The sequence below is a fragment of the Staurois parvus genome, unplaced genomic scaffold, assembly GCF_062004578.1.
Source record: "Staurois parvus isolate SC_StPar_1 unplaced genomic scaffold, SC_StPar_1.0 ptg000275l, whole genome shotgun sequence".
NCBI classification, from domain to species: Eukaryota; Metazoa; Chordata; class Amphibia; order Anura; family Ranidae; genus Staurois; species Staurois parvus.
In genome coordinates this window covers 4339076-4483254 of record NW_028318071.1, presented here as the reverse complement: position 1 = coordinate 4483254, position 144179 = coordinate 4339076, and the positions used below count along the sequence as shown (strand labels likewise).

The following is a 144179-nucleotide window of genomic DNA, read 5'->3' as shown; positions in this document are numbered from 1 at the left end:
AGGTGGGTGGTGGCCCTACTGTTTCTTCCTTTATGGGCTGTTTTTACCTAAACTGGACATGGCTTCATTGATACATACAATGATTGTAAGTTATTCAACAATTTGAAGTATATCCATATATGGATCTGTTGTGTTTTGTACTTGTTTATAAATTTGTAATACACGTTTGTACTTTTATAATATTGTCGTGTACATTATTGATGTGTCACCATTATGTCACAACACTTCTATACCTAATTGTTCTCATGAGGAGGGAACTTTGTTCTGAAACATGTTGGGGGTTATGGAAAGAACACACCGCTGTCAATCAAGACATTTGTCTACATCGGTGTATTTGTAATCCATAACGGGTACATGTTTGTTAACCTAGCTTGCTGTATGTTACTTGTTTGTTGAAAATGTATCCAGTTTTTACTGGCCATGTGGCCACAAACTTTAAATAGAAATTGGCAATTGGTCTTTTAATATGTTTTGTGTTATACACTCTTCTGCTGTTAAAGTCCCATGGGGTTCTCTTAGAATATAGGTTTTTTTTCTATGAGTTATATTATTAAGTTACATAGTTACTGTAATATTAATTTTTAATATCTAAACTTTAATTCAGTCTTTAGTAGTTCTGATATATGCCTGGCAGAGAATACCCTCTTAATTGGATGTGAATGCGTGGTTTTGAAATTGAGTAGTCACAGATGTGAATTATTTGTGTCTGAGCTTAGGTAATCAGTAGAGGTTTAAATTCATGTTTTCTTTAAGACTAGTCTATGTAACGTATACCTTATTTTGAATTCTTATAATGAGTCTGAGAGTTTAAATTGTATTCATAAATCACGTATTCAGACAGTTGTATGTAACATAAGAACTTCAGAGACCTCTTTCATAGTATGCATGTCAATCATGATAATGACTTGGTGGTTTGAATAAGTAACACATGTTTTAGTTAGGCTGGGAGTGACTAGGGGAGTGTTTAAGGAGCCCGTGAATTTGAAACAAAAGTTAATGGGAGGACTTAATTTCTCATGCATTTTAAGTATGTAGCTTTTCAAGGAACGAGAGTCAGTTTTTCCTACCTTCTATACACTTCACTTCATTCAGACATACTTACATTTCAGACACTTACACAAAGAATAGCACATGGCATGCTTGAACAAAGGACAAAGAAAGCACATGGTCATTTCTTAAGCTAGGCCAAAAACTTCTATCTAAGCTATTCAAAGGAACTACATTTTCTTCTAATATTCAAGGAACAAGCAACTTATATTCTTTATTTTTATTTCATTTTAAGCTACATATATCTGAATTTACTGTTTTTTATTGACTTTGTATTTTTTGGTGTGTGATCAAATAAAGTCACACTGCTTATTCTGAACTGGCTTCCATAAGGATTTCTTCCCACAACCATCTACAAGAACCTAGAAATACTAATAGAGTTTTCTCATAACTCTGGAAATCTAACATTATTGGCGAGTGCCAGCCATTCGATTTTTCCAAGTTTTTTTGCATTTATCCTCGCTTCTTCAGAGGGGATTGAGATGAACTATTTCTTGATTGATTAAGCTTCGGAAAGATTGCAGAACCTAGAACGGAAAACGTTGGTTGTGGAGATCTGAGGATCCAAGTGAAGACCAGAAAAGTTCCTAAGCCAGGACAAATGAGGAAACTTACTAAATTCGGTGAGTAGAAAAATGGAATTTATTGATTCATTAGCTAATGAAAGTAAATTGGAATTTCAAGGTTTAGCTAGCCATGCTACTGATACTGGTTTATGGAAAGCTATGTATGCAGGCTAATGTTGATATTGATAGCTCTAGATTTTCGTTTAATAAGATGAAAAGAAAATTGCGTAACATTATGAAGCTAGTTAGAGTTTTCAATTCTATGGTGTTTGAATTGCCAGAGAAAAATGTGGTTTGTGTTTTTAAGACAGATAGCAAAAATGTCTTACAGAGTACAGACGGGCAGGATACTGTTGAATCCAATTGTGCAAACTGTGAAACTTTTTGTAACTATATTGAACATCTTGAGGAAGAAATTGAATCTCAAAATGTTGCAATATTAAGAAATAAGCAAATAGCTGTAGTATCTAAGAAAATCAGATAATGCTCAAGCCTCATATATTCCGGATTCACCCAGAGGTGATGATGAGGGCAGTGAGACTACTGTTCAGAGACAGAAATTACTTGCTAGAGCATCTAAGTTGAAGTTACAGATTCAGGATCAGTTAAGGAAAATATTGAAGGATATACCAGCATATAACATGAGAGAAAATTCTTTCCATAATTCCGATGTTTTTGAGAATTTTTGTGATAGGTTTCAATTAACTGATGAGCAAAGAAATCGCATTTTTGGGTTGTGGATCCCAAGTTTTGTGGCTCGTAGGTTAGTCAAGACTCCTTATATGAATGAGGATGATATGGAAATTCATAGCAATGCAACTGATAGATTGCGACAGTTACTTGTGTTCACAACAGGAGAGGAGACACCTAGTTTGGAAATTTTAGACTTCTTAAGTGCTACTATTAATGATGATCCTTTTGATTTTAGAATTAGATTTTCTAAAGCATACAGGATGATTTTTAATTTACAAGATGAGACCCCTGCTATGGTCAAGGATTTTGTAAAAAAATTTAAGTACCTTGATCCAGCATCTTTATTGATTGCTAATGAAAAGGATAATTTGGATGATGCGGCCTATGTTATTGACAAAGTTAGAAGGCAATTAAAACAAAATAATGTAAGACCAAAGATTGCCTTAATTGAGAATAGTTATTCTAGGAATGAAAGTCAGGATAAATTCAAGACAGGAAATGCTTCCCCCCGCAGGAATGACAGAGTAAGACAAGGGAATCATAGACCACTCACTTGCTACTATTGCTCAAAACCAGGGCATTTGAAATGGCAGTGTAGGAAATTTTTGAAAGACATTCAGATGAGAAATTTGGGTAAAGAAAATGGACTTTTTTTTCCTGAACCGTCAGCTCCAATTCCTTCACAGGAAATTAAGTCATCTTCACCCTAAGCTCCTCTGATTAGAGAGATTAGTGAAATGTCAATTAGTAATGGAGGAAATGTGAACAACTCACATTCATCCAATACTTCAAGACAGCCACTATTACCTTCACCATGACTAGCAAAGGAAAGGAAGTGTGAGCTTCATTGTCTGGAATATGTAGCTCCAATTTTCTAAGACAAGTGTGGGCGCCCCTATGTAAAAGTCAAAATTAATGGTCAGAAATCTAAATGCCTTTTAGATTCAGGAGCTCAGATTAGCATTTCAGGTATGAAATTACCTATTCCATCTAATGCAGCAATATGCACAGTTGTAGGGTTCAATGGGAAAGGTGATGTTCAAGCTAAAAAATGTAAAAATGTGTCTTTTGAAATACCAGGATGTTTGCAAACGGAAATAGACTTTTGGTATTGTCAAGGATCAGAGAACATTATTGGTGCTGATGTTTTGTCTCAAAGAGGGTGGATACTTGATTTAGCCAATGGCATTGTTTGGCAAGGCTCTGCTAATCGTAAGCCTATGGTAATTGACCCAGCAGATTATTGTGAAGTCGGTAGCATCTGTTTGACAGAAGCAATTGATGCTGACTATAAATGGCCAGATACTGGAGATAATTTGGAATTGAAACAGTTAGTACAACTACACAAAAAACTGTGGAGTCAAGGTAAAAATGAAGTAGGTCTATTTAAAGATGTTGAAGTTAATATTCAAGGCAAAGACCATCCCCCATTAAAACAATACAAGTTGCCGCCAGAATCTGATGAACCTGTATCAGTAATCATACAAGAACTTTTGGAACAGGGTATCATCAGGAAAGCCAATTCAGTTACTAATAATCCCTTGTGGGTAGTGGCAAAGCGTGATGACCCTAGTGCATATAGATTATTGATAGATCTAAGAATGCTAAACAAATACACTCTCCAAGTTGTACACCCATTGTGGCAGAAACTCCAGACATCATGTCACAAATAAATGCCAATGCAAAAGTGTTCTCTGTACTTGACATTGCAAATGGATTTTTTAGTATTAAATTGGCTGAGAGTTGCCAATACAAGTTTTCATTTGTCCATAGAAATGTGCAGTATTGTTTCAATCGTCTTCCTCAAGGATGTCATTCTTCTCCATCTATATTTCATCAGGCATTAGCAAATGTTTTGTCAAAATTTTCTAGACCTGATTGTTTAATTCAATATGTAGATGATATCTTGCTTATGACGGATTCTGAGATTGAACACAGGACGCTCTTGGCAGAATTGTTTACACTTCTGCAAGATGAAGGTCTCAAGCTGAATACACGCAAAGTTCAGCTCATGAAAAATGAAGTAAAATTTCTTGGAGTTCTGATTGGTCCAGGAAAGAGACAGCCTTTACAGGAACGAATTGAGTCTATTGTGTCACTTCCTGTACCAACAACATTCAAAACACTGAGACAGTTTTTGGGTTTGGTAAATTTTTCTAGAGATTTTATCGAATCATTTGCAGAAAAAGCCAAACCATTGTATGATTTGTTGAAGTACAATGAGGAAAAGGTATTTGGTCCCTGGACAGAAATCCAGCAAAAGGCTTTTGAAATGTTGAAAAATGATTTACAAACAGCTCCAGCTTTGGCTACTGTGGATAAGCAAGCACCATTTGCTTTGCAAGTGCATGCTTCAGAAACTGCAATCTCAGTTGTCTTGATTCAGAAACAGGGAGGAGTCTGGAGAAGTCTTGGATACTTCTCACGTCTTCTTACCCCAGTAGAGAGAGGTTTTGATGATTGTGTCAGACAACTTGTGGGAGTACATTATGCAGTAAAAGCAACAGAGCATATTGTAGGATTCAACAAAATTATTCTACAAACTCCACATAGCACATTGAAGTTTCTTTTTCAGAAAAATGTTCCGGGAGTTTCCAACCAAAGATTTTCTCAATGGTTGTTGGCTCTATCACCTAAGCAAATACAGGTTGAACATAATGCCAAGTATGTCCTACCTCAGTTGATGGAATACAACGGGTTAGAACATGAATGTTTATGTGAAGTCCAAGAGACTTCCTCTCCTCTTTTCCGTAGAGAGGCAGAGAAAATTGATGAACATGTATTTGTTGATGGTTCTAGATACTGTATGTCAGGTAATTATTACAGTGGATATTCAATTTGGTATCCAGAGCGTAATTATTCCATACAGCACAAATTGCCAGGACATTTTTCAGCTCAAAGGGCAGAACTTGAAGCAGTAAAAACTGTGTTGACATTAGACAAGGAAGAGAACAGAAGTCCATTAGTGATCTACAGTGACAGTTCATATGTTGTACGTTCCCTGACAGATTATTTACCAATTTGGAAACGTAGAGGTTTTGTAGATGCATCTAACAAAGTCATAGTGCACAAAGAGACACTTGAATCAATTTTTAAGCTAGCAGAGGAAAATCCTTTTGCCTATGCAATTGTTAAAATTCCATCTCATAGGAAGGACAATGATGAGATGAGTGTAGGCAATAGAACAGCTGATCTCTTAGCAAAAGAAGCAGCTTTACATGGAGAACCAGTGATTCAGTCTGAACCAGTTCCAGTTAATGTTGTTAGGAAGACAGACACACAGATTCCCTCCTTTGCAGAAGAACAGAAAAGGGATCCATCTCTTTCTGCTTCTCAGGTTGATCCAAAATTTCCCTTTGTATGTGAATACGGAATTTTGTATCATGACTTACACGGGTTTCTGCGTCCTGTTATACCGCAGCATCTACAGGTAGAATTTACAAAATACAATCATGAAAGCCTAGGTCACATAGGTAAACAAAGTTTGCTTGAAATTCTCAAGGAAACATTTTACTGGGACAAAATGGAAGAAACAGTAGACAGTGTAGTTCAATCTTGCCTAATCTGTGCTCAAGTGAATCCTCGACCAAAGGGTCAAAAACCTCCATTACAAAGAACTCCTCCAGCAGATGGACCATGGTCCACATTACAACTAGATTATATAGGACCGTTACCTACAGGTAAAAATGGGTACAGGTATGCATTAGTTGTAGTTGATGTTTTTTCAAAATGGATTGAAATCTTGCCTGTTCGCAAAGATGATGCATTAACAACTGCTAAAATGCTAATTAATCATGTTTTTCCAGTCTGGGGTATACCAACAAACCTCAGTAGTGACAGAGGAACCCACTTCACAGGTAAAATAATGCAGGCAATGTGTAAAATCTTAGGTATACAACAGAGATTTCATGTGCCCTATCATCCACAATCTGCAGGTATTGTGGAAAGAATGAATAGAACTGTCAAATCAAGGATTGCAAAAATGTTATTAGACAGAGGAAATACTTGGGTTGATGCTGTGCCATTGGTTCTGATGAGTGTCAGAAGTACAACATCTTCTGCAACACAGTATTCTCCTTTTGAGTTAATGACAGGAAGGAAAATGCATCTTGTGTTTCCCCATGAACCATTCTTGTCAACGCCGCAAAGAGAGGCAATAGAAAAAACAAAGTGTTACAGATGTTGCAAGACAATCTGAACACTAATGTACCACATGCAGCTATTCGCATGCAAAAAATGGTTCCTCCACATTCTTCTAAGTTCGAAAAAGGACAAGTAATGGTAAAAACTTTCAGGAAAACTGGACCATGGCAAAGCAATTGGGAAGGTCCATTTGATATTTTGGATGTTCAAGGAGTAATGGTACAAGTCAAAGACCTCTTAATTCAGTAAAAAATGCGCGCAGACAACAAACAATGTGGGTGCACAGTGACCAATGTAAATTGTTTATACCGAGATAATGATACTGCATTTCTTTTGCAGCCATGGATTTCAAAAATCCAGAAGAAACAAAGAATCGCAGATTCCAGAGAAAAATAAACATTACAACAAAAGAACATAAGGAAAATCAAAGCAGTAGAAAGAAAAGACTTATCATCACAGGATTGATCTTTTTCTTAGTGACAATGACAATATTAGTAATCTATATCATAAACTTTTCCAGCAATGCAGAAGTTAACAAGACTGAAGCCCTACATAAGAAAGACATTACACTTATTAGGAACAAAAGATTTTTTCCTAAAGACAGTAACATTAATACAGCTGAAGACTTGTTAGGATATGTGTGCATAGGTTATGGAAGAACTTGTTGTTCGGAATTGTATTTCGTTCATAATAATGATATTGAAGTTAGAGCTAAAATAGAGTCTAAATCAAAATTTGTTAAAATGCAAGGATCTTATAGGATCAATAACGAAACTAGTAACTTTGAATGTAATTTATCAGATATGGGATACTGGTTAATAGTTTTAAAGGGAAATGAACCTACTATTTGGTCAGGAGATATTTCCATAGACATGTTAAATACAGGAAAAATAGGAAGTTCAAAAACATATATTTGGTATCAATTACAAAGTTATTCACACTTTCTTGATCCTGAACATTTGAATATAAATGGTAATGAAAAAGAGGACATTGTTAGAATATGGGATTTCCAAGTGACAAGAGCTTTGGTTCAAACTAAAGTCAAAGTAATTGTTACTGTGGTAGATTTGATTGTCCCAGAGATAAAAATATCTCCTCAATCATTAAGACTTGTAGAAGGAAAGGATAATCTGAATTTGATGTGTAGTACACAAATACAACTACCTCAAAATTCATTATTAACTTGGAAAAGGAATGGTGAATTTTTGGGAAGTTTTCATCATGATAAAACTGATGTTATCCATAAAAGTATTTTTGGTAATTTGAACTGGGATAATGATAACTTTGTGTATCACTATATCTATTAATGATACAGGTATATATGAATGCTGCATATCAATAGAAAATTATCCAAAGAAATGTGTAAATACAAATGTAATTGTAATATCCCCTAAAAGAACACAGTGTACGGATAAGAAATTTATTCCAGCCAGTCCCTTCCAAATTAACCATTTCCAAACCAGACTCCTTTTGAGAGAAGGAAAGTTTGTTATTATATTGTGGAACTTTAACATTTCAGAATGGAAAATCTCAACAAGGTTTCCACAATGTAAAGAACATCTGGTTAAGATGGAATTAGGTATTGAAAGATGGTTTGGTACTAATATTAGGAATCCTCACAGGAATAAACGTGGTATAGTTGAAGGTATTTTAGGAGGAGTTGGTACTATTGGAAGTATTACAAATAGTATGGACATTAGTACATTAAAGTCTGATCTCGAGACAGCTGGTTTAGTGGGAAGCAATAGTATTAAAGTACAAAGAAACTTGAATCAGATATTGGAAAATATGGTGATTAAAACAGCCAATATTATGGGTCCATCTATATTACATTTAGAGAATATTACTCTTAATTTAATGACTAGTGAACAGCATTCCCATATAGCCAGAGCATGTTTAGAAATTCAGATGGAATATTCCACAAATTTTAAAATAATAGCTCAAGCTTTTCAAAGTGGAATAACTCCTCTAGGTATTGTACAAAATTTACCAAAAGAGTATGTATATGCCATAAACCATACTGATCTGTGGGTAAATAAGTGGATTGGATGTTATCAGAACATATGCTATAGTTCTTCAATGATTCCTGTAGCAGGAAAAGAACAAATGTTGGTTCCAATCACTGTCTTGGGATTACCAGTTAGCAACACACAGTTACTATATTATCATCTGCAATATACAGATTTTGCTTTTAAGGATAATAAGTTTGAGTTAGAACAATTAGATCTGTCTTCATGTTTACAATTTCAGTCTAAAGTTATTTGTCTACCTAATCAAGACAAAGGTATATTTCATTCTTGTTACCATAACCATACTCTATGTTCAGCAAGGATAGAAAAGGTTAAAACCACTTCTGAGTTAATCTCAATTGTAGATAAAAAGAAAGTTTGTTTTCAAGTTATGTCTAACTCAGAAAGGGTTCAATCCTTCTTCTCTTCTTGTACACATACAGAAAACTTAAGTCGAGGTTTGTTCTGTATAGAAGGAGATATTTTAGCAATAAGTGTTACTGGGATGAGAATGAATTTAACAAACATGCTTATGAAAAATGTAAGTGCTCTTCCCATAGAGTACAATATATCTCAAGTGGATGAATTCCCATGGAGAGATTGGGCAAATGTTATTCAAAAAAATGAAGGTTTACTGATAGCTTTATCAGATGAACGTCAAAAGGCAGAAATATTATTTAAACATGAACAAGGGAGTTTACAAGATATAGAACATGAATGGTCTGAATTTTCAGGTCATTCTTGGTGGTTAAAATTTAAACGTACTGTATCAATGCTGGGAAAAACTTCAATTGCATCTGCAGCAGGAAATATTTTATTACATCCTGTAATAATTATTTTTATTATTATCATATTATGTATTATATTTCAATTATGTTTGATGTGTAAAATGAGAAGTTTCTATAAGCGAATTAGAAGTGAAATTAGGAAAGGAGATAATCTATTACAAAATATACTTAAGAGAAAAATACTTTCTGGTTTTGCTGACTCAGTTACAAATAATGATACATTTGAAATTACTAAATCAAAACCTGAGTGTTTGTGATATAAATGATGTGTGCTTGATATAAATTAATATGAATTTCATATTTCAGAGGGGAATGTAATATTAATTTTTAATATCTAAACTTTAATTCGGTCTTTAGTAGTTCTGATATATGCCTGGCAGAGAATACCCTCTTAATTGGATGTGAATGCGAGGTTTTGAATTTGAGTAGTCACAGATGTGAATTATTTGTGTCTGAGCAAAGGAATCAGTAGAGGTTTAAATTCATGTTTTCTTTAAGACTAGTCTATGTAACGTATACCTTATTTTGAATTCTTATAATGAGTCTGAGAGTTTAAATTGTATTCATAAATCACGTATTCAGACAGTTGTATGTAACATAAGAACTTCAGAGACCTCTTTCACAGTATGCATGTCAATCATGATAATGACTTGGTGGTTTGAATAAGTAACACATGTTTTAGTTAGGCTGGGAGTGACTAGGGGAGTGTTTAAGGAGCCCGCGAATTTGAAACAAAGGTTAATGGGAGGACTTAATTTCTCATGCATTTTAAGTATGTAGCTTTTCAAGGAACGAGAGTCAGTTTTTCCTACCTTCTATACACTTCACTTCATTCAGACATACCTACACTTCAGACACTTACACAAAGAATAGCACATGGCATGCTTGAACAAAGGACAAAGAAAGCACATGGTCATTTCTTAAGCTAGGCCAAAAACTTCTATCTAAGCTATTCAAAGGAACTACATTTTCTTCTAATATTCAAGGAACAAGCAACTTATATTCTTTATTTTTATTTCATTTTAAGCTACATATATCTGAATTTACTGTTTTTTATTGACTTTGTATTTTTTGGTGTGTGATCAAATAAAGTCACATTGCTTATTCTGAACTGGCTTCCATAAGGATTTCTTCCCACAACCATCTACAAGAACCTAGAAATACTAATAGAGTTTTCTCATAACTCTGGAAATCTAACAGTTACATAGTTAGTCTGGCTGAAAAAAGACAAAAGTCCATCCAGCTCAACCAATAAAAAAAAAAAAGTTATAATCCTATACCCACAGTTGATCCAGAGGAAGGCAAAAAAAACCCCAGCAAAGCATGACCCAATTTGCTCCTGCAGGGGAAAAAATTCCTTCCTGATCCCCCGAGAGGCAATCAGATATTCCCTGGATCAACTTTACCTATAAATGTTAGCATCCAGTTATACTCTGTGTATCTAAGAAAGAATCCAGGACTTTTTTAAAGCAATCCACTGAGCTGGCCGGAACCAACTCTTTAGGGAGTCTATTCCACATTTTCACAGCTCTCACTGTGAAGAAACCTTTCCGTGTTTGGAGATTACATTTCTTTTCCTCCAGACAGAAAGAGTGCCCCCTTGTCCACTGTGATGACCTCAGGGTGAATAGCTCTACACCAAGTTCACTATATGAATCACTGATGTATTTATACATGTTGATCATATCCCCCTTTAATCTCCTCTTTTCAAGATAGAATACATTTAGTTCCTGTAATCTTTCCTCATAGCTGAGCTCCTCCATGCCTCTTAACAGTTTGGTTGCCCTTCTCTGTACTTTCTCCAGTTCCCCAATGTTCTTTTTATGAATTGGTGCCCAAAACTGAACTGCATATTCCAGATGAGGTCTAATTAATGATTTGTACAGGGGAAATATGATATCTCTCTCCCTGGAGTCTATACCTCTTTTAATACAAGAGAGGATTTTGCTCACTTTAGAAGCCGCAGCTTGGCATTGCATGCCATTATTAAGCTTGTGATCTACCAGAACTCCCAGATCCTTCTTCACCATTGATTCCTCCAGTTGTACCCCCCCTAGTATGTATGATGCATGCATATTCTTAGCCCCCAAGTGCATAACCTTACATTTATCAACATTAAAACTAATTTGCCACATAGTTGCCCAATTAAACAGTGCATTGAGGTTGGCTTGTAAGTTGAAGACATGCGGTATTTTAGTAGTGAAAACATTCTTTAATGTTTCAGCTGACAGCGGGGTTCGCTGCTGACAGCTGAATTTAAAAAGAATTGCCGGCAATTAAAATTTTTTTTAAAAAATGCGTGGGGTCCCTTCGGGTCTGGTATGGATTTTGAGGGGAACCCCCCTTGCCAAAATTTTGTAAAAAAAATGGCATGGTCCCCCCCAAAATACATACTAGACCCTTATCCAAGCATGCAGTCCCGGCAGGTCAGGAAAGGGGGGGACGAGTGAGCGCCCTCTCCTGCACAATACCAGACCACATGCCCAAAGCACCATGTCCCCATGTTGATGGGGACAACAAAAAATGACACTACACAGTCTTTGACAAGTCCTTTATTAAAAGCAAAAATTTAAAAAAATCCCCCAAAGTAGATCTAACATCAATCACCGCCGACCCAGAAAAAAAAACGCTCCACTTTCTATGCTGGCTAACGCCGTCTGACAGCTGCACCGTGATGACCGTTCTTAAAATACTGTGATGATGTCACAAGGGGGCGGGTTCCCCCCCTCTTTTGTGTCATCATCATGCGCAGTGATTGGCCAAAGCATTGCACCTGACCTGTGTTCAGGTGCATTGCTTTGGCCAATCCCAATGCACTCTCAGGGCCCAGTGCATTGTGGGGTGTAGAGGGTGAATAGCCAGCCGAACGCCCTTAGCGTTCTTGTTTACGCCAAACACATGAATGGCCAATGTTCGAGTCTAATTTATGTTCGACTCGAACATCAACCCCAACACTATTAGGCAGATGTCCCAATTAGGCCCAGCTCACATCTCCGTTGTGCATTTTTGGCATTTTGCATTAGACACGCTACCACTGAGCTCTGTAGAACATGTGTTTTGATGAAAGCGCATCAAATATGCAGCATGCATCTTTCATGAAAACGTGCATTCTAAAAGAGTTCAATGGTAACGCACCGAAAAATGCATATAAGACATGTTGCATAAAAAAAAGCTGGATGGGAGCATGGTTAGGTTGAGAGAAGGAGCATGTTTCTTCCAGGTTGAGAAAATATTGTACTAGACTGAAATGAAAATGGACAAATGCCACCGCCACCAAAGGAGGCTACCACGAGGCCTGGAACGCTCAAGGAATATCTCATTGTGCAATGTCTCTTTGACCTTTATTGCCAATGTGAGCTCTAAGAGAGAACATTTTGTTCTCTGGAAGGAAAACCTTAGCTTGGGATGTGTCCAGGACCAGACCCAAAAATTCCAGGCAAAGAAGGCTGCAGAGAAGATTTTTGAAAATTGTTCACCCAACCAAAAGCCTGGAGCATCTGTATTGTCCTGTGGACATCTACAGACAGCTGGAAGTGAGGAGAGTCTTTTAGGAGACGATAATCCAGATAACCTATGACTTCGATGTCCTGAGTTCTTAGAAGGGCAAGAAGAGGTGCTATGACCTGTGTCAATACTCTGGGAGCATAGAATAGGCTAAAAGGCAGGGTGACAAACTGAAAATGACTTCCACTCAGGGCCAGTGCTACCACTAGGCAAACTAGGCAGCTGCCTAGGGTGTATTGCCGCCTAGGGTGTATTGCCACCTAGGGTGCAGCCACTGGTTTACCTACTCTATGCCATGGCCAGATCTAGGGGGGTGCTGGGATGGGCTATGTCCCCCCCAGATAGCAGTTGTGCCCCTGCAGCAGGTCGGTCTTTCCATGGATGTTCTGCCTGGCCGCTGAAATGACAGGGGAGAGCCGAGAGGTGCAGGCTGTGCTCTCATCTGCTGTCAGTTGAGCGATCCTCCATAAAGCAGATGACACAGGATTGCTTTTACATCAGCATTTTCATTCCCTGCTGCTGAGAGATTAGCAGTCATTGGAGAAGATAAAAGACGGGGTATGCAAATGGTGTAGAACCCGATCAATTGTGCTAAAAGGGAGGGGTAGTTGAGTAAGGTGGGAGGATTTTATGATAGGAAGGGTAATTTGGAGGGGTTTTAGCTATAGGGGGGATTTGGGGGAATTTGTCCTAGGTGGGGAGATTAAAGGAAGAGTATTGGTGCTGGGAAGAAGAGGCGATTGGGGGTATTTGTGCTAGGAAGGGGCATTGGGGGAAATTTGTGCTAGAAGAGGGGATTGGGTGGGATTTGTGTTAGGAGAGGGGATGAGGGGAATATGTGTTCGGAGGGAGGATTTGGGGAGCATTTCTGTTTGGAGGGGGGATTAGGGGGAATTTGTACTAGGAGGGTGGATTGGGGGGGGGGGATTTGTGCTAGGAGAAGAGATTGGGGGAAGGTGCTAGGAGGAGACACCTGTTGATCTATCAGAGTGCTCTGTTACATCAGGACTCCTCAGAATCTTTCTTTACATCATGAGTCCCCCTTTACATTAAGTGTCCCCATCATAGTGCCTCCTTACATCAGTGTCCCTAATAGAGCCCCCTACTTGCATAAGTGTCCCCTTACATATGATCAGTTATAGCTTTCAGAGCTCCCCCTTGCATCAGCTGTCCCCATCAGAGTGCCCTCTTCTATCAAGTGTCCGCATCAGAGTGCCCCCGTATATCAACTGTCCCCATCAGAGTGCTCCCTTACATCAGCTGTCTCTATCAGAGTGCCCCTTTACATTTGCTGTCCCCATCAGAATGCCACCTTATATCACCTATCCCCATCAGAGTGCCTCCTTACATCAGGTGTCCCCATCAGAGTCCCCCTTACATAAAATATCCCCATCAGAATGCCCCCTTACATCAGGTGTCCCCATCAGAGTGCCCCTTTTCATCATGTGTCCCCATCCGAGTGCCCTCTTGCATCAAATGTGCCCATCAGAGTGCCCCCTTATATCAGCTGTCCCCATCAGAGTTCCCCCTTACATCAGGTGTCCTCATCAGAGTGCCCCTTGCATAAAGCATCCCCATTAGTGTGCCCCCTTACATCAGATGTCCCCATCAGAATGCCCCCTTACATCAGGTGTCCCCATCCGAGTGCCCCCTTACATCAGGCATTCCCATCCGAGTGCCCCCTTACATCAGGTGTCCCCATCAGAGTGCCCCCTTATAGCAGCTGTCCCCATCAGGTGTCCCCATACATCAAGTATCCCCATTCAGAGTGCCCCTTACATTAGTTGTCCTCATCAGGGTGCCCCTTATAGCAGGTGTCCCCATTCAGAGTGCCCCTTACATTAGTTGTCCTCATCAGGGTGCCCCTTATAGCAGGTGTCCCCACAGTTACATAGTTACATAGTCTGGTTGAAAAAAGACAAAAGTTCATCCAGTTCAACCATTAAAAAAAAAAAATGTATAATCCTATACCCACAGTTGATCGAGAGGATGGAAAAAGAACCCAGCAAAGCATGATCCAATTTGCTCCTGCAGGGAAAAATATTCCTTCCTGATCCCCCGAGAGGCGATTGGATATGCCCTGGATCAGCATTACCTATAAATGTTATACATCAGGTGTCCCCATCAGAGTGCCCCCTTACCTCAGGTGTCCCCATCAGAGTGCCCCCTTACATCAGGTGTCCCCATCAGAGTACCCCCTTACATCAGATGTCCCTATCAGGGTGCCCCCTTACATCAGCTGTCCCCATCAAAGTATCAGAGTGCTCCCTTATATCAGGCGTCCCATCAGAGTGCCCCCTTACAACAGCTGTCCCTATCAGAGTGCCCCCTTACATCAGCTGTCCCCATCAGAGTGCCCCTTATATCAAGTGTCCCCATTAGAGTACCCCCTTACATCAGCTGTCCCCATCAGAGTGCCTCCTTACATCAGGTGTCCATATCAGTGTGCCCCCTTATATCAGGTATCCTCATCAGAGTGCCCCTTTACATGGATTTCCCCGATCAGAGTGCCCCCTTTACATCAACCTTCTGCATCAGACTGGCTCAAGGATAAGTGGATGCACTCTCAGAGATCTGAGGGGGGGAACAAGTAAAATCTGGGGGGGGGGGGGCAGCCCACCCCAGCACCCTCCTAGATCTGTCCCTGTAGGAGAGGGGAAATGGGGGGTTCGTGTTAGAAGGGGGAAAATTGTGCTAGGAGGGGGGATTGGGAGGGGTTGTGCTAGAAAGGGGGGGATTTGGGTGAGGAGGAAGGATTTGTGCTAGGAAAGGTAATTTGAAGGGGGTTGTCCAAGGAGGAGGGATTTAGGGGGATTTGTGCTAGGAGGGGGGATTGTGGGGATTTCTGCTAGGAGGGGGGACTGGGGGAGATGATTTATGCTGGGGTAGAAAATGTGAGGGGGAAGAGGATGTGTGCTAGGAGGGGGTGAAGTAAAACTACAGGTAAAGTTTATTTTTTTTGAGGGGGGTGCAAGTAACTGGTCTTGCCTAGGGTGCAAAAAAAATCTAGCACCAGCCCTGCTTAGGCTGCAGGTACAGAAAACACTGATGAGGCAAATAAATGGGAATATGCAGATAGACATTTTGGATGGCAGTATTCCCCTTGTTTCAGAGACGAAATAACCAAACTTGCAGATTCCATGTGAAATTTTGGAATTTGAAGGTATTTGTTTCAGATTTTAGATCCTGAATAGGATGCATACTCCCACTGGGCTTTGGTACTGTAAACAAGTTTGAATAGAAGACTTCGGAACTTGTCTTGTGTGGGTACTGGCACAACTACTCCCTGGGACAAGAGATAGTTCAGGGCATTCTGCAAATTTGATTGTCCTTGGGTAGATTTTGATTGATTTGATGAAAATGGTGAGAGGGTAGAGTTGTGAACTACCATCGATTGAATCCACAGGTCTGGAATGTCTGTGCCTAAGAGAGAGGCAAACTGTAACAGAAGTCCTCCCGCTCTTAACCAATTCAATACTGGGCAATTTTACACCTTCCTGCCCAGGCCAGTTTTCAGGTTTCAGCGCTCTCACACTTTGTATGACAATTGCGCGGTCATACAACACTGTACCCAAACTAACATTTTATCATTTTCTTCACACAACTAGAGCTTTCTTTTGGTGGTATTTAATCATCGCTGGGATTTTTATTTTTTGCTAAATTAACAAAAAAAGACAGAAAATGTTGAAAAAAAAACACCTTTTTCTTTGTTTCTGTTATAAAAGTTTGCAAATAAATAATTGTTCTTCATAAATTTAGGCCGAGATGTATTCTGCTACATGTCTTTGGTGAAAATAACCCAAATTAGGATGTATTTTTTAGTTTGTAGGAAAGTTATAGAGTTCACAAACTATGGTATAGATCTGAATATTGATCAATCCTGAAGTACTGACAGCCAATCTAATTTCTTGAGGTCCAAGAATGTCAGAATAGTACAGATGTCCCCCAAATGACCCCTTTTTGCAGAGTAGACAGTCCGACGTACTTTATAAGAGGCATGGCGTGTTTTTTGAAGTTGTATTTTTTTGTCAGAATTTTTCGGAAAATGAAAAAATAAAAAAGATTATTTTCACTATTTTTTTTTACATACCGTCACCAGTGCAGTACAGCGTCATCATATAACTGGCATGGTGGTGATCAGGGACACTGACTGGTGACAGTGTGAAAAAAAAAAAATATTTTTTTTTATTTTTTTTATTATTTTAAATTTTTTATTACATTTTTTTTCTTTTTTTTAAGATTTTTCTTATATTTCACTATGTCCAAAGTAGTACAATGTTACCATAGTAACATTGTACTACTTTGGGGAAGTGATCAGTATTTTTTTTTTTTTTTACACAATATGCTTATAGCAAAGAATTGCTTTGCTATAAGCAAGCATGACATCGATTCATTCAGGGTTTTTTTTTTTCCTTTTTTTTGCGCTTAGCTGTGATTTGGCTACAGCTAATCACATGACATGTGCATGTGATTAGCTGTGACCATTCACAGCTAGACACTAGTATACAATGGATGGCATGAATGAAGCCATCCATTGTATACAACTGTCATGTGACCTGCTGTGATTGGTCACAGCAGGTCACATGGTACCGGCAACGGGGCCGATACTCAGATCTGTCATCGGCCGTGTCCGAGGTACACGGTCGGCGACAGATCGCACCACTGCGTGGCTCTTCAAACGAGCGAACTGCGCATGTGCGGGAGTATGCCAAATGGTGGCCTCCCGAAAAGCTAGTGCATTTTTCCGGATGCAATGCAGCTATTGGCCGGGCGTCAAATGGTTAAAAGAGAAATTCGTTTTTTTCCCCCAAATTATACATACTTAGGTGGATACAGCAATGGTCTGATGCTGCATCTGTCCCCCGCCAGCTCTAAGTGTGAGAATTGTGAGATCGCTGAGTTCTCATCATTGCTGTGAGTAGAGAACGCTGACTATCAGTCACTGCCCTCAGTGCTTACTGGAGTGCTGGGCTGTGGAGGGGGAGGAAGAGGCTGGCTCAGGCTCTCAGCAGATCGTTGACAGGCTGAGACAGGTGCTGCTCCAGACTCTGGGATGGATACCAACTTTAAAGTCAGGATCTTTCTCCAGCCTGGACCGGCTGAGTGACGTCAGCCAACAGTGGGCTTCAGCCACCTCTGGCTTGTGTGAGAGTTCAAGATGGTATAGCTCATGGTTGATTCAGAAGGTGTGTAGCAAGACTATGCATAGAAGCTGTTAGCTGCATCAGCATGTAAGGTAAGTAGACACTCGACAATGGTGCAGAGCAGAATCAGAGGCAAAAGTGTAGTCAAGATCAAGCAAGCTTATCAATGAGCAGGCACCAAAGTACCAAATCAGGAGCCAGAAGATGAAGCCGAGGTCAGCAAAGGATAGTACAGAAGTACAGAGCAGAGTCCAAACCAGAGAAATCCAGGTCGATAACAGGCATCGTGTAGAACAGGAGTCAGGGAGAAAGTTGTTAAAGCCCTTAGTTGTATGAGAAATGGTGACATAGTTGCAGAAAAATCTACTTTTGTCTGGTAGGCCATTTGTAGTGTGCCTGAGATGGAACTAGAGTTGAATGAAGAATCTGGTGTTAAAATTGGGTTCTGCTCTGGTGGAAGGGCAATGAGTGTTGTGTGGGCCTTCAGCAAAGCAAATGTTCGCCTGGTTTCCAACAAATCTAGAGGGTAATTCCCAGGGGGGTACTCCCAGGGTAGGGTACAGAATATAGAATTAGCATGTCTGGAAGGAGTACAGTTGCAAGAAAAAGTATGTGAACCCCTTGGGATTATGTGGAGTTTTGCATGAATTGGGCATAAAATGTGCTCTGAACGTCATCTAAGTCACAATAGAAGAACACAGTCTGCTGAACATAATACTACACAAACATTAGATGTTGCCATGGTTTAATTGCACATAACATGTAAACATTCACAGTGCAGGGAGGAAAAAGTATGTGAACCTTTGGACTTAATAACTGGTTGACCCTCCTTTGGCAGCAATAACCTCAACCAAATGTTTCCTGTAGTTGCAGATCAGACCTGCACAACGATCTGGAGTCATTTTGGACCATACCTCTTCACAAAACTGTTTCAGTGTAGCAATATTCTTGGGATGTCTGGTGTGAATCGCTCTCTTAAGGTCATGCCACAGCATTTCAATCGAGTTGAGGTCAGGACTCTGACTGGGCCACTCCAGAAGGCGTATTCTGTGCTGTTGCAGCCATTGTTTTGTTGAATTACTTGTATGCTTTGGGTCATTGTCCTGTTGCATCACCCATCCTCTGCGGAGCTTCAGTTGGCGGACAGATGGTCGTACGTTTTCCTGCAAAATGTCTTCATAAACTCTGAAATTCATTTTCCCATCAATGACAACAATCCGTCCAGACCCTGAGGCAGCAAAGCAGCCCCAAACCATGATGCTCCCTCCGCCATGTTTTACAGTGGGGATGAGGTTTTGATGTTGGTGTGCTGTGCCTTTTTTTCTCCACACATAGTGTTGTGTGTTCTTCCCAAACAACTCAATCTTGATTTCATCTGTCCACAGTATATTTTGCCAGTAGTGCTGTGGAACATCCAGGTGCTCTTTTGCAAAGTTCAAACGTGCTGCAATATTCTTTTGGACAGCAATGGCTTCCTCCGTGGTGTCCTCCCATGTACTCCATTCTTGTTTAATGTTTTCCTTATTGTAGATGTGTCAACAAAAATGTTAGCATGTGCCAGAGATTTCTGTAGGTCTTTAGCTGACACTCTGGGATTCTTCTTTACCTCATGCAGCATTCTGCGCTGTGCTCTTGCAGTCATTTTTACAGGACTACCGCGCCTAGGGAGAGTAGCAACAGTGCTAAACTTTCTCCATTTGTAGACAGTCTGTCTTACCGTGGACACATGAACATCAAGGCTTTTGGAGATACTTTTGTAACCCTTTCCAGCTTCATGCAAGTCAACAATTCTTGATCGTAGGTCTTCTGAGAGCTCTTTTCTGCGAGGCATGGTTCACATCAGACAGTGCTTCTTGAAACCAGTAAACCCAAAACAGGTGTGTGTTTCTTAAGGGCAGGACAGCTGTCAGCAACACATCCAATATCATCACACTGATTGGAGTCAAGGTTGGCTCACTCCTGGCTCCAATTAGCTCTGGGAGAAGTCATTATGCTAGGGCCTCACATACTTTTTCCTCCCTGCACTGTGAATGTTTACATGTTATGTGCAATTAAACCATGGCAACATCTAATGTTTGTGTAGTATTATGTTCAGCAGACTGTGTTCTTCTATTGTTGTGACTTAGATGACGTTCACATTTTATGCCCAATTCATGCAAAACTCCACGGAATCCCACGGGGTTCACATACCTTTTCTTGCAACTGTATGCAACAACTCTGGTGTAGACCATGTTGTAGTGAAGTTCTCGTGGCAATAGGGTGGGAGGAAATGCCTGGGTATCTTATGAGAGCTCTAGGCTGAAGTGGCAGTAAAGTGTGCAACCCCTGGTGTGATGTAACACCCAGTCATCCACCTAAGAGTAAGCTCTAAACGGTTGCATTTTAGTGCAAAGTTTGAAAGTTTACACTGTAAAGTGAATGTATTGCAAACATAGTTTTTATAGTGTTGGTCAGAGATGCAGGTTAACCCTGTTTTACCTGTCCATGAAACTGGACCCTATATAGAGTCCAGGCTACACCCGTCATGATGGTCATACCCTTGAATGAGTCTTCAGGGTCTTGGTACCATGAAGATGGACCACGGCTCTGGAACAGTATAGCACTCTGTGGCTTACTTCATGTTGGGCACAAAGTGCCACAGTGAGTGCTTGTACAGGATCCAGTTTACAAAGAAACATTACAGGCCATCCCCACATGAAGGGGTCCAGGTACAACTCCCAAGGTTTTACTGAGGTTGCACCAATCTGACTAGAACACAGTGAAGATTTGATTGAAAAATCAGAAGATGAAACAACAATCTTGTTAAGCTAAGAGTAATTCTCTGTAAGGGAAAAGAGGTCCATCACCTTCGGACACTTGCAAAAAAAGAGGACTCAGAGTTGGGTAGAGTTATAGGGGAGGTACCCGGGGAAACTGTCTTTAAAGCTTTGTCAGTGTCCAATCACCTGAAGGTATGAGCCTATAAACCAGGGTCAATGAATACTCAGAAACTCAGGTAGTGGTAGAGGGGTGCTGCACATGAATTTTCACATTATCAAAATGTGGACCAAGCTATTACTTGATCCCAGTTGGCAGGAGAGGACATTCACCTGAGTTGGGGAATCCAAGTGTACTAGATCAAAGAGAGCATCAAAGGAAATATTCTTATGAGTCCAAAGTCTTTATTGTTCAACGGGTTATAACAAGCAGGGCAAAAGAACAGCCAATGCATTTCAGGGACCACACAATCCCCCTTAATCAGGGCTGGATGAAAAGTTTAAAATAAAAATTATGATAAAGCGGAATTTCTACTGCAAATACATGTATAAAAGAAAATGAAATAATAAAATGTCCACTGAGGGAAAAAGAACAACACATATCCTCAAAACCAGAGTGCAATATAGTGTGACTATATAAAAAACAGGAATAAAAGGAAGCCACATTATACACAAAAACTAAAGATTATACTGCATGTATGCATAGGTTATTGTGCATATGATGCTGATGGCTTCTTTGAGAGTAACAAGACTAGAGATACAATCACAAATATCATTGTATAACAAAAAGTAATCAAAGATGATTCTGCTGGAGTGTGGGTTTATGCAATCTGGCCAAAAGGATTCAAATGTTTCTACTGCTAGACCTGCAGTTGGTTGCAGTTAGGCAAACACAGACCCATACAGAATTAATATTAATACAAATTATTGATTTTTATAGCAATCACTATCTCAGTTTTAATATCTGCCACCACAAGTTGTGTTTGTGCAACATTCCTTTTAGACTTTTTAAACTTCACACAGGATATTGATTATTCTAACCAAGCTTAGATCTGCAAGAAACATTTTCTTACCAAGAACTATCCTGAAAAGCTGGTAGAAGGAGCCATGAAAGCAAAACATTTTACCTAAGAAATGTGCCTTCAAAAAGCCACAAACGATGAGACTTCTTTTTTCTCCCATGTCCCCAGTGTAACCAGGTACAATGGACAACATAAGAAAATTAAAGACACTCTAGTTCCTGCTTATGTCAGACCCCTTCAGTCCTTAAGAAGGAGCTCCCATGGAAGCCTACATATTTTTGGTCAGGGCTGCTACCTTCAAGAACATTGTAGTAACAAGTAAAATTTTGTGCAGCAAAAATGATTGTCCCATCCTGAAGACACCATCATTAATAGGATATTTTAGATTTGGGATCCCCAAGTACTTGAGATGTCTATACACAAACCATAACACCACCATACAACTCAAACTCCATTTGGCCAATCAAGCCCTTTCCTAATTGCTCCTCACATCATTTATGTACGACCATGCCCCTGCCAGGTGCAATATGTGGGCAGGACAATCCAGAATATTTTCTGATCTGTGTTGGATGAAGGTCCCTCAACCCTTGTTGGCATTCACAAATATAGTATTAGTTTCCCTTTGAGATTTTGCAAAGCATACAGTTCACTGGTTCTTTATCTTTCGATAGATTATTGAAATCCTTCATTACTACTGTTGGAATGTCAAAACAAAACTGCCTTTTCATTCGGTGCAATACGAGGTGGAGCAGGGTTTGTTTTTGTTTGCTTGGTAACTTTGTAATGTGATTTATTTTTATAAAACTCTGTAGATCTATAAACAATTCAAAGAAATTAAAGCGGAGTCCCACCCAAAAGTGGAAGCTTCACTTGTTTGCCTCCTCCACCCATCCACTGCCATATTTGGCACCTTTTGGGGGTGAGTCCGAAGTTTGGCCCCCTCTTTCTTCCTGCAATCTTCTGGGAACCTTCACAAGTCACAGAAGACTGCTGGACCAATCAGGAGGCGCAGCGCAACTCGTGCATGTGCAGTGGGCACCCGGCTATGAAGCCGCAAGCTGTCACAGCCTGATGCCCACAGTTGAGATGACAGCGCCATTGAGAGAAGAAAAAAAGGGACAGCGTGGCTGAGCACATTGCTTGACCCTGGGACACGTGAGTGTGTGTTTATTAAAAGTCAGCAGCTACAGTTTTTGTAGCTGCTGCCTTTTAATAAACACAAAAACATCTTGAACTCCGCTTTAAGTTTAGCAGATGAGCAGTAGTTCAGCCCTTTTTTTCAGAAGGAAATCTTCATCTTTTCATAATGTGTGGGATGACAGGATGAATATTAACCGTATCTTGGTTTTCTTTGTAATGCTGATTCTCTTCATTCCTTCTTTTCTTTTCCCCCACTCTGTCCAAATCTGTATGGTTTTTCTTAACTCCTTTTGGTGAGAAGAACATTTTGATTATCTCTGCTTTTTGACCTAATAGATGGTGGAGAATATGAATGGACAAGTGTATATAATTGATGTATGCAATTAAGATGCATTCCCATCACCTTTTAAATTTTCCAACTTGGACCAGTGTAAGCATGTATGTGCCATACCTGGGGGATTACCTTGGAAACTGAAGATCACTGTAGCAGGCACCACTACTACAGTGATCACAACTAGCTTCCAGGTCCCATGCCGAGCAGCTGCCCTGGTGCACTGTGAACACAGGAGGATGCATGCTCAGCACGGGCATCATTCAAGGAATGCTTTGCATTTTCTAAATGAATGCAAATAATTCTCTGATTGGACCAGATGGAGAGGTGGGGCAGTGACATCCTAATCTCCACCACATCCAATCAGAGAACACTTTGCGGTCATTGAAAAAATATAAAGTGATCACTGTACAGACAACCTCCTGTGCTCAGTAAGCAGTAGCGCAGCTGCTCAGCATGGGACCTGGAAGCTAATGAAGATCACTATAGTAGTACTGCCTACTACAGTTATTTTCAGCTCCCAGGGGGATCACATAGGTATGGTATATACATACTAACATTGGAGAAAGCTGAAACCAATAAAACCATGTAAAGACTGCCATACCTGGAATTCAGCTTTAATTAAACTAGAAATTTCCAATTTTTGAAAAAAACTGTCCCTCACTTTTGTTCTACTGAGAAAGCACACTTGACCAAATGCATGTGTTATGAATCATGCCACAAAACAATCACAAATGGGAGTATGCCCATTTGTTACTCTAAGAAATGCCATACCAATATAACACTTTTGTGTTACACATATTTATTGAAACTAGAACCTACTTTCTTTCCCACATAAGCTTTAAATAATTTACTCTTGAACATACAGTATGTGTGCTGAATCTACCAGTATAATATTTCTTTTACAAGTACTGAAGTTGTTGAATCATATGCCCTAACTTTAAAGACCTATCCCTTTTCTGGTCATGCATAATATTTCTGGTATGGCATCAGCCACAATTTCCAAGGCTCTACCGAAGTTGCCTCCCTATATACAGAACATTTTGATTCTCAACAGCAATGTGTGTCACACTTCATTTGCTCTCTTCTGATGTTTTACTAAAGATATTTTGAAACTAAATACAAGGAGTATGCAAATACGAAACAAATATTTGATCATTAGCAAGTTATTATTCTTACTTAAAGCAATTCTGTCATTTGAAAAAAAAAGTTCAATATAAATGAACTGTTAACACTGGTAGGCCAGGAATCTGAACTTGGCTCTCTTCAAGAGCTACAGTTGTGTTCAAAATATAGCAGTGTGTTGAAAAATGTGAATAAAGCTCAAAATACTTCTAATAGCTTTTATTTCCATACACACAAATGCATTGGGAACACTAGAAATTCTATTCCAAATCAAAACATGAAGAAAAATATATCAAATTTGTGTTGTTCCTCTAAAAAAATTGAAGAAGGGGGCGTGTCCAAGATGGCGACTGGAGCGGCCGCATAATCCAGAGCTCCGGCGCCAACCCACATAATCCACCGCCATCCGTGCTACTATGGACTACAAACGGGGCAGCGGAGACCCCTGGTGACATCCCCTGTACCTGGGAGAGGGGCCCCAGGTGATATCTCCCCCTCTGTAGTGGTGGACATACGCGGCCTGGTGCGGCCGTATGATCCGGGACTCCGGCGCCTCATACCTGTATCCACTGACATCTGGGCGGCGGTGGATCACCTGAGGACATCGGAGGCACCCTTTGCATCCCCTGAGTATGGGAGAGGGGCGACGCCTAGGCTGGTACTACTGCCTGTTAATCTGTCTAATGTGGACTTGCGGGTCCTTATGTCTAGCCAGACAATTCTAGGAGATGTATTTTCCTCGTGTATTTTTATGCTGATAGTTACAACTTCTGAATACTATGGTAATTCAATGTATTTCGCATAATGTCCAGGGTTTCAACTCACCAAACAAGCGCAAAACAGCCTTTCTTCAATATAAGCGACTAGGGGCTAAAATTATTTTATTACAGGAAACACATTTTGCAGCCGCAAAACATCCAACATAATTTCATAAATCCTATAGGCAGGGGTATTATACCTTACATTCCTCTAAAAGTAGAGGAGTAGCCATCTTTCTACATAATTCATTCCCTTTTGAGGTTCAACATGTATATCGTGATCCGGACAGTAGGTTTATCATTCTTAAAGGCAACCTTTCAGGTCGAGAACTTACGATTGCTAATATCTATGCACCAAATTCGGCACAAGCTTCCTTTTTTTTTTAATTTTTTGATGTTCTGGAAAGGTTTTTGTCCCCCCATCTATTGGTGGGTGGTGATTTTAACCTGGTAGCAAACCCTCTTTTGGACCGAAGCTCCTTCTCGCACCCCTCCCAGGCTTTCCCAAAATCCCTTATTAAAAAACTAGATGCCCTCCAATTGGTGGATGCCTGGAGGGCGCACAATGCGAGAGCCAGGGATTACTCATTTTATTCTCACCCACATGACTCTTATGCTAGATTAGACTATATCTATTATACCCCTATTTTATTAGCTAATTCTAGGAAAGCTTGTATTCACCTGAGCCCCTGGTCGGATTACAATATTATGGCATTATCCATCACGTTTATAGGATTGGCACCTACCCCCTTCTCTTGGAGACTTAATGACTCTATGCTTACTGATCCTGACTCTCGTCAAGAGGTGGTTACATCTATCCAGGAATATTTTCAGTCTAACTCGACTCCTGATATATCTTCAACCACACTATGGGTAGCCCATAAGGCGGTCCTACGTGGCCGCCTTATCTCTATGGCTTCCTCCAAAAATAGAAAGCGATGGCAGCAAATTCTACTTCTTACCCGAGAATTAGAAGCACATTATAGAAGTCATATTGCTAGTCCATCTCTTCTTAACAAACAGTTATTGTCCCAAAAGCGCTTAGAACTGAATACCCTGCTTTCCCAAAGGACTGAAAAAGCTCTCCGCTGGTCGAAGGCCTCGTTCTTGTTACATAGCAACTCAGCATCCACTATGTTTGCAAGGAAATTGAACCACTCTCTGCGCCCCCCACATGTTTATAAGTTACGCACTAACTCGGGCGCTATTTCATCTCTACCTCAGGAAGTTTTGGGTATTTTTGAAAACTTTTATTCTAACCTATTAGCTCCTCCACAGTCGGATTCCGTTCCGCCATCCGCCTCATGGCTGGATTCTATACCCCTCCCTGCCCTTACACCTTCTCAGCTTGACTCTCTTAACGCCCCTTTTACTTTGGAGGAAATAACCCGTGCGATTAGCGCACTAAAAAGCTCTACTGCACCGGGTCCTGACGGATTCACCGCTAGTTATTATAAACATTTTGCCTCTAAGTTGGCCCCCTATTTGATAACTTTATTTAGTGATGTCTTGCAGGGGGGTAAGTTCCCTGAGGAGATGCTATTGGCTAATATGTCTTTAATACCCAAACCACAGAAAGACCACAGTTTGCCACAAAACTATAGACCAATCTCAGTAATGAATAACAATTTGAAAATATTTACCGTATTTTGGCAGACAAGTTGGCCCCTATTATCTCCTCTTTGGTCTCTCCAGACCAATCGGGTTTTATTTCTGACAGATTCATTACTGATAACATTCACCTCACACTAAATGTTATTCAAGATACCAATTTACATTCTAAAGAGGTTCTGTTGATGAGTCTAGGCATAAACAAAGCCTTTGACAGTGTTCTTTGGCACTATTTATTTTCCTTGCTGCAGAAAATGGGTTTCAGTGACGAGTTTTTAGCTGGTATACACGCACTATACGACTCTCCTAAAACGAGAATAAGGCTTCCTGGCTGTAACTCTGAATTTTTTACAATGGGTAGAGGTACTCGTCAGGGCTGTCCTCTCTCACCACTTTTATTCGCGCTGGTGTTGGAACCTTTGGCAGTGGCGATCAGATCACATCCGGATATTTCTGGCTACCCATTATTAGTTTCACATTTCAAAATAAGTATGTATGCTGATGATGTTATGCTCTTTCTTACTAACCCGATAATTTCATTGCCTAATCTATGTGCCATATTGAACGATTTTGCTATAGCGTCAGGTCTTACTGTTAATTTTACCAAATCAGTGATTATGCCTGTTAATATTCCTGATCCCTTAAGTGCATCTCTCCGTAGTTTTTTTCCATTTCGTTGGGTTATGGATCGGATATCCTATTTAGGTATTAATCTCACTCCCAGATATTCGGATATGTTTGCAGCTAATTATCCACCATGTGTATCTCGTCTCTCTACTCTATTGAAGATTTGGCATGGTTACCCTATTTCCTTCCTGGGTAGAGTCACTGCGGTTAAAATGAATATTTTGCCTAAAATGCTTTATCTTTTTAGAGCTCTTCCAATTCCAGTCTCAAAAACGTTTTTGGACCACTTTCAGCGGACTATTAACAATTTTATTTGGGGTAATAAGCATCCACATTTTTGCTTCATCTGTTTTGTACCGCTCACAACGGACGGGAGGCCTTGGTCTTCCCAATTTTTGGCTATATTACCTCTCGGCTTGTTTTGCGCAACTATCACAATAGGCAACTATTAACTCTCAGATCCCATGGATCAAGTTTGAATCTCAGTCTATACACCCATTCTATTTACCGGGTATTTTGTGGTCCAAAATTTCCCCTCGATCGCTTACCTTTCATAACTCTATAGTGACCAACTCACTGACACTTTGGTCAAAATACAAATTTAAATTGAATCTGGTCTCTTCTATTCCCCCAGGTGTTTCACTTTTTGGTGATCCTACTTTTATTGCAGCTTTTTCTTCCCCTCAAACGTTTCATTGGTGGTATGATCGCTCTTTTATCAGATTATCTGATTTTCAAAGAGGAGGATCTTATATTACCTTTGATATGCTGCGTGTGCTTTTTGATGTCCCTCTTCGTGAGTACCATCGTTACCGACAGATTGGACATTTTTTTGGTTCACACTTTGGTCTTGTACCATCTTCTCCGATTTCCTTTTTCGAACGTATCAGCTGAGACTCTCCTAGGGGTAGGGGTCTTATATCTGATCTTTACCACCAATCTTTGATCTGCCTTTTTAATACACCCCCTTTATATAGACAAAAATGGGAGAAGGATAGTGGTATCACTTTTTCAGATGAGGATTGGGATTCCATGGTGGATAACATATGTAAGTGTTCTCGATCTCTTCTGTTCGTGAGACGGCCCTCAAGGTTTTAACCAGATGGTATTATACCCCATCAAGACTACATGTATTCTTCCCACAAACGTCCCCTTTATGTTTCTGAGGCTGTGGCCTCACAGGCACTCTGGTTCATATGTTTTGGGATTGCCCGATCATATCTATGATTTGGTGCAAGATATCTGAGGTGGCTACCTCACTGGTGGGTACCCCGGTACGATTGTCTTTACAGACCTGTCTATTGGGGGCTCATATCCCGGGGGTCTCTGATGCCACTATGAGATTAATACATACTATATGTATTGCCACTTTATGGTCTATTGCCTCACATTAGAGGTCCAATTCTGTACCCTTGGCCTCCGTTTTACACAGAATAGTAATGCTGTAATGCTCATGGAATGTATTCATTATACCCTACTGGATAAGATGCACTTATGTGATAAAAAATGGGAGTCATGGAGGGCTTATAGACATTTATTGCATAATAACAACATCCCCACTGAAAATTGACTGGCATATACTGTTGACAGATATATCATTCAATCTACCTTATCATCAATGTATTTCATGTACTTGCAACCTACTCTTTTCTATTTCTTCTCTTTCTTACATTAATATATTTTTCTGTATTGTACTTTTCAAAAGTGCCTTGTTTTTCCTGTATGTATCATTTGTAAATGTACTGTTGTTTTACAGTCTACTTTCGTACAATAAAACCATTTGTAAACAAAAAAAAAAAATTGAAGAAAAGTGAATATTAGACTTAGACTCCGCGCTCTGGGGAATCCTATCCGGTGGATTACTAGAGGTACCGCTAGGCGATTCATTACAATATCACATTTGTATTCTTCCTCTAAAAAAAAAATTTAAGAAAAGTGAATATTAGACTGTTCAAAAAAATAGCAGTGTTTGTATTCTTCTTTACAAACTCAAACATTCACTATATAAACTGAAAAATGTTTGAAGATTTTGCTTTCCTTTGAATCACTTAATTAATATTTAGTTGTATAACCACTGTTTCTGAGAACTGCTGTATATCTGTGTTGCATGGAGTCAACCAACTTCTGGCACCTGTGAACAGGTATTCCAGCCCAGGATGATTGGACTACATTCCACAGTTCTTTTCTATTTCTTGGTTTTGCCTCAGAAACTGCATTTTTGATGTCACCCTACAAGTTTTCTATTGGATTAAGATCCGTGGATTGGGTTGGCCACTCCATAATGTCAATCTTGTTGGTCTGGAACCAAGGTGTTGCACGTTTACTGGTGTGTTTGGGGTGGTTGTCTTGTTGGAACATCCATTTCAAGGGCATTTCCTCTTCATCATAAGGCAGCATGACCTCTTCAAGTATTCTGATGTATTCAAACTGACCCATGATCCCTGGTATGCGATAAATAGGCCCAACACCGTAGTATGAGAAACATCCCCATATCATGATGCTTGCGCAACCGTGCTTCACTGTCTTCACGGTGTACTGTGGCTTGAATTCAGTGTTTGGGGGTCGTCTGACAAACTGTCTCCGGCCACAAGACCCAAAAAGAACAATCTTACTTTCATCAGTCCACAAAATGTTGCACCATTTCTCTTTAGGCCAGTCAATGTGCTCTTTGGCAAATTGTAACCTCTTCACCATGTCTTTTTTTCAACAGTGGGACTTTGCGAAGGCTTCTTGCAGATAGCTTGGCTTCACATAGGCATCTTCTAATTGTAACAGTACTCACAGGTAACGTTAGACGTTCTTTGATCTTCCTGGAGCTGATTGTTGGCTGAGTCCTTGCCATTTTGGCTATTCTTCTATCCATTTGAATGGTAGTTTTTTGCTTTCTTCCACGTCTTTCAGGTTTTGGTTGCCATTTTAAAGCATTTGCGATCATTTTAGCTGAGCAGACTATCATTTTCTGCACTTCTTTATATGTTTTCCCCTCTCCAATCAACTTTTTAATCAAGGTACGCTGTTCTTCTGAACAATGTCTGGAACAACCCATTTTCCTCAGAATTTCAGAGAGAAATGCAATGTAACCAGCATTTACAACATTTGCTGCCTTCCTTCCTTAAATAAGGGCAATAATTGCCACCTGTTTTTCAAAGAATGAATGACCTCACTAATAGAACTCCACACTGCTATTATTTTGAACATGCCCCTTTCAATTAGTGATTCAATTACACAGAATCAGCAGCATGCATGTCATGACTGTTGGGTCTGTTGGATTTCTATTACTCTACTACACCTGCTAGTAAATTATTTGGCATGTAGAAATATAATTTCTACCAAAAACATTGACTGATCAGGTTAGTGATGTCTGACTGCTATTATTTTGAACACAACTGTACTTCCTCTGTCAGAATTTCCAGCATCTGACTCTTGTGGGTGTGGTGGAAGCTTGAATCCCCCACTGTGAGCAGTGGTTCTATGCACCAACTCCTACATCAATACCAGGCACAATAGTGAAGTAGGGAGGAGCTGCAGTGTGCAGGGAAGTACCAGGCATCCAACACAACAGGAAATGTGTCAGATGATGAAAATACACTGCTCAAACAATTACAGGAACACTTTGAAAACACATCAGATCTCAATGGGGAAATATATCATGCTGGATATCTATACTGATATGGACTGGGTAATGTGTTAGGAACGTAAGGATGCCCCATGGTTTGATAGAAATGAAAATCATCAACCTATAGAGAACTGAATTCAAAAATCAAAGTGAAAAAATGAAGCAGCAGCCTAGTCAATTTTGCTGAAATTTCATTGCAGCAACTCAAAATGGTACTCAGTAGTTTGTATGGCCCCCATGTGCTTGCATGCATGCCTGACAACATCAGGGCATGCTCCTAATGAGACGACAGGTGGTGTCCTGGGGTATTTCCTCCCAGATCTGGACCAGGTTATCACTGAGCTCCTGGACAGTCTGTGGTGCAACCTGGCAGTGTTGGATGGACCGAAACATGATATCCCAGAGGTGTTCTATTGGATTTAGGTCAGGTGATCGTGGGGGTCATTTAATAGTATAAATTCCTTCATCCTCCTGGAACTGCCTGCATACTCTCGCCACATGAGGCCGGGCATTGTCGTGTACCAGGAGGAACCCAGGATCCACTGCACCAGCGTATGGTCTGACAATGGATCCAAGAATTCATCCCGATACCTAATGGCAGTCAGGGTGCCATTGTCTAGCATGTAGAGGTCTGTGCATCCCTCAGGCTGAGTATTCTCTCATCTGTGAAAAGCACAGGGCACCAGTAGCGGACCTGCCAATTCGGGTGTTCAATGGCAAACGCCAATCAAGCTCTGTGGTGATGGGCAGTAAGCACAGGGTCCACTAGAGGACATCGGGCCGCTAGGACACCCTCATGAAGTCTATTTCTGATTGGTCAGAGACAATCACACCAGTGGCCTCCTGGAGGTCATTTTTTAGGGCTCTGGCCATGCTTATCCTGTTACTCCTTGCACAAAAGAGCAGAGACCGGTCCTGCTGATGGGTTAAGGACCTACTACGGCCCTGTCCAGCTCTCCTAGAGTAACTGCCAGTCTCCTGGAATCTCCTCCATGCTCTTGAGACTGTACTGGGAGACACAGCAAACCTTCTGGCAATGGCACATATTAATGTGCCATCCTGGAGGAGTTGGATTGACTGTGCAACCTCTGTAGGGCCAGGTATCGCCTCATGCTACCAGTAGTGACATTGACCTTAGCCAAATGCAAAACTAGTAAAAAATAGTCAGAAAAGATGAGTAGGGAAAAAAATGTCAGTGGCCTCCACCTGTAAAACCATTCCTGTTTTGGAGGTTGTCTCATTGTTGCCCATCTAGTGCACCTGTTAATTTCATTACCACCAAAGCAGCTGAAACTGATTAACAACCTCCTCTGCTACGTAACTGACCAGATCAATATCCCAGGAGTTTTATTGACTTGATGCTATACTCTGATTAAACACACAGAACACAATGCGAAACACACACAGCACACAGATAACCCTTTGATCGCCCCAGATGTTAACCCCTTCCTGCCCAGTGTCATTAGTATAGCGTCAGTGCTTTTTATTACCACTGATCTCTGTATTAGTATCACTGGGGATGTCAGCAGCCGTTAGTCAGTTCCCACCCAGTGTCAGAATGCCCACCACAGTCCCGCACTCCCGCTATAAGTCGCTGATCACCACCATTACTAGTATAAAAAAAAATTAAAATTCCACTATATATACAGCCATTTGTAGACGCTATTCTTTTTATGTGAACCAATTAATGTACACTTATTGGGATTTTTTTTTAGTATAGACATGTAGTGGAGTACATTTTGGCCAAAATTTATGAAGGAATTTTAATTATTTTATTGGATATGTTTTATAGTCCAAAATACTGGTTGTTGTTTTTTTTTTGTTTATAGCGAAAAAACTTAAAAACACAGAGGTGATTATATACTACTGAAAAAAAGCTCTATTTGTGGGAAAAAAATACAAATTTTATTTATGTACAGAATTGCATGACTGCTCAATTGTCATTTAAAGTAACCCAGCACCATATTGCAAAAAATGGCAGGCCTTTCCTGACTCGGGTCAGGAAGGGGGTAAATCCTCTGAAGGGCAAGTGGTTAAGCTGGTGTAACTGTTGATAAAAGCTAAGTTTAGATTTGCCACCTGTTTAAGTATTATGAGTTTTTCTCTCACGGGGGGCTTATCAGATTTTTTTTTTAATGAGAGTCACTTTATCAAACCTTTGGATACTATTATGTTCCATGTGATCTCATGTCATCCACTTTTATTTGCATAGCATTTTTTTTAATAGCATTTTGTATCTGTACAACAATTCTAAGAAGTAATATTTTAACTACTTTAAGACCAGCCACTGCATTAAAACGTTTGCAGGGCGGTAACGTGCTATTGCAAAACAGGTAGGGGGCGCGTGCGAGGCGCGCCACCGCCCTACCTGTGTCACCAATCGCAGCCGCGGATGTCACTCGCCGGATCACGGTCAGTCATTACCGGCCGTTTCCAGGCGATTAGCGGCAAATACTGACAGAGAGCAGGGCTGCATTGTTTACACACAGCTCTGCTCTTTGTCAGTTCCCTGTCAGCTCCTGACAAGCTGATCGGGACAGAAGAGTTTATCTGTCCGGATCAGCGTGTCTCCCTTCAGTACACACTCCCGCCCCCTAGTAAAACACTCCCCTCACACAGTTAACCCTGTCATTAAATAAAAATGTTAACCCCTTTCTCCCCAGTGCCATTAGTACAGTGTCAGTATTTTTTTTTTTTCACTGAACACTGTATTGGTGTCACAGGGGATGTCAGAGACCCCAAGTCAGTCCCCCCCCCCCCAGTGTCCGAATGTCCGCCGCAGTCCCGCAGTCCTGCCATAAGTCGCTGATCTCCGCCATAAGTCGCTGATCACCGCCATAAGTCGCTGATCGCCGCCATTATTAGTATAAATAAAAATTAAAAATCCCAGTATCTTTCCCGGCATTTGTAAATGCTATAACTTTCACGTACACCAATTAATTTACACGTATTGTTTTTTTTTTTTTTATAGCAAAGACATGTCGCAGAATGCATTTTGGCCGAAATTTATGACGAAATTTTATTTTTAAATTTTTTTACTGGACATGTTTTATAGCAAAAAGTCCAAAATATTGTTTTTTCTTCTCAAAATTGTCAGCCTTTTTTTTATAGGGCAAAAAATAAAAAACGCACAGGCGATCAAATACCACCGAAAGAAAGCTCAATTTGTGGGAAAAAAAGGACGTAAATTTAATTTGGGTGCAGTGTTGCATGGCCGCGCAATTGTCAGTTAAAGTAACGCAGCGACGTAACACAAACCTCTTCTGTAACCGCTTCCTGACCACCCTAAGGCAGAAATACTGCTACAGGGCGGCATGGGTGCGCAAAATCACATATATATATACATGATTTGCGCTCCCATGGATTTCATGCCCCTCCCAGATAGTGTCAGATTGCCCGTCAGTACACCAGTCATCACATTTAACCCCTTGATTGCCAGGAGCACGCTCATAATAATCCTCCATTGCTAGTATAGCGTCTGAACTGGTCAATATCTTTGATCAGGTCAGCACTATATCAGCGTTCACATTAGTATAGCGTCCCCAAAAAAGCGGGATCAGCCCCGGCACCTGCCAGCACCTGTGTTTAGCCCCTGCGCTTACCCCCCCCCCCCTTCTCCCCCAGCAAGTGCAGTATCAGTAGGTCACTGTCACTTGATACATTGCACACAAAACCGCAGTGTTTGCAAAATCAGGCCTGATCTCTGTTAGCACTTGCCAGTAAATTTTGATGACTCTCATATGCAGCAGAGTGCCAGTACTAGTGTCGCTCTACCTTTTGGTGAACTGGCGAGTACCAGCAGTCTAGTACATCTTGGTCTTTCACATACCTCCTTGATTTTTGGAGCTGTTTTTCACGGAATATCTGTATGCGTTGATTGTGGATCAAAGCAATTTATATGCACAACAATTTATCGCCGCCAACCCAAATTCAAACCTTGCCAGACCATTCGCATGGAAACTCATTACGGTTTTCAAATGTAAATTTTTTGGGGGCCTAACCCTCAACATGGGCATTACTAAAAGAAATGAATTGCGGTTGTATTGGTCCGTAGACTTGATTCATCATATACCGTGTTCTCTGCTGCCATGGCCAGGCATAGATATGAGAGTATAATGTGTTTTATGCATTTCAACGACAATACACTCTGTCATCCTTGGGGTAACCCTGAATTTAACCGGCTCCACAAAATTCAGCCCCTCGCAAATCACCTTAACCAAAAATTTGCAGATGTCTATACTCCCCAGCAAAACATCTGCGTTGATGAGTCCCTCATTCATTTTCTGTCCGCCTTGCATTCAAACAATTTCTCCCCTGCAAGCGTGCCAGATATGGGGTCAAGATGTAGAAGACCTGTGAGAGGGCAACAGGCTATACTTAAACGTTTTGGATTTACGAGGGAAAAGATAGTCACGTGGAGACCCCCGGATGCCCAGACTACATGGGGAGCAGTGACAAGATAGTTTGGGACTTGGTGTCATCCTTTTTCCATATGGGGTACCACTTATACATGGACAATGTTTATTCGAACGTGCCACTATTTAGACATTTGCTCAATCTTGGAACTGGCGCATGTGGCAAATTGTGACCTAATGTGTGCCCACCATTAGAAGTGGGTGGACACAGGGCGGTAAATTCTAATGGTGGGCATACCACACACTTTTTCTGGCAGAGATTTCTTCTCATTTTTGTCATTCAGTCCACAGGCTGCATACAAAAAAAAAAAGAACATAGTATATATACCCAACAAGGACCAGCGATGTACCGGTACATCACTGGACTTTGAATGGTTATACCAGGATGATGCCTACAGCTGCAGGCATCATCCTGGTATCGTTTTTTTCAGCCGGCGATCGACTTTCATGTAAGTGCAATCCTAGTGGCTAATTAGCTGCAGGACTGCTTTTACAAGCAGTGGGAGGTGATGCCCCCCCTCCCCCGCTGCCTTCCAGGGCCTTCTCGGGCAGTTTTGTGCCATCGAGGGAACCTGAGAATGCAGCCGGTGTTTCTGCCAGCTGACCATAGAGCTGATTGGAGACCAGAATGGTGCCAATCATCTCTATAGCCTAAGAATTCGGAAGCTGCAAACATTTCATCACTTCAGTTTCGCAGGATATAAACAGCACCATTTGTAAATTGGGAAAGCATATAGTATATGACAAGTATATATGACAATACCCATTGAAGTTATAGGGGATATTTGCATTCCCTGTTATAGCATTAGAAGTGATCAAAGCAAAAAAAAAAAATGAAAGGTACAAATGTAAAAATAATAAAAAAAAAAAAAAAAAAAAAAAAAAAAATCGCCCCTCCTATGCGCGCACACCTGTGTGCACAAGCCTTGACCCTGTGCGGGTATGTAAACAGCGGTTGCACCATGCATGTGAGGTATTCCCGTGAACATCAGATCAAGGGCAATAATTCTAACACTAGACCTCCTCTGTAAATCTAAAATGGTAGCTTTTAAAGGCTTTTAAAGTGTTGCCTATGGATATTAAAAATGTTTGCAGATTGTCGCCATTGCACGGGGCATGCACAGTTTTAAAGCATGTCATGTTTGGTATCTATTTACTCGGCATACCATTATCTTTTATATTTTATGAAATAATTGACCAATATATTGTGTTTTTGTGCATTAAAAGTAAAAAAAAGTGTTTATTTTAAATTTGCTGCACGAGTAAGATGTGCCATAAAAAATTGTAGTACCTACCATTTTATTCACTAGGGTGTCTGCTTTAAAAAAATATATAATGTTTGGGGGTTTAAATTAATTTTCTAGCAAAAAATACTGATTTATTTCATGCGAACAAAAAGTGTCAGAAAAGGCTTGATCTTCAGGTGGTTAGAAGAGTGAGTGATGTGTGGCATAAACTTCTAATGCTGGACATAAAACACCCCCACCCTCAAAACAAGCCTTTTTGGAAAGTACACACCCCAAACTATTTGCTGAGAGGCATGTTGAATCAATAGAAGAATTTATTTTTTTAATTTTTTTCCAAGTTTCTGGAAAATGACAAAAAAAATATAATTTTTTTTTTTTTTACACAAAATTGTCACTTAAATTATTTACTGCTCACACATGCCATGGGTATATGTGGAATTACTCCCCAAAATACATTCTGCTACTTCTCCTGAGTATGGGGGTACCACATGTGAGAGACATTTTGGCAGTCTAGCCAAGCACAGGACCCCAAAATCCAATAAGCAACTTTTGGAAACTATTTCCTCATTACACTTCCTGACTACCTATCACAATTTCAGAGGACCTGAAATGCCAGGATAGCACCTAACCCCCCCCCAAATGACCCCTTTTTGGAAAGTAGACACCCCAAGGAATTTGATAAAAAGCACGGTAAGTATTTTGCAGATCTCATTTGTTGCCACAAGTTTTTGGAAAATGAAGAAAAAAAACAAAAACACATTTTTTCTATTCTTTTTTTATATTTCAAAACCTTGTGAGAAAAAATTAGATCTGAAAAATACTCACCATGCCTCTTTTTAAATTCCTTGGAATGTCTACTTTCCAGAAAGGGGTCATTTGGGGGGGGGGGGGGTTGGTGCTATCCTGGCATGTTTGGGCCTTTGAAACTGTGATAGGTAGTGAGGAAGTGTAATGAGGAAGTTACACACCTTCAGACTTTCACAGTGGTCATTGGATTTCAGGCTCCTGTATGTGGCTAGGCTCCCAAAAAGTCTCACACACGTGGTATCCCCATACTCAGAAGTAGCAGAATGTATTTTGGGTGTAATTTCACATATACCCATGGCTTGTGCGAGAAATAAATCATTTAAATGACAACAAAAAAAAAGTTTTGTCATTTTCCAGAAACTTGTGGAAAAAAAAAAATCTTCCATGGACTCAATATGCCTCTCAGCAGATAGCTTAGGGTGTCTACTTTCCGAAAAGGGGTCATTTGAGGGTGTTTGTACTATCCTGGTATTTTTGCACCTCAAGAAATGTGATGAGCAGTCAGAAAGTAAAAGCTGTTTAAATCCCATTATCTATACCATATTTTGTAGACGCTATAACTTTCACACAAACCAATCAATATACACTTATTGGGAATTTTTCAATCAAAAACATGTAGCAGAATACATTTTGGCCTAAATTTATGACGAAATTTTAGTTTTTTGGGATATTTTTTATGACCGTAATGAGAAAATGTTTTTTTTCAAAATGTTTTTTTCTTCAAAATTTTGTACAAAATTTTTGGTCTTTTCTTGTTTATAGCGTGAAAAATAAAAAGCGCACAGGTGATCAAATACCACTGAAAGAAAGCTCTATTTGTGTGAAAAAAGGATGTAAATTTTGTTTGGGTGCAGCATTGCATGACCGCGCAATTATCAGTTGAATTAGTGCAGCGCCGAGTAGCAAAAAGAGGCCTGGTCAGTAAGGGGGGTAAATCCTCAGGAGCTCAAGTGGTTAAAAAGACACAATGAGGTTGATTTACTAAAACTGGAGCACGCAAAATCCGGAGCGGCTCTGCATAGAAACCAATCAACTTACAGTTTTTTTGCCAACGGTAATTGAACAAGCTGAAGATAGAAGTTGATTAGTTACCATGCACAAGTGCTCCAGATTGTGCACTCTTCAGTTTTAGTAAACCTACCATAATATGCGTGTTTTGATTATGTTCTGTCTTGAGTTTTCAACAGCTTAAAACTTGTAAAATACAGTATAAAATTGGCATAAAGACCATTTTCTGTTTATTAAAATATGATTATGTCACATTCAAATATATTTACACTTTAAAGGAAAACATTTCTAAAACTATGTAAAACAAAAAAATCATGATTCATAGTTTTGTAAATTCACATTTTAAGATAAATCAGACAGTTACAAAAAAAAAAGAAAAATACACAGTTGCTGTGGAAGTATCCATAGAATTTATGACTGTTACCAGATCCAGCCATCATCAACCTTTACTTTTTCTTCAAATTGAGGTGCATTTACACCTGCGAATGCACCTGCACCTTAGATGCGAGAAGCACCCCCATTGAAAGCGACGGGAGGATGCCGGCTCCCGCAGCTAACCACGGGCACTCGCATGTAATCTCTCATTCAGCAATCACATGCAAGTGACTGGAAGCAATAAGTCTGCATCCAGGTCCAAACACTGGCATGTGACCGCTGCCTGAGCAATTACTTCCGAGTGACTGATTAGCTGCAGGAGCCGGTTGCTTCCCACAGCTAATCCAGGGCACCCCCACTGGGGTTCTCTGCAGGTGTATTCGCAGGTATGAATACACCCTTAGGGCCAGTTCACACCACAAAAATGTAATCTGGCTGCATTCCGGATACGTTTTTTGCTTACAGTTCACAACACACTCCATTCCGGCGCAGTTTTGATGCTGTTTGCTATGTTCCAGTAAAGTTCTGCACAGAAAAAATGCAGCATGGTCTACTTTTTTCTGCACCGGAAACTGATTGGAACTGATTGCACTGGTGTGAACTTGGGCCATTGGGAAACATAGAAAACACTGTGCACGCATGTGATGCAGAAAAAAAAAACGTACTCGACTGTATCTAGTGTGAACTAGGCCTCAAAGTGAAACTGAACTGTTGAAGTTTTACCCCCCAAAAAACGAAGAGGACAAAGAACTAATCCCCAGTACTGCCAGTTGTCTCCCTGCAGCTGATCTTTCCCCATTACAGTAAGGACCCTACTTAAAAATTATTTCTGCTCCGGGAGCTCATAAGTACAACTTGTTTGTAAATCCAACAAAGATCATAACTTGCAGACAATGGCTGGATCAGTGTGTTCTGTAAGGGGAGGTCCCCATGTCAGAACACAAAGGCACAGCAGGGGAGATACCCACACCAACATTCCTTGTGTTGGTCTGACGATCTGTCAGTTTTATTTCGTTCAGCCCACTGAGTGTGTGTACCAAGCTCTATTTGATTGAACATGTTTTCATCTTTGAGAATTTGCAAGTTGCACATTTGTATGTAGTAGACTTACCCTGCCTTGTTCTGCACTTTGTAGAAGCAACCATCTTGGTAGAGGCAGGGCTTTGCTTCCTCATGTCAGAGCCTCCAACACAGAGAACACATTTCACTGCAAAGCCAGTGGAACTGTCAAAGATATGCACTGAAAATATACAGCTTTGAGGCTGTAGGCACAGGTGTACTAAGGCAAACATACATACCAGAAAGTGCCATGCTTTGTTTTTTTTTTTACTGTGCTTTCTAGATGTTCTCTATAAACACAAAAAAAATTACTTTTTTAGTTCAGTGACCACTTTAAGGTTGGAAACTCTGGCATGTGCACAGAGCATAAACATACACACCTGTTGTATGCATGTTTACGTAAGGTCATTCTTAGGAAGACTTTTCTCTTTATCATTATCTCCCAACAGCCAAATCATGTCAATAGGTTAGATTAGTGCTTGTAAAGAAATGACATTAGCATAACTCTCTAGATTGAGTTTCACAATCCTTTGGTCATTCTTTAAAAAACAATCACCCTTAATATGTCTGGATTATACACCTTCTATCTTTAGTAGGTTACCCCAAAATATTAAACATTTTTTTTTTCTGGGTAACACAATGCTTAAGTTTGGCAGCATATTTGGTTTTCATTTGGTAGAAAAGGTAAAAAAGTTGGAAAAAAAAATATTTATACATTTTCCCAATGCAGCATCAAGGTAGCTCCAGATTTTTACTTGAAAGTATTAACAAAGACTTTTGATTAAAAAGGATATCAAATAAGTGCAATTTATTTATAGTGGAATAAAAAAAGCTCAAAGTGCTCATTTGAGTTTTAACCATTTGAGGATCACTGAACTCCCTCATTGGTGTGAATGTCAAGAAAATCCCAACTGTCAAAATGACAGCCAGGACTTTGTGGCACGGAGGAACTGTTGTGTAAAATAAAGCTCTGAAAAAGTGTTTTTAGGCTTGAGATATACATTGTAAAAACATTATTGTTACATTGTAGACACAATTTTATTTATATGCAAATCAAAGTGGTGACCTTTGATCTGCAGTTTGTAATGAAATAAGTTCTGATTTAACCAATTGTTGAAGTTAATGAGCCCTAATCAATTCCCCTTCTACCCTTAATTATTATTTTTCAACTGTTTATTCCTATTTTGTTAACTATTAATATGTAAACTATTTATTTGTTTTTCTGTCACTTTTTTCAAAATTTACAAAACTGAAAAAAAAAACCCCCAACCTATAAGTCACCTGTAAATATCTTCGTGGAGCTTTTTACCAGATTCAAAATTTTAGTGTCATCCTCATAAACAGAAATGTATACCTAACTTACAACACCTTGTTTTAAAACCAACACTAATGTAGAAAATTCCTTTTTTGTTAGTTTTGGGGGATTCTGTTAAGCCTTAGTGTAGTAAAAAGCAATACGGAGTGGATCCTAACAGTGGGGAGGGGCCTGTGTTCTGTAATGTAGACCAACAAAAAGATTTTACAAGTAAAAAATCCTATTTTCTTAACTGTACATTACAGGACACATTTTAGATGATTGGGATGTTCAAAAGCAATGCAGCTGAGGGGTGGACAGCACAGTGACAAATGCTAACAGGCTGACAAACAACAATCAGCTCCAAAACTCAGGCAGCACATTATGCCAGAAACTGGCATCAGAAAAGGCCTAACCATCCACCTAGTAAAACTTGAACTTGCAAACAGATGACCATGTAGCAGCCTTGAAAATCTGGGGAAAAAATGCCTGATGCTGAAAAACCCATGATGCATTGACAGATCTGGTATAATGTGCCCTAACAGTTAAGGAAGAAACCTTATACTTTAGAATGTAAGTTTGGGTGATGATTTGTCCAATCCACCTGGCAATGGTGAAGTGACAGGCTAGATGTACCCTATAGACTCTAAAAATGACAAAGAGAGAATCTAATTGTCCAAAAAAAAGCTGCAAAAAGAGGACTTCTCAACCTCAAGGAAAATGTGTGCCAACATAAATATGCAGATGCATTGATGCGGGAAGGGGGGTGGGTGGGTCTAGGGGAGATGGAGTTGTGCAAGTAGACTTTCTGGATATGCACAAAAATCATACCCATAGGCAAAAACCATAACTATCTTTCAATCCTGCTAGACACAATTCTAGTCCCAGATGTCCAAAATGTCCTGTACCCAGAGGTCCACAAATGCTGACAAGCACCTCACCCATTCTGGATAATGTCAGCTAACCTGTCCATGCAGTAGTGTAAGGCAACAGGCACAGCTCCAAATGATGGAGGACAGGTGGATCCGTAAGAATGGATCCAAGGTCTTAAGCTATGCCCTTGGACCAGACAGCTAATGTCTGATAGGTACAGTGGGGGAGATTTACTAAAACAGGAGAGTGCAAAATCTGGTGCAGCTATGCATGGTAGCCAGTCAGCTTCCAACCACAGCTTGTTAAGCTTTGACAAAAAAAATAAAAACAGGAAGCTGATTGGTTTCTGTGCAGAGCTGCACTAGATTTTGCACTCTTCAGCTTTAGTAAATCAACCCCAGTGTGACAACGGGTTGTATAGTAGGACCTACAACCAAAACACGGCCTTAGGAATGGCTTCTAAGCACTCATCCACAGGATCCTTGAACACAGGGACATCATCAATAGGGACCGTAATGGCTAAAGTAAAACTTCACTTTCTCAATTAACATTGACTGTTTTTAATCATTATGCTGCCAGTAATAGACAGGAAAGCACAGTATTACATATTTACTTGTTTTACATTTGTATTTTACATTTCTTCATTGGGCATCCTTATTTGCAAAGTCCTGGGAGACAGATGAGGAGCCCTGCATTTCTTTCTCTTGAGGGAGCATAGAAGCCACAAGTTGAGAATCAGAAGTGGACTTTGGAGGAAACGCAGAGGCAACCTGCTGGCATCCCTTATAATCTGAGGCTCCTGACAGGTCAGATAGTCTTCCCATAAAATCAAACATAGTGGCTTTGAATTTTTCTCTTGAAAGACAAGGGGGTGGGGGCATGAGCTAGAAAGGCCTTTGAAGAGGGTACTAACTGAAGGCAGTAGTTAGGATCAGAATCAGGTGGAGATGCTGCAACCCCCCTGAACCATTAGCTGTGCCTATGATCCACCATCGTAGTGACAGAAAAAAACAACAGGGGTCCTTATGACTTGTGCTGTATAACAAAAAAAAGTAGATATGCCTTCCATGATCAGTCACTGTAGGCAAGAGGGGCTAGAATGTCCAAGAAATATAGTGCCTTGTAGCTAGGAAGAGGCAGGTTGTGCACTTATAACCTAGGCTTCACAGGCACAGAGGCATCCTCAGATCTGCACAGGAGTGCTAAAGCAAGACAAAAAAATGGCACCAGGTTTAAACCAGGGCAGTGTCTGAAATTACCCCCATGGTTTGTGACCAAACACAGTGCAGCCTACGGCCAAATGCAGACTAGAGGTGGCAGAAACTCACACAGTGCCAAGTAAACTTAGGCAGTAACTGGAACTCAAATGGAAGGTGCAGACCTAGTTCTGTATAGTTAATTCTTAAGGGACTGTACAGCATCCTGGGCTCTCTAGATAGGACCAGGGGTTGACTTATGGTCCCAGCAGCCAAATGGGAGACATAGACAAGGCCCTCCTAGTGGATATACCCCACAAAGGGGTCATTAAAGACAAGGTGACCCCAGGTGGTAGTGGTAAAGGCCCTTGACCGCACTCTGTGGCTAATTCAACTAATTGCACAATGTGCCTGGATAAACATCCCTGCGTGAAGCAACATTACAGGCCTGCCTCGTATCTTCTTCCTGGTTGGGTCTGGGTACAGTCTCCAAAGAGCAGACAAGGAGTTAACAATCCAAAAAACTGCCAAATGGAAGCTGCAGTAGCTATAAACAGCTACAGACTTGATAGAAAAATCATCTAAAAAGGTTAGCAAGGAAAAGTTAAGATAACAAAAATAAAGTGTGCTTTGCTGGGAAAAGAAGGGATTACAGTTTTGTCTGCAGTGTCAAATCAGATTGAGATCCTATTATGTACCATTACAAAATCATTTTGCGAGACAATATCACCAAAAGAAAGCATTGCTTGCCCTGAAAAGAACCATAAGCAATGACAAAGTTATTGCCAAATCAATAGGCCCATAGCAGAAATATAAAAATGACTTTGGTCCAAAAGTGGTAGTGAGGTGAAGTGCGAGAGCTAAAATAGTTTTCACAATACATTGCAATGTACGTGGGAAAGAAAACTAGGGGGAGTACAACAGGGGGAATCAATGGTGGAGAAGGATCTGGGGGTTCTGGTAGACCACAAGCTTAATAATGGCATGTGATGCCAAGCTGCGGTTTCTAAAGCGAGTAAAATCCTCTCTTGTATTAAAAGGGGTATAGACTCCAGAGAGAGAGATATCATATTACCCCTGTACAAATCATTAGTAAGACCTCATCTGGAATATGCAGTTCAATTTTGGGCACCAATTCACCAAAAGAACATTGGGGAACTTGAGAAAGTACAGAGAAGGGCAACAAAACTGATACGAGACATGGAGGAGATCAGCTATAAGGAAAGATTAGAGGAACTGAATTTATTCTCTCTTGAGAAGAGGAGATTAAGGGGGGATATGATCAACATGTATAAATACATCATATAGTGGTTCATATAGTTAACTCAGTGTAGGGTTATTCACCCTGAGGTCAACACAGAGGACAAGGGGGCACTCTTTCCATCTGGAGGAAAAGAAATGTAATCTCCAAACACGGAAAGGTTTCTTCACAGTGAGAGCTGTGAAAATGTGGAATAGACTCCCTCAAGAGTTGGTTCTCGCCAGCTCAGTGGATTGCTTCAAAAAAAGTCTGGATTCTTTCTTAGATACACAGAATATAACTGGATACTAACATTTATAGGTAAAGTTGATCCAGGGAATATCCGATTGCCTCTTGGGGGATCAGGAAGAAATTTTTTTCCCAGCAGGTGCAAATTGGATCGTGCGTTGCTGGGTTTTTTTTGCCTTTCTCTGGATAAACTGTGGGTATAGGATTATAACTTTTTTTTTTTTCTCTATGGTTGAACTGAATGGTTTTTTGTCTTTTTTCAGCCGTACTATGTAAAACAATCTGCTTTTATAAATTGTTAACATAACATTAAAACAAGATGAAGGTTGTTTATGTGGACATAAATTAGCACAACAGTGACATTTTCACAAGTAAAGTTGCTAAAATTTAAGAGGACATTGAGCTTGCTTGCATGAGCATGTGAATCTTGCAGTGAACCCTGGGGATTATTCTGCAAGGGGGGGTTATTGTAAAATAATACAATATATTTACATTTTGTGTGGTAGAGGGAACTGAATTATTGCTTAATTAAACACTCCCATGTAGCTGTGCACCAACTAATCACTGGCAATAATTACTTTTATTGGCCTTGAACTAGCCTCTTGCCATACAGGAAGTGCTGTGATGTCACATACGATTTCCTATCACTTTCAGGCATTAGGTTTTGCTGTGCTCTGCTTCAGAGGTCAGAAGTTCAACCGCTGATCAATTCAGCTCTTGGGTTTAGCACTGGACTACATGGACAGCCAGTATTACCAACACTTGTAACCAGGTCCTACCAGAGTTTACTGATCTCCCTAGGTTTCTAGCTGCTAAATTGTTACTATGCCCATGTCCCTGCATTCACTATATCTGGTCTTCTACAGTACACAGGACATGGAAATGCAATTATTTTAGTAAATACAAACTGCTAAATACCTTTTCTGATCAGCAGTATATAGCAGTCTTGTGACTTCTATCAGTGCTCGGAAAGCATTGGCTAAAGATAGGAGGAATTGTCATTCTTCTCTGACTGTCCTATGATTCTGCATGACACCTGACCTTTTGTCTGGACAGTGGTAATTGGCCCTGCAGATCACATGTACCCTATCAAAAAAAAAAAAAAAACTCTTTAACACACCAGACTGAGCATGTGCAGAGTGTCTCCTAGGACTCTGTATTATCAGCAGATGGATTGGGGACTGTGAAAGAAGGGGAGGATCAGAGAATACAGGATCAACCTTTTTACATAATGTGGAGAATTATCCCCTTAGGTTCCACAGTGAGTATAACAAGCATGCTTTACTGCATATATAGATTGATTTTACTGTTGTGAGTTTAGTAACACTTTAAAAATAGTTTGTCAGGGTAAGAAGATGCAACTACTTGAAAGTGCATGTTCTGTGGATGACATCTGCCATCCTGAATGACTTACCTGTAACAAACAATGTTGGTACCTGGTATGAACCTGCTTGTTACAGGTTAGTGGCTCACTAAGTACTGAAGAAAGGAAAACTAAAACCCCAAGGCATAAACGTTTAAAAATCTTGTCAGCAAAGGCAAGCTGCCATGTTTCTCTCCTTGCAAGTACCCTCTACCTATACTCGAAGTTCTATCACTTCTAAAAAGTAAAAAAATAAATTAAGGGAGATTTAGCAAAGTGTAGTGTAGGGCAGTCTTTTTCAACCAGGGTGCCTTCTGGGTTCTTCAGGGGTGCCTTGGCAAAATGCCTAACATTTGCTCTAAATTGCCCATAAATTGTGTACAGGTCAGTGGGTGAATAAAGCCTGCTTTTTTTTGTTACACAAAGCCACATATTTCCTAAAAACCTTTGACATCATTGGTTGATTACAAAGGATGTCAGGCACCTGCATAAGTTCCTTGTTTGACCCTCCACCCCTCTCCATCAGTATTGGGGTCACATTGGCAGCATGAGAGAGAGAGAACATGAGGAAGAATTACTGGAATACTAGTAAATGCCAGTGTACAAAAATATAGTTGCTTTGAAAATATTTATCACCTCTAATGTTGGGTATCTTCTGTGGGTAGATGCTGCTGCAATATGTAAAACTATTAGGTTAGTTTTTTACATTTTAGAATAGAGTGCCTAAAAAGATTGTCCACAATTCTAAAGGGTGCCTTGACTGGAAAAAGGTTGAGAAACACTGGTGTAGAGTGCTTAAATTATGAAAAAGGTCCAGAATCAAGTATTTCTACCTCCAATTCTTATAAACAATTCCCTGGGCTGTGGTATAAAAAAATCTCTAACATTTCTGTACAGAACATGACTCAATGACAAAATGCGCAAAAAGTGACTGCTGTAGGAAAAGGAGGAAAGGCTCAATCAAGAACAGACAGCTATAAATGCATAGAGAGAAGCATAAGAAATATCTCCTAGCTCCATACAACCCCTAAAATTCTTTAATATAATCATTATCTCAATAAACAAATAATGCTTATTTCATAAAAGGGAAGTAATAAAATAACCACATAAACAACACAATTTCTATCAAAGTGGCAAAAGTCATCGGCAATAAAAAATTTTTTTTTAATTTATATTATCCATAGTATTGTTGCTGGTAACGTAAATTGAGTTCCCGAAGTTCTCGTTCTCTCACTCTTCGTGACTTAGTTGACTTGTTAGAGCGACTGGAACGAACAGACTGTGCAGATTTGGTGCTCTGACATCGGGATGAAGCTCTCTTGAGCAAATTCTGTGAAATAGACCTGTGCAGATTTTTCATGGATGAAGATGCAGCCATGCTTACAACCCAGGGGTGCTTAAGAGCTTGAGATGCGGTCATTCTTTCACTGGGTTCCACCATCAGCAGGCGATCAATGAAGTCCTTTGCCAGATTTGAAACACTTGGCCAAGGCTAGAGATTTAAAACATAAAAAAAAAAATAAAAATCTAAAATGTAGACAACACTTCCCCTAAATGTTAAACATTATTTATCGTAGACCATGGAATTATTACGAATCATATTTTGATATATATTGAGTTTATATAGCTTCTTTTGACATAAAAAATTGGACACAAACAAGTTTGAACACCAATCTGCATACACAAGAGGATCACGTTTATTGTCACTATACTTGATGAATGTTCATTAGGATTAATATTTTATATTATTGCTACAGCATTTCTTTCTGCACATACAGTATTCTTAACTAAGACGTAAATACATTTTAAAACAGGCAATTTATCCTCAAAGTTCATAATAAATGCTCTGTATAGAGGTAACTCAGTAGCTTTACCATACTCTGTTCCCTCTTCGTGTCTACAAACATCAACAATTCTAAATGCAGTCCGAGTGGCGTAAATGGGCCTTCAGGGTAAAGTTTTTGTGTCTTTACCAAATGCAACCTCTACCTCCCCTGACCCACAGACACTTATTTGGCCAGCACTCCCCCGCTGCTTCTTCCTCCATTGCAACAAGCACAAGGTGAATAATAAGGGTCAAGGAGCCTTTGCAGAGACACTGTCACTTTACCCTGAATGGGTGACTGTGTATGAAAGCTGTTGGAAAACTGACCTGACCTGTTATTAACTTTGAAAAGGAATTGCTTCACAATGCCTACAGTTAAAGGTTGGTTGTTTGTTTATACTTACTTAACTTCTTGCTACATAGTTACATAGTTAGTCTGGCTGAAAAAAAGGCAAAAGTCCATCTAGTGCAACCATAAAAGAAAAAAGAAGTTATAATCATATACCCACAGTTGATCCAGAGGAAGGCAAAAAACCCAGCAAAGCATGATCCAATTTACTCCTGCTGGGGGAAAAAACTCCTTCCTAAACCCCGAGAGGCAATCGGATATTCCCTGGATCAACTCTACCTATAAATGTTAGTACACAGTTATATTCGGTGTATCCAAGAAAAAATCCAGGCCTTTTTTAAAGCAATCCACTGAGCTGGCCAGAACCAACTCTTGAGGGAGTCTATTCCACATTTCACAGCTCTTACTGTGAAGAAACCTTTCCGTATCTGGAGATTACATTTCTTTTCCTCCAGACGGAAAGAGTAACCCCACCCGTCCTCTGTGATGACCTCAAGGTGAATAACTCTACACCGAGTTCACTATATGAACCACTGATGTATTTATACATGTTGATCATATCACCAATTAATCTCCTCTTCTCAAGAGAAATACATTCAGTTCCTCTAATCTTTCCTCATAGCTGAGCTCCTCCATGCCTCTTATCATCTTATCAGTTTGGTTCCCCTTCTCTGTACTTTTTCAAGTTCCCCAATGTTCTTTTGGTGAATTGGTGCCCAAAACTGAACTGCATATTCCAGATGAGGTCTTACAAATGATTTGTACAGGGGTAAAATTATATCACTCTCTCTGGAGTCTATACCTCTTTTAATACAAGAGAGGATTTTGCTCAATTTATAAACTGCAGCTTGGCATTGCATGCCATTATTAAGCTTATTATCTACCAGAACTCCCAGATCCTTCTCCACCATTGATTCCCCCAGTTGTACTCCCCCTAGTATGTATGAAGCATGCATATTCTTAGCTCCCAAGTGCATAACTTTACATTTATCAACATTAAACCTCATTTGCCACATAGTTGTCCAATTAACAGTGCATTGAGGTCGGCTTGTAAGATGGAGACACCCTGAAAGGACGTTATTCCACTGCACAGCTTGGTGTCATCTGCAAAGACTGAAATGGTATTTTTTATATTCAAATATTATTTATTGAAAAAATTTTCAGACATACAGAAGAGAAAAACATGGTAAAACTTGAATGCGAGAATAAAGAATTCACTTGGGTAATTATAATACATACAGAGAATAAACAGGTGTGAAGGATCCCCACCAATAGGCCGGGGATATTTAGGTTTCAGATGTTTACATGAGAGGTATGCTCAATGTTCAGTGAACCCTTCTCACGGTCATAAAAAATGGTAATTAGGGAAGAGATGGAAATTGGGAAAGGGGAAGGAAACAAGAAGGGAAGGCACATGGGAATACTCTATTCATAAATTTGAACGGGTCGTATTAGTAATCAGTTTACGGAACAGTTTGGATTTTTCAGCCATCGAGACCATTGGGCTGTAAATTTGTGGAAAGCTGAGGTGTGTAAGGCTATTCTTTTTTCCATTTCACAATGGAGATTAAGGTCTTGAAAGAGGCGAGACAGAGGGGGAGTAGTGTTAGAGCGCCATAGTCTGGTAATATTGGTTTTTGCAGCTGCTAAAGTATGTAGAATGATGGTCCTTGAGTTTATAGGGAATTTATCTATGCCAATGTGTAGGAGAGCCAAAGCAGGATTTGGAGTAATTGGCGTATCTGTAATGGAGGATAATATCTGAAAAACTTTGTTCCAGTAAGACTTAATTGACTTACAGTTCCAAAGTATATGGAGGAGTGAACCAGACTCTCCACAGTGTCTCCAGCAAGCTCGCGAATGTTGTGGATAAAATACTGATAACTTAACAGGAGTCATATACCATTCGTGTAGGATTTTTAAGTATGTTTCCCAGTGGGAAGAACATTTTGAGGCCTTGTAAGTAATAGTGAATGTTTTTTCCCACACAGTTGGGGAAACGGATTGGTGCAAATTTTTCTCCCAGTTAGTTAAGGAAGACTTATACGTTGCAAATTGCTTTTCAAGTAGAAGAGTGTAGAATGTGGAAATTCCTTTCTTTGGGTAGGTAGTTCTGTGCAAGAAATGATGAGCCGTTGCAGGGATTTCTATGTTATGTGAAAGTTTGGTTTTGTAGAGTGCATGGACTATGCGCATGTAGGTAAATTGTTCAGTGTCAGGGAGGTGGAATTTACTTTGGGTGATGGAGAAGGAGTCTAATGTGTCTGAGGTATATATGTCTTGAATATGAAGTATGCCAGAGGTCGTCCATGTCGTTAGGTTTAAGTGGGGAATGATGTGATGGAGGGATGATAGTGGGGTAGGAACTTGTACGTTGTGGTTCCCCGATTTGTTATAGTCTATAAAGTCGTACCAGGCTGTTAAGGAGGCGCGGATACATGGATGCTTGTGGGATATTCGATTTTGAGCCATGCAAGGTAGAAACATCATGTCCATTAAAGCGTGTGGTTGGTATAAAGATGTTTCCATGATAGACCATATTTTTTCAGGGGAGGGATGCCACCAGAAGAAGAGCTGGTCTAGTAGAACGGCTTGGTAGTAGGATTTCATGTGTGGGAGACCTGCTCCTCCTCTGAGGGTAGGGCGTATTAGTAGATTTGTGGCGCATCTGGATTTTTTTGAATTCCATAGGAACTTGTTTAATATCGCCTGGAGTTTGGTGAAAAAAGAGTGGGGGACAGGAATAGGTAGTGTTCGAAAAATGTATAATATTTTAGGAAGTATACACATTTTTAGGGTTGCTATTCTACCTAGTGTCGATAGAGTAGCAGTACGAAGGCTTTTGAGATCCTGTGGGATAGTTTCAAGAAGCGGTCTATAATTAGATGTGTAGAGTTGGTTAGTATTAGCGGTGAGTTTAATTCCCAAATATGGGATGCTGTGATTTTCCCAGGTAAAAGGGAACTGCTTAGAAAGTAAGTCCTGGGTTATGGGCGGTGTGTACAGGTTTAATATTGATGATTTGGGTTCATTAAGTTTATAGTACGAAACCTCTGCGTAATCATATGTCATATAGGTCATGGTCGTGTAGAAATCGATTAAAGGTATGTTTATTAGTTTTCTTCTTGGATGATGAATCCACAAGTGGGTTGCTCATAACGTTGAGGTCTCCGCCAATTATGAGTCTGCCTTGTTTATGGGTAGAGATGGTCTTGTAGAGTTTCCAATAAAATTGCAATTGGTTGTTATTCGGGCCATATACATTCACCAATGTATGGGTCATGTCATTGATCTGACAAATAAGGATGTGAAAGCGTCCAAGTGGATCGGCTATTTTTGAGATGAGGTGGAAAGGGAGAGAATCGCTGATGGCTGTGATGACTCCATTTTTCTTCTTGGGGTTGGTAGACATAAAAATTTGTGAAAAGTGGTGGAGGTGTAGCTTGGGCTCTTTTCCAGTGGCAAAATGGGATTCCTGTATGAAAAAAATGTCGGCTTGGGATTTCCTGGTTACTTTAAAGAGTAGTGATCTCTTAAATGGGGAGTTTAGGCCTCTAACGTTGAGAGATGTTATAGTAATCATTGGTAAGGAAATATGCGTTGATAGTACAGTGTCGAGTTGCTGTTTAAGAGAGACAAGACTTGGTAATCTCCTAGAAATAGGGAATGATTGTGTTCTTGTGGTACCAGTGTGGCTCGGATGGAGGTTGTAGAGTTATTGTGCCATGTGGACTGTAGGAATGCAGCAGTAGAAGTAATGAGGAGTGTAAGATAGTGCCTTAGAAGAAGGGGGGTGGAGACAAACAGGGTAGTAAAAACATTCCCGCAGAAAAAGCAGGTAGGCCAAGTAGCCAACTTCGCTACTTTAGAACTGAGGGGTATTGATGGGCTTTGACCCCGGGGAAGGTCATGCCAACAAAAAACATGGAGAACAAACATCTTCAAATAAGGGCCGATCGCCAGACAGTTGGACATTTAGAATAGGTCCCTAGGGGGGCAGGACATATGTCTGCACCTGGAATGCTTCATGCAACCGCTCATGTTGCTTCCATATGTTGGGATGAGTTAGAAGTAGTGCCTTGTGTATCTGCAGGGATGATGTTCCAGGTTTTAAGCAGATCAATGCCTGCTTCCAGGTTTTTAACGGTAAATATTCTGCCTTGTCGCCGCACTATTAGTTTAGTTGGAAAGCCCCATTGGTAGGCTATACCATGATTTCTGAGGGTCTTTGTGATGGAAATCATTTCCTTCCTATTGAGGAGCGTAGCTTTGGAAAGGTCTGCATAGAGGCGGAGATTTGTGTGTGATGGTGGGAGAGGTGGCATGTTTCTGACCGCCGTCATAATTTTTTCCTTTACGTGGTAAAAGTGTACTCTAATTAGTACATCTCTTGGGATTGAAGCTGACAAAAATACTGGCTTGGGCAAGCGGTGGGCCCGGTCTATCGCAAGCTCTATGTCCGGAAGTGCTGGGAGAAGTATTTTGACGTATTGTTGTATGTAGGGAAGCAGATTCTCATTCGTTACAGATTCAGGGATCCCTCTAATTTTGATGTTATTGCGCTGCGAGCGGTCCTCTAAGTCGGCCAGTTTTAGGTTGATTTGTTCAATGTCGGACGCATGATCCGCGTGCGCGTCAATCAAATCATTGTGCGCTGTTATTATGTCACCCAAGCTGTTTTCAATATGGTTTATTCTGCGTTCTTGGTGTTGTACTACATTAGATATTTGGTTTAAGGATGTGAATACGTCATTTAGCAGGGATTGGCGCAGGGACGTCAGCATGTGTTTCATCGTCACCTCTGTGAGCGGTTGATCGGCTACAGGGAATGCAGCTATGTCAGGGAGGTCTGCATTAGGGGGTGGAGGCAGGAGAGTTATGGCTTGGTATGGAGGGTCCGGGTCATGGTCCAGACGAGGTCTGGATTTGGCAGGGCTGCTGGTAGTGGGGGACAGGGGGGGTGATAACTCACCAGGGTCCCCTGGATACAGCGATGCCTGGAGCCTCGGGTCCCTGTGCTGGGTTCTGTAGTCCTCCTCCTCGTGCCTGCCATTTCCCTCCACCGTGCTGTTGCGGCCGCCATCTTGGCTTCCCAGAGCAGGGAAGAATTTAGTAAGTTTCCCGGGGTGATCCGGGGCTCTGCGCCTGCGGGGCATGGCTGCTGAGGTGCGGGCAGGTGTCGGCAGTGACGTGGGGTGACTTATTTCCCCCGGGGCCGGTGAGTGCCGATTTTCAGCTGGCGGGTGGACGGAGCGGATCTTAAGCCGCGTCCATCAGAGCCAGCTGCGCATGCGCCCTCTCTGAAATGGTATTTTTTAATTCCAGACCTTATATCGTTTATAAAAATATTAAAAAGTAAGGGTCCCAACACTGAACCTTAGAGTACACCACTAACAACCCTAGACTATTCAGAGTATGAATCATTAACCACTGCTCTCTGAATATGATTCTTTAGGCAGTTTTCTAACCATTTACATACGGATTTTATACGAATATATAAAAACCTGAATGTGCACAGCCTGGCCCCAGGTTCACTTTAATAGATTTTCTCTTCCCTTTGTCCACAGTAACGAACTCCAACTTATTAAATTTTAAATGTTTCAAATACTTATTCTTAGTCTTTTTTTTTTTTTTTTAACAAGAAGGCCTCATTCACATGAACCTTGTGGCCCATACAGCATGAATTAAAATTTGGTTTATGCAGCTGGAGAGATTTGAAACAGTGTTACAGTGCCTTGAAAAAGTGTCTATACCTCTTGAAATTTTACACATTTTCTCATGTTACAACCAAAAACGTAAATGTATTTTATTGAGATTTTATGTGATAGACCAGTGGTCGGCAAGCCGCGGCTCTTTACACACTTTAATGCGGCTCTTCTGTGTGCCGGGCGCCCGCTCCCCTCCCTCCTCTCGGGCGGCCGCCCCAAAAGTCAGGACTCTGCAGCTAGCCCAGCAATGGGCAAACTACGGGCCGTATACGGCCCGGGGGACCTTTTAATCCGGCCCGCGGAGCGTGGCAAACATTGGCTGTCAGGATGTAGGCGGGGCAGCGTGATGAACTCCTCTTCTCTCACAGTCCGCCCTGAAGACCGGAACGGCGCGGGAACACGGCGAGAGGAACGCGTGGAGCAAAGGTAAGTGAATTGACACAATATGAGGAATTAATTACTATAGGGGGGATGAATTACTATATGGGGGATGAATTACTATGGGGGATGAATTACTATATGGGGGATGAATTACTATGGGGGATGAATTACTATATGGGGGATGAATTACTATGGGGGATGAATTACTATGGGGGATGAATTACTATATGGGGGATGAATTACTATATGGGGGATGAATTACTATATGGGGGATGAATTACTATGGGGGATGAATTACTATGGGGGATGAATTACTATATGGGGGATGAATTACTATATGGGGGATGAATTACTATATGGGGGATGAATTACTATATGGGGGATGAATTACTATATGGGGGATGTATTTTCAGTTTTAAAAATGTGGCTCTCAAAATAAATTTCAATCGTGGTTTTGGCGAGATTTGGCTCAGTTGAAAAAAAAGGTTGCCCACCACTGTGATAGACCAACACAAAGTGGCACATAATTGTGAAGTGGAAGGAAAATGATAAATGGTTTTCAACATTTTTTTACTAATAAATATGTGAAAAGTGTGGCGTGCATTTGTATTCAGCCCCCCGAGTCAATACTTTATAGCCACCTTTCACTGCAATTACAGCTGCAAGTCTTTCTGGGTATGTCTCTACCAGCTTTGCACATCTAGAGAGTGACATTTTGCCCATTCTTCTTTGCAAAATAGTAAAAGCTCTGTCAGATGGATGGAGAGCATCTGTGAACAGCAATTTTCCAGTCTTACCACAGATTCTCAACTGGATTTAGGTCTGGACTTTGGGCCATTCTAACACATGAATTTGCTTTCATCTAAACCAGCGGTTCTCAACCTGGGGGTCGCGACCCCTTTGGGGGTCGAACGACCATTTCCCAGGGGTCGCCTAAGACCATCGGAAAACACATATTTCCGATGGTCTTAGGAACCGAGACACCGCTGCTCTGTCTCGCGATCTGTGGGCGGGATGATATGCTGCCCCTGTAACCTGGCCACACCTCCGGGATCACTCAACAGCTCCGCCTCCTCGCCGCTGATTGGCCACCGGAACTGTAGCTCAGGAGAGGCACACAGGCGGCCAATCACCGGCGAGGAGGTGGAGCTTGGAGAGGAGGAGCCGAGCGGCAGAGCGCGCAGATCGAAGAAGATCGAGGGAGCTGCAGGACCGAGTGAAGAGGAGAGAGGCCAGAGAAGGAAGACAGCTGACAGGTAAGTGCAAATTTTGCTTCTGCAGGCTGTAGATGGGAGAGGGAGAGAGCGAGCCCAGGCTGGAGCAGGGGTCAGCAAGGTAAGTATCATTGGTGTCAGTGGGAGGAATAGTGCCCCATCATTTGTGTCACTAATACCAACGATGGGGCACTATTCCTCCCCCCACTGACACCAACGATGGGGCACTATTCCTCCCCCCACTGACACCAACGATGGGGCACTATTCCTCCCCCCACTGACACCAATGATAGGCACTATTCCTCCCCCCACTGACACCAACGATGGGGCACTATTCCTCCCCCCACTGACACCAACGATGGGGCACTATTCCTCCCCCCACTGACACCAACGATGGGGCACTATTCCTCCCCCCACTGACACCAACGATGGGGCACTATTCCTCCCCCCACTGACACCAATGATAGGCACTATTCCTCCCCCCACTGACACCAACGATGCGGCACTATTCCTCCCACTGACACCAACGATGGGGCACTATTCCTCCCACTGGCACCAACGATGGGGCACTATTCCTCCCACTGGCACCAATGATAGGCACTATTCCTCCCCCCACTGACACCAATGATAGGCACTATTCCTCCCCCCACTGACACCAACGATAGGCACTATTCCTCCCCACACTGACACCAACGATGGGGCACTATTCCTCCCCCCACTGACACCAACGATGGGGCACTATTCCTCCCCCCACTGACACCAATGATGGGGCACTATTCCTCCCCCCACTGACACCAACGATGGGGCACTATTCCTCCCCCCACTGACACCAACGATGGGGCACTATTCCTCCCCCCACTGACACCAACGATAGGCACTATTCCTCCCCCCACTGACACCAACGATGGGGCACTATTCCTCCCCCCACTGACACCAACGATGGGGCACTATTCCTCCCCCCACTGACACCAACGATGGGGCACTATTCCTCCCCCCACTGACACCAATGATAGGCACTATTCCTCCCCCCACTGACACCAACGATGGGGCACTATTCCTCCCCCCACTGACACCAACGATGGGGCACTATTCCTCCCCCCACTGACACCAACGATGGGGCACTATTCCTCCCCCCACTGACACCAACGATGGGGCACTATTCCTCCCACTGATACCAACGATGGGACACTATTCCTCCCCCCACTGACACCAACGATGGGGCACTATTCCTCCCCCCACTGACACCAATGATGGGGCACTATTCCTCCCCCCACTGACACCAACGATGGGGCACTATTCCTCCCCCCACTGACACCAACGATGGGGCACTATTCCTCCCCCCACTGACACCAACGATGGGGCACTATTCCTCCCCCCACTGACACCAACGATGGGACACTATTCCTCCCACTGACATCAGTGATGGGGCGCTAGTCCTCCCACTGATACCAATGATGGGGCACTATTCCTCCCACTAATACCAATGATGGGGCACTAATCCTCCCACTGACACCAATGGCGGGACACTATTCCTCCCACTGATACCAACGATGGGACACTATTCCTCCCACTGACATCAGTGATGGGGCGCTAGTCCTCCCACTGATACCAATGATGGGGCACTATTCCTCCCACTGATACCAACGATGGGACACTATTCCTCCTACTGATACCAATGATGGGGCGCTAGTCCTCCCACTGATACCAATGATGGGGCACTATTCCTCCCACTGCAAAATTACAGTTCTGAAGTAGCAACAAAAATTATTTTATGGTTGGGGGTCACCACAACATGAGGAACTGTATTAAGGGGTCGCGGCGTTAGAAAGGTTGAGAACCACTGATCTAAACCATTCCATTGTAGCTCTAGCTGTATGTTTAGGGTCGTTGTCCTGCTAGAAGGTGAACCTCCACCCCACTCTCAAGTCTTTTGCAGACTCTAACAGGTTTTCTTCTAAGATTGCTCTGCATTTGGATCCATCCATCTTCCCATCAACTCTGACCAGCTTCCCTGTCCCTACTGAAGAAAAATATCCTCACAACATAATGCTGCCACAACCATGTTTCACGGTGGGGATGGTGTGTTCAGGGTGATGTGCAGTGTTAGCTTTCCACCAGACATAGCATTTTGCTTTTAGGTCAAAAATTTCAATTTTAGTTTCATCTGACCAGAACACCTTCTTCTACATGATTGATGTATCCCCCACATGGCTTCTTGCAAACTGCAAACAGGACTTTTATATGGCTTTCTTTCAGCAATGGCTTTCTTGCCGCTCTTCCATAAATGCCAGATTTGTGAAGTGCATGACTTAACAGTTGTCTTGTGGACAGATTCTCCCACCTGAGCTGTGGATCTCTGCAGCTCCTCCAGAGTTACCATGGGCCTCTTGGTTGCTTCTCTGATTAATGCTCTCCTTGCCTGGCCTGTCCGTTTAGGTGGACGGCCATGTCTTGGTAGGTTTGCAATTGTGTTATATTTTTTTATAACCTAACCCTGCTATAAAACTTCTCCACAACTTTGTCCCTGACCTGTCTGGTGTGTTCTTTGGCCTTCGTGATGCTGCTTGTTCACTAATTTTCTCTGTGAGGGCTTCACAGAACAGCTGTATTTATATGGAGATTAAATTACACATAGGTAGACTATTTACTAATTAGGTGACTTCTGAAGGCAACTGGTTCCACTAGATTTTAGTTAGGGGTATCAGAGTAAAGAGGACTGAATACAAATTCACGCCACACTTTTCAGATTTATATTTGTAAATAATTTTGAAAACCATTTTTCATTTTCTTTCCATTTCACAATTATGTGCCACTTTGTGTTGGTCTATAAAAAAAAAACCAATAAAATACATTTTAAGTTTTTCGTTGTAACATGACAAAAAATGTGGAAACTCTCAAGGGGTATGAATACTTTTTAAGGTCACTGTACTTGATGACAATATTTCATCTCAGTCTAAGTTTTGCAGAGCAGCCCTCAGCATTGGGAAATTAAGTATTTTAAAATGATGTGCTGCTGTCTTTCAAACATGCGATTGTTCATAATTTAAATTAAATAAAAATACGTTTTGTTCACTGCTACCCAGATTTTCTTTGTATGAACATTTGTAATAACCTCTGCATTATTTAGGATTATAATGTAACTCTTGGTTTTCCTACTTATTAGAAACCCCTAATAGTGCCATTAGTACCCCAAAGAGGACCCGCTCCACACTCTAGCACTATTCCTGACTTCCTCCTCAGTCCAGTGCAGGCAGTTCTCCCCAAGATAGAATGGAACTTTGTCATTTTGGCCATATCCTGTGAACCCAGCCTGTCATTTACACACCCCATGTGAAAAATCAATCCTGAGTTTTCATAGCTAGCAATAAGAGGATACACAGAGGAGGGTCCTGTGTCTTATACTGTATGCCAAGAAATCGATCCATTTGTATTTCTCAGTATAGTCTGAGGTGAATTGGACGTTCAAAAGCAATACAACTGAGGGGTGGACAACAAAGTAAACAAGCACCAGCAGGACCACAGAAGAAATGGGGTAATGAATTGTAATCTTCAAACAGCAGCTTGAAACATGAATAACCAAGCTGGCATCAAGGAGGCCTGAGCATCCACCTGCGATGAAACATTGAAACACAAGACCAGGAGGCAGGCTTGTAAATCTGAGATGCTGACAGTCCTTAAGGCAGGGTTTGAGAAATTTACTTTGAATCTAGGAGCCAGATGAAAAAGTTATGAGCCAAGTTTTTTTTAGTGTAGCTTGGGTTGTCAGAGCCCAGAACTTCACACGAAGCGATTTGTCACAAGACAATCATGGCAGAACCGAACCACGTTTTAGGCACCATTAAACAAATTGGGACCTGAACCTACGCTTTGCGACCACAGTGATTCTGCTGCGATCCCAAAATGCCCAGGTGTAAATGGGCCCACCCTGGTTCACACATATGCGATTCTGGATTCGTTTTTAAGCTCACAGATTTGCATGACAGGCTAGATATTTTGTGTTCCTATTGAGGTGCTTCACACAGATACGATCCACACGCATTGTGTTTTGAATGCCATTATGAAAAGGGTCTTGTGCGAGTTTGTAACAATGCGTTCCAGACTCGCAAGTGATAAAGTAGAGAGGCATGTGAATATACAGTGGGGCAAAAATGTATTTAGTCAGCCACCAATTGTGCAAGTTCTCCCACTTAAAAAGATGAGAGAGGCCTGTAATTGGCATCATAGGTAGACCTCAACTATCAGAGACAAAATGAGAAACAAAAATCCAGACAATCACATTAGCTGATTTGGAAAGAATTTATTTGCAAATTATGGTGGAAAATAAGTATTTGGTCAATATCAAAAGTTCATCTCAATACTTTGTTATATATCCTTTGTTAGCAATGACAGAGGTCAAACGTTTCCTGTAAGTCTTCACAAGGTTGGCACACAATGTTGCTGGTATGTTGGCCCATTCCTCCATGCAGATCTCCTCTAGAGCAGTGATGTTTTGGGGCTGTCGCTGGGCAACACGGACTTTCAACTCCCTCTAAGTTTTCTATGGGGTTGAGATCTGGAGACTGGCTAGGCCACTCCAGGACCTTGAAATGCTTCTTACGAAGCCACTCCTTCGTTGCCCAGGCGGTATGTTTGGGATCATTGTCATGTTGGAAGACCCAGCCACGTTTCATCTTCAATGCCCTTGCTGATGGAAGGAGGTTTGCACTCAAAATCTCACGATACATGGCCCCATTTATTCTGTCCTGTACATGGATCAGTCGTCCTGTCCCTTTGCGGAAAAACAGCCCCAAAGCATGATGTTGCCACCCCATGCTTCACAGTAGGTATGGTGTTCTTTGGATGCAACTCAGCATTCTCTCTCCTCCAAACACGACGAGTTGTGTTTCTACCAAACAGTTCTATTTTGGTTTCATCTGACCATATGACATTCTGCCAATCCTCTTCTGGATCATCCAAATGCTCTCTAGCAAACTTCAGATGGGCCCGGACATGTACTGGCTTAAGCAGGGGGACACGTCTGGCACTGCAGGATCTGAGTCCCTGGCAGCGTAGTGTGTTACTGATGGTAGCCTTTGTTACGTTGGTCCCAGCTCTCTGCAGGTCATTCACTAGGTCCCCCCGTGTGGTGCTGGGATTTTTGCTCACCGTTCTTGTGATTATTTTGACCCCACGGGTGAGATCTTGCGTGGAGCCCCAGATCGAGGGAGATTATCAGTGGTTTTGTATGTCTTCCATTTTCTAATTATTGCTCCCACAGTTGATTTGTTCACACCAAGCTGCTTGCCTATTGCAGATTCAGTCTTCCCAGCCTGGTGCAGGTCTACAATTTTGTTTCTGGTGTCCTTCGACAGCTCTTTTGTCTTCACCATAGTGGAGTTTGGAGTGTGACTGTTTGAGGTTGCGGACAGGTGTCTTTTATACTGATAACAAGTTCAAACAGGTGCCATTGATAAAGGTAATGAGTGCAGGACAGAGGAGCCTCTTAACCTCTTGCCGACCGCGCATAGCCGAATGACGGCTTCACCGCGGCCGGCCAGTTCTGAGTGGACGTCATATGACGTCCTCCCAGAACGCGCTCTCCTGCGCACCCGGCGATCTCCTTGATCGCTGTGTCCTACGGACACAGCTGATCACGTGATGTGGTAGAAGGCCAATCACAGCGGCCTTTTACCACGTGATCAGCGGTGTCCAATGACACGCTGATCACAGGGAAATGCAAGTGCCGGTTCTCGGCTGCACTTTCCTCACGCTGTCAGATTGTGAGGAAAGTACTGCCGAGAACCGGCAGTTGTCAGAGCGGGGATCGGCACCGATCATCAGGGCACTGATGATCAGTGCCCTGATGATCGGTGCCCAGCAGTGACACCCGCAAGTTCCGCCCAGCAGTGCGCCCACTAGCTCCGCCCACCCGTGCCCAGCAGTACCCCCACCTGTGCCCAGCAGTGCCCCCACCTGTGCCCAGCAGTGCCCCCACCTGTGCCACTCTGCAGTGCCATCTACCTGTGCCCAGAAGTGCCACCTACATGTGCCCACCAGTGCCACCCACCTGTGCCCACCAGTGCCACCCACCTGTGCCCACCAGTGCCACCCACCTGTGCCCACCCACCAGTGCTGCCCACCAGTGCCACCCACCAGTGCAGCCCAGCAGTGCTGCCAGTCAGTGCCCAGGGGTTGTGCCAGTCAGTGCCACCAGTCAGTGCCCAGCAGTGATGCCAGTCAGTGCCGTCTATCAGTACCCATAATCAGTGTCACCTATCAGTGCCGCCTATCAGTGCTGCATATCAGTGCCGCCTATCCGTGACCCCTAATTAGTGCTGTCTATCAGTGCCTCCTATCCGTGCCACCTCATTAGTACTGCCTATCAGTGCCCTTTAGTGCTGCCTATCAGTGCCCATCAGTGCCGCCTATCAGTGCCCATCAGTGCTGCCTCATCAACACACATCAGTGAAGGAGAAAAAATACACCTGTTTGAAAAATTTTATAAAAGAAACAAACTTTTTTTTTTTTCAAATTTTTTGCACTTTTTTTATTTATAGCGCAAAAAGTAAAGCGCCCAGTGGCGATTAAATACCACCAAAAGAAAGCTCTATTTGTGAGAAAAAAATGACCAAAATTTCATATGGGTACAATGTTGCATGATCGCGCAATTGTCAATCAAAGTGCGGCAGCGCTGAAAGCTGAAAATTGGCCTGGTAAGGAAGGGGGTATAAGTGCCTGGTAGGCAAGTGGTTAAAGAAGAAGGTACAGGTCTGTGAGAGCCAGAAATTTTGCTTGTTTGTAGGTGACCAAATACTTATTTTCCACCATAATTTGCAAATAAATTCTTTCCAAATCAGCTAATGTGATTGTCTGGATTTGTTTTCTCATTTTCTCTCATAGTTGAGGTCTACCTATGATGCCAATTACAGGCCTCTCTCATCTTTTTAAGTGGGAGAACTTGCACAATTGGTGGCTGACTAAATACTTTTTTTGCCCCACTGTAAGTGTTCATATAGGATTGCTATTGACATGAGTTTTCACATTGAAGTCTAGGGGAGGTGCGACTTTCCATTGAAGTCTAGTGGAGGCGCGACTTCCCATTGAAGTCTAGGGGACGTGCGACTTCCCATTGAAGTCTAGGGGGCGCGACTTCCCATTGAAGTCTAGGGGGCGCGACTTCCCATTGAAGTCTAGGGGGCGTGAGTTCCCACTGGCGCCTTGGATTTGTTAAGCTCCAGCCTTAAAGCACCCACAAACCTGGAAAGTGTATCTTAACAGGAAGGAGAGAAGCCCTATCCCAAAGGCCATAGGATCAAAGGTGACAGATCTAATCAGTAAATAAATAATAAATAAAATACTAATAGTAAAAGTGGAGAAAAAGTCAGGGAGTCCCTTGAAGGAACCCTTGGGGTAGAGCAAAGAGGGAATCAGATCTCTTAAAGAAGGCTGTAACAGAGAAGAAGACCCTCATGATGCATACTACATCCAAACACTTGAGAGGAACTTCCTTGGGATGTTTCAGAGCAGGACATAAAGAAGGAGGAACTATGTCCTGGCAAATGTGGAGAGGGTTAACCATCTTGGAATACCTTAGGCAACACCTGGAAAGGTTCCTAGCCAGAAAAGACAATTAGCTCAAAAGACTACCCCTGCACATCTGAAAACTCAGAGAAAGCCACCTTGTGGGTAAGGACAATCTTCAAGTTAATTGTCCCACAAAGTCACCGCAACACTTTGCAGAAAAAATATTACACAAGAAATGAGAGGCCAACAGGCTAAAAAACAGAATGGCCTAGGTTGAAATGTATCCCTGGATGGAAATCAAGGTCAAGGCTGGTCCACACTAGATTGGGGGAAGGACAGGTTGCATCCCACTGGGCACACTCTAGGATGAACAAATCCAAAATGCCCTTGCCCCCTCAGGAACTGGGCATCAACCACCATGCCAAAAAAGCCAGTGACCCTAAAATAGCATGGTGGAGTAACATTCTAAGACATGAGACCTGGGTGATCTGGAAGGGCCCTTAGAGAGTCTGCCTGGAGCTTAAGTATGTCTGAATACCACACCCTACTGTGACAGTGTGATGCAATAAGAAAAACCAAAACTCAGTCCAACTCTTATCGCACGGAGCAGGCAAGGGAGGATAAGTAGAGGAGGAAAGTGAAGATCAAGAGAAACTAAACCCACTAAGTTAAAAGAGCAGAGATCTCCAAACTGTGGCCCGGGGGCTGGATGCAGCCCTTTGCCAGCCTTTAAGTGGCCCTTGGGGCACTATTCATATGAACACAAGGCACTATTTCTCCCACTGACACCAACAATGGTGCACTATTTCTTCCACTGATACCAACGATGGGTTACTATTTCTTCCACTGATACCAACGATGGGTTACTATTCCTTCCACTAATACCAATGATGGGGCAATACTCTTACTGACCACCAATCCTAAGGCCATGTTTATTCTCACGGATCCTGGTCCCGGGACATTTTCTACCCCCGTGGACCACAATCAAGCCCCCCTAAAGTCTGAAGTATAGTAAACTGGCCCTTTGAATGAAAAGTTTGGAGACCCCTGTACTAGAGCATCCACTGTGAAGGCCTGAAGGTTCCTGGATCTAACAACAATTTTTCTGGCATCCAGATTCAGCTTCAATAGAAAAAAGAGGCACTGTTCCAGGTCGGTCCATTGATCCACTCTTGATAGCACACTAGGTAAAGGCCCAGCTCGTAATTGTCTTCACAGGAAAGGCAAAAATGGTTGTCGTTCGAGCATCTAAAACCATCTTTATTGTAGATGCTTGAATATAACACACAATCACGGATGCAGAGCTCCTATATTGGGAGGTATTTATCACCTAGCTATTCTTCTAGTAAAAGCATTGCAGCTTCACACTGGCCTCAGTTTAAAGGTGCTTTCAATTAAGGAGCTAGTGTATGTCCCTGTTGTTCACGTTATGAGAGCTGAAGCGGTGCATTCTGTGAGTAATAACAGTGATTTTAAAATTACCTCTTTCATTTATTGTAACACTAGAAAACTTGCATATTCAATTACCTGTGCTTTTTTTCCAATTCAATATGCCGGTAGTACCACTTGGTGCTTAAGGGACAATCCGCATGATCATTTAAAGGTATAAAATATTGAAAAAAGCATCTGACCAATGTTGCCACATATTTCAACGAATGTCATGTAGGCGATACCTCTGTGCTGTTCATTTAGAGCATAGACAAAATTGTCACCTCCAAAAGAGGAAGTGACAGGTTTAGGATCCTATGTAAACTAGAGGCATTTTGGATTTTTCCGCTGAGTACTAATAAACAAGCAGGTTTAAATTCAGAATGGGATATGTCATATTTTTATGAATAGTAAGCAAGTCCTATTTCCATGAATGAACAGTGGACTTTTTGTGCAGAGTTGTTCCAAAAATCTGTGCTTTAATTAAATGATATGTATTTATTATATGATTTTATTTTACATTTATGCTTTTTAAATATTGTGCAAGCTTTTCTCTTTCATTTGTGCAGTCAGCACATCGCAGCTAATTACCAATGCTGAGTGGTTCATCATGCTATTGGAGTTCACTTGCTTATGAGAGGGTGTTCTTGCACTATACAGTCAGGTCCATAAATATTGGGACATCGACACATCTCTAACATTTATGGCTCTATACACCACCACAATGCAATTGAAATGAAACGAACAAGATGTGCTTTAACTGCAGACTGTCAGCTTTAATTTGAGGATATTTACATCCAAATCAGGTGAACGGTGTAGGAATTACAACAGTTTGCACATGTGCCTCCCACTTGTTAAGGGACCAAAAATAATGGGACAATTGGCTTCTCAGCTGTTCCATGGCCAGGTGTGTGTTATTCCCTCATTATCCCAATTACAATGAGCAGATAAAAGGTCCAGAGTTCATTTCAAGTGTGCTATTTGCATTTGGAATCTGTTGCTGTCAACTCTCAAGATGAGATCCAAAGAGCTGTCACTATCAGTGAAGCAAGCCATCATTAGGCTGAAAAAACAAAACAAACCCATCAGAGAGATGGCAGAAACATTAGGCGTGGCCAAAACAACTGTTTGGAACATTCTTAAAAAGAAGGAACGCACCGGTGAGCTCAGCAACACCAAAAGACCCGGAAGACCATGGAAAAGAACTGTGGCGGATGACCGAAGAATTCTTTCCCTGGTGAAGAAAACACCCTTCACAACAGTTGGCCAGATCAAGAACACTCTCCAGGAGGTAGGTGTATGTGTGTCAAAGTCAACAATCAAGAGAAGACTTCACCAGAGTGATTACAGAGGGTTCACCACAAGATGTAAACCATTGGTGAACCTCAAAAACAGGAAGGCCAGATTAGAGTTTGCCAAACGACATCTAAAAAAGCCTTCACAGTTCTGGAACAACATCCTATGGACAGATGAGACCGAGATCAACTTGTACCAGAGTGATGGGAAGAGAAGAGTATGGAGAAGGAAAGGAACTGCTCATGATCCTAAGCATACCACCTCATCAGTGAAGCATGGTGGTGGTAGTGTCATGGCGTGGGCATGTATGGCTGCCATTGGAACTGCTTCTCTTGTATTTATTGATGATGTGACTGCTGACAAAAGCAGCCGGATGATTTCTGAAGTGTTTCGGGAATATTATCTGCTCATATTCAGCCAAATGCTTCACAACTCGTTGGACGCCGCTTCACAGTGCAGATGGACAATGACCCAAAGCAGACTGCAAAAGCAACCAAAGAGTTTTTTAAGGGAAAGAAGTGAAATGTTATGCAATGGCCAAGTCGATCACCTGACCTGAATCCGATTGAGCATGCATTTCTCTTTCTGAAGACAAAACTGAAGGGAAAATGCCCCAAGAACAAGCAGGAACTGAAGACAGTTGCAGTAGAGGCCTGGCAGAGCATCACCAGGAATGAAACCCAGCGTCTGGTGATGTCTATGCGTTCCAGACTTCAGGCTGTAATTGACTGCAAAGGATTTGCAACCAAGTATTAAAAAGTGAAAGTTTGATTTATGATTATTATTCTGTCCCATTACTTTTGGTCCCATAACAAGTGAGAGGCACATATGCAAACTGTTGTAATTCCTACACCGTTCACCTGATTTGGATGTAAATACCCTCAAATTAAAGCTGACAGTCTGCAGTTAAAGCACATCTTGTTCGTTTCATTTCAAATCCATTGTGGTGGTGTATAGAGCCAAAAATGTTAGAATTGTGTCCATGTCCCAATATTTATGGACCTGACTGTATACTTGCTTAGGTGAGGAGTCTGTTTAAGTCAGCTACGATTAAGCGCTGAGTAAGCGAGAAACATGTTAGCTGTTTTCATCTGTTTTCCACTGCTGTAGGTTGTGGTTGTGCAAGCGTTTACAACACATGTGTTGAACACATTTTATATGGCCCTCGTGCCTCCACGGCACCCCCCCCCCCTCGTCTCCACCCCTACATTGTCTCAGCAGTTGGCCACATAGAGGAGGACAGAACTCCTCCGCTAGGATCTTTCTCTGTACAGCAGCGGAGAGGCTCATCTCTGCCCCCCAACTCACCCCCCCATGTCAGCATTTGGCAGCAGAGAGGAAGACCAAACTCCTCCCACAGATCCTGCACCCCCCAGTCTCCGCCTCTCTCCTCTGGTTTCAGAATTCAGCAGCTTACTCCAGCCCTCCTCTGGTCCTTCTCCAGACCCTGCAATTTCAGCTTCCCTGCTCTGCCCCCAGCTTCTTCCTGGCAGCAGCGAAAGGTATGGGGGTGTGTGCAAGGGAGGGTGGAGGACTCTTGACTTATGATGTTGGTGGGGCTCTTGCCATCTGTGTAAGGTAAGGGGGGGTGTTCTGAACATTTGCTTAGCTTATAATTAGTGGTGCACCGAAATGAAAAATGTAGGTGCTGAAACAGATACCAAAAATTCAGAATGCACGTGGCCGAAAAAACCGAAATGTCTGCATATGTGGGGAGGTTCTTTTTTTAACTTTAAAGTGTATTTTTATTTATTTTTTTAACTTACGATTTTATTGCATATGAGTGACAGATCCTTTTTGTAGGGGAGAGGGGGTGGGGGGGCAGTGTGTGCAAGGAGGGGGCAGGAGAGGAGCAGTGTATATATAGGGAGGGAACAGTGTATACACTCAGGCTCCCTCACTGGCTGCCCCTACGTCACTGCCGGTTTTTAAATGCAATTACCGGCTTTTTTTGCCTTCACTATAGCTCCAAGAAAGAGCTATAGTGAAGGGATTATCCCCTCCACTAAAGGAAACTAAGGGGCAGGGTCACTGGGTAATGTTACTGGGTGACCCCGCCTCTTAGTTTCCCTGAGCAGCAGAGAGAATGACAGCTCATTGTCAGCGATATAGTGAAGCAAATAAAAGCCGGTAATTGCATTTAAAACCAATGCCAGTGTTTAAATGTAATTACCAGCTTTTTTCCCCCTTCATTACAGGTCCGAGAATGAGCTGTCATTTTCCCCTCCGCTAAGGGAAACTAAAGGGTGGGGTCACCCAGTGACATTACACAGTGACCCCGCCCCTTAGTTTCCCTTAGTGGAGAAGAGAATGACAGCTCATTCTCGGAGCTATAGTGAAGGGAACAAAAAAGCTGGTCATTACATTTAAAAGCCGTCAGTGACATTTAGCGGTACCTCACTATATACGATGCTCCTCTCCTGTCATTCTCCGCTGCCCCCCCCATCCCATATACAATACACACAGCCCCCTATCGGCACCTGTATGGCCTAAAATTTTCCTATCAGCAGTTTATTTTCGACCGATATGTTTCGGTGCATCCCTACTTATAATTATTATGAGAATAATATGAGAATTATTATGAGAATAATATAATAATAATTCTGGCTCATACATCTGCACCTCCAGTAATGTTGTGTACCTTATCCAGTGCAGAAAATGCAGCAAAGGATCTTATGTTGGCGAAACAGGACAGAAGTTGCAAACAAGGATGAATTTGCACAGACATACCATCAAGGAACATAAAGAAGATGAATTCTGCACACCTGTAGGACACCATTTTGCACAACCAGGCCACACAATGGGAGACCTCAATATTTTAGTTCTTAAAGGAAATTTCAAATCCATCCAGGAAAGAAAAACATTTCAACTAAGAATGATAATTCTATTTGACACAAGAGATAACAGCCTTAATTTGGACATGGGATTCCTCACTCATTATCCAACAGTTTTATGACTATTAGCTAGCTTGACTCCCTCTGTGTGAGTGTAGTATCCCCCCCTCCCCCCTCGCTTTGGCTGTATCTTATCTCTAGCCTCTCTTTTTTTTTTTTTTTCTTCATCTCTCCTAACATTCTAATAGTACAGGAAACGAGCGCTATATCTGTATTTAAAGAGCAGCTAGTATGAAAAGGTAATACCTCAAAACCTTCTATGTAAAAAAAATATGAAAAATAACATGCAGTGCTAAGATGAAAATAATATACCTGAATACATGAGAATGCAATAAATAAAGTATATAAGATCTTATAAATGAGAGTAGTTCATTAATTCAATGCTTCATAGATAAATTGGTGATAAACGGTGACAGTCTGGGGTTTATTTACTAAAGCTGGTTGACTCAGAATTTCGTGCACCTGTGCATGGTAGCCAATCAGCTTCTAACTTCAGCTTGTTCAGTTAAGCTTTAGCAATAAAACCTGGAAGCTGATTGGTTTCCATGCAGAAGTGCACAAGATTCTGAGTCAACCAGCTTTAGTAAATAAACCCCTCTGTGTCTGACGAAAGACAATAATCGTGACACTTGTGGTAAGTGTGAGAGTGAGTTGCACTAACCAGATAGCGCTATATTATGCGCATGTGAATGATTAAATCATCTGGATATGGACATCTGGACCCGGGTTTTCTGACGGCAGCTACAGGAATCACAGCATGTCAGCCAGGCTTTTGAATGACCGAATTCTGATCGAAGACCACCAGAGGGAGCCAACAACCAGGATGTCATCAAACCTTCTTTAAACCAGGTATCCAAAAGAGTGTAGTATGCTCAGAAAGGACCATCAGAGGAAGACTGCACCTTGAAATGCATCTGACGATTCCCTTAGAGAGGACAGGCTCTAAAAGAAATGAGCCCAAGCACAAAAGGAGTATCTTAGTGCAACACTGTTTTAATAGGTGCAAAGTATTAACAAGAATGTAACTCACATGTAAAAGTGCAAGTGGCCTGATGGCCAAAAATGAAGTCCACGTGGTAGAAAAGTCACTGAGGGCAGCTTTCTGACATGTTTCGTGCTAAGGCACGTTTTCAAAGAATGTGCCTTAGCACGAAACATGTCAGAAAGCTGCCCTCATCATCTGCAGGAGTGGGCTCTGCTGTTCTGCATCTGCCTTTCACAGCTTAAGTCTTAAGTTGTTACTAAAACCTGATGCGGCCCGTGATGAAATTGAGTTTGACACCCCGATCTACAACACAGGTGGTTTCGGATGTGTAGCCTTCTAACATTTTTGCCTTTCCAGGTTCAGCTTCAATTTCAAAAGATCTACATCTGTGTCCTTCACTAGAGGCAAGGCACTTGGAACACCTTGGGGAAGAGAGACCATTCTCCTGAGTCCAGTCAGTGTCAACTGAGGAAGTCTGTCTGACAATTTTTTTTGAGATGGGGGAGAACAGGCCCAAAACATGCAGTACTGTCCAAATCTGATCAGGAACATTGCTCTTTAAGCGGCTCAACTATTGGTGCCTCTATGCTGGCTGAGGTAGGCCACTGTTCTGGCATTATGCAAAAAGATTCTGGTTGGAAGATCCTGCAGTAAGGAGGACCAGCATGACACAGATAACAATACATTGCACCAAGATGTGAACGGGAAGGTGTGTATCCTTTGGCAAGTTCCTTGCACCAAAATATCATTCAGAACTCCAATAGACATGATAACTGTCAATTATCAAGGCCAGTAAAGTTTGGCACAGCAGATCAGATGTCTAGGATGGATCAGAGTCCATTTGTCCCAAGCAGCCAGAATGCTGAGAAGCAACAGTCTGGGGAGTGGTGTGCTGAAATGAAAATTCTGGTGCCAAAACCGAAAATTCAGGATGCACTTAGCCGAAAACAAACTGAAATGGACAGTATTTCAAAGTTAATTTATATTTTAAAAAAAAAATACATTTTAAAGATAAAAAAAAACCACAATATATCCCCCACTTTTTTGTAAAATAGGAAAGATGATGTTACGCCGAGTGAACAGATACCCAACATGTCATGCTTTAAAATTGCAAACGCTTGTGGAATGGTGTCAAACTACGGTACTTAAAAATCTCAATGAGTGATGCTTTAAAAATTTCTACAGGTTACCAGTGTAAAGTTACAGAGGAGGTCTAGTGCTAGAAATATTGTTCTTGCTCTGAGGATCATGGAGATACCTCACGTGTGGTTTGAACACTGTTTACATATGTGGGCATGGCCTACGTATGCGTTCACCAATACTACGTGTGACCAATCAGAGCAGATCACATGTCAAATTGTATACAATGGATGGCTTCATGTCATGCCATTCATTGTATACAATTGTGTTGTTAGCTGTGATTGGTCAAAGCAGTTACATGGTACAGACAGGGCCAATCACAGCCCATCTGTATCATGTGATGAGCTTTTCCCAATCACAACAAAAGACTGAATGAATCAATTTCATTCAGTAACAATGATTGCAAATATCAATGATATACATTGGTATTAGCAATCATAATGTGTAAAAGAAAAAAAAATATCCTGATCACTTGCACAGAATAGTTTAATTTTACTATGGTAACATTGTATTGCTTTGGTCACAGTGTATTGAAAAACAAAATAGGAAAAAAAGGAAAATACTGTCACCAGTCAGTGTTCAGTGTTCCTGATCACTGCCACACCAGTTATATACTAATGCTGTACTGGACTGGTGACAATATGTTAAAAAAAAATGATTTTTTTTTTAAATTTCTACATTTTCCAAAAAATTGTAACAAAAAATGACAACCTCCAAAAAATACTCACCATGCCTCTTACTAAATACCTTGGACTGTCTATTTTCCAAAAATGGGTAATTTGGGTGGTATATGTACTATCCTGGCATTTTCAGGCTTCAAGAAGTGAGATGGTCCATCAGTATATCAGGATTGATCGATTGTCAGATATGCAGTATCTCGCAAAGTAGTGAGTGTACAGCTCGTATAACAGTGTAAATTTGCTGTCCCCTCAAAATAACTCAACACACAGCCATTAATGTCTAAACCGCTGGCAACAAAAGTGAGTACAACCCTAAGTAATAAAATGTCCAAATTGGGCCCAATTAGCCATTTTCCCTCCCCGATGTCATGTGACTCGTTCGTGTTACAAGGTCTCAGGTGTGAATGGGGAGCAGGTGTGTTAAATTTGGTGTTATCGCTCTCACTCTGTCATACTGCACACTGGAAGTTCAACATGGCACCTCATGGCAAAGAACTCTCTAAGGATCTGAAAAAAAAAGAATTGTTGATGGCCTACGCTATAAGAAGATTGCCAAGACCCTCAAACTGAGCTGCAGCACGATGCTCAAGACCATACAGGGGTTTAACAGGACAGGTTCCACTCAGACCAGGCCTCGCCATGGTTGACCAAACAAGCTGCACATGCACAGCATCATATCCAGAGGTTGTCTTTGGAAAATACACGTATGAGGGCTGCCAGCATTGCTGCAGAGGTTGAAAGGGTGGGGGTGGGGTGTCAGCCCTCAGACCATATGCCGCACATTGCATCAAATCAGTCTGCATGGCTGTAGTCCCAGAAGGACGGCCTCTTCTAAACATGATGGACAAGAAAGCCTGCAAACAGTTTGCTGAAGACAAACAGACTAAGGACATGGATTACTGGAACCATGTCCTGTGGTCTGATGAGACCAAGATAAACTTATTTGGTTCAGATGGTGTCAAGAGTGTGTGGCGGCAACTAGGTGAGGAGTACAAAGACAAGTGTGTCTTGCCTACAGTCAAGCATGGTGGTGGGAGTGTCATGGTCTGGGGCTGCATGAGTGCTTCCGGCACTGGGGAGCTACAGTTTATTGAGGGAACCATGAATGCCAACATGTACTGTGACATACTAAAGCAGAGAATGATCCCCTCCCTTTGGAGACTGGGCCGCAGGGCAGTATTCCAACATGATAACAACCCCAAATACACCTCCAAGATGACCACTGCCTTGCTGAGGGTAAAGGTGATGGACTAGCCAAGCACGTCTCCAGACCTAAACCCTATTCAGCATCTGTGGGGCATCCTCAAACAGAAGGTGGAGGAGCACAAGGTCTAGAACATACACTAGCTCCGTGATGTCGTCATGGAGGAGTGGAAGAGGACTCCATGGAAGAACTCCATGCCCAAGAGGATTAAGGCAATGCTGGAAAATAACGGTGTCCACACAAAATATTGACACTTTGGGTCCAATTTGGACATTTTTGGGGTGTACTCACTTTTGTTGCCAGTGGTTTAGACATTAATGGCTGTGTGTTGAGTTATTTTGAGGTAAATTTACACTGTTATACAAGCTGTACACTCACTAACATTGTAGCAAAAGTGTAATTTCTTCAGTGTTGTCACATTAAAAGATATAATAAAATATTTACAAAAATGTGAGGGGTGTAGTCACTTCTGTGAGATACTGTATATACCATGGTTTGTGGACTCTATAAGCTAAAAAATATACACTAATTTGGAGTATTTTCACCAACAAAATGTAGCAGATACATTTTGATCTAAATTTATGAAGAAATGTTATTTATTTGCAATATTTTATAACGGAAACAAAGAAAATGCGTTTTTTTTTTCAAAATTTTCAGTTTTTTTTGTTTAGCAAAAAATAAAACAAAACTCAGTGGTGATTAAATACCATAAAAAAAAGCTCTATTTGTGTGAAAAAAATGATACAACTTTTTTATGGGTACAATGTTGCATGACCGCACAATTGTCATTCAAAGAGCGACAACACTGAAAGCTGAAAATTGGCCTGGGCAGGAAGGGGGTAAAAGTGCTTGGTATTGAAGTGGTTAAAAAAAAAATGGCCTTGTTTACAAGGCGCCGGAACTGGAAGTGACATCACTCCGGTCCTCTAAGGGCATAGAGATGAGTGGAGGCTATCCTTCCTTCACTTATCTCTATGTCCAGTGCCGGAATCGTTCGGTGGTTTCTCAGGTAAGGCTGAGAACTACCGAGCAGAGGCCGGTGGCAGCAGAAGCGAGGGGTGGCAGTGCCGAGGGGCCGGGATTATTTTTGCCACATGTATTGGTGCTTATTTTCATATCAGCCAATAGGGGTGTTTTCAGCCGAAACGTTTCAGCCACTGAAATTTCCGTGCACCCCTAGTAGGATGATCTTAGATAATCTGGAGAAATGGGGATCTATCTGAAGGTCTTGATAGTCTGTACCATCTGTAGCACATCTGTCTGTTGGTCAATGGGGTCCACCTGAACTGGTCCTTTAAGAGAAGATCATCTAAATAGCTCACAATGTAGACACCCTAAGAGTGAGACAGGACCAACACCATAGTGAAAACCTGTGGTGCAGTGGCTGGGCTAAGGGTAAAGCAACTGACCAACAGTGTTGTAAGCCCACAGCAGATGATAAATAGCATCAGTGAAGTGGGGAAATTAGAAGAGGTGTAAGTAAGCATTCCTTTTATCAACAGAGGCCAAAAACGCTTTCTGATATAAATGACCCAGCACAGTCCTTGAGGAGCCAGGAGGACCCAATGAAAGGAGTTTATACACAAACACAATCCCAATTACAAAAAAAGGTGGGTTACTGTGTAAAATATACATAAAAACAAAATTAAATGATTTACAAATCTCATAAACCCAAAATGTGTTCATACAGTGCCTAGAAAAAGTATTCATGCTTCTTGAAATTTTACACATTTTGTCATGTTACAAACCAAAAACGAAATGTATTTTATTGGGATTTTATGTGATAGACCAACACAAAGTGACACATAATTGTGAAGTGGAAGGAAAGTAATAAATGGTTTTCAAAATTTTTTACAAATACAGTTGCAAGAAAAAGTATGTGAACCCCTTGGGATTACGTGGAGTTTTGCATGAATTGGGCATAAAATGTGCTCTGAACGTCATCTAAGTCACAACAATAGAAGAACACAGTCTGCTGAACATAATACTACACAAACATTAGATGTTGCTATGGTTTAATTACACATAACATGTAAAGATTCACAGTGCAGGGAGGAAAAAGTATGTGAGGCCCTAGCTTAATGACTTCTCCCAGAGCTAATTGGAGCCAGGAGTGAGCCAACCTTGACTCCAATCAGTGTGATGATATTGGATGTGTTGCTGACAGCTGTCCTGCCCTTAAAAAACACACACCTGTTTTGGGTTTACTGGTTTCAAGAAGCACTGTCTGATGTGAACCTTGCCTCGCAGAAAAGAGCTCTCAGAAGACCTACGATCAAGAATTGTTCCAGCATGAAGCTGGAAAGGGTTACAAAAGTATCTCCAAAAGCCTTGATGTCTATGTGTCCACGGTAAGACAGACTGTCTACAAATGGAGAAAGTTTAGCACTGTTGCTACTCTCCCTAGGCCTGGTCGTCCTGTAAAAATGACTGCAAGAGCACAGCGCAGAATGCTGCATGAGGTAAAGAAGAATCCCAGAGTGTCAGCTAAAGACCTACAGAAATCTCTGGCACATGCTAACATTTTTGTTGACACATCTACAATAAGGAAAACATTAAACAAGAATGGAGTACATGGGAGGACACCACGGAGGAAGCCATTGCTGTCCAAAAAGAATATTGCAGCACATTTGAAGTTTGCAAAAGAGTACCTGGATGTTCCACAGCACTACTGGCAAAATATACTGTGGACAGATAAAACCAAGATTGAGTTGTTTGAGAAGAACACACACAACACTATTTGTGGAGAAAAAAAGGCACAGCACACCAACATCAAAACATCATCCCCACTGTAAAACATGGCCAGGGAGCATCATGGTTTGGGGCTGCTTTGCTGCCTCAGGGCCTGGACGGATTGTTGTCATTGATGGGAAAATGAATTCCAGAGTTTATCAAGACATTTTGCAGGAAAACGTACGACCATCTGTCCACCAACTGAAGCTCCGCAGAGGATGGGTGATGCAACAGGACAATGACCCAAAGCATACAAGTAATTCAACAAAACAATGGCTGCAACAGCACAGAATACACCTTCTGGAGTGGCCCAGTCAAAGTCCTGACCTCAACCCGATTGAAATGCTGTGGCATGATCTTAAGAGAGCGATTCACACCAGACATCCCAAGAATATTGCTACACAAACAGTTTTGTGAAGAGGAGTGGTCCAAAATTACTCCAGATCGTTGTGCAGGTCTGATCTGCAACTACAGGAAACTAAATAACCAGTTATTAAGTCCAAAGGTTCACATACTTTTTCCTCCCTGCACTGTGAATGTTTACATGTTATGTGCAATTAAACCATGGCAACATCTAATGTTTGTGTAGTATTATGTTCAGCAGACTGTGTTCTTCTATTGTTTTGACTTAGATTATGTTCAGAGCACATTTTATGCCCAATTCATGCAAAACTCCACGTAATCCCAAGGGATACACATACTTTTTCTTGCAACTGTATGTGAAAAGCATCCTCACAAAATGATGCTGCACTACCATGTTTCACGGTGGGGATGGTGTGTTTAGGGTGATGTGCAGTGTTAGTTTTCCACCACACATAGTGTTTTGCTTTTAGACCAAAAGGTTCAATTTTGGTCTCATCTGACCAGAACACCTTCTTCCACATGTTTGCTCTGTCCCCCACATAGCTTGTCACAAACTGCAACTTCTTAAGGCTCTCTTTCAACAATGGCTTTCTTCTTGTCACTCTTCCATAAATGCCAGATTTGTGGAATGCACAACTAATAGTTGTCCTGTGGACAGATTCTCCCACCTGAGCTGTGGATATCTGCAGCTCTTCCTGAGTTACCATAGGCCTCTTGGTTGCTTCTCTGATTAATGTTCTCCTTGCCCGGTCTGTCAGTTTAGGTGGACGGCCATGTGTTGGTAGGTTTGCAGTTGTACCATACTCTTTCCATTTTCGGATGATGGATTGAACAGTGCTCCAAGAGATGTTCAAAGCTTGGGATTTTTATAAGCGCAAACAAAGAAAAAACAGCCTCAGGGTCCAATAATAATGATAAGGACCTGGGAGTCCCTAATCAAATATAAATTTAAACCAGCCACAGCAATGATAGTATGGACTCAACCAGAATCAGTGGGTTTTTATATATTAACCGCTTCCACACAGGGCACTTTTACTCCCTTCCTGCCCAGGCCATTTTTCAGGTTTCAGCGCTCTCACACTTTGAATGACAATTGCGCGGTCAAACAACATTGTACCCAAACTAAAATTTTATCATTTTCTTCACACAACTAGAGCTTTCTTTTGGTGGTATTTAATCAACACTGGGGTTTCTATTTTTTGCTAAATTAACAAAAAAAAAAGAAAATTTAGAAAAAAAAAAAAGTTTTTCTTTGTTTCTGTTGTAAAAGTTTGCAAATAAATAATTTTTCTTCATAAATTTAGGCCAAGATGTATTCTACTACATGTCTTTGGTGAAAATAACCCAAATTAGGATGTATTATTTAGTTTGTAGGAAAGTTATAGAGTTCACAAACTATGGTATATATCTGAATATTGATCAATCCTGAAGTACTGACAGCCAATCTAATTTCTTGAGGTCCAAGAATGTCAGAACAGTACAGATATCCCCCAAATGACCACTTTTTGCAAAGTAGACAGTCCGACGTATTTCATAACAGGCATTGCGAGTTTTTTGAAATTGTAATTTTTTTGTCATAATTTTTCGGAAAATGAAAAAATGTAAAAAATTATTTTCACTATTTTTTTTACATACGGTCACCAGTGCAGTACAGCGTCATCATATAACTGGCATGGCGGTGATCAGGGACACTGACTGGTGACAGTATGAAAAAAAAATAATTAAAAAAAAAAAATAAAATTTTTTTTTATTAGTTTTAATTTTTTATTACATTTTGTTTTCTTTTTTTAAAGATTTTTTTTTCATATTTCACTATGACCAAAGAGTATAACCAAAGTACTATGGGGAAGTGATCAGTATTTGTTTTTTTTTTTTTACACAATTTGCTTATAGCAAAGAATTACTTTGCTATAAGCAAGCATTTACCTGAATGACATCGATTCATTCAGGGTTTTTTTTTTGTGCTTAGCTGTGATTTGGCCACAGCTAATCACATGTACAAGCTGGGCTGTGATTGGCCCAGCTTGTGCATGTGATCGCTGTGACCATTCACAGCTAGACACACTAGTATACAATGGATGGCATGAAAGGAAGCCATCCATTGTATACAACTGTCATGTGACCTGCTTTGATTGGTCACAGCAGGTCACATGGTACTGGCAACAGGGCCGGTACTCAGATCTGTCATCGGCTGTGTCCGAGGTACACGGCCGGCGACAGATCGCGCGGCTGCAAGGCTCTGCTGGCATGCAAACTGCGCATGCCCGAAAGGACGCCATATGGCGTCCACCCAGAGGGACGAGGGGTTTTGCAGGCCGCCATCTGGCTATAGGCCAGGCGGGAACCTGTTAAACTGTGTATCAAAAAGTGTACCAGTGACCAAGATACAACTTCTTTAATAGTACAAAAATAAACATACTAAATGCAATAAAACTATCTCCATGAACCTCTACTAAACCTACTCCCCTTTATATGGTTTAGTAGAAGTTCATGGAGATAGTTTTAATGCACTTTGTATGTTTATTTTCGTACTATTAAAGAGGTTGCTGATATATTTTAGTCACTGGTACACTTTTTGATACACAGTATAACGTATAAAAACCCACCGATTCTGGTTGAGTCCATAATTGACCATTGCTGTGGCTGGTTGATATTTTTTGTTTATAACCTAATGCTGCTTTAAACTTCTCCACAACTTTATCCCTGACCTGTCTGGTGTGTTCCTTGGCCTTCACAATGGTGTTTGTTCATGAATGTTCTCTAAGAAATCTCTGACAGCTTCACAGAACAGCTGTATTTATACTGGGATTAAATTACACACAGGTGGACTCTATTTACTAATTAGGTGACTTCTGAAGGCAATTGGTTCCACTAAATTTTAGTTAGGGGTATCAGAGTTAAGGGGGCTGAATACAAATGCACGCCACACTTTTCAGATAGTTGTTCGTAAAAAATTTTGAAAACCATTTATCATTTTCCTTCAGCTCCACAATTATGTGCCACTTTGTGTTGGTCTATCACATAAAATCCCAATAAAATACATTTACGTTTTCAAGGGATATTTTTTCAAGGCACTGTAACAGAACATAGAAAATATATCAAATGTTTAACTTGAGAAAATGTACGGTTTTAAGAAAAAATAAGGTAAATGTGAAATTGATGGCAGCAACAAGTCTCAAAAAAGTTGGGGCAGGGCAACTAAAAGCTAGCAAAGTAAGTGGTACTAACAAGCAAGAACTGGAAGTACATTTTGCAACTAATTTGGTTAATTTGCAATAGGTCAGTAACATCATTGGGTATAAAAACGGCATCTTAGAGAGTCAGTGTCTCAGAAGTAGAGATGGGCAGCGGTTCACCAATCTATGAAAAAAGCTGAGTCTAAAAATTGTCAAAGAATTTCAGAATAACATTCCTCAATGTATCTTGTAAAATTGCAAATACTATATATCATCTTAATATCACAAAGATTCAGAGAATCTGAAGAAATCTCTGTGGACAAGGGACAAGGCTGAAACTCGATATTAGATGCCTGTGATCTTTGAACACTCAGACAGCACTGCCTTTTACGGCCAGGCCCTGTGCTCCACTTTTAAATTCAGGTGGCCAGACCATTTTTGCAGTTTTTCCAATGCGTTTTGAATACATTAGTACAGAATTTTGTGAGAGTTCAGGTAATCTCTGAATCGGTAGAATATGATCAGCTACCTGCAGCGTTACAATCCTTATTCAACACCCTGCTTGAAAAACCTCAAGATTCTCCGATCGTTCTGGATCGAGCCCATAGAGCCCTTTCACCGAAGAGCAGGGAGGGAGATCCACCTTGTGATATTATATGTTGATTTGCAGATTACCAGCTGAAGGATAAAATATCTCAGAAAGCAAGAGAGCAAGAGGAATTTACTTTCAACGGGGCAGAGGTGAAAATATTCCAGGACCTCTCCCTGATTACTATACAACACAGGAGGGCACTTAGGCCACTGCTTCAGATCTTAAGGGAGTGCCGTATTCCATACAAGTGGCGTTTCCCATTTGGCCTTACAGCTACGCTTCAGGGGAGATCATATAGCATTTATACTCCGGATGACCTTCCCCAATTCTTTGAGCGGCTGTGCATCCCTCCAGTGCCGATCCCAGAATGGTACCAAGTGTTCCAGATACTGGACCTGTGGAAGGAATCTCTACAGACGTCAGGTTTGTGAACCCTTTGTCACAAAGGAACCTTGACTCCATACTGTCAAAATCGTCTGAACGATGTTTCGGGAGTTGCACCAGGTTTAGTATGGATATCTCTGTCTTACTGTCATCAACCACTTAAGAGAAGATCACTCATGAACTTGCTAACATTTAGCTCAATCTCCCATCATTACAGCTTACATGCATCAAGAAGATTCCAAGACCTACAGCTTTTGGACTCTATGGTTACTTGTAGTCCTTGAGCGGATAATTGGAGGACTTCCCGGGCCCATCATATGACGGTCCTCCATCTGGGGTGTGGGGGGGAAATTATATATTGGAAGCTATGATATGCTGGATATTTACCTTGTTTTACCTTCCCCCACCCCCCCTTTCCCTTCCTCCTCGCCATCCCTCCCCCCCTTTTACTGCCCTCCTCTCCATCCCCCCCCAGCTCCCTCTCCCCCCCCCCACCTTTTTCCCCCTGTCCCCTCCTCATTTTGATCAGTTTCTGGGGTGATTGTTGTGGTTAGGGGACACTCGGGTGTCAAGCAGAGATATGACTATTGCCCTGTTAAGGATTGATGTGTCATTCCTTATATTACCAGGTAGATACCTGGAGCTGCCCAAATTGATCCCTTGGGACCTCTGAAGGTATATTGTATATTTCATACTTTGCAGGTTGCATGTACTAGTGACTAAGACTTTCGAGATCTTGATATACAGGGTCAGTGTGTCAGGTCACGGGAAGAGTATCAGGCTCTTTGAGTGGATATGAGTGTAAAATTGTTTGCAAAAGTTCTTGCTAATCATTTATTGCTTCACTCTAAGTCGTGGGTGTCTTTGGATCAGGTGGGTTTCATCCCAGGCAGAGAAGGTTGTGACAATACGATTAAGGCTTTGGACATACATCATTTGCTGACCTCCTCTAACTCCCCTGGGTTCTTTCTCTCCATGGATGCAGAAAAGCATTTGATAGAGTATCTTGGGACTATATGGTGGCAGTGTTATCAGATGCAGGGTTACAGTCTCAAATGCAGACCTTTATTGGCTTCTTATACTCCAACCCATCGGCCTCTGTGAAAGTCAATGGGTTATTGTCCAATGCCTTTTTGACTGCGAATAGAACGAGACAGGGTTGCCCCTTGTCTTCCATTATTTTTGTGATGACATTAGAACCCTTCCTGAGATGGATTAGAGCAGACCCAGATATAGCTGGTATAGAAATTGGCTCGCATTTGAATGGCAGCCCAAGGGAATCACCTATTTAGGGATTTTTTTGTCATCACCTCAATCGGATTTGTACTCTCTCAATTTCCAGTCTGTGCTTTGCAAAATAGAAGATGATTTAGCTAGATGACTAACCTCCATCTATCTTGGTTTGGTAGAGCGGCAGCGATCAAAATGACCATATTGCCACGCTGTCTATATCTTATGCAGGCCATTCCAATCTCTCTCCCCCGTATCTTTTTCCGCATGATACAGCGCCTGTTTTCTAGTTTTATTTGGAAAGGCAACACCCCCAGGATGAGTTTGTCACAGTTATGCCAACCAAAAAGCAGGGGAGGATTGGGAGTGCCTGACCTTGGGTCCTACCATACAGCCTGTCTGCTCACCAGAATGGTGGACTGGCACATACATGCACAGATGAAGGATTGGGTTGGCCTGAAACAGGAGGTAGCAGCTGGATTGCTATTGTCGATACCTTGGCTACCTGCATCAGCTACTGAAAAGCAACTGGCGATTCATCCATTCATTGGAGCAACACTCCAATGGGTCTGTAGGGCTCAAAGGGTGTCTTCCATACCGAACCTGATGACTCCTGTCATAGACAACCCAGCCTGCCCTCCGGGCCTGCAGCCCTCCTTTCGTAAGACATGCCTTGCCACCTCCTATATCAGAGTTGGAGACTTTTTTCAGAAAGACAAATTTTGATCACGGGTGGACTTAGCTCACAAAGACTCTCCACCACCCTTTCAGTGGTGGTCCTATTTACAGATCATACATTTTTGTGTTGGGATCAGGAGCATAATTTCAAAATTTTTACGCATTGGTACAGAACTCCTCACCTTCTGCATAAGATATATTCTGCAAACCCAGATCTCTGTTGGAGATGCTGGCAAGCATCGGGCTTGATGCTCCATACTTGGTGGGAATGCCTTGTGTTGCGATTATACTGGCAAAGAGTGCATGATATAATTGTTCAGGTCACCTCCTATCAGTTGGATTTTACCCCTCTTCAATACCTGCTCCACTGCTCACTCTCCTTGGGTCGGAGATATCACAAGTCGCTTGCCATGCATATGGTATCGGCGGCCAGGATGTGCACTCCACATTACTGGAAACAAACCACAGTGCCATCTCTGAAAGAGTAGTTTTTGAGGATTGACAAGACGGCTGAGATGGAGGAGTTGATCGCCACGGCTCATGATAGATACTCATCTTATTATAAGACGTGGGCCTGCCGACGATTACTAAAAGCTTTTTGTGTGATTACGAGCATCGTATTCTTTACCTCCCAGAGATCTTAGTCTCCTGGAGAATGGCAACAATTCCTTGACACATTATGTTACTTACCTGGAGTTGACAGATACCCCTAATGCTTTGTTGGTCTTACTTCCTCTGCGGGGGGTGTGGAGGGTTTCAGATACCCTTCCACCCCTCCCTCTACACCTATTGCCCCCTATCCACCCACTTATTTTCTTTTCAGCTTCCCTTCTCTCGTGCTCCTCTTTCTTCTTTGTCTGTTTTCCTTTACTCCTGCACTCTGAATTGTTCTTTTTCTCTAATCTTCTTGTTCTGTTTGGTAAGCTTGATGATTACAACAGGAAAACCATCTGGCGCCATCTTCCCTTTGCACCCGTTATTACACCATTTGTTTTTTTTCTTTTTCTTCATATGGTGAATTTATTGTAGTATTATGCTTACTGGAGACCAAATACCTCAGCTCCTATGTGTGGACGAGGGTGTTTTGCAATAATTCTTTTCAACAAATGTATGTCCGGACTGAGACTTGGGTCGGAGGAGGCATTTCACTGCTCTCGGTGGGGTGCCTCCCAGGCCCAGTTTTGGTGGATGGACGAGTGTGCATGACGTTTTCTTGTCATGAAAACCCTATGGGATAAGAGCATATGCGCAGTTTGCGCCTATCTGCAGCAATCTTAGTTCTTTGCCTATACCATCTTGTCTATTTCGCCATGAGCAAAGTGTTCAGGTTTATTCTCTTGGAATCTTGGTTATACTACCTGTTCATTTTGAAACATCTAGATGGTGGTAGGGTGCCTTATGAGGGGGTGATTCTTTATATTCTAATTTAGTATGATAAGTTTGTGCCTGTACTATACCATTTGTTTTTTGTGTTTTGTTATTGTTTCATAATTTGTATTGATGCTTGTACTGATGTGTGTACCATCTTTAATAAATAAATAAACAGGCATAATTCTGTGATAGACATCATTGCATAGACTCAGGTTTACTTCCAAAAATCAGTTCTCCATGCCATCCAAAAATGTAATGTAAAGCTCTATCATGCAAAGAAGAAGCCATATCTGAACATGTCTTGAAATGTCGCCGACCTCTCTGGGCCAAAGTTCTTTTAAAATGGTCTGTTACAAAGTGGAAAACTATTCTGTGGTCAGATGAATCACAGTTTGACATTCTTCTGGGCAACCATGGGTGCCACGTCCTCCACACTAAAGAGGAGAGAGACCTTCCAGCTTGTTATCTGTGCTTAGTTCAAAAGTCTGCATCTCTGATGGCATGGGGTAAATTAGTACATCTGGAATGGGCAGCTTGCACACTGGAAAGGCACCAACAATGCTGAAAGATATATCCAGGTATTAGAGCAGCATATGCTCCCATCCAGAAGACATCTTTTTCAGGGAGGACACTGCATATTTCAGCAGGACAATGCTAAACTGGCATACTGCATCTATGACAACAGCATGGGTTCGTAGTAGAAGAGTCGGGGGTGCTCAACTGGTCTGCCTACAGTCCAGACCTTTCACCATTTGAAAATATTTTGTGCATCTTGAAACGAAAAATATGATCTAACAGACCAAGGGCTGCTTAGCAGTTAGATTCCTATATCAGGCAGGTTTCCCTGTCCCAACATTTTGAGACATTACATAATTAGTCTGGCTGAAAAAGAGACAAAAGTCCATCCAGTTCAACCATTTAAAAAAAAAAAAAAAAAAAAAAAGTTATAATCCTCTACCCACAGTTGATCCAAAGAAGCCCAGCAAAGCATGATCCAATTTGCTCCTGCAGGGGAAAGAATTCCTTCCTGATCTCCCAAGAGGCAATCGGATATTCCCTGGATCAACTTAACCTATAAATGTCAGTATCCAGTTATATTCTGTGTATCTAGGAAAGAATCCAGGCCTTTTTTAAAGCAATCCACTGAGCTGGCCAGAACCAACTCTTGAAAGAGTATATTCCACATTTTCACAGCTCTCACTGTGAAGAAACCTTTCCATGTTTGGAGATTACATTTCTTTTCCTCCAGACGTAAAGAGTGCCCCCTTGTCCTCTGTGATGAACTCAGGGTGAATAGCTTTACACCGAGTTCACTATATGAACCACTAATGTTGATCATAACCCCCTTAATCTCTTCTCGAGAGAATACATTCAGTTTCTCTAATCTTTCCTCATAGCTGAGCTCCTCCATGCCTTTTTATCAGTTTGGTTGCCCTTGTCTGTACTTTCTCCAGTTCCTCAATGTTCTTTTTGTGAATTGGTGCCCAAAACTGAACTGCATATTCCAGATGAGGTATTACTAATAATTTGTACAGACGTATTACTGCCATACATTTCAAAATAGGATTTTCCCCCCCCTCACCATTTCCTTAGTTTAAACAATTAATATATTTTTTATTGTCAATAAGATATGGGTTTATGAGGTTTGTAAAAACCTGCACTCTTCTGCTGTCCCTCCTGTGGGCTTTCTCTGCGCCTCCACCAGAAGTCAGAGCATAGAGGAGGCACAGAGAGAGCCCACAGGAGGGACAGCAGAAGAGTGCAGTGGGAAGAGTGGGGGGAGAAGAGTGCGGGGAGCACAGCACAGACCGCCGGAGATAAGCGCAGGAGAGCTGCATAGGTAAACTGTACGTAGAAACATGATCCAGTCGCTTCCGGGTACCACATGACGTCACGTCTGGCTCGAGGCTTGGACCGCACGCCAGCTAATTTTAGAGAGACATGTTGACTCTATATCGGCTGTACAGACTGGTGCTGGGATACAGGCACCAGACAATGTGAGTGTGTTTACATTAATTTTATGAACCATGGTTCTCAATAAATACTACATTTAGAGCATACTTTATGGATATTCGTTTTTTACTTTGAGTTTTTTTGTGAGCCAATATTGAAAGAAGGGGAGCCTGATGACCCACCATATGAGAGCTGACAGATGGGAATCCATATGCCATTTGATCATTTAAGCCAGGGTTTCTCAGCTAGGCTTCCGCTGAACCCTAGGGTTCCTCCAGAGGTTGCCAGGGGTTACTTGAGCAATAAGAGATTTATGATTTAGGGTGTACCAAGTATATAAAAAACAGGTTGCGCTAAAGTGTATACAATTATGTATCAAACCAATAATAATCAGTGAGAAAAACAGAAAAATAAAAAATATAAAATGCAACAAAAATAAAGTCCAAAATATAAAGTTCAAATAATCAATGGTGTCCAAAAAATATTATCACCAAGTGAATATGCTACCAAAATCGGTTAGATAAAACTCACCAGAGTTCCGCTCCGTGAGGACGTCGATAACAAAACGTGTAGGGTGGAGCCTTTGGATGTGATGTCAGCACGCTCCTGGTCCGCTTGCACGGTGCATGTGCAAACTTAGCTGGGCTTGTTTGATTTATTTGAACACATGCTGTCTATACTGGTGTCAGTTTGGACAGCATGTTTGTAAGTGAGTTTTTTTTATTAAAGAAACAATGCTTTTACTATATACTGCACCATGAGTTTGTCCTTTTCTCTTCTGAGTGGCGGTCTGAGCATCTCCTACTGAGGATATTCGGTATCTTTGAAGTGGATCTTTAGTTCTGCAGATTATTACTCCTTGGAGCTCATCCTGCAAAATTCCTATTGTTGCTGTCATCTATTGATCATTGCTCCCAGAGCAAAAAGCGCTTTATGCTGGTTTATCATATATCAGCATATTGCTCTGGTGAGTTTTATTTAACCAATTTTGGTGGCGGATTCACTTGGTGATAATATTTTTTGGACACCATTGATTATTTGAACTTTATATTTTGGACTTTATTTTTGTTGCATTTTATATTTTTGTTATTTTTCTGTTTTTCTCACTGATTATTATTGGTTTGATACATAATTGTATACACTTTAGCGCAACCTATTTGAAAAAACAAAACAAAAAAAACAGCCATCCACGGTTAAGACACCCTAGGTCAGGGGTGGGCAAACTTTTTGACTTGAGGGCCGCAATGGGTTCATATATTGGACCCGGGGGCCGGACCAAGAGTAGATGAATGATGTGTATGTGTCATCCATAGTAAGTATAGTAATATTCCCCCATAGTAAGTATAGTAATTAATCCCCCATATAGTAATTCATCCCCTATAGTAATTCATCCCCCATATAGTAATTCATCCCCCATATAGTAATTCATCCCCCATAGTAATTCATCCCCCATATAGTAATTCATCCCCCATATAGTAATTCATCCCCCATAGTAATTCATCCCCCATATAGTAATTCATCCCCCATATAGTAATTCATCCCCCATAGTAATTCATCCCCCCTATAGTAATTCATCCCCCCTATAGTAATTCATCCCCCCTATAGTAATTCATCCCCCCTATAGTAATTCATTCCCCATATTAATTCATCCCCCATATTAAGTCCCCAAGTCCCCCCTGTGTCAATTCACTTACCTTTGCTCCGCGCGTTCCTCTCGCCGTGTTCCCGCGCCGTTCCGGTGTAGCGTGAAAATCTGTCTCCTATGAGGATCTGTCCCCCTCGACGTATCTGCATTAGCAGCCGATCGGCGATCTCCGGCACATGCGCAGATACGTCGAGGGGGACAGATCCTCATAGGAGACAGATTTTCATGCTGCACCGGTCTTCAGGGCGAACTGTGAGAGCAGCCTAGCGGGAACCTAGCTCCGCGGGCCGGATTAAAAGGTCTGCCGGGCCGTAGTTTGCCCATTGCTGCCCTAGGTCATTGTACAGACAGTATGCACACGAGACATTACCAACAAAAGGGTACTCACAAACCCATTGTGGAGCAGGAGGGATTAACGGTCATATTTAAAGAAAAACTCCGGGATAATAATAATAAAAAAAAAAAATCACCCATTAGTACGCACCCCCCTACACAAAACACTAAGCAGTTAAAGTGTTACTAAACTCAGGACCCTGAATTCACTACATCTGGTCTCCCACAGTACACGGAACATGGAAGTGCAATTATTTTAGTAAATATAAACTGCTAAATACCTTTTCTCATCAGCAGTTAGAGAAGTCTTGTGACTTCTATCAGTGTCCAGCAGAGTACTGGTGAAAGCTTGCAGGAGAAGTTTTAATTTTGCTCTAAGAGGATGTAGAACCCCTGACCTCTGTCTGGACAGTGCTGATTAGCCCTGTGCTGATTACATGCACTCTCTAGTAATACACACAAAACTGAGCATGTGCAGAGTGACTCCACACTGTATGTCTTATCAGGAAATAAGAGGGGGACACTGGAAGAAGGGGGGGATCAGAAAAGTCAGGATCAAACAGCCTTTTTACACAATGCAGAGGATTAACCCTTTAGGTTTCACAGTGAATAAAACAAGCATGCTTTACTGCATATACAGACTGATTTTACTGTTGTGGGTTTAGTAACACTTTAATAAAATTTTGAAAACCCTTACTATTTAGGAGAAAGGTCTAATTTAATTTTCATGACCTCATCTCTGTAATTTAAATGATAACAACATCTGCTCTGCCAAGAAGGAGGTGTAACAACCGGGATTACATCATATCCTCACCTCTTCCTCTGCGGTAAAAGGAAACTACAGTTTCCACCAACCACAGGGAATTGTAATGAATATGGGCTGGTACACTAGGCCTTTACATGTTGAATGTACAGGCTCGGTCTGCCCACCACTGCAAGTGGGGCTGAATTACATCACTGCTTCCTGGAGAAAGAACTACAGAAGCGATGTGCCAAGACCAGTGGCTGGGGGAATAGGAGGCATAGCAGCCACTGGTCTTACAAACAAGAAACCAAAGAGAATTAACAGTTTGATTTAAAAATGAATAGGCTATTCCAGAGCAACTAAGTGAACCAAAAAATGGATGACATACTCAGTGGAGGTAGGAAATCAGCAACGAGGACGTGTAAAGAAGTTTTTGCCCAGAGTTTTGCTTTAAGACACCACTGGCCAATGTGCAGACAGTGTGCACGTGGGAAATTACAATAAGGTTACTCACATACTCATTGTGTAACAAGGAGGGGAAATGTCCTTTCAAGGCACCATAGGCTACTGTAAAGATAGTATACTAATGAGACTTTACCTACTGAAGTTACTCACAGTCCCACTGCAGGATAGTAGGGGTCAATGGTCCTGTGTAACCACAACAAACGAGGTCAGGATTGAGAAGAACAGGGCCCTCGAGGGAGAAATTAACAATCCTTCTCTCCATTAGCTAAAAATGAGCTGGTGAGCTCCCTGCCCCATGTCAAACCATGTGCAGGGCTACAGTATTCCCAGAGTGGTACTCATGAGTTAGTGGAGACGGTGGCAAAGGAGACCCAGGGAGCTGTGGACAATGAAGACCATGCCTTGCAGCAGGTCCCCCCAATCTTAGCAGCCAACTGAGAAAAAAGGTAGAGAAAGGTAACTCATTTTGCGCCATAGTGAGAGAAAAAAAAAGGCATGCATCTGTATTAATAGCTCAGAAGACTAACACAGCCGCTTTGTGGCACCCTGGAGTGCTTCTGGGTTCTTCATTGATGCCTTGACAAAATACTTTAATATTACCCCAAATTGTGTACAAGACTGCAAGTAAACCAAGCCTGTTTTTAGTTACAAAAAACCACAGATTTTCATTGTGCAAAAAAACAACCCTGGGCACTGTGCATCCAGCTGGCAGCATCCTAACAACTGCTGACATCATCGGTTGATAAGGAAGATGTCAAGCACCTGCACAGCATCCTTCTTTGACCCCTCACTCTGTCAGTACTGGAGTCATGTTAGCTGCTTGGGGGAGAAAACATAAGGAAGAAGGAATACTAGTTAGTGTGCAAAAGTGTATTTGCTTTGTAGGAATAAATCACCTCTAATGTTGGGTGTCTTACATTTGTGGACACTGCTGCAATATGTAAAACTATTAGCTTTGTACATTTTAGAATAGGGTGCCTTAAGATATTGCATAATTTCAAAGGATGCCTTAACTGGAAAAAGGTTGAGAAACACACCACCACAGTAGTAGTAGCAGCTGCCAGGAAACTGCAGGGAAATCACCTTAAATTATGGTGCCAACATCAAACAGAAATCGCTTCCAAACCAGAACTCCAGCAATTGGGGGTTAAAGCACAGCACATCGCCTCCAGGAATTAGCTAAAAGCGCAGATTTACAGCGGCAGATCAGACATCAACAAGTACCAGGATTTTAGGAGCAAGCCCCATCCTGACTTTGCCCTCATGATAGGCATACCCCCAAGGGAGTCTTCAGGGACTTGGTCACACTGATGCCAATAGCTACTCCCCTGGACCTTTAACCACTTACCCTCCTGAGCATTTACCCCCCTTAATGACCAGGCCTCTTTTTGCTACTTGGCGCTGCACTAATTCAACTGATAATTGCACGGTCATGCAATGCTGCACCCAAACGAAATTTACGCCCTTTTTTTCACACAAATAGAGCTTCCTTTTGGTGGTATTTGATCACCTGTGCACTTATTTTTCACGCTATAAACAAAAAAAAGATAAACAATTTTGAAGAAAAACGATATTTTTTACTTTCAGCTATAAAAAATATATAGTAAACTCAAAGTTAGTTATAAATTTAGGCCAAAATGTATTCTGCTACATGTTTTTGGTAAAAAAAATCCCAGTTATAGCATCTACAAACTATTGTATAGATACTGCAATTTACGCCATTTTTTTGCTATACAGCGCTGCGCTAGTTTAACGGACAATTGCGCGGTCATGCAATACGGTACATAAATGAAATTTACCTCCTTTTTTTCCCACAAATTGAGCTTTCTTTCGGTGGTATTTTATCGCCTGTGCGTTTTTTATTTTTTGCGCTATAAAAAAAATGCTGACTATTTTGAGGAAAAAAAACTATATTTTGGACTTTTTGCTATAAAACATGTCCAGTAAAAAAAAATTTAAAAATCAAATTTAGTCATAAATTTCTGCCAAAATGTATTCTGCGACATGTCTTTGCTAAAAAAAAAAAACCCCAATACGTGTAAATTAATTGGTTTACGTGAAAGTTATAGTGTTTACAAATGGCGGGAAAGATACTGGGATTTTTAATTTTTTTTTATACTAATAATGGCGGCGATCAGCGTCTTATGGTGGCGATCAGCGACTTATGGCGGGACTGCGGGACTACGGCGGACATTCTGACACTGGGGGGGAACTGACTTGGGGTCACTGACATCCCCAGTGACACCAATACAGTGATCAGTGCAAAAAAAAAAAACACTGATACTGTACTAATGGCACTGGGGAGGAAGGGGTTAACTTTATTATTCACTGAAAGGGTTAACTGTGTGAGGGGAGTGTTTTACTAGGGGGTGTGTACTGCACATAGACATACTGATCAGGACAGATAAACTCTTCTGTCCCAATCAGCGTGTCAGGAGCTGTCAGGGAACTGACAGAAAGCACAGCTACTGCAGCTGTGCTCTCTGTCAGTGATTACCGCTAATCGCCGGGACATAGCCGGTAACAACCGGCTGTGACCCGGCGACTGACCTCCGCGGCCGTGATCGGCGGGACAAGTAGGGCGGCCTCGCGCGCGCGCGCCCCCTACCTGCTTTGAAAACACATGTTTTAAAACGTGGTTTTGCCCAGCCGTGTCGCCCTGCCAACTTATTTCTACAGTGGCTGGGCGGCATGTGGTTAAAAAAGCCTGTGGCCCAGTGCTTAGTGCAACACTATGGGCTGGCCAAACAGCTTCATCCACCACAGTTCGGGTAAAGCCCCAGTGGTATGCCTAAGGTACAGATACAGAACTTGTGCCATTAGCGGTTGCGGATGGAAAACAGCAAAGTACTCGAAGAAGGAATTAATTCAGGAAAAACAACTAGCAATAAGAAACAAACAATCTCTCTCAGTATAGGAGGAGACATCCATTACCTGACACTAACAAAAAACTAAGGACTGCTGGAAACAGGAGGGGTTATATTGGGGTCCTTACAGCTCTGTTTGTCAGTGTCCAATAACCTGAAGGTAGCAGTTTATAAACCTGTGTTTTAAGTCTATGACGGTGTCCTTTACTGTACAAGAAAGAATGTGTCATTCTTGGAATGAGGGCAATAAATACTGCACAGGACACCCAGAATGTTCATTAGAAGACCCAGAACATGTGCATGCACCCTTGATTACTAACTAAAAAATATAAAAGTACAGGCTTTCAAAACACTAATTCCTTCTTCAGACATATTGACAGTTAGAAGTGGAAGAGAACAAAGCATACTGTAATTTTGAACAAAGGCAGTGTATACAGAATTCTGAATATACTAGCCTTGAAAACAACTAAGTGCAACCAGAAAGGTCACATTCTTGTGAAACAGACAGCAAACTGCAGTTAATTACTACTTCTAGCTATCTATCTATCCATCCATTCAGTCGTATCCGACCCTTGGCAATTGCATGGACCGTCATTCGTAAGCGACTTTTTCCATGAATTCTCTTAGCAATTATTTTTACAGGGTAGGTTGCCAGGTCTTTCCCCAACCCCTAGCATGCAGGAGATTCCGCATGGCCAGGGATGAAACTAGGACAATTTTGACAGGAGCCAATTAACCTACCAGCATGTCTTTGGAGTGTGGGAGGAAACCGGAGCACCCGGAGGAAACCCACGCAAGCACAGGGAGAACATGCAAACTCCATGCAGGAGGAGCCATGGTCGGGAATCTAACCCATTACCCATTTATTGTACGGCAGACGTGCTAACCACTAAGCCACTGTGCCGGTCAATTACTACTTACCTATGTGGTAAAAACAAAGAATAAAATTAACCCCAGGAAAAGGAGTGGATCCCCAAGATGTCAGCAGACACCACACTCCCAAGAGATCAAAAAGCACACAAACGTTCATCCTTCTATGCAGTCTGGAGCTGTCCATAAGCCATCCAGTACCAATCTTGTGTTATGTTTAGATGGCTTTTAAGTAAGTCTCCCCTGCGACATTAAACTACTGTTAAAATATTTATCCCTTTTTTAGGGAAGAAAGTCAGCTTCTGTTCCTGTACTCATTACTAGGCATTTGATGAAATTGTGGTAAATACAGGTGCCTTCTGCCACTGATTTCAGAAGTTTTTACTGAAAGAGGTCTCTATTTCCTCAAAGCTTGACTAAGTGAGAGCTACAGCTTGATCCATATCAAAAAAGATAGAGATTAGTGAAATACACTATTCACCGCTGAAGGCAATTCTATTTAGTTACAAAGAGAAAAACAGAAAATAAAAAAATAGACAAGAAATATGGTGGTATGTAGAAAATAAGAGACTGAGGTAGAGGTAGTACTGATGAGGTACTGCAATTGCTAGTTGGCTGCTTCACTTTGTAAGGCATTGACAAATATGCATTCCAGAAGCTCTGACTTCACACAGACTTGCTAATTTAAATGTTTGTTCCTAGTCAGTAGATCATAAAGCACTGAAGCCTAAGTCAGCCAAGCAATAGGTATTCTTAGAAAGGTCAGCAATGGCAGACTGTACTTCTCACATTAAATGTTTCCTTTAAAGTGTTCTTGAAGCTGTTTCCAGTAGTAAGTGGATCTCCAAAGTGCTGTAAAATGATGGGGAGAAAAAAAAGACATTTGTAACTAGAGCCTCGCAATGCTTGTGAAACACTTACCTCTCCAGAGTAGCTGTATTTTCCCTTTAAAATTTGTCGGTACAAACGCGTTCGGTTATCATCTTCAAAAGGCATAGTTCCACTGAGTAGAATATAAGATATAACTCCAAGTGCCCACATGTCCACAGAATTGGTATAAGGTTTCCTTACCAGAATTTCAGGTGCAATATATTCTGGTGTTCCACAGGTTGTCTTCATTAAACAGTCATCTCCTTTTTTTCGTGCACTTGCAAGACCAAAGTCTGTAATCATAATTTTAGAATCTGTTCCTGGATGATAATATAGGAGGTTTTCAGGTTTTAAGTCTCTATGTGTGATCCCAAGAGTATGCAAATACTTAACCCCTTCCAAAACCATTTGTAGCACATGAGTGGCATCACGTTCTGTGAAGGAGCCCTTGGCTATTATGCGGTCAAAAAGTTCTCCCCCTGTAGCCAATTCCATTACCATATATACCCTCTCCTGTGTTTCAAAGACCTCAATTAGCTGGATAATATTTGTATGACGCACTCGTCTCAGCACATTAAGTTCCGACTCACACACCTCCCTGCCTTCTCTGTATTTGGTTTCAATCATTTTAATTGCATATGGTTGTTTGGAGGCCTTATGTTCTACCCTGACAACACGGCTAAAACTTCCTCTACCAATAAGAGCTTTAATATCATATTTTGCAGTGACTCTTTGGTCAAACTTTGCTCTGTATTTAGCTACTTTATGTCGTCGAGGATCAGCAGTTTCTGTGTGTCCATTCTGGTAGCCACAAGGATATGGTGTTGTTGGAGAACCTCCTTTGGTCTCTGTTCTGCCATAGTCTGTAATAAAATGCTTATATTGGTCATTTTTTGACATTAGGTAGGGTTCCACTTTTTTTACCAAGTCCAGCTGAATGTTCTTTGGATGCTCAGGAAGCACTTTGCTTGTCCCACAGCCCATCATGGGAAACCTTCAGTCTTCCATGTGGCATTGTGTTTTCATAAATCAGCGAACTGATGTATTAGTACCAACGCCAAGTGGACCTTGGAAAAAATATAATAAAAATATAATTATAATTAAAATTTCGATAATTCCTCCTCACCAAACAAATCATAACGAGACTTTTTAGATGTAAAATTCATATACAGAAACTACAAAAATTAAAGTCTTATACAGTAAAAGTCATCAAAAATGCAAACTCCTAAGCTGGGTACAACAACATAATGCCATTTCACATCACAAATACTATTATTGATTTGGTCCACCCTTTCCCATCACTGCTAAGATTATATTTTTCTTCAACGTTGTCACCTTGCTTGCAAGTGGGAGCACATTTTTGTAGGTAGTTTGAGATCGGCTTCATAAAAAGTCACATAAAAAATAAAGTGTATGCAATGCCTCTTTGGGACCACTTCTGCCTACATCTACTTTGGACAGTAGTTGTGGGAAGGCCATGTTTCTCCTCCCCCATTTGCTCTCATTTTGGGTAGAAGCAGTGACTGTCCATCTAGAGAGCATTGGGCACCATTTCGGACACTGTGTGTGTGCACGCACATAATGGGGTGGCTGCAGTGTGATGGATATAAATACAGGGAGGGAAATGGTCCAGAATGGCGTCTTCTGGGCATCCACAAATGCACTTTATAAATCCTGTTCACTTTAGGGTAAACCTTTCATACACAGTTACATAGTAAATCTGTTTGGAAAAAAAAAAGTCCATCTAGTTCAACCCATTGAGAAAACACCCCTTATCCAATTTGGGATCCCTTCATCTTTAGGCCTTCCTTAAACCATGCACACTACTTTAGGCTATTAGCCTTTTTTGAGCTTCAGCGTCTAGAAGGAGAAAAAAAAAATGTTTTTGTAGAGTTTTTTGGAGCGTTGTTCCAGCTGAAAAAGCGCTAAATGCTCCTAAACGCTACTAAAATGCTCCTAACAGCTTTCTTCTACATGTACTGTAAAAACGCTAACACTCCTAAACGCTACCAAAAACATGCTATTACCAGCGGTTTTTATCCAGCATTTTTGGAGCTTAAAAAAACCACTAGTGTGCATGGAGCCTAATAAAGGAGACATGTTAGTGGCCAGATCATCAGGTGAAAACAGAGGGGGAAAAAGCCAAAGAAAAGAAAACTGGTGCATCCACCACAAATAATGTTTGGTAAACTGCAATATAATACAGCCCTGGCCAAAAGTTTTGAGAATGACACAAATATTAGTTTTCACAAAGTCTGCTGCCTCAGTTTTTATAGTGGCAATTTGCATTTACTCCAGAATGCTATGAAGAGTGATAGGATGAATTGCAATTAATTGCAAAGTCTCTCTTTGTCATGAAAATTAACTTAATCCCAAAAAAACATTTCTACTGCATTTTAGCCCTGCCACAAAAGGACCAGCTGACATCACGCCAGTGATTCTTTCATTAACACAGGTGTCCGTGTTGATGAGGACAAGGCTGGAGATCACTCTGTCATGCTGATTGAGTTAGAATAACAGAATGGAAGTTTTAGAAGGAGGGTGGTACTTGAAATCATTGTTCTTCCTCTGTTAACCATGGTTACCTGCAAGGAAACACATGCAATCATCATTGCTTTGCACAAAAAGTGCAACGATATTGCTGCTACTAAGATTGCATGTAAATCAACCATTTATCGGATCATCAAGAACTTCAAGGAGAGAGTTTCAACTGTTGTGAAGAAAGCTTCAGGGTGACTGAGAAATCCAGCAAGTGCCAGGACCGTCTCCTAAAGTTGATTCAGCTGTGGGATCCAAGCACCACCAGTGTAGAGCTTGCTCAAGAATGGCAGCAGGAAGGTCTGAGTGCATCTACACACACAGTGAAGAGAAGACTTTTGGACAATGGCCTGGTGTCAAGAAGGGCAGCAAAGAAGTCACTTCTCTCCAGGAAAAACATCAGGGACAGACTGATATTCTGCAAAAGTACAGGGATTGGACTGCTGAGGACTAGGGTAATGTCATTTTCTCTGATGAATCCCCTTTCTGATTGTTTGGGGCATCTGGAAAAAACCTTGTTCGGAGAAGAAGAGGAGAGCATTCCCATCAGTCCTGTGTCATGCCAACAATAAAGTATTCTGAGACTATTCATGTGTGGGGTTCCTTCTCAGCCAAGGGAGTGGGCTCAATACCAATTTTGCCTAAGAACACAGTCATGAATAAAGAATAGCACAAAAACATCCTCCGAGAGCAACTTCTCCCAACCATCCAAGAACAGTATGGTGATGAACAGTGCCTTATTCAGCATGATGGAGCAATTTGCCATAAGGCAAAGCTGATAACTAAGTGGCTTGGAGAACAAAACATTGAAATTTTGGGTCCATAGCCAGGAAACTCCCACAAATTTAATCCCATTGAGAAATGTGGTCAATCCTCAAGAGGCGGGTGAACAAAACCCCCCCCCACAAATTCTGACAAACTCCAAGCAATATGCAAGAATAGGCTGCCATTAGTCAGGATGTGGCCCAGGAGTTGATTGACACCATGCCAGAGTGAATTGCAGAGGTCTTAAAGAAGGGTCAACACTGCAAATATTGACTCTTTGCATAAACTTAATGTAATTGTCAATAAAAGCCTTTGACACTTATGAAATGCTTGTATAGTAATTATACTTCAGTATGCCATAGTAACATCTGACAAAAAGATCTAAAAAGACTGGAGCAGCAGATTTTGTGAAAATTAATATTTGTGTCATTCTTCAAAACTTTTGGGCAGGGCTGTACATTTTTGGTTTTGGGTTTAATACCACTTTAAGCAGAGGCGTAGCTTGAAGCTTGTGGGCCCCAAAGCAAAAGTTGACCTGGGGACCCCAACTATTATCCACTGCTTCCACCATGCGCCAAGATACTCCAAGTGGCTAAAGAGTCATTTTAAATCTTTATTTGTATATGTTTCTTTATGCTAAAACCAATATTAGCGGACACAAACACAATATAACTTGCAAAATTCCTGCTAAATCTAAAAGATAAATCTGTATTGAGGTAATAAATAAAGCTCTGTGTGTGAATTAGGTCTTGTTGCTCATTCACATAGGTGCTGTGCCCTGTATAGTGTGAACTACCGCACTGCATTACATTCTTTCCTGGCCTTGATGGCCGGGAATCTCTCAACATCATAACGTCACTTCCGGGTCAGGACAAGAAGAGAGGGGACGTGTCCGCTCTCCTCCCTCCCCTCTAGCTGATGGTGGTGAGTAGGTCCTGGGCCCACAGATGGGCAAGCGGAGCCCGGGAGACCTCATGCGGGGGGGAGGTTCACACGAGGGGAGAGGCTGGCACTGTGTGGAAGCAATCAGTGGTAGCGCTGCCGCTCGAACGCTTCCAACTGACAGGTGAGCCCTGCTGCTTGCCCCCAGCAGGGCTAAAGGTTGAAAAAAAAAAAACTACCTGCCTGACGACCAGAACTACATGTTCCAGGCCTCGGGAGATATAGATTCAACATCCCTGCAGTATGTTGTTGTGTCCAGATAAGGAGCCTGCATTTTAGATATCTCATAACTGTAGGCAGATCCTCTAACAGGGGTCTCCAAACTTTTCAAACAAAGGGCCAGTTTACTGTCCTCTAGAATTTAGGGGGGCCGGATTGTGGCCAGTGGGGGTAGAAAATGTCCCGGGCCCAGCATCCGTGAGAATAGACATGACCTCAGGGTTGGTGTTCAGTAGGAGTAGTAGTAGTGCCCCATCACTGGTATTAGTGGGAGGAATAGAGCCCACCATTGATATCAGTGGAAGAACGGTGTCCCATTGTTGGTGTCAGTAGGAGGAATAGTACCCTATCATTGATACTAGTGGGAGGAATCGTGCCTCATAATTAGTGTCAGTGGCAGGAATTATACCCCACTGTTAGGTGTCAGTGGGAGGAATAGTGCCCCATCACTGGTATCAGTGGAAGAGTAGTGCCCCATTGTTTGTGTCAGTGGGAGGAATAGTGCCCCATTATTGATGTCAGTAGAAGGAATAGTGCCCCATTAATGATACTACTGGGAGGAATAGTGCCCCCCATCATTAGTGTCAGTGGCAGGAATTATTCCACACTGTTGGTGTCAGTGGGAGGAATAGTGCCCCATCACTGTGTGGTGGTTTATGTAATAATTTATTCTAAGTACGTAGGGCAGTGTCCAATCCCTTAAACAATATTTTGCAGTGCCTCCAGTCATTAAAATACGGCAAATATTTAATAAACCAATACTTTGGACACCTTAATAATTCAAACACCACGTTATAATATTCCTTGAGTTCTTTTCACCAATGTGATTTCTTTACCATATACACAAAATTTGCCTTTTTGATAAATTTATTTATGTACAAATATTTATATATATATATATATATATATATTAAAACAAACGAAAATTACTGGTGATGAATATATTCATACACACAATCAAAGATATATTATGCTAATCTCTACGGTATAACACAATGATGTAAAACAAATTTTAGAGGGGTTAGTATCAACTTATAGTGCTTCAGATATTATTTCCAATTTCCCGTGGCCGTAGGGAAATAAGAAAGTATCTCTGATAATTAGCACCGCAAAAATACTACAAATAGTTAGTATACAGTATATGATCTCAGTATCAATACTCAAAAAGTTATAGTAATAATTATTCAGATAACCTTAGCACACTATCCTAACCACACAATAAAATGTTATAAATCTTAATAAGTTTTAAATATAAAAGAAAATTACGTTATTTTGGCACAGTCTCACCACTCACAGAATTTTCGATTTTTGAGGTCTCCCAGTGGGATGCAGTTGGGAAAAAAAAACTGTTTCTGGTTAGTCAGGCACCAGAATTTGGATCAGCAGCACAGTCTCTGGCAATAGTATTTTCCTTCAAAATGGACCGTCAAATATAAAATGGCAGCTGAAAGTTCTCAGCAAAATGAACGCAGATAACAGGTAGCAAGTGAATATATTAAAGTAAAAGTGAGTATAGTATGAAGTATCAAGTGAAGTAAATAGTCTAAAGAAGTGAAATATATAGTATGTAGTAGAGTATATCAGCAAAAGCAGTCAAGTATAGTATAGTATGAAGTGTGTGGCATATTTTATACCATTCAAGTCCTTTGTTCTGAAGGACCTCCCAAAGGGCTTGTGTATTGGGCGGTTTAGAAGTTTGTGTGACTTAGACGTTCCTTACCTGTCCACCGGGGACAGTCAGGTATCACGAATGAACTGGTGATCTTAACCACTTGCCTACCAGGCACTTATACCCCCTTATTTACCAGGCCAATTTTCAGCTTTCAGCGCTGCCGCACTTTGATTGACAATTGTACGGTCATGCAACATTGTACCCATATGAAATTTTGATAATTTTTTTCTCACAAATAGAGCTTTCTTTTGGTGGTATTTCGCCACTGGGCGCTTTACTTTTTGCGCTATAAATAAAAAAGTGCAAACAATTTGAAAAAAAAAAAAAAAAGAAGTTTCTTTGTTTCTATTATAAAATTTTTCAAACAGGCATTTTTTCTCCTTCACTGATGTGCGTTGATGAGGCAGCACTGATGGGCACTGATAGGCAGCACTGATGGGCACTGATAGGCAGCACTAAAGGGCACTGATAGGCAGTACTAATGAGGTGGCACGGATAGGCGGCACTGATAGACAGCACTAATGAGGTGTCACGGATAGGCGGCACTAATATGCAGCACTGATAGGCGGCACTGACAGGTGACACTGATGATGGGTACTGATAGACGGCACTGACTGGAATCACTGTTGGGCACTGACTGGCGGCACTGACTGGCACAACCCCTGGGCACTGACTGGTGGCACTGACTGGCAGCACTGCTGGGCTGCACTGGTGGGCAGCACTGGTGGGTGGGCACAGGTGGGTGGCACTGGTGGGCACAGGTGGGTGGCACTGCTGGGCACATGTAGGTGGCACTTCTGGGCACAGGTAGGTGGCACTGCAGAGTGGCACAGGTGGGTGCACTGCTGGGCACAGGTGGGTGATCTGCTGGGCACAGGTGGGCGGAGCTAGTGGGCGCACTGCTGGGCACAGGTGGGCGGAACTTGCTGGTGGCACTGCTGGGCACCGATCATCAGGGCACTGATCAGTGCCCTGATGATCGGTGCCGATCCCCGCTCTGACAACTGCCGGTTCTCGGCAGTACTTTCCTCACGATCTGACAGCGTGAGGAAAGTGCAGCCGAGAACCGGCACTTGCATTTCCCTCTGATCAGCGTGTCATTGGACACCGCTGATCAGGTGGTAAAAAGCCGCTGTGATTGGCCTTTTACCACATCACGTGATCAGCTGTGTCCGTAGGACACAGCGATCACGGAGATCACCGGGTGCGCGCCCCCTGGGGCGCGTAGAAGAGCACGTTCTGGGGGGACGTCATATGACGTCCACTCAGAACTGGCCGGCCGCAGTGAAGCCGTCATTCGGCTATCTGCGGTCGGCAGGTAGTTATTGATGACTCCACCTTGATATATAAAGCATATCTTTATAGATAGAATATATAGGTCCTTTTAAGGTATGAATGACTTTCCCTCAATATCTCTTGAATAAGGACCATAGAAATATGTGAATAGATTTGGAGTCTCATCTTCCTGATATGAGCTGTATTTTGATTGCTGATTTTTGTCTTGAAATGGTGGATCTCTGTATAATGACGTCATAATTTGTTATGGCATTATCTTGTGTGCTTAATTCCCGTTTATCAGATGATTTATACCATCTCTCTCTCTCCGTCTTGATATAGAAGCAGGTGTTGTGTCTTTATTTTGAGCTATGTAATTTACCCAACTCACAAGCCATCTTATATTCTATGACTTCATGATCTTCAGATGCAGTACCCAGCTTTGTTAAATGGACCTTGGTGTGTTGGTATAAACCTTTGGTAATATTTCAGTTTAGATATATGCCAAGCTTTTTTTGTAATATATTAACCGAATTAGGTCTTTCCTTATGAGCTAAGTGCAAAGTTCAAGGAGATATGGCATAGGAGGCATCTAGTTACTAGCACTATTGTGTGATAATTAGAGTACACATCCAATTGGATTTTAGTGAGTAGTTTGATTCACTATACTGTAATTGAGTTTCCTTCAGACCTGCAATTGACTTTAATTGAGGTAGACCTCCTGGCTTTCCATAGACAATTGTGCTTGTTTAGATAACACACATCTGGCAAGGTCTTGGGAAAACCATAGTCAATAATACTTAGTCCCACCATTCTCAATTTATGGTACCTTGTGTTTGAGAATCTGCCAGTGTCAAATAGTGTATTTGGTCTCCACTGTATTTTAAACAGATCTCTTCCACTCATTGTTTATGGTGGCTTCCTGGAGGGGTCACCTGAAGTTAATCAATGAGTTAACCCATCACAGTCAGCTTAGAAGTTTCTTTTTGGGGTAATATTCTCCTTAACCTCATTGTGTCTTTTTAACCACTTGAGCTCCTGAGGATTTACCACCCTTAATGACCAGGCCTCTTTTTGCTACTTGGCGCTGCACTAATTCAACTGATAATTGCACGGTCATGCAATGCTGCACCCAAACAAAAGTTACGTCCTTTTTTTCACACAAATAGAGCTTTCTTTCGGTGGTATTTGATCACCTGTGCGCTTTTTATTTTTCACGCTATAAACAAGAAAAGACCAAAAATGTTGTAGAAAAACAATATTTTTTACTTTCAGCTATAAAAAATATACAGTAAACTCAAAGTTAGTTATAAATTTAGGCTAAAATGTATTCTGCTACATGTTTTTGGTAAAAAAATCCCAATAAGTGTATATTGATTGCTTTGTGCGAAAGTTATAGCGTCTACAAACTATGGTATAGATACTGCAATTTACGCCATTTTTTTTGCTATACAGCGCTGCGCTAGTTTAACGGACAATTGCGCGGTCATGCAATACGGTACATAAATGAAATTTGTGCTTTTTTTAAACACAAATAGAGCTTTCTTTTGGTGGTATTTGTTCACCTGTGCCGTTTTTATTTTTGGTGCTATAACCAGAAAAAGTTTTGAAGAAAAAAAAATTTTTTTGAAAAAAAACAGTATTTTCTCATTTCGGTCATAAAAAATATCCAAAAAAACTAAAATTTTGTCATAAATTTAGGCCAAAATGTATTCTGCTACATGTTTTTGATTAAAAAATTCCAAATAAGTGTATATTGATTGCTTTGTGTGAAAGTTATAGTGTCTACAAAATATGGTATAGATAATGGAGTTTACACAGCTTTAACTTTATGACTGCTTATCACATTTCTTGATTTGCAAAAATACCAGGATAGTACAAACACCCTCAAATGACCCCTTTTTGGAAAGTAGACACTCTAAGCTATCTGCTGAGAGGCATATTGAGTCCATGGAAGATTTATTTTTTTCCCACAAGTTTCTGGAAAATGACAAAACATTTTTTTTTTTTTTTTACACAAAGTTGTCATTTAAATTATTTATTTCTTGCACAAGCCATGGGTATATGTGGAATTACACCCCAAAATACATTCTGCTATGGGGATACCACGTGTGTGAGACTTTTTGGGAGCCTAGCCACATACAGGAGCCTGAAATCCAATGACCACTTTGAAAGCCTGAAGGTGCGTAACTTCCTCATTACACTTCCTCACTACCTATCACAGTTTCAAAGGCCCAAACATGCCAGGATAGCACCAAACCCCCCAAAATGACCCCTTTCTGGAAAGTAGACACCCCAAGGAATTTAAAAAGAGGCATGGTGAGTTTTTTGCAGATCTCATTTTTTCTCACAAGGTTTTAAAATATAAAAAAAGTAATAAATATGTTTTTGTTTTTTTTTCTTCATTTTCCAAAAACTTGTGGCAACAAATGAGATCTGCAAAATACTTACCGTGCTTTTTATCAAATTCCTTGGGGTGTCTACTTTTCAAAAAGGGGTCATTTGGGGGGATAGGGGCTATCCTGGCATTTCAGGGCCTCCGAAACTGTGATAGGTAGTCAGGAAGTGTAATAAGGAAATAAAGCCCTTTAAAAGCCTGAAGGTGCTTATTGGATTTTGGGGTCCTGTGCTTGGCTAGACTGCCAAAACATCTCTCACATGTGGTACCCCCATACTCAGGAGAAGTAGCAGAATGTATTTTGGGGAGTAATTCCACATATACCCATGGCATGTGTAAGCAGTAAATCATTTAAATGACAATTTTGTGTAAAAAAAATAATATTTTTTTTGTCATTTTCCATAAACTTGTGGTAAAAAAATAAATTCTTCTATTGATTCAACATGCCTCTCAGCAAATAGTTTGGGGTGTCTACTTTCCTAAAAGGGGTTGTTTTGGGGGGTGGGGGTGTTTTATGCCCAGCATTAGAAGTTTATGCCACACATCACTCACTCTTCTAACCACCTGAAGACCAAGCCTTTTCTGACACTTTTTGTTCACATGAAAAAAATCTTTTTTTTTTGCTAGGAAATTAATTTAAACCCCAAACATTATATATTTTTTTTAAAGCAAACACCATACTGAATAAAATGGTGGGTACTACAATGTTTTATGGCACATCGTACTCGTGCAGCGATTTTTCAAAAGCAAATTAAAAAAAAAAAATACACATTTTTACTTTTAATGCACAAAAACACAATATATTGGTCAATTATTTCATAAAATATAAAAGATAATGGTATGCCGAATAAATAGACACCAAACATGACATGCTTTAAAACTGCGCACGCCCCGTGCAATGGCGACAATCTGCAAACATTTTTAATATCCATAGGCAACGCTTTAAAAGCTACCATTTTAGATTTACAGAGGAGGTCTAGTGTTAGAATTACTGCCCTTGATATGACGTTCACGGCAATACCTCACATGTATGGTGCAACTGCTGTTTACATATTGGCACAGAGTCAAGGCTTGTGAGGGGCGTTTTTTTTTTTTTTAGTTATTTTGATTCTTTTTTATTATTTTTACATTTGTACCTTTCATTTTTTTTTGCTTTGATCACTTCTAATGCTATAACAGGGAATGCAAATATCCCCTATAACTTCAATGGGCATTGTCATATATTCTCTTTTGAGAAATCTGGGGTCTATCAGACTCTAGATATCTCCTCTGCCCTTACATTATCTAATCAAACCAAAAATTGGTGTGATCAGATGCTTTCCCAATTTACAAAATGGTGCTGTTTATATCCTGCAAAACTGAAGTGATGAAATGCTTGTAGCTTTCGAATTCTTAGGCTATAGAGATGATTGGCACCATTCTGGTCTCCAATCAGCTCTATGGTCAGCTGGCAGAAACACCGGCTGCATTCTCAGGTTCCCCCAATGGCACGAGACTGCCCGAGAAGGCCGTGGAAGGCAGTGGGGGAGGGAGGGGCATCACCTCCCACTGCTTGTAAAAGCAATCCTGCAGCTAATTAGCCACTAGGATTGCTTTTACATGCAAGCCGATCGCCGGCTGAAAAAAACGATACCAGAATAATTCAGCATAAAGGATAGTGAGCGCTCTTATATATACAGCAGCTAGAACACTTCAGGTAACCACAATACCTCTAAAATCTCAATATAACCGTAAAAAAAATCAAAGTGCAGTGCTTAGAAGAGTATGTATGTGATTGACAATAGCAGAAAGTCAATAAAGTAAGTGTTTCTCTGGAGTAATGCGAACTTCCACGGCCTTTACTGCCTCAAATAACAGAAATGCGCACTCACCAGAAACGCATGGGTTATGCGCATAATTGATCAAACATCCCAGATGATAGGTACATCAAAGGTTAGGCAGCAGGCATCTCCCTCATGGTGGGTCATCAGACTCTTTAATCAGATCTAGGGGTCCCCTTAAGGTCAGCCAGGTGCTCCACACAAATCTCTTCTCTAGGTGGCAAAATGCTTTCTCTGTGGGGGTAATAGCTCCACATAGGAGCCCCAGAAAACAGATGCCAGAGATAGTGAAGTATTTCCCAGACAATTTTATTATAAAGAACACAGCAGGGCAGTATGCACATTCAAATTCATGTATGCATAGGAAAAGCAGCAGTACTGACCCCAGTAAAGATGGCTGCCAGGCCTCCTCGTGGCTCCAGGGGTGAGATGACGTCACGCTCTGCACAGCTCCTCCTTAGGCCTTTCGTGCTATAGGCACATCATCAGAGGGGAGGCTGTACCGAATGTAGGCATCATCCTGGTATAACCATTCAAAGTCCAGTGATGTACCAGTACATCGCTGGTCCTTGTTAGGTATATATACTATGTTCTTTTTTTTTTGTATGCAGCCTGTCGACTGAATGACAAAAATGAGAAGAAATCTCTGCCAGAAAAAGTGTGCGGTATGCCCACCATTAGAATATACCACCTTGCATCCACCCACTTCTAATGGTGGGCACAAATTAGGTCACACTTTGCCACACGCGCCAGTTCCAAGATTGAACAAATGTCTAAATAGTGGCACGCTTGAATAAAAATTGTCCACGTATAAGTGGTACCCCATATGGAAAAAGGATGACACCAAGTCCCAAACTATCTTGTCACTGCTCCCCATGTAGTCTGGGCATCCAGGGGGCTCCACGTGACTATCTTTTCCCTCGTAAATCCGAAACTTATAAGTATAGCCTGTTGCCCTCTCACGGGTTTTCTACATCTTGACCCCATATCTGGCACGCTTGCAGGGGAGAAATTGTTTGAATGCAAGGTGGCCAGAAAAATTAATGAGGGACTCATCAACGCAGATGTTTTGCTGGGGAGTATAGACATCTGCAAATTTTTGGTTAAGGTGATTTGCGAGGGGCTGAATTTTGTGGAGCCGGTCAAATTTAGGGTCACCCCGAGGATGACAGAGTGTATTATCATTGAAATGCATAAAACACATTATACTCTCATATCTATGCCTGGCCATGGCAGCAGAGAACACGGCATATGATGAATTGGGTCTGCGGACCAATACAACTGCAATTCAATTCTTTTAGTAATGCCCATGTTGAGGGTTAGGCCCCAAAAAAATGTAAATTCGAAGACCGTAATGAGTTTCCATGCGACTGGTCTGGCAAGGTTTGAATTTGGGTTGGCAGCGATAAATTGTTGTGCATATAAATTGCTTTGATCCACAATCAACGCATACAGATATTCCATGAAAAACAGCTCCAAAAATCAAGGAGGTATGTGAAAGACCAAGATGTACTAGACCGCTGGTACTCGCCAGTTCACCAAAAGGTAGAGTGCCACTAGTACTGGCACTCTGCTGCATATGAGAGTCATCAAAATTTACCGATAAGTGCTAACAGAGATCAGGCCTGATTCTGCGAACACTGCGGTTTTGCGTGCAATGTATCAAGTGACAGTGACCTACTGACACTATACTTGTTGGGGGAGAAGGGGGGGGAGGCAGGTGCTGGCAGGTGCCGGGGCTAATCCCGCTAACACTGCGTTTTGGGAACGCTATACTAATGTGAACGCTGGTATAGTGCTGACCTGATCAAAGATATTGACCCGTTCAGACGCTATACTAGCAATGGAGGTTTATTGTACATGAGCATGCTCCTGGCAATCAAGGGGTTAAATGTGATGACTGGTGTACTGACGGGCAATCTGACAGGGGCATGAAAACCATGGGAGCGCAAATCATGTATATATGTGATTTTGCGCACCCATGCCGCCCTGTAGCAGTATTTCTGCTATAGGGTGGTCCGGAAGCAGTTACAGAAGAGGTTTGTGTTACGGCGCTGCGTTACTTTAACTGACAATTGCGCGGTCATGCAACACTGCACCCAAATTAAATTTACGTCCTTTTTTTCCCACAAATTGAGCTCTATGTCGGTGGTATTTGATCGCCTGTGCTTTTTTTATTTTTTGCGCTATAAAAAAAAAATGCTGACAATTTTGATAAAAAAAAAAAAAATATTTTGGACTTTTTGCTAAAAAACATGTCCAGTAAAAAATGTTAAAATAAAATTTCGTCATAAATTTCGGCCAAAATGCATTCTGCAACGTGTCTTTGCTAAAAACAAAAACAAACAATACGTGTAAATTAATTGGTTTACGTGAAAGTTATAGCGTTTACAAATGGCGGGAAAGATACTGGGATTTTTAATTTTGTTTTATACTAATAATAGTGGCGATCAGCGACTTATGGCGGTGATCAGTGACTTATGGCGGCGATCAGCGACTTATGGTAGGACTGCGGCGGACATTCTGACACTGGGGGGGGAACTGACGGGGTCACTGACATCCCCAGTGACACCAATACAGTGATCAGTGCAAAAAAAAAATACTGACACTGTATTAATGGCACTGGGGAGGAAGGGGTTAACTTTTTTATTCAATGAAAGGGTTAACTGTGTGAGGGGAGTGTTTAACTAGGGGGCGGGGTTGTGTACTGCACGGAGACACACTGATCCGGACAGATAAACTCTTCTGTCCCAATCAGCATGTCAGGAGCTGACAGGGAACTGACAGAGAGCAGAGCTGTGTGTAAACAATGTAGCCCTGCTCTCTGTCAGTGTTTGCAGCTAATCGTCGGGAAACGGCCGGTAATGACTGACCGTGACCGCAATTGGCGGCGCATGTAGGGCGGTGGCGCGCCTCGCGCGCACCCCCTACCTGTTTTGCAATAGCACGTTTTAAAACGTGCTTTTGCGCAGCCGTGCCGCCCTGCAAATGTTTTAATGCAGTGGCTGGTCTTCAAGTGGTTAATAAATAGTCCAAAAATCACTACAACTGATACTAGTGGGAGGAACAGTGCCTCATATCATTGGGAGTAAAAGTTCCCCAAGGGACACATAAAAGCAAGCAAGGGGCTGCATCCGGCCCTCGGGCCACAGCTTGGAGACCACTGCTCTATGACAATAACATTTGTATTTTTATTATATAGTATGTAAAATAAAAGCAAGACTTATCAGACTTTCCATTCTGCAGTTAATGTATATATTGTTATTTTGTTATAATAAATTAGTTTATTTAGGATGTGGTGTCTGAAGATATGGACCATCATTATTGATGTGAATGTACAATATATATGTAAAGCGCTGACTAAATTGATGGTGCTATATAAGTACCTGAAATAAACATTACTATTTGTAATTAATAATGAGATATTTTATCCAAAAAGTCCACAATCAATCTTTTAACAAAACTGTTGTTCCAAATAAATAAATTCTAACAAAATAAATAAACTTTAATAGCACCCGTCACTCCCATACACTCCACAATACAAAATGCGCAGCGTTGAGCGCACACATGTAAACATAAATTAGGCAACACATGAAAGGTATCATTGCAAACGTCAGAATGAGAGCAAGAAATTTTAGGTCCATAATCCATGGTTAACTATAACCTGTAAAAAATGTTTAACCACTTGCCCTCCAGAGGATTTACCCCCTTCCTGACCAGGCCATTTTTTTGCAATACGGCTGTGTTACTTTAACTGACAATTGTGCGGTCATGCAAGGCTGCACAGAATTAAAGTTATGTCCTATTTTTTACCACAAATTGAGCTTTCTTTTGGATGTATTTGATTGCCTTTGCAGTTATTTTTTGCGCTATAAACAAAAAAAGACAGTCAATTTTGAAAATCAACATTTTTTACTTTGATTTTAAAAAATCAAATTTCGTCATAAATTTTGGCCAAAATGTATTCTGCTACGTCTTTGCTAAAACATCCCAATATGTGTAAATTAATTGGTCTACATGATAGTTATAGCGTCTACTAATGGCAGAAAAATATATTAGAATTTTTTTTTCTATACTAGTAATGGCGGCAATCACTGACTTATAGCGGGACTACGGCGGGCTTTCTGACACTGGGGATAGGGGTGGGACCTGACTAACTGCCACTGACATCCCCAGTGACACTAATACAGTGATCAGTAATAAAAAGCACTGACACTGTACTAATGACACTGAATGGGCAGGAAGGAGTTAACAGCTGGGGTGATCAAAGGGATAACTGTGTGATGTGTGATGCATGTGTGCTGTGTGTGTCACGTACCTGGTTGAGGAGCCTGACGTGGAGAGGAGGCATCCTCTTACTACTCCTGCTCAGAGCCCCTGATAGTAGGGACAGAGGGTGCCAAGCCAGGAGTGGCACGAGTGTCGGGTGGTTCTTGAGAAGACTGTTAGCAGGTGATGACCCAGAAGATCCAGATGCAGGCCAGGTGCGGATGCAGGAACGTGGGTGTAGCAGCAGGTAGGTATGTCGGCAACCAGGATACAGGCCAGGTGCGGATACAGGAACGTGGGTGCAGCAGCAGGTAGGTATGGCAGCAACCAGGATACAGGCCAGGTGCGGATGCAGGAACGTGGGTGCAGCAGCAGGTAGGTATGGCGGCAACCAGGATGCAGACCAGGTGCAGATGCAGGAGCTTAGGTGCGGCAGCAGGTAGATATGGCGGTAACCAGGATGCAGGCCAGGTGCGGGTGCAGGAACGTAGGTGCAGCAGCAGGTATGTATGGCGGCAACCAGGATACAAGCCAGGTGCAGATACAGGAACGTAGGTGCAGCAGTGTCAGACAAGCCGGGTCAGGATCAATCGGGCGGATCAGGTACAAGGGAGCAGGCAAGCGGATAGTCAGGGATAAGCCAGGTCGGTGCAGGCGGAGTTCTATCTTAGTCAGGGTCAGATCTGATACAGGCAACAGAATCAGGTTATCAAGTACAGGACGTTGTAGATCAGAAGGCATAGGCTAAACTGTGTTTGTGATTTAAATAGCCTGCCTTGCGGTGACGTGTACGCTAGTGCGCATGCGTGTAACCGCACACTCCCACGCATGCACACTCGCACCACCGCGGCTGACAGGGATCCGGCGCATAGATGCACGTCGGCAAGGGAGTGATCACTGACAGTGCCACCTCTCTAAGGGCATCTTCTCTGGATGCCTGCGTCTGAATGTCAAGATTAAGTCTTTAGCGTGGATGTTGGATTCCAGTTCCCATGAATTGTCTTCAGGTCCATATCCTTTCCATTTAATTAAATATTGGAGCTGGTTCCTCCTCTTTCTACAGTCAATAATTGTCTCTAACTCATATTCCTCTTCGCCGTTGATGATCACTAGCTCAGGTAACCCAAATTCCCGACCAGGAAAGGGGTTAGAGACTGAAGTTTTGAGCAATGATACATGAAATAAAGGGTGAATCCTAAGTGATTCCAGTAATGTAAGCTCATATGCTACGTCATTAATCTTCCTTTTTCCTGGGAAGGGTCCCACGAACTTGGGGCCTAGTTTCTTTGAGGGACACGTCAATTTTAAATTGGCTGTTGACAACAATACTTCCTCGCCAGGTTCCAGGACCAGGTCCCCCTTCCTTTTCCTGTCCAATAATTTTTTGTTGTCTAGTTGAGCCTTTGTGATTGTCTCCTGTAGCACCTTGTTGTTTTGCTGAAGGAATTCAAGTGTTTTGGACTGCTGGAATTGATGATTCAGGCACTAAATTGGATAGGAATGCAGGATGAAATTCATAATTAGTGAAAAAGAGGGACTGTTTTGTGGCCGAGTGTTTTGAATTATTATATGCAGACTCGGTCAAGGGTAAAAGGGATACCCAGTCATCTTGGGAGAATGACGTAAAACAGCGAATGCATTGTTACAAGGTCTGGTTGGTTCTTTCCGTTTGCCCATTGGTCTGAGGGTGATAAGCGGAAGAGAATGAGAGTCCCATTTTCAACTTCTCACAGAGTGCTTTCCAGAATTTCGAAGATAATTGTACCCCTCGATCCGAGACGATGTTCCCTGGAACACCATGGAGCCTCGCCACCTCTCTTATGACGATTTGGGCCATCTCTGCTGCAGACGGTACTCCCTTCATGGCAATAAAATGGGCCATTTTAGAAAAACGATCCACTAAGATGAAAATTGCTGAACATCCCTCTGATGGTGGCAGTTCTACATTTAAATCCATTGACATAATTTTCCATGGTCGATCATGGACTGGTAGGGGCTTCAATCCCCAGGTCTTGCTTCTGTTGCTCTTGTTACGTATACATGTGGGACAGGAATTTACATAAGCCTTGCAGTCCTCCCACTCAGGCCTGCTGCACTAGGTCTAAAGTCTTGTAAACCCCAAAATGTCCTGCCAGCGGATCATAATGACATAACCCCAAAAATTACCAATTGGGTACTCTGGTACAAAGATCTTGTTTCCTGACCATAGAAAAACCTTCTCTAGTGGACAGAGATACTCCTGGTGGAGAAGGAGCCCCTAAAGATGCCTGCTGGATTTGTGAAAAAAGGTCTGTTTGTAAAAGACAGAAGTTGCCAGCTGAGAGCACCGTATCAGGGGTAGAAGGATCCTTAGGATCATCAAACATCCTAGACAGGGCATCAGGTTTGATATTCTTAGAGCCTGGTCTGTAGGTAATGTGAAATATGAACCTGGAGAAAAAAAAGTGCCCACCTGGCTTGTCGGGGGTTTTAGACGTCTTGCAGTCTTCAGGTACTCCAGATTCTTGTTATCGGTATAGATCAAAATGGGGTGTGCTGCTCCCTCTAAAAAGGTACCTCCATTCCTCCAAGGCTGACTTGATGGCCAGTAATTCTCGATCCCCCATATCATAGTTTCACTCCGCAGGGGATAGCTTACGCGAAAAATAAGCAACTCGATGAAGTAAGAGTTTCAGGCCTTGCCGCTGTGATAGGACAGCCCCAACAGCATTCTCTAAAGCATCTACCTCTACCACAAAGGGTAGTGCTGGATCTGGATGGCTTAATATGGGTGCTGAAATAAAAAGTCCCTTTAATGAGTCAAAAGCATTTTGGGCTTCTGGTGTCTAACAGAATCGGACCCCTTGTTTGGTCAGTTGGTTGATAGGAGCAATGATAGCTGAGAATCCTTTGATGAATCTCCTCTAAAAGTTTGCGAAGCCTATGAAGCGTTGTATTCCTTTTTTATCAGATGGTGCAGGCCCCGGAACCAAAGACAGCAGACACTGGCAAAGTTCTTCCCGGAAACTGGAATGAAACGGAAATGGCAATGTGCGCAGGATTGATGGTTACAGGTGATAGTTTAGCAGGCAGGGTGGTCAGAGACTTATGTAGCTTTGCAGGACAGTTTCGTACATAATGGCCGGGTTCTCCACAATAGAGGCACAGGTTACCCTGTCGGTGGCGTTGTCATTCCTCAGGAGTATGTGAGGTTCTTAGCAGTCCTATTTGCATTGGTTCGGATTCTTCAGTAGGACTAGTTGGTACCATGTTTGCTGGAGGTGATGCTCTGGGTAGCATCCACATAGGGCAGACATGGCCGGCGGACCTTTCTAGCCTTCGTTCCCTAAGCAGGCGGTCAATTTGGATAGCAAGATTAATGAGCTCTTCCAGTGTGTTTGGAACCCCTACTTGGGCTAGCTCATCTTTAAGGGGTTCAGCAAGGCCTAAGTGGAACTGATAGCGTAGGGCTGCGCCGTTCCAATTGGTATCGGCACTCCAGCGCCTAAACTCCGTTACATAGTCCTCAGCTGCCCTGCGACCCTGCTGAAGAGAATGGAGAGCTGCTTCTGCTGATGCAGAGCACTGACGATCGTCATAGAGCTGAGCCATAGCCTCAAATAAGAAATTTAAGGAAGCTAACTTGGTCTTCCTTTTCCAGCAGATGGTGGGCTCATGCTTGTGGTTTACCCTGGAGGAGTGATATCACGAACCCCACCTTGGTTGCCTCTAAAGAAAAGGTGCGAGGTTGTAATGCAAAATACAGTTGAATTTGTTGTGATCACCAGAAAACCTTTCGGGTGTGGGAACCCTAGGCTCCGGGGGCAGCATCATCACTGCAGGGTTCATCATAGTTCCTGAAGCGACAGTTGTAGCAGAAGTCGCTGTGGTGCTAGCAGAAGGTGCAGGTACAGATAGGGTCTGAAAACGATTTTCAAGTCGGTTATATCCCTCTTGCAGACCCTTGACGGCTTGTGTCAGTGCCGCAATGTGCTGACCGATCTCTTCTAGAGGAGAGGTCCCTTTCTCAGGCTCCAACATGGCCTTCTGATACTGTCATGTACCTGGTTGAAGAGCCTGACTTGAAGACGAGGCGTCCTCTTACTACTACCGCTCGGAGACCGATAGTGGGGACAATGGGCACTAAGCCAGGAGTGGCACAAGTGCCGGGTGGGTCTTGAGAAGGCAGGTGATGACCCTGATAGTGGGGACAGCGGGCACTGAGCCAGGAGTGGCACGAGTGCCGGGTGGGTCTTGAGAAGGCAGGTGATGACCCAGAAGATCCGGATGCAGGCCAGGTGTGGATGCAGGAACGTGGGTGCAGCAGCAGGTAGATATGGCGGCAACCAGGATACAGGCCAGGTGCGCATGCAGGAATGTGGGTGCAGCAGCAGGTAGGTATAGCGGCAACCAGGATACAGGCCAGGTGCGGATGCAGGAATGTGGGTGCAGAAGCAGGTAGGTATGGCGGCAACCAAGATACAGGCCAGGTGCAGATACAAGAATGTAGGTGCAGCAGTGTCAGACAAGCCGGGTCAGGATCAATCGGGCGGATCAGTTACAAGGGAACAGGTAAGCAGATAGTTAGGGATAAGTTCCCTACACTCCACCGAAACTGCCCTCCTCAAAATCACCAACGATCTACTAACCGCCAAAGCCAAAGGCGACTACTCTGTCCTCCTTCTCCTAGACCTCTCCGTGGCCTTTGACACAGTCGACCACCCCTTCCTCCTTAATAAACTACTCTCCCTTGGCATCAGAGACACTGCTCTCTCCTGGTTCTCGTCCTATCTATCCCAACGCTCCTTCAGCGTTTCCTACAACGGTGCCACCTCCCCTTCCCTCCCACTCTCTGTCGGGGTCCCCCAGGGCTCTGTCCTTGGACCCCTTCTCTTCTCCATCTACACCTCCTCCCTTGGCAAACTCATACACTCCCACGGCTTCAACTACCACCTCTACGCTGATGATACTCAAATCTACCTATCCACCCCTCACCTCACCCCCACATTCTCCGCCCGCATCACTCACCTCCTAAACGACATCTCTGACTGGATGTCGTTCCATTTCCTCAAGCTCAACCTCTCCAAAACCGAGCTTCTCATCTTTCCCCCTTCCCGCGCCCCCCCCCCCCATCCTTTCCATCACTACCAACAACACCACCATCAATTCCGCCCAGCAAGCCAAAGTCCTTGGCGTCATTCTGGACTCAAACCTTTCCTTTCAACCTCATGTCAAATCACTTACAAACACATGCAGGCTCCACCTCCGGAACATCGCCAAGATACGCTCCTTCCTTACCCCAGACACCACTAAACTACTCGTACACTCCCTGATTATCTCACGCCTTGACTACTGCAACTCCCTCCTCACCGGCCTACCCCAGTGCAAACTCTCCCCGCTTCAGACCATCCTGAACTCAGCTGCCAGACTCATCCACCTCACCAGCCGCTCCACCTCTGCCACCCCCCTCTGCCTCTCCCTCCACTGGCTCCCCATTGCCCAACGCATTAAATTCAAACTGCTCACTCTGACCTATAAGGCCATTCACAACACTGCCCCTAACTACCTCACCGACCTGATTCCCAGGTACCACCCTACCCGTACCCTTCGATCTTCACAGGACCTCCTTCTATCTTGCTCCCTGGTCTCCTCCTCCCACGCACGACTGCAAGACTTCTCCAGGTCCTCCCCCATCCTCTGGAACTCACTACCCCAATCCATCAGACTGTCACCTTCCCTCCTCACCTTCAGGCGCTCCCTGAAAACCCACCTCTTCAGGGAAGCCTACCCCACCCTCACCTAACAGCCGCTGCCCTTCCCTCCTCCTACCACTCCATCCCCCACAGCCATTTCCTCCTGTACCTCTACCCCCTCCCTCCTAGATTGTAAGCTCGAAAGAGTAGGGCCCTCTTACCCCTTGTGTGCGGTTTGATGTTACTGTACTGTTTCATGTATTGTCCCCCCCTCTGTTGTACAGCGCTGAGCAAACCCTTTGGCGCTATATAAACTCGATAAATAAATAAATAATAAATAACCCAGGTAGGTGCAGGTGGAGTTCTTTCTGAGTCAGGGTCAGATCTGATACAGGCAACAGAATCAGGTTATCAAGTACAGGACATTGTAGACCAGAAGACATAGGCTAAACTGTGTTGGTGATTTAAATAGTCCGCTTTGCAGTGACGTGTATGCTAGTGTGCATGCGCGTAACTGCACACTTCCGAGCATGCGCACTCGCACCGCTGTGGCTGACAGGGATCCGGCGCCGGCTCATAGATGCACATCGGCAAGGGAGCGATCCCTGACAGTGTGCAATACAAAGCAGCATGTCAGTGCTGACGGGAGAGATATGTGTTGTTTACACACAAACCTCTCCCCTTTCACTGTTCCTCAGCAATTGCCGGGTGCCGGCGCGGAATCTCCAGCCGGGAATCAGTGATCAACATCTATAGCCGCCAATGGCAAGCCGAAAATGCAAAATCACTTATATATATATGTTCCGTCCTGTAGCAGTAGTTCTGCTATAGGGCGACGGGGAACCGGTTAAAACATTGCCTATGGAGAATTTTCAGTACCAAAGTTTATCACAATTTTACAGGAGAACTCCACTTTTAATACTTGACATGTCTGGTATCTATTTACTCAATATAATCCCATCTTTTATATATTACCAAACCAAAATTGGAAATGTTGGACATAGTATTGAATTTATAGTAAAATTCGTTTTAGTGTTTTTTTTACTGAAAATATGAGTTTGATGAACAGCTGTGCAAATATTATGTGGCATAAAGGGTGTGTTTTACTAAAACTGGAGAGTGCAAAATCTGGTGCAGTTCTACAAAGAAACTAGACACCTTCTAGGTCTTTTGTCAAGCTTAATTGAAAAAGCTTAAGTTAGAAGTTGATTGGCTACCATGCACAGCTTCTCATGACAGCATACATCGGGTCAGCTCCTCCCCTTTCGACCTCAGAAGGACCACCTTAGAAGCACATAAAAAAGGGTAACCATCCCTTACTCATTTCTTTTTTCACCCCCGCTCCACTTCCACCTTTTTTCCTTGTGTTTTTTGCTGCCGCTCTCTTCCCACTCTGGTTTAGCCCCTCCAGGGTGACAGACATCCATGTGCATTGCTCCCTTCTCTGCCTTTGCCACATGGAGCCCGCATATCTCCTTCTGGACTCCCACCTTTGGGCACACGTGTGCTTGTCTGCTGATTTTTGTGTTGTATCTGGGGACGTGGTAATCACATGGTGCATTCGCAGTGCGGACCGCGGCTACTTTCCTGGGTCGGGTGTTCCTGGAGAAAGGGGGGATGATCGTGTGACGTCATCACCCAAGCACGTCACTCGGGAAAGTTTAAAAAATTTTTTTAGACCCATCCTGTCTTCATGTCAGAATTCTTCATACAAGGAGCCTTCCTCTTTTGAAGATAGCGGCCAAGATTTTTGTTTGGGCAGAGGAGCATCTCCACGCCTTGACTGCATCCTACATTCCTGATGGCAACTCCCAAGAATGCCCGTCTTTGTTCACTTCTGCTCCTGATTCTTCAGTCACCAGGCAATAGCTCAGGATGCCTTGTCAATCTGCTGGAACTGTAACCTGTTATGTGTTCCCTCCGACAACCTTAATTCTCAAGTCCTCCTGAAGATCAGCAGTCAGACGGAGATATCAATCTTTGTGGCACCCTGCTGACTGAGGAGGGCATGGTTTCCACCTCTAACCCAAATGATGATAGCCCCTCCTTATCATCTGCATTGCAGGAGGGATCTGTTGCTCTAAAATCATTACCAACATCCCACTCCTTTGGCCTTTCTTCAGTAAGGTCTAGATACGGGGCTCAGTTACAACAGCTCAAAAGTTCAAATCTTGACCTTGTCAGCCCTGACTGGAAGGAAGTGGGCTGAAGAAACTTTGGTGCGGCAATTTCTCCAAGCAGCCATGAAATTAAGACCACCGTTACAAATGCGCTTTCCCTCTTGGGATTTAACTCTGGTATTGGAAGTTCTCAGAAATCCTCCATTCAACCCTACTGAATCATGTTCCTTGGAACAGATCATTTGGAAGGTGGTCTTCCTAACTGCTATAACTTCAACTTGGAGAACTTCTGAACTTAGGACACTCTCCTTGGAGGAACCATTTTGCATCGTCCATTCGAACAAAGTCCTTCGGCCTTCTCAGGAATTCATACCCAAAGCCTCCTCAATTATAACTGGGAAGCAGTTCTACCCTCACTAGCAGCGAAGCCTCAGGGTTCAGAAGATTTCTCTAGCCTGGATATGGTTACCCTAATCAAGGTCTACCTCCTGAAGACTAAGGAGTTCCAAGTAGATAAAAATCTCTTTGTCTTTCCAAAAGGCACAAAGAAGGGAAAATCAGTGTCTCCGAGAGTCATCGCTACTTGAATAATACAATACGCTTCTCATACTCTGCTAATAAAGGCCTGCCGCCATCACACATCTGCCTCTGTCAATTTGGCAAGACTGTTCTTTCCTTTGCTTGTTCCCAAAAGCAAACACTTACTATGCAGCATTTCAGTTTTCTATTGTGGTTTTTCCCTCCCCTTTTTTTGTATATATTGCACATTACGAGGTATTGTAAGGGAATCCCGGTGAGACGATTAGCAAATAGAAGTGCGCATGCACAAAGAATTGCGCGATCGCACACACATAGTGAAGATTGGTGCCAGACGGACTATTTAAAAGGTGCCTCTGCCTGTGCTGAGTGCTGACTGGTCTTCAGCTGTTCCCCGTTTCCTGCTCGTTCCTGTGCGATTTCCTTGTTGCTGACCTGGCTTGTTCCTGACCTGACTGATTACTCTCCTGCTTGATACTCATTCCTGACTTCGGCTCTGCTCCTGACTTTGGCTTGCATATGATTTGGTACCTCGCTGTCTGCCCGTTGATGTCCCCGGCTATTCCTATGACATTGCTCCTGTCTTCCATCCCAGCTTCCTGCCTTGCTCTGGTGCATGCCTGGTGATCTACCATACCAGCTCTGCATATCACTACTGTTCCTGAATTGGAGGTTCATCAGTCTTCCAAAGTCTCCAGCTGCAAGAGCTGCAAACATCTGCTGGCGCTCTTGTCCCCCTGGTCCCTAGACACCCTCTGTTCCACTTCCAGTGGGGTCAGGGCTAGTGACACAAGTGAGGCCGACCTCCTCATTTCAGTTTCCAATCAGGTACGTGACAGTACCAGTCAGCCAGTGATGGAGTCTGAAAAGGAGACCTCTGCAATGGGGTCATCTGTCAATCAATCTCTGCCCTGTCTTACATGGTGCAGAGTTTGCAAAGAAACCTTGAGCATATGGAAAACCAACTACCAACCAAGTCAGAGGTCTCAATAGCCATGAGTCCCTCTGCAGTCTCAGACATAACTACCCAGACAGAGCTCAGCATGATTCATGGAACTTCTCCTCCACCGGAACCCCCGGGTGCCGATACCGGAGCATTTCACGGGAGACCGCAGGAAGTTTTGAACTCCTGTGAGATATTTTTCTCTGCTACCAAGAACCTTTGCATCACAAAGCACTAACGTGGGATTAATTATTTCACTCCTTCAGAATGAACCCCAATCTTGGGCACACCACCTTCGTGAGCAACATGATCCGGTTCTGACTTCTACGGACTCTTTTTTTCTCAGCCATGTCACAACTTTACGCTGATCCCTTCCGTTATCAGACTGCAGAATTTATGCTCAGCAAGCCCAAAGGCCTATAGAGGACTATGTGACTGAGTTCCGTATATGGAGTTCTGACATTCAATGGAACGAGTCTGCTCTCCGCCATCAGTTTCACCTCGGTCTCTCTGACACCTTGAAAGATGAGCTTGCCTGAGTTGGGGTACCAACCAGGCTAGAGGACCTGATTAACCTTGCCATTCAAATCGATCGATGGATCCAGGAAAGACGGGATGAAAGAACTAGCAGGGGTGTCTTGATCTGCTCAGGAATGGAGACTCCTGTCTCCTCACCCACTGCTGTCACATCAAACATACTCCCCAGCAAAAGAGGGCATCGTAATTCTCCTAGAAGGAGCTTTTGAAGACCACCTTTATCCTCTGCTGAACATCTTCGATGACAAAACTCCAACCTGTGCCTCTACTGTGGTGATGTGGGTCACTATGTACTGACATGTCCTGTGAAACCTCATAAGCCTTCTCCTAGCTGGTTCCATATGATGCACCCCCAAGGAACGAGTCAAACGCACCTCTCCTTCCATCTTCACTTACAACTTGCTGAAAGAACTATTACTGTTCTAGCAATTATAGACTCTGGTGCCTGTAGCGGCTTCATGGATTCTACCTTTGCTAATCAAAACAATATCCCTTTCCGTACTAAGACACAAAGATTTTCGGTCTATCTGGCTGATGTCTCTGTTATCAGTTCTGGCCCAGTGACACAAGAGACTATGCCAATTTTCTGCCACTCCTCCTCGGGACATCAGGAATTTCTAGGTCTGGATGTCATAACCTCACCAATGTTTCCAGTCATCCGCGGCATGCCCTGGCTAAAGGCACACAACCCATCCATCGATTCGCTTTCCGGGGAGATCCGCTTCCCTTCCGAATACTGTCAGACCCATTGCATTCCAAAGGAACCATGCGCAGTGACTCTTCTTCTTAGTATCCATCCTGATTCAAAGATGATGAAACTTTTCCCTGCAGCTTACCATGACTATTTGGATGTATTCAACAAGAAGAGTGCTAATGCTCTCACCTCTATGCCAAAGCTGAAAAGTGTGAATTCGAGAAACAGACTATTCAGTTCCTCGGACTTGTGATCACTCCCGATGGCATTGCTATGGATCCCCAAAAGGTGACCTCTGTATTAGAATGGCCCGTTCCAAAAGGAAAACGGTACAACGCTTCATGGGATTTGCAAATTTCTATAGGCAATTGATTAAGAACTTTTCCGATATCATTGCACCAGTCCCACAGTTAACCAGGCAACATGTTGCTTTCAAGTGGACTCCCGAGGCTCAAGCAGCGTTTGAACAATTAAACACCTTATTCACCTCTGCTCCTATCCTGAAGCACCCAGATCCTGCCTTAGCTTATGTCCTTGAAATAGACACTTCTGAAGATGCTGTTGGAGCTACAGTGGGGATCGAAAGTTTGGGCACCCCAGCTAAAATTTTTTATTAATTTGCATAAAGAAGCCAAGGAAAGATGGAAAAATCTCCAAAAGGCATCAAACTACAGATTAGACATTCTTATAATATGTCAACAAAAGTTAATTTTATTTCCATCATTTACACTTTCAAAATAACAGAAAACAAAAAAATGGCGTCTGCAAAAGTTTGGGCACCCTGCAGAGTTAATATCTTGTACTGCCCCCTTTGCAAATATCACAGCTTGTAAACGCTTTTTGTAGCCAGCCAAGAGTCTTTCAATTCTTGTTTGAGGTATCTTTGCCCATTCTTCATTACAAAAGGCTTCCAGTTCTTTGAGATTTCTGGGCTGTCTGTCACGCACTGCTCTTTTAAGGTCTATCCATAGATTTTCAATTATGTTGAGGTCAGGAGATTGTGAAGGCCATGGCAAAACCTTCAGTTTACGCCTCTTGATGTAATCCCCCGTGGATTTCGAGGTGTGTTTAGGATCATTATCCATTTGTAGAAGCCATCCTCTCTTTAACTTCAGCTTTTTCACAGATGGCATCAAGTTACCATCCAAAATTTGCTGAAATTTTATTGAATCCATTTTTCCTTCTACTCGTGAAATGTTCCCTGTGCCACTGGCTGCAACACAACCCCAAAGCATGATTGATCCAACCCCATGCTTAACAGTTGGACAGAGGTTCTTTTCATTAAATTCTGTGCCCCTTCTTCTCCAAACGTACCTTTGCTCATTCTGGCCAAAAAGTTACATTTTAACCTCATCGGTCCACAGAACTTGTTTCCAAAATGCATCAGGCTTGTCTATTTGTTCATTTGCAAAGTTCAAATGATGATTTTTGTGTTGGGGATGTAGAAGAGGTTTTCTTCTGATGACTCTTCCATGAAGACCATATTTTTACAAGTATCTCTTTATAGTGGAATAGTGTACCACACCTCCAGTGTCTGCCAGATCTTTCTGGAGAGATCGTGCAGTCAAACGTGGGTTTTGAATTGTTTTTCTCACAATCCTGTGAGCTGTACTGTCTGATATTTTTATTGGTCTTCCAGATCTTGCTTTAACTTCCACTGTTCCTGATGACTGCCATTTCTTAATTACATTCCGAACAGAGGATATTGATATCTGAAAACGCTTTGCTATCTTCTTATAGCCTTCTCCAGCTTTGTGAGTGTCAACTATTTTCAGTTTCAGTTTTCTAGACAACTGCTTAGAAGAACCCATGGTGCTGATTGTTGGAGCAAGGTCAGATGAGTCTGGGCATTTAAAACCTTTGAGATTGACATCACCTGGTCTTCCCAGACGATGATTGAGAACAATCCATGACACTGGCAGGTCTCAGCTTTGCAAAGGGGGCAGTGCATGCTATAAATTCTGCAGGGTGCCCAAACTTTTGCAGACGCCATTTTTTTGTTTTCTGTTATTTTGAAAGTGTAAATGATGAAGAAAATCTAACTTTTGTTGACATATTATAAGAATGTCTAATCTGTAATTTGATGCCTTTTGGAGATTTTTCCATCTTTCCTTGGCTTCTTTATGCACATTAATACAAATTTTTAGCTGGGGTGCCCAAACTTTCGATCCCCACTGTATATTGTCGCAACGACAGGGACTCAAATCCCTCCTTCACCGTTGCCTTTTTCTCTAGAAAGTTAAGCTCTCCTGAAAGGAACTATGACGTGGGAGACAGAGAGCTGTTAGCTATCAAGGCGGCCCTTGAGGAATGGCGCTACTTGCTGGAGGGAGCTTCCCATCCTAGCCTCATCTTTACGGATCACAAGAACCTAGAGTACTTGAGAACTGCAAAACGCCTAAGGCCACGGCAGGCAAGATGGGCACTGTTCTTCTCCCGCTTTGTGTTTCACTTGACATACTGTCCAGGATCAAAGAACGGCAAGCCTGATGCGCTTTCACGCATGTTTCATGACCCAATCGTACCATCTGAACCTGACACAATCCTACCAGCTAAAAATTATTTACTCCTACAAACAGATCTTGTAGCACAAATAAAAGAAGTGGTTGATGATCATCCACCCCCCTTGGAAATGCATCTTCAGCTAAGAGACAGTCTGTATCTTCACAAAGAACAGATTTATATACCAGAACTCAGAACTCTCATTCTTAAAAGATGTCATGATCATCCTTTAACTGTTCACTTCGAGATCCACAAGACCTCAAATTTGGTCTCCTGTTCCTTCTGGTGGCCAAATTTAATGAAGGATTGTAAGAACTATGTGGCTCAGTATGTCTCCGAAACAAGTCTGATAAAGCCAAGACATGGGGCCTGTTAGAATCTCTGCCAGTACCTGAAAAGCCATGGAGTATGATTTCTCTGGATTTTATTGTAGAGCTTCCCCCATCTGAAGGGATCACAACCATCTTTGTCGTGATTGATCGTCTGTCAAAAATGGTCCACTTCATTCCCCTGAGAGGGACTCCTTCTGCTGCCGAGACTGCTTCTGCTTTTATTAAAGAAATAGTGAGATTACATGGTGTTCCTAGCAATATCGTGTCCAATCGGGGAGTGCAGTTCACTTCTAAGTTCTGGAAAGCTCTGTGTGAGGCACTAGAGATTGAACTTCGCTTTTCTTCTGCGTATCATCCGCAAACAAATGGACAAACTGAGAGGACAAACCAGACCCTTGAACAATACTTACGATGTTTCTCATCTTATTCACAGGATGACTGGGGGTCTCTCCTTCCATTAGCTGAATTTGCATACAATTCCATACACTCTGGTACCAAACAGTTCCCTTTTTACTCCAACTATGGATATCATCCTTCCTAACTCCCTGAAATGCTGGTGGAATCCGCTGTCCCGGCAGTACAAGAAAGGTTGGATTTCCTCAGTAGGAACGTCCAAATGCTACAAAAAACTATTTTAAAGGCTCAAGCAAGTGCCAAAAAATTTTTTGACAGAAAAAGGAGGGGGAATCTAAATCTGAAACCAGGAGATAAGGTCTAGTTATCTACTACAAATCTGAAATTGAGCTGTCCTTCAAAGAAGCTTGGTCCGAGGTACCTGGGACCATTTACAATTAAGAGAAAGATTAACCCTGTGGCTTTTGAATTAATGCTACCAAAGAATATGAAGATCCATATGGTATTCCTTGTCTCCCTATTAAAACCAACAATACCAACTTTATTTCCGGGTCGAGATCCGGAAACTCCTGCTCCACTGCTGGTCGAAGGTAATGAAGAATATGAAGTGGAGGCTATCCTGGATTGTAGAAAGAGGGGTGGTCAGACCCAGTTCCTTATCAAATGGAAAGGCTATGGTCCAGAGGATAATTCCTGGGAAACATCCGCTAATGTCCATGCTCCACGATAAGTTCGAGCTTACCTTCATCTTCATCCTGAAAAACAAGCTTTAGTGGCCATCCGGAGGCTGCCCCTAAGGGGGGGCAATGTAAGGGAATCCCGGTAAGACGATTGGCAAATAGAAGTGCGCATGCACAAAGAAATGCACGATCGCGCACACGCATGGTGAAGATTGGTGCCAGACGGACTATTTAAAAGGTGCCTCTCCCTGTGCTGACTGGTCTTCAGCTGTTCCCCCTTTCCCGCTCGTTCCTGTGTGAATTCCTTGTTGCTGACCTGGCTTATTCCTGACCTGACTCTGATTACTCTCCTGCTTGATACTCGTTCCTGACTTTGGCTCTGCTCCTGACTTTGGCTTGCTTATGATTTGGTACCTCGCTGTCTGCCCGTTGATGTCCCCGGCTATTCCTATGACATTGCTCCTGTCTTCCATCCCAGCTTCCTGCCTTGCTCTGGTGCATGCCTGGCGATCTACCATACCAGCTCTGCATATCACTACTGTTCCTGAATTGGAGTTTCATCAGTCTTCCAAAGTCTCCAGCTGCAAGAGCTGCAACAACATCTGCTGGCGCTCTTGTCCCCCTGGTCCCTAGACACCCTCTGTTCCACTTCCAGTGGGGTCAGGGCTAGTGACACAAGTTAGGCCGACCTCGTCATTTCAGTCTCCAATCAGGTACGTGACAGGTATGCTGTCATGGAGACCTGGGATTATGGAAAATTGTTAATGTCCTCGGACCCCTCCTCTTCTCCATCTACATCTCCTCCCTTGGCCAATTGATAAACTCCTACAGTTTCAACTACCATCTCTATGCCGACGACACACAAATCTATCTCTCTACCCCTCACCATACCCCCTCAGTCTCCAATCACATCGCCAGCCTACTAAGTGACATATCAGACTGGATGTCACTCCACTTCCTCAAACTCAACCTTTCCAAAACTTAGCTTCTAGTATTCCCCCTAGCCTGTGCCCCCCCGACTTTTCCATCAAGATCAACAACACTACCATCAGTCCCACCCCTCACGCCAGGGTACTAGGTGTAATCCTAGACTCCAATCTGTCCTTTCAGCCTCAGTTCCAATCACTGACAAACTCATGTAGACTTCACCTCCGCAACATCTCCAAGATACGACCGTTCCTAACCTCGGAAACCACTAAGCAACTTATTCACTCCTTTATTATATCACGCCTTGACTACTGTAACTCCCTCCTCACTGGCCTACCTCACCGCAGGCTATCCCCACTACAGTCCATCATGAATGCTGCTGCCAGATTCATTCACCTTACTAACCTCTCTTTATCTGCCACTCCTCTCTGCCAATCCCTCCACTGGCTCCCAATTGCCCAACGGATAAAATTCAAAACACTAACACTGACGTATAAAGCCGTTCATAACACTGCCCCTAATTACATAACCGACCTTGTCTCTAAATACCACCCAAACCGTACTCTCTGCTCCTCGCAAGACCTCCTGCTCTCTAGCTCCCTTGTCTCCTCCCATGCTTGTCTCCAGGATTTCTCAAGGGCTTCACCCATCCTCTGGAACTACCTACCCCAAGCTCTCAGGCTATTGCCTACTCTGCTCACCTTTAGGTGCACTCTGAAAACCCATCTCTTCAGGGACGCCTACCCCGACCCCAGCTAATACTGGAATCCTCTACTCTTCCAACCACTCCATCCCCCACAGCTAATTACCTTTTGTACCACTATCCCCTCCCTCCTAGATTGTAAGCTCCAAGGAGCAGGGCCCTCTAATCCCTCTTGTATTGAACTGTATTGTTACTGTATTGTCTACCTCCATAATGCAAAGCTCTGAGCAAACTGTCGGCGCTATATAAGTCCTGTATAATAATAATAATAATTTTCCTTTCCTGGTGTCTCCTTATGACAGCATTTTTCTCACCCAATGTACTGTTGCGAGGCTAAATATAGAACGCTGGGCAAGGGATGGTTATTCTTTTTATGTGCTACTAAGGTGGTCCTTCTGGGTTTGAAGGTAGTGGAGCTGACCCGAGCTATGCGGTCATGATGAGACGCCAGGAAAAGAAAATTACATTAAGTAACTGATAACAATTTTTCGTATTTGCACTTTCTGAGTTTATTAAATCAACCCCACAAAATGAAACTGCCCCTATGTTATTCTCCAGGGTCTCTGCTTTCAGAGAATATATATTTGTTTGGGGGTTTCATGTAACGTCTAGCAAGACAAATGCTGAATTTGACATGTGTGCGAAAAATGTTAAAAGTGCTCCAGTAGAAAAAAGTGATTCTGAGACAACTAGGATATCTCAACGCAGTCCAACAAACCCATAACATGCCTACAAAACAGCTGCCTGGAGCTTACATCTGAACCTGGAATCAGATGAGGACTGAACATCTGAACCTGGAAAAATTTGGAGAACTTGTGAACAAAAGACCAGTTAGCAGCGCTGCAATTCTGCGAAAGGGAGGCCCAATGCTGAAAAGCCAAAAAGACATTCACTGCACTAGTGGAGTGGACCTTGACTGCAAAGAGTGGAATCTTATCCTAATAATGAACTGCCTGAGCCACCAAGAAATGGGGACTTTCAGGAAGGTAAAAATTTAGCATTTGTAGAATTTCTGTGATGTGTAAGAAGCAATTGCTTGAAACCATGAAATCAAAAGAGAAAGCCAATGCTAAAAAAAGACCAAGTCTTCTGTTCTGATAAATCCACAATTGAACTTCTTCTCCAAATCACAAAATGCTACTGTATGTGTGGCAAAAAGCCAATACTGCAGTCTACACTTAAAACATAATCTCCAAAGGTAAAACATGGTAGTGGTACCATCATGCTTTTGGGATAAATTTTACCAGCAGTGTTTGAGATATGGCCCACCCTTTGCAGCTATAACAGCTTCAACTCTTCTGGGAAGGCTGTCCACAAGGTTTAGGAGTGTGTCGATGGGAATGTTTGACCATTCTTCCAGAATCACATTTGTGAGGGCATGCACTGATGTCGGATGAGAAGGCCTGGCTCGCAGTCTCCACTCTAATTCATGCCAAAGGTGTTCTATCAGGTTGAGGTCATGACTCTGTACAGGCCAGTCAAGTTCCTCCACCCCAAACTTACTCATTCATGTCTTTATTGACCTTACTTTGTGCACTGCTGTGCAGTCATGTTGGAACAGGAGGGGGCCTACCCAAACTGTTCCAACAAAGTTAGGAGCATGAAATTGTCCAAAATGTCTTGGTATGCTGACGCCTAAAGAGTTCCTTTCACAGGAACTAAGGGGCCAAGCCCAACCCGTGAAAAACAACCCCACACCATAATCCCCCCCTCCACCAAACATTACACTTGGCACAATGCAGTCAGGCAAGTACCATTCTCCTGGTAACTGCCAAACCCAGACATGTCCATTGGATTGCCAGACAGAGAAGCTATTGACTCTGCAGACAGTTGCTGACTTCTGCACACTGTGCACTTCAGCATGATCCAACCCCGCTCTGTCAGCTTACATGGCTTACCACTTTGTGGCTGAGTTGCTGTTGTTCCCAGTTGCTTCCACTTTGTTATAATACCACTAACAGTTGACTAGTGGAAGATTTAGTAGTAGGGACATTTCGCAGATGGACTTATTGTACAGGTGGCAACCTATCATGGTACCACGCTTGAATTCACTGAGCTCCTAAGAGCGACCCATTCTTTCACAAATGTTTGTAGCAGTCTGCATGCCTAGGTGCTTGATTTTATATACCTGTGGCCATGGAGGTGATTGGAACACCTGAATGCAATACTTTTGGCAATATAGTGTATCAATACTTCCCGCTGACACCACGGATTGTGGAAGTGAGTTCCACATCCTTACTGCTCTGACAGTGAAAAACCCCCTGCGCAGTTTAAGGGTAAACAGCTTCTCTTCCAATTTCACTGAGTGGCCCTGCTTCTTCTTATATTCCGCGAGACTGAATAGTTTGTTTCCTATGCCAGAATCACCATGGAGGTATTTGTAGATCGCTATTATATCTTACCTTAAGCGTCTTTTTTTCAGGGAGAATAGGTTTAATGTTTGTAGTCGTTCCTCATAACTGAGGTCCTCCAGTCCCCTTATTAACTTAGCTACCCTTTTCTGGACTCTCTCCAGCCCCAGCACATCCTTCCTGAGGACTGGTGACCAGAAGTGGACGTCATACTCCAGATGTGACGTAACCAGAACTTTATAAAGTGGCAGGATTATAGTTTTATCTCTTGAGTAAATTCCCTTTTTAATGCATGCTAATAATCTGCTAGCTTTACTTGCTGCAGCTTTGCATTGCATGCCATTGCTAAATTCGATATCGATTAGTACCCCCAGATCTTTTTCTATCCTGGACTCCCCCAGAGGTTCTCCCCCTAGCGTGTAACTTGCGTTCATATTTTTAGCCCCCAAGTGCATTACTTTACATTTTTCAACATTAAACCTCATTTGCCATGCATCTTCCCACCCCTTAATTTTATCGAGGTCTTCTAGCAGAGTTTCTGTGTCCTGTTGTGAAGTTATTACCTTACTTAGTTTTGTATCATTTGCAGACACTGAGATTGAGCCATTTATACTAATCACTATATCATTTATGAATAAATTAAACAGAATTGGTCCCAGTACAGAGCCTTGGGGTACCCCACTTACTACTCCAGCCCAGTCTTATTATATGCTATTTATAACCACCGTTTGTACATGCCCCTATAACCAGTTCTCTATCCATGTGCAAAGCCTATGGTCCATGCCTACAGACCTCAATTTGTAAATTAGGCATCTATGGGGGACTGTGCTGAATGCTTTTTCAAAATCCACATACACCACATCCACTGGCCTCCCCTTATCTAGATGGTAGTTCACTTCCTTATAGAATTTTAACAAATTGGTTTAGCAAGAACGACCCTTCATAAAGCCATGCTGATTACTACTAACAATATTGTTTTCCTCAGCAAATTTTGGATATGACCCTTATCATTCCCTCCAAAAGTTTATGGATGTTAGACTGACTGGCCTATAGTTCCCAGGTATATATCTCTGCCCTTTTTTAAATACTGAAACCACGTTGGCCCTTCGCCAATCAGCTGGTACCATTCCTGTCAGTATGCTGTCCATAAAAATTAGGAATAGTGGTCAGGTTATGACCTAGCTGAGTTCTTTAAGGACTCTCGGGTGTAAGACATCTGGTCCCGGTGATTTATTTACATTAAGGTTTTCAAGACTTTTACAGACACTGACTTCTATTAGCCACAAGGTTACATTCTGAGGTGCGTTACTAATGATGCAATGTTGAGTACTATTCCCTTCTGTCTCCTTTGTAAAAACAGAGGAGAAGAATATATTTAGTACAGTTGCCTTTTCCTTATCATTTGTAACCAACGTCCCTTTGTCATTTTTTTATGGGGGCCAATATGTTCTGACCTTGTTTTTGTATTAATATATTTAAAAATTTTCTTGGGATTTTTCTTATTCTCCTCTGTTATTTGTCTCTCGTGGTCTATTTTAGCTGCCCTGATTGTGCTCTTACGCATCTTATTGCATTCCTTGTAGTGTTGGAATGCCGACAATGACCCCTCTGCCTTATACTTTTTACAAGTAATTTTTTTCTCTTTAATATTTCTTTTAACGTTACAGTTTAGCCACCAGGGCCTGACCTTTTAGGCTTGACATTTTCTCTTATATATTTACTGCCCATTGGAATACACTGGATGGTACCTTTATTTAATATGTTCTTAATGCACGCCCATTTTCCTCATTGTTCAATGTTTCTGGGATTTGATCCCATTTAATATCTTGTAGTATTTGCGCAGTTTACAAAAGGTTGGCTCTTTTGAAATTTAGTGTTCTTGTACTGCCTTATCATATATAATTTATGCTGAATGTAATTATACTGTGATTTTTTTTTAGCAAGCAGGAACAGACCTGAAAGTAGGTCAGTTTACACCAGTCTGTTCATAGTAATGCATGGACCTTCCAATCAAGTCCACCAGAAAAACTGTTCCATGCTTCTATAATTCAAACAGTAACAATCCACTAAAAACTATTTTATTTCAGATTGTAACACAACATGAAACAGTAAGAAAACGCCAAGGAGGCCGAATACTTAAAGTATTACTAAACCAAAAGGGCAATATCCTTTTTACCATGCAGCTCAGTTTACTAAATCTAAAACAAACTTTATTTTCCTGCGTTTTTGCAGTAAACACTGACATTTCCTTTTTGGAATATTCCTGCACTGTGTCCCTGCGCTTCCCCAACTACTGTTAGTGTGATCTAATACATCGGGACTTCATGTCCCATGATTTCTTGCCTGTACCAAGCATGCAATGTAATGAACATGTTAAAGCAGTATCAAACCCAAAAATGTAATATATTGTAGTTTACCAATCCTTAGATGTGGTGGCTGCATTAGTTTTCTTTTTTAGGCTTTTTTCCCCTCTGTTTTTACCTGGTGATCTGGCCATTAAAACACCTCCTCTATTAGTGTGCCCCCACTCTGGATGAAAAAACATAGGGGCACCTTTGGACAACAGCATTGTCAGTCTAGGGGGAGGGGAGAAGACGAAAGAAACTCCAGCTCACGCTGCAGTTACATAAAACATATTATTTCTTTCAGGATAAAGGCTTTACATGAATAATTAAAAGCTGATCATTGTAAGCACCCCTGTCAGTGTTAAATGGTTTGTCTCAACACACTAATTGTTACATTTGCAGGGGAGCTTGTTCGATTGAAATAAAATAGCCTTACTAGCCAAATCACCAGGTGAAATTAACCACTTGCCCTCCTGAGGATTTACCCCCCTTCCTGACCAGGCCATTTTTTGCATTACGGCACTGCATTACTTTAACTGACAATTGCGCAGTCATGCAACATTGCACCCAAATTAAATTTGAGCCCTTTTTACCCACGAATTGAGCTTTCTTTCTGTGGTATTTGATCGCCTGTGCATTTTATTTTTTGTGTTATTAAATAAAAAAAAAAAAAAGGACCGGCAATTTTGAGAAAAAAAACAATATTTTTGACTTTTTGCTATTAAACATATCCAGTAAAAAAAATTTAAAAATCAAAATTTACTCATAAATTTAGGGCAAAATGTATTGTGCTACATGTCCTTGCTAAAAAAAAAAATTAATTGGTTTACATGAAAGTTATAGCGTTTACAAATGGCGGTATAGATACTGTAATTTTTTTTTTACTAGTAATGGTGGCGATCAGCGACTTATAGTGGGACTGCGGCGGGCATTCTGACACTGGGGGGAACTGACTTGGTGTCACTGACATTCCCAGTGACACCAATACAGTGATCAATGCTAAAAAAAAAACCGCACCGACACTGTACTAGTGGCACTGGGCAGAAAGGGACATGAGGGACGATCAAAGGGTTAACTGTGTGCTGGGAGTGTTTTACTGGGGGGGGCGGTGTGTTGGTGCTTCACTGTAAGTACACTGTGCACAGCCATGCAGAGCAGTGTGTCTGAGTCGACAGGGAGGAGGGCTGTTAGTAAACAAAGCAGCCCTCCTCCCCATCAGAGATCCTCAGTAATCACCGGGTACCATCTGGTAATCACTGGCTGGGACCCGGTGATTGACAGCCGCGGACACGAATGGCGACACGGGTAGAATGTTCACGTGTGCCCCTTACCCGTAAATACAAAATCATGTATATATACGTGATTTTGAGCACCCCTGCCGCCCTGTAGCAGTATTTCTGCTATAGGGCGGCGGGGAAGCAGTTAATGTGATGCTAAACACAGACTGTTAAATTTACATTGTCCCTTCTCTTTCTGTATGTGGAGGATGACACTGTAATTATTTTTATAAAATCGTATAAGTACCTTTTCCTAATTGCTATACAGCTGTCACATGACCCAGCCTGTCTGCAGGGAAAAATAAGCAGTAGGATCTTTTAGTTCTCTGCTGCTCGGTCACATGTTCAAATTAAAAAAAAGAAATAAAAAAAAAAAAAAAACAGACTTCGGAATACAGAGTAAAATTAAATAATTAATATCAATAAACTGTTTTAACCACTTGACCTCCGGAAGATTTATCCCCCTTCCTGACCAGGCCATTTTTTGCGATATGGCACTGCGGTATTTTAGCTGACAATTGCGAGGTCATGCACTGCTGTACATAAAATTAAATTTATTAAATTTTTTTCCACACAAATAGAGCTTTCTTTTGGTGGTATTTGATCACCTCTGGGTTTTTTATTTTTTTTACTATAAACATAAAACCGCAAATTTTGAAAAAAAACAAAAATTTTTTTCCCTTTCTGCGATAAAACATATCCAATTAAAAAAAATTTTTCAAAAATCTAATTGCTTTATATATTTAGGCCAATATACAGTCAGGTCCATAAATATTGGGACATCGACACAATTCTAACATTTTTGGCTCTATACACCACCACAATGGATTTGAAATGAAATGAACAAGATGTGCTTTAACTGCAGACTGTCAGCTTTAATTTGAGGGTATTTACATCCAAATCAGGTGAACGGTGTAGGAATTACAACAGTTTGCATATGTGCCTCCCACTTGTTAAGGGACCAAAAGTAATGGGCCAGAATAATAATCATACATCAAACTTTCATTTTTTAATACTTGGTTGCAAATCCTTTGCAGTCAATTACAGCCTGAAGTCTGGAACGCATAGACATCACCAGACGCTTGGTTTCATCCCTGGTGATGCTCTGCCAGGTCTCTACTGCAACTGTCTTCAGTTCCTGCTTGTTCTTGGGGCATTTTCCCATTCGGTTTTGTCTTCAGCAAGTGAAATGCATGCTCAATCGGATTCAGGTCAGGTGATTGACTTGGCCATTGCATAACATTCCACTTCTTTCCCTTAAAAAACTCTTTGGTTGCTTTTGCAGTATGCTTTGGGTCATTGTCCATCTGCACTGTGAAGCGGCGTCCAATGAGTTGTGAAGCATTTGGCTTAATATGAGCAGATAATATTGCCTGAAACACTTCAGAATTCATCCTGCTGCTTTTGTCAGCAGTCACATCAATAAATACAAGAGAACCAGTTCCATTGGCAGCCATACATGCCCACGCCATGACACTACCACCACCATGCTTCACTGATGAGGTGGTATGCTTAGGATTATGAGCAGTTCCTTTCCTTCTCCATACTCTTCTCTTCCCATCACTCTGGTACAAGTTGATCTTGGTCTCATCTGTCCATAGGATGTTGTTCCAGAACTGTGAAGGCATTTTTAGATGTCGTTTGGCAAACTCTAATCTGGCCTTCCTGTTTTGAGGCTCACCAATGGTTTACATCTTGTGGTGAACCCTCTGTATTCACTCTGGTGAAGTCTTCTCTTGATTGTTGACTTTGACACACATACACCTACCTCCTGGAGAGTGTTCTTGATCTGGCCAACTGTTGTGAAGGGTGTTTTCTTCACCAGGGAAAGAATTCTTCGGTCATGCACCACAGTTGTTTTCTGTGGTCTTCCGGGTCTTTTGGTGTTGCTGAGCTCACCGATGCGTTCCTTCTCTTTAAGAATGTTCCAAACAGTTGTTTTGGCCACACCTAATGTTTTTGCTATCTCTCTGATGGGTTTGTTTTGTGTTTTCAGCCTAATAATGGCTTGCTTCACTGATAGTGACAGCTTTTTGGATCTCATCTTGAGAGTTGACAGCAACAGATTCCAAATGCAAATAGCACACTTGAATTGAACTCTGGACCTTTTATCTGTTCATTGTAATTGGGATAATGAGGGAATAACACACACCTGGCCATGGAACAGCTGAGAAGCCAATTGTCCCATTACTTTTGGTCCCTTAACAAGTGGGAGGCACATATGCAAACTGTTGTAATTCCTACACCGTTCACCCGATTTGGATGTAAATACCCTCAAATTAAAGCTGACAGTCTGCAGTTAAAGCACATCTTGTTCGTTTCATTTCAAATCCATTGTGGTGGTGTATAGAGCCAAAAATGTTAGAATTGTGTCGATGTCCCAATATTTATGGACCTGACTGTATATGCGGCTACATATTTTTGGTAAAACATTCCAATAATCGTATATTGATTGGTTTGCACAAAAGTTATATCATCTACAAACTATGGTATATATACTGGAATTTTTTTTCATATACTAGTAATGTCGGCAATCATGGACAGATTTTTACACACAATATTGGCCCCTTCAGGCTGATCCAGGTGTCTTCATATAAGGATGATAACCAGTGGCCTTACCACGTGCCATTAGCAGGGAGGTTAGTGTTATCCCTTAACATATATTGGTACCATTCAGTCAGGAGGGCTTTACCATACTACTATCAATTATCATATACTCTTTACGCACCAGGTATTGTCATAGGGTGGGCGACTCGCCACTCCGCTGTTGTTGGGATCCCCCCCATCGGTTGGCCCCCCCATGGTGTTATCAAACACTTCCTTCCATTGCCTCTATGCAGATGTATATACTTTGAGGTATAATATTTGCTCTATTACCACTTGGTTTGATATGTGTACATATAGTATTGTACTCAAGTTTTTTGTTATTTTATCAACACAATCTTGTATATTTTTCCACATAGAAGTCTCCTTACAGCTCCTCAAAAAGCGATATCATCGCGAAACATGTTGAGCCATTACTATTATTACCATTCCAAGAGTACCCCTTCTTAGGTATTGCCGAGTTGCGGCATATCTTTGTTAATGTGGGAGATACTAGTAATACATGAATCTGCATTGATTATATTTCTGTGCGTTACAGGGTAAGAATATATTCTGTAACAATCTTTGTTTTATACGTGTATGTATTATTCTGTGCATGTTCAATAAAGTGTTACACTTTATGAACCATTATTTGTAGTGCCTATAAAGTCCATGAAATTATTATAATGATTTTACATTTTGATCATAGATGAGCGATAACAACTCTTTGTATCTCTATTCATTTTTCATAGGCCTTGTTTACACTGGTGGCTGGGGTGGGAAAAGCAGGCAGTTAAGCAGTAGTTTTGCTGCTCCCTGACTGCCCTACTAAAAAAAAAAACATGCATGCTTTTGATAGGCAGTACTGCCTCAAACATATCCATTCAGCTGTCAAAAAAACAAAAACTGGAATTCAAGAGGAGAAAGTATCAACTAAATGCCAATTTTCAGAGGGGCAGCAGCTGCTCTACCACTTCCTGAAAAGCATTCCATCATGGATCACTTTTCAGAGGGGCAGCAAGCCCTTTACTGTTATTTTTTTTCTGTGTGTATTTGTGCACCAATCAATATAAATTGCATATTTTACTGAATGCATTCATAAACAATTTGCACAAATACAGGTGAAACTCGAAAAATTAGAATATTGTGCAAAAGTTCATTTATTTCAGTAATGCAACTTAAAAGGTGAAACTAATATATGAGATAGACTCATTACATGCAAAGCAAGATACTTCAAGCTGTGATTTGTCATATTTGTGATGATTATGGCTTACAGCTCATGAAAACCCCAAATCAACAATCTAAGAAAATTAAAATATTACATGCAATCAATAAAACAAGGATTGTACATAGAACAATATCGGACCTCTGAAAAGTATAAGCATACATATGTACTCAGTACTTGGTTTGGGCCCCTTTTGCAGCAATTACTACCTCAATGCGGCGTGGCATGGAAGCTATCAGCCTGTGGCACTGCTGAGGTGTTATGGAAGACCAGAATGCTTCAATAGCAGCCTTCAGCTCTTCTGCATTGTTCGGTCTCATGTCTCTCATCTTTCTCTTGACAATCCCCCATAGATTCTCTATGGGGTCCAGGTCAGGCGAGTTTGCTGGCCAATCAAGCACAGTAATCCCACAGTCATTGAACCAGGTTTTGGTGCTTTTGGCAGTGTGGGCAGGTGCCAAGTCCTGCTGGAAAATGAAGTCAGCATCTCCATAAAGCTCGTCTGCGGAAGGAAGCATGAAGTTCTCCAAAATCTCCTGGTAGACGGCTGCGTTGACCCTGTACTTAATGAAGCACAGTGGACAAACACCAGCAGATGACATGGCTCCCCAAATCAACACAGACTGTGGAAACTTCACACTGGACTTCAAGCATCTTGCAGTGTGTGCCTCTCCATTCTTCCTCCATACTCTGGGTCCTTGGTTTCCAAATGAGATGCAAAAGTTGCTCTCATCAGAAAAGAGGACTTTGGACCACTGAGCAACAGACCAGGTCTGTTTTTCTTTAGCCCAGGTAAGACGCTTCTGACGTTGTTTGTTGTCCAGGATCCATCTGTGTGTGGTGGCTCTTGATGCACTGACTCCAGCCTCAGTCCACTCCTTGTGAAAGTTCCCAACACTTTTGAATGGCCTTTTCCTGACAATCCTCTCCAAGCTGCGGTCATCTCTGCTGCTTGTGCACCTTTTTCTTCCACACTTTTCCCTTCCACATAACTTTTTATTAATGTGCTTTGATACAGCACTTTGGGAACATCCAACTTCTTTTGCAATTACCTTTTGAGGCTTTCCCTCCTTCTGGAGGGAGGGTGTCAATAATGGTTTTCTGCACAACTGTCAGGTCAGCAGTCTTTCCCATGATTGTGATTCCTACTGAACCAGAATGAGAGACCATTTAAAGGCTCAGGGACCCTTTGCAGGTGTTATGGCTTAATTAGCTGATTAGAGTGGGATACTTTGAGCCTAGAATATTGCACCTTCTTACAATATTCTAATTTTCTGAAATTGTGGATTTGGGGTTTGGGGATTTTCATGAGCTGTAAGCCATAATCATCACAATTATGACAAATCACGGCTTGAACTATCTTGCTTTGCATGTAATGAGTCTATCTCATATATTAGTTTCACCTTTTAGGTTGCATTACTGAAATAAATGAACTTTTGCACGATATTCTAATTTTTCGAGTTTCACCTGTATTGTGGGACATACACAATTGTATTCTATATGTTCTCTGCTTCCAGACTGTATATACTGTAATGTCAGAATGTATACACTTTTATCTGACAGGTCCGTTCAATGGAAGTTGAATGATAGATTGACTTCTAATGGGCAGCAATGACCACACATGGATCAAAATTTGTCCAATTCCTTCTGAACTGGCCAAATTTCAATCCATCTATGGCCCCCTTGACCACTTAAAACCCAGGCCAATTCTGACATTTCTTACATGATATTTACACAGTGGTTTACCAAACACAAATTTTCATCTTTTATGTTGCATGATAATTGCACAGACATTTTTAAAATGCAAATTTTTATGAAAAAATACACTTTAATGAATTTTAGTGCAAATAAACACAATATAATACACATTTTTTGGGTAAAATATAAAAGATGATGTTGCCGACTAAATAGATACCCAACATGTCATGCTTTAAAATTGTGCACGCCTGTGGAATGGCATCAGTACGGTACATTAAATTATCCATAGTAAATGCTTTAAATGCTTTTATAGGTCACTAGTTTAGAGTTACACATGGGGGCCTGGTTCTAGAATTATTGCGCTCACTCTGACATTCACATCAATACCTCACATGTGTGGTGCATTTGCTGTTTACATATGCATTCGCATTTGCTTGTGAGTATGGGGAAAATTTTTTGGGGCTCAACTTTATCGCTATCACAAGGGATGAGCAACATCACTTGTGATGGCATTTGCAGTGACACGTACTCTTTATTGAGACAGGTAAACATGATTTCAGTAATAGATATAATTACATGTAATAAAATATTTGTCCACAAATGACTGTGACTAGGTGCACCTCAGTGTCCCAACCTCTAATGTGAATAATTCACAAAATGTATAAAAATAACATGAACATAAAAAGTTCAATAATATTCACTTCAAGCCTTCACCAAGTGATTGGAAAAACATCTGTCAAACCTCCACCGTATGATAAAATTTCAAACTCACCACAAAGGTGTGCTGTCTAACATTAGAACAGCAAGGAATGCTTTTTAGTATGATTCCCACATGGCTATACTCTCACCGCAGATGATTGGATGAGGTTACTCCACTCCACCAGGGGTCAGTGCCAGTGCTTGCATCCACACAGCGTTTTCCTCAACCTCCTAGCTGACTGGCACTCCTGCCTCAGCTTCCTCAGCTTGGGGCACAAAGGGTGACTGAAACTTTAAATGCCCTGTGAGGGAGCTTTAAAATTCAATCAATTTGTCACATGCAGAGCTTACTGTTGTGACATGTCCAAGGAAGTGAACAGACTGGCTTAAGGCCTCATGCACACAGGACTACGTTAAAAAAACTTTTCAAGAAAAGCTGCCATCAGCAGCATTTTTGCAGAAAAGATCAGTCCGATCTCCTTGACAACGTCCATTTGGAGGAACCGTACACCGGGGTAGGAGGGGTCCATGCTCACATCATCGCTAACTGGATCTGGCACCAGCAGCATTCATTTACATGAGGTTTGATTTTATGACTTTGTAAATAGAATATTTGTGTTTTTTATTAATAAATTATTGGCGATTTCACACTATGGTGGATTTCTTTTATATGTGAGCGCTCTCGGTGGCAAGATAAAGGATAAACTGTTGTAGCATTTGAATATTTCATCAACATCTAATTATTCCATCAGGATGCAGGATGTATGTAGCGTCATGCCAAATAGACCTCCTATAATTTGGGTTCTAAGGGTTCAGGAAGAGGCTGACTATATTGGTGGTGGATGCACTTTTCACAATGAATTGATTATTGAAGTTGATGTATACTTCTTTCACGGGAGAACTTTAACCACTTGACCTCCAGAGGATTTACCCCTCTTAATGACCAGGCCTCTTTTTGCTACTCGGCACTGCACTAATTCAACTGATAACTGTGCGGTCATGCAATGCTGAACCCAAACAAAATTTACGTCCTTTTTTTCACACAAATAGAGCTTTCTTTCGGCGGTATTTGATCACCTGTGAGCTTTTTATTTTTCACGCTATAAACAAAAAAAGGCCGAAATGTTTGAAGAAAAACAATATTTTTTAATTTCAGCTGTAAAAAATTTATAGTAAACTCAAAGTCGGTTATAAATTTAGGCCAAAATGTATTCTGCTACTTGTTTTTGATAAAGAAAATCCCAATAAGTGTATATTGATTGCTTTATGTGAACGTTATAGCGTCTACAAACTATGGTATAGATACTGCAATTTACGCCATTTTTTTGCTATACAGCGCTGCGCTAGTTTAACGGACAATTGCGGTCATGCAATACGGTGCATAAATAAAATTTACATCCTTTTTTTCCCCACAAATTGAGCTTTCTTTCGGTGGTATTCGATCACGTGTGCGGTTTTTATTTTTTGCGCTATACAAAAAAAAAGGCTGACAATTTTGAGGAAAAAAAACAATATTTTGGACTTTTTGCTATAAAACATGTCCAGTAAAAAAAAATTTAAAAATCAAATTTAGTCATAAATTTCTGCCAAAATGCATTCTGCGACATGTCTTTGCTAAAAAAAAAAAAACAAAACAATACGTGTAAATTAATTGGTTTACGTGAAAGTTATAGCGTTTACAAATGGTGGGAAAGATACTGGGATTTTTAGATTTTTTTATACTAATAATGGCGGCGATCAGCGACTTATGGCGGCGATCAGTGACTTATGGCGGGACTGCGGCGGACATTCTGACATTGGGGGGTACTGACTTGGGGTCACTGACATCCCCAGTGACACCAATACAGTGATCAGTGCAAAAAAAAAAAACACTGACACTGTACTAATGGCACTGGGGAGGAGGGGGTTAAGTTTATTTTTCAGGGAAAGGATTAACTGTGTGAGGGGAGTGTTTTACTAGGGGGTGGGGGTGTGTACTGCAGGGAACACCGCTGATCGGGAGAGAGAAACTCTTCTGTCCTGATCAGCTTGTCCTGGAGCTGTCAGGGAACTGACAGAAAGAACAGCTACTGCAGCTGTGCTCTCTGTCAGCAATTGCTGACCGGGACATAGTCCCGATCACCGGGACATAGTCGGTAACGACCGGCTGTGACCCGGTGACTGACATCTGCGGCTGTGATCGGCGGGACAGGTAGGGTGGGTGCGCGCCCCCTACCTGTTTACAATACACACGTTTTAAAACGTGCTTTTGCCCAGCCGTGCCGCCCTGCCGCCGTATTTATACAGTGGCTGGGTGGCATGTGGTTAATGATCATTTATCCTGGCCATTGAAGCATAAGCATGCGCTTAGCTGCGTCAAGCAGTTTTTCTACCAAAACGCTGCTGCTCCTGGACGCGCTGGTCCTGGGTTTTTTTTCCTGCTGGTAAATGCTACTGCTACTAGAAACTTCTAAAGGTCTATGTGTGCATGGACACATATGATAACATGGAGGCCATTTGGAAGCAGTTTATAAAATAAAATGCCCGACGCCCCTAAAAGTGGCTGCAAAAACGCCCTGTGTGCATGAGGCCCTAAAGCAGAGTTCCACTCACACTGTAAAATAATAAAAGTCAGTAGCTACAAAAATGTAATCGCTGACTTTTAAAAAACAGCCACTCACCTGTCCCACGATCCCGCGGTGCCTCCGCTGCAGCCCGTTTTACCGGCCGTCCTGTATTCCAGGTGCCGGCATCTTCAGTGTGGGCACCTGGCTGTGACAGCTTGCGGCTTCACAGCCGGGTGCCCACTGCGCATGTGCGAGTAGCGCTGCGCTTCCTGAATGGACCCGTCATCTTCTGAGACCTGTCACGTGTCCCACAAGGGGGGACAACTTCTGCTTCTGATCGCCTAGGCGATTGCAGCGGAAGTGGGAGTGGGTACCTGTCAATTTGGGTACCCGTTCCCCAAAGCTGCCAATCCTTAATGGGGAGCGTGGGACCAATCTTTAAAGCAGAACTTCCCCTTTTGGGTGGAACTCCGCTTTAAGGTGAAGCACAAACACTGTACAGCACTACTAAACTGGACTAGAAATACACCATCTGTTACACCACTGTCATAATGTGTATATATAGACACACGGAAGATATGCAAACAAACAAACAAGGGCTTAAGATAGCAAAACAAACTGAAGAGTTATCTCCATCCAGGTATTCTTCACATATCAAATAAAAAAAGATGACACTCATTAAATCCATCCCCACTGTAAGAGTAACATCAAATGAGCAACTGCTATCCAGGTATTCCTCCCTCCAAAGTCCTGGGAAGTAACGACTACACGCAGAGCTGCCACGGGTGGACCCCATTCTCCAAATACCGGGCCTTCTCTTCTCACAGTTATAAACCACATTCACACCTCACGTTCAATCCTGCAATTACCTGATCGCAACATCACATTGCCAAGTCATCAAAAAGTTGACATTCTTCGCTTCTCTGAAAAGTCGTTCTGGGGAAACTTCACAAACCGGAAGTTGTCTGACGTCACGAATTCTCTTATGGAGCCTAATGGTGTCATAGCAACAGCACCATAAAGTTTATGAGCCGCGAAAGAGTGACTAGTGAGATAGAGGCTGGATTTGACCGGAGAGCGGAGCTTGGAGGCGCAGCTGTACTCCGAGTGACCGAACTTATATTTTAGATTTCGTTTTCATTTGTTGCTGCATTTATAAGTAAGCCTAGAGTGGGAAGTTCAGCGGGCAGCAGACGTGGAGGAATGGAGAGTTCACTGGAGACAGACGGAGCGGAGAAGGGGGAGTGTTCACACGGAACGTGCGCCTGCTGCTGCTGACAGAGAGCCGGGAGTCACTGGTGTATGAGAGGAGGGAGGAGAAGCTCCCCGAGAGCAGACACTGACTTGGAGACGGGCTGAGGTCAACTTCCAGCTGTATTGAATTCACAAATAGAAAATATTTACAGGGCTGTACAAAAATATGGAAACAACTGATTTGCAGGTTTAAAAGTGACATGTTTCATGTTGAAAGCGGAAGTGATTTAACGATCTTTTGCTTCTGCTGTGTGATGAGACACCTAGCTAACGGGTGGGAAGCCTCACTTTTGTCATTCACTGTGTGCTGCTAGTGATACGGAGTTGTGTCAGACCTTACTGGGCTTTAATGAGGGCAAATTGTTAGTGCCTGCTTGGCTGGTGCCTCTGTGACTGAAGTTGCCAATTCTCGAAGTAGTGTCAAGGGTTATGATGGCTCGGTAAGCTCTGATGCCGTGATTTGTGTGTTTCCTGCAAAATTGCACTGCCTTTGAAATCCACAGCAGATGTCAGTGCAATCTCACTGACACTCCAAGCATATTGTAAATGCAGTACGTTTGCCTGCAGCAGGTCGCATAGTATGAAACAACCATGTGATCCGGTTGCAGTGCGTTTCCAAAAATGCAGCAGCCGCTCTGGTGTGGATGCAGTTCTATTTGAACCATTTAATATGAATTTCATGTGAATTGCACAGGAATGCAGTGCAGTTCTTGTGCAATTCACATGCAGCTCTCGCTGTGAACTGAGAATTACAGAAAAATTGTAAAGGTGAAATAACACCAGACACTGCCCCAGCTGTACTTACGTCTGGGGTTGCTGAGCTATCGGCACCCCTGCAGCCGGTCTGGTGGTCCTGGGATTTGAAATCCCTGCTATTCTCCCTCTTCTCCATGCAGCACTTCCAAATCAATTCTGATTGGTCAGGGCCCTCATAGTGATCTGGTCCATCCCGAAAGTGCTGGAAAAGAGATAGAAGAGCGTCATTTAAAATCTCCAGGCCACTGGACCAACTGCGGGGGGTGCTGACAGCTCACCAACCCCAGAAGTAAGTACAGTGGGAAGGGGGGAGAGGGTCTATTGTTCAACTTTAAATTTGTGTAAACTTGTATTTGAGTCCACTTTGTGTACACCAAATACCTTTTTAAAAACCCAGATTTTACGTTGTAAGCAGTTCCATCATCCCTGTGCCCTACATAGCCTGTGCAGAGAACAAAATTGTGAGAGAGGCCCAACAGGCTTCCCCACCCCACCCCACACTACAGAAAGCTGCTGGAGTGGGCAGAGACAAGACCAATCACCCTGCACAATAAGAGAGAGGTAGTGATCGCTGCTCTTTATTACAGGAAGCTCCTGCACAGAGGTAAAGTTTCACAGTGGAAACTGCACCAAGAATCAATGAAGGATCTACATGATTAATGTATTTAGACAATATTTGCTTGCTTCAGAATTCAGCTTTAAATGTGGTTGGTGGCTGCATTTGTGTTCTTATTCAGGGTTTTTCCCTTTTGGTTTAACCTGGTGATCCAGCCAGCAACACAGTTCCTGTCTTAAAATGTAATTAAACTCTCCAAAATAAAAAAAAAATGACAGGATTTCTATGATAGAGCGCAGAAGTAGTTAAAATTTACATTATACTTGCCTAGGTGGATGCAGCATAAGCCCCTGGCTCTAAGTGTGAGAACACCGCAATCACATGACCACTAATTGCTGAGTTCTCACCACCGCTTTTAGCAGAGAGTGGTGACAGCCAGTCCTGGGATATGAAATCCCTGCTATTCTACCTCACCACCCACCCAGCTCACTGGAGCACTGGGCTGTGGAGAGTAAGGAAGTGGCTGGCTCAGGCTTTCAGGAGATTGCTGAGAGGCTGAGCCAGGTGCTGCTCCAGACTCTGGGGTGGATCCTAACTTTAAGGTCAGGATCTTTCCCCAGCCTGGACCGGCTGAGTGACGTCAGCTGACAGCAGGCTTCAGCCCGCTGTCGGCTTAAAATGGGTCACAGGAGTGCAGAACAAACTGCACTCCTGTGATCTACAGGAGAAGTACAGCCAAAAAAGCTTTGGCTGTACGTTTCCTTTAATACAACATAAAGGACAGTATTCACCTAGATGATGGTATACTCCAGTGTGAACCAGGAAAAAACACAGTCTGAGTGTCGGAGCAGGGATGACGGGTGGCCAGAAACGGGCACTAGGTGTGCTAAGCCTCTCAGCTGTCAGATCGAGCAGTGCCATTAAACTGCTCTGTGATCGAGTAGGGAGAGAGCAGTGTAACAGGCAGGCAATGCTTTTTAGGGACACGCCCCCTTTCTTAAACCTGTCTTCTCTACTGGTTACTTCTCTTTTTCTAAAAGCCAGTGCCCTAGTGGAATTACAAGGCACGTCTTAAAATTGAAATACATCAAAATAATTAGGAATTACTAATATCATGAATGGCACATAAAAACAATTGTAGGGATGCAAAGTCTGCTTGGGAATAATTAAAGAGAATGCAATCTGGTGCAACTCTGCATAGAAACCAATCAGCTTCCAGGATTCATTTCCAAAGCTTAATTGAACAAGCTGAAGTTAGAAGCTGATTGGCTGCCATACAGAGCTGCAGCAGATTTTGAGTACTCCAGTTTTAGTAAATCTACGTGTCTCCACTATTTGACATCAAATTGTCTTCTGGTGCCCAACACGCAGACCGCATGCAGCCAGCCTGCCTTCTGCATGCAACATGTGGGCTTTTGGGGACTATATGCATAGCAAAGTGGCAGTGGGGTGCTGTGTGCTGGAACACTCTTTGTGTTGTGTGGGCAGAGTTATCGCCACCCATGATACAAGTAAAGTCCTGAGAGAAGGAGAAAAGGCACCTCTAAGTGCAGCATAACACTTTATTAAGGATCAAAAGGTAGGAACGCTCACATTACTGAGGTAAATGAAATGCATAAAACCGTGGTTCGGTGTAACATCGGACAGGTGGGTATGCAGAGTAATGCTCTGTCATCGGTGTAGAGTTGTCAGCATGGTGGCTGGAAGGGGACAGCTCTGGAGCCAGCCGGCGTGCACATCCTCACTCAAAGTCGGGTGGAACGCAGCAACAGCGTGAACGTGATGACGTTAGATACCCAAGGTGCACTGTGACGCGTTTTGGAGCATTGCGCTGGCCTGGAAAGGCGGAAGTGCGCTCCTTTTTCAAGCAGGGGGAGGTGGAAGCCCGATGGTGTTTATATATGGAGATAGGGGCTGATTGGCAATCAATTAACCAATCGTTTGAGTACTAAAGTAATTAAACCATTGTTGTAAGATGACACTGTGTGGGTGAAGTAAGTAAAGTCCTGGCCTGGGGAGAAGGAGAGCAGTTCAAGAGCGTGTGATCGGTAAGTGATTAATGAGGATGGAGTTAACTTTCACAATCATGACTGATGTGGGAG

At 42.2% G+C, this 144179-nt stretch overlaps 1 protein-coding gene and 1 pseudogene across 1 annotated transcript; one reads left to right on the top strand and one right to left on the bottom strand.

The window, feature by feature from the left end:
• The first annotated feature begins 6790 nt into the window (after window positions 1–6790).
• Window positions 6791–9168, top strand: LOC149459092 (uncharacterized; annotated as a pseudogene).
• Window positions 9169–38564: 29396 nt separating this feature from the next.
• On the bottom strand, window positions 38565–140724 carry LOC149459091 (serine/threonine-protein kinase H1-like). Its single transcript, XM_089681669.1, has 3 exons — window positions 140381–140724; window positions 92940–93955; window positions 38565–47498 (listed from the first exon to the last, which is right to left on the bottom strand). The coding sequence occupies exons 2-3, from the start codon at window positions 93873–93875 to the stop codon at window positions 47181–47183; spliced, it is 1254 nt and encodes a 417-aa protein (XP_089537795.1). The 5' UTR covers window positions 93876–93955; window positions 140381–140724; the 3' UTR covers window positions 38565–47180.
• Between the last annotated feature and the right edge of the window lie 3455 nt (window positions 140725–144179).

Bases quoted from the DNA above. Each gene is read 5' to 3' on its own strand.
- LOC149459091 (XM_089681669.1), bottom strand. From the start codon at position 93,875: ATGATGGGCTGTGGGACAAGCAAAGTGCTTCCTGAGCATCCAAAGAAC. The intron at 47,499-92,939 runs GTAAGTGTTTCA...TTAAATCTCTAG, and splicing joins AATACAGCTACTCTGGAGAG to CCTTGGCCAAGTGTTTCAAA.